We start from the raw sequence: 144179 nt of genomic DNA on the forward strand, positions 1-144179 counted from the left end.
ATTCTACATACACCATACAAACATGTCAACCAAACATCAGAAACTAAATTCCACACACACAGTACAAATCATTTACTATAAAAAACCGAATAAAAACACAACGTACCTGAGCACAAGTCCACCCAGTTCGTTCAGATATGAACACACCTACCCCTGAAAATCTGGGCCTCTTGAAATGAGTCTGTATAACAGGAGTAACAGGACTACTGGGCCTCTTTCTTCCATACGCTATGAAGCTTTCTGAATCAAATAGCGTAGATCGTATCACTGACGAGGTTGAGCCCTGCATTCCATTTCCACAAGCAGATTGCGTTCCAGTAGGACCAGCACCCTGCATTACACTTCCACAATCAGATTGCGTGCCACTAGCACCAACCTCTTTTGTTATACTATAACCAGCTCCGGTATCTTTGTTCCACTACACCCAGCTCCGACATCCTTTGTTCCACTCGGGCCAGCACCCTGCATTCCACCAAAATGTATGAAAGCTGTATTAAAGATGTGCAAAAAGACCAAACAATATGACAATTTATTAAAGCTGTAATAAATGTACCTCTCTACCAGCTTTCTTTAATGCAGGACAACCCTTTCTGTTGTACCCTTGGTTCTTGCAGTTTGTACAAGTCATTGTTGCTCCCTTCTTGCTTAGTTTGCCAATTTTCTTGATTTCATCTCTATCCTTCCTCCTATTCTTTTTAGGTCTTCCAGGCATTTTTCTGATCTCAGGTGGATGAATTGGAGGATTTGTGCTACTTGGCCACATTTTCATGTTCAACACAGGTTGAATGAAATGCCCATAGGTCAAACCATATTTCTCCTTCCTATACCAATGACTAACAAAATTAATAGGATCCAAATTTTGTTTATGCATGGCAGCAACTGCATGAGCACATGGTATTCCCTTCAAACCCCAAGCCCTGCATGTACAAGTCTCTTTCCTCAAGTCAACTACATGCTTGTATTCCCCTTCTACTACTTCAAAACCTGCATCCCCATTCCACTCAATCCTACACCTCATAGAAGCACATGTATTGCGGGTTAGACACTTTAACGCCATAGGAGATATGTCACTAATCCATTTATTCTCACAAAACGCCCTCATCTCAATGTGCATGTGCATGCACTTGATCCTAATCTCTTCAAGCATTGATATGATAGTCTTGTGCCTAGCAGCTAGAATCCATCCATTAAACGTTTCAGACATGTTGTTGTCCACCACATCGATCTTGTTATCCATACTAAAGTACACCCTACACCATCTCTCTAAATCATAATTCAACAAATCACTAACAATCTTTTTCCCACCCAAAGTGTTCAACTCCTGCAGATTATCCTTTAACTGCGCCTCAAATGTGGACTTGCACACCTTCCAAAAACATTGTCTCCTCTCAACCCCCCTCCATTGCTTTCCCCAATTAGCTAGAACATGTCTAGCACACATCCTATGACAGACAGCAGGTAAGACTTCTTGAATAGCTGGAATCAAGCCCTGTATCAACATGTTAACACATTTTCAGGTCATTAAAGACCACAATCACTAAAGACCACAATCACTAAAGACCACAAAACAGGGCATTGAAGACCACAATCACTAAAGACCACAAAACAGGGCATTGAAGACCACAATCACTAAAGACAACAATCACTAAAGACCACAAAACAGGGCATTGAAGACCACAATCACTAAAGACCACAATCACTAAAGACAACAATCACTAAAGACCACAAAAACAGGGCATTGAAGACCACAATCACTAAAGACCACAATCACTAAAGACCACAATCACAATTTACCAAAAAACACAAAACATGACATTTGTGATATACATACCTTTTGCATATCTGTGACTAAGGAGAATCCTCCTCCCTCTCCAAGTTCCAGGTCTTCTTGTACCAACTTCAAGAACCACTTCCAAGTTTCTTTTGTCTCATGGTCTATCACTGCCCAAGCTATTGGATACATTTGTGAATTTCCATCTTTTGCTATTGCAGACAGGAGCTGCCCTTTACACACACCCTTTAAAAAACAACCATCCATTCCTATGAGCTTTCTGCAACCTGCTTTGAATCCCTCTTTCATTGCCTTGAAACAAACGTAAATTCCTCTAAAAATCTGCTTAGGAGGTAAATCTTTGGTGTCATAGTGGATGACACAGGTTGAACCAGGATTGGACCTTAGGATTTCATCCTTGTAATCATGTAGCCTTCTAAATTCCTCATTGTAATCACCCATAAACCTCTTCATAACTAGATGCTTGGCCCTGCACAGAATTGTCTTGCCCACATAAAGATCAAACTTTTCCTTCACAATTTCCTGTAATCTCCACAATCTTATGTGTGGTGTGTCCTGTATTATCCCTTTGAAATGTTGAGCAATGAACTTAGAATCACATAATCTGTTCCTGTTAGTCTTCTCGCAGTGATGTGTAGGTATGTAAGTCTTCACAATGAAATTGTTACTTTTACGATCCAAGCTAGCCAAAATCTGCCATTTACACCTTACTCCACGACATCTAGCCCTAACTCTATCCCAATCATTAGGTTTCTTCTTCAGTTTTGCACCCCGATTCACTGCATATTTCTGCAAAGCTTCTCTAAATTGGTATACACTTTTGAATACCATGCCAAGTTGAAACATTGGTACTTCACTATCTGGGTCATAGTGAACTCTTTTGCATCTCCTCCTATGGGGTCCATCTTCATCTTCAGTGTCAGAGGCAAAACTGTCTACATCTGAGGAGCCAATGTACTCCTCATCACCACCGAGTAGTCCATCCCTATGTTGTTGTTCTACTTCAGATTCTAGCCATTTATCTGTGCCTAAAGCTCCAAGTTGAACTTCAAAAGGTGGCGCTGGCCTTTTCCTATTGGATCTATCTCTCTGTTGACTTACACGACTCTGCCTCACTTCAACTAGTTCTTCTGCACACTGACTTCCTTCAGATTCATAGTTGACGGCCTCAACATCAACTTCGCCTACATATGAATCAGGCTCTGACTCAGTCTCTGATTCCACTTCCCCATCTGCATATTCTTCGTCTGAAGATTCACCACTGTCTTCAACTTCTTCCCCTTCAGGTTGCACATTAACTCCCACAACTTCTTCTCCCTCATTCACTTCTTGTTCTTCATTCACTTTTTGCCCTTCTTCCCCTTCTTGTACTTCATTCACTTCTTCAACTTCTTCTCTTTCTAGATCTGGTTGCACATTAACTCCTACAACTTCATCTCCTTCATTCACTTCTTTTCCTTTATTCACTTCTTCCCCTTCTTGTACTTCATTCACTTCTTCAGCTTCTTCTCTTTCTAGATCTGGTTGCACATTAACTCCTTCTTTCTGTATATCTGTTTGCACATCCTCCCCATTTAAAGGCTCCATATGTGTAGGGACAGTGTTACTACTCATCCCAGCTATTACTTCCACTTTCACATTAGGATCCAGGGTCCCACAAGGCTGTGCATCTTCAGTTTTGTCCACATAAACTTCAGTAATATCCGTATTGCCCTTGTAGGTAAACATTTCCATTAGGGCCCTATCATTACCAAGTATCTTTAACTCACCACTCCTACCATCTTTGTAGTACAAAGACCCACATCTCTTGTATCCTAAATCCTACACAAACCAGAACAGATCAAGCACTGCTAACCTATCCATGTCAACCTGATTATATTCTTCAACAACACCACCCACATATTTGAAACCACTCTCACATAGCACTGTCCTACCACCATGATGTAAAAATACACTTACATCCCCCATTTTGATAGCTGACAAATACAAAAAAAAAAGCAAAACTATAAGATTCTTTGACATAAACAGTCAAATCAATTGATAAAAAAGTACCCATCACAGCAAAAGCAACTAAAAGTAGCCATATCAGTTGACAACTGAACCCACATGCATATATTCTTTTCTCCCTTTATCATTTGCCCTCAGAGTTCAGAAAATATCACAAAAAAACCTACTAATAAAAGCTAATATCATCCAAAATATCATCCAAGCAAAGTAATATGAATATGATAAGGTAAAGTTCAACACTAACCTGTATGAAGGATTTAAGCTTCGTATCTGAATCCAATAAACCCTAACTCACAAACGACATCAGTCCACGATCAATACCAGTTCACGATGAAAACCAGTCCGCGTTCAAAACCAGTATACGCTATAGCCCAGAAACCCTAACTCGCGATCGGAAATAATGGAGCTTTAGAAGCATAGAGAAAGAAAGTGAAATGAAGAGAGGAATCGATGGATATTTGCTTCCATTGTGTCTGATCGATAATGAAAATGGCTCCAATGGAGAACTGAAGCGTCTACTCTTTCAGTGGAAGAAGGGCAAAAACGTCATTTCAGAAACATTGCTGACATGGCAATTGTATTTTAAGTCGAGAATGCCACGTGGATCAAAGTCAAGCGCGTGTAATTTACGGGACATAATATTTCACGGTCAAATGTGATGAGGGGGTAAATTGGGTGGCTTTTGGGGAGTTTAGGTGGTCAATAGGTTGTCCCTTGAGTTTAGGGGGTAAAATGAAAAAAATTATCAAGTACAGGGGGCTCCGTATGTATTAAGCCTTTTTTATTAATTGGACATCGGTGTAGCTAAATAATTGTTAACTAGTTTTTGATCCGTGCGATGCACGAATTCATCTTAATATATAAATATTAACAAAAATATAATTTAATAATTACAATTAATGATATAAAGGTGGTATATAAATTAAATATTATTATTTTATTTTCACATTTAATTTAAATAATCTTTTTATAGATAAATATAATAATATAATTAAAATTAATATATTATATTATATTTTTTATCAGTAAAAAATAATAAAGTGACACCTCAGCTCCATCGTTACTGTTTTATATTATATATAGATTATTATTTTATTTTCACATTTAATTTAAATAATTTTTTTATAGATAAATATAATAATATAATTAAAATTAATATATTATATTATATTTTTTATCAGTAAAAAATAATAAAGTGACATCTCAACTCCATCGTTACTGTTTTATATTATATATAGATTAGCAAAGTGGTCTATTGTTTTAGAAGCGATTTTCCTGTACTGCCACATCATAGGTTTCAAATAATTAAACTGGTACCTGCTGTATCGGATCGCATCAATCCCAAGCTCCTACTCAAGCGCGGGAAAATTTTCATCTCAATCTCAATGCGCGCCACAAAAACCCTAAGCACACTTCAAAGCATATTTTTCCTCTATCTCTCTAATTTCATCGCGTCGAATCTGATATCCGTTACGACTATAGCTTCTCCAATTCTTTCAGCTTCCTAAGCTCTTGACGCTCACTGAAGATGAGCATGGAAGCTCTGTCTCTGGTCTGTTCTGGTCTTGGCATTGACGAATTGGATGAACCAGGCAACCGGATTGGTTACTCAAAGGGCGAGAACTGCCTAGGTAAATATTAATTTGAATTCTGTATCAATAGATTATTATTATTTTGGTTGACGAGGATGAAGAATTGAGAATGGTAATGGTTTTGAATTGCAAATTGATTGTAAACTTGCTGCTAAAATTAGTTGCTGATCATTTTCGCAGAAAATTTAAAAGATCTGCTGAGATTTTTAAGACGTGATGATCCTGATACGCGAGAAGTATTTATGCAAGTTTGTAAATGGAAGATTGTGTCCAAGGATTTGATTCCGATTATTCAATACTACCAAGTTGAACGAAGCTTGGTCTTAAATGCAGGTTTCTAAAATTATATTCTCTCGGTTTCTACTACAATAATATGAGGCTGAGGGAACTGGTTCTCATACATTTATCGTTTTTTCATTTATCAGTGAAGGTTCTGGTGTTTCTCACTATGCCGATCGAGCCTTCATCACATAATATTCCTCAGCAAACAGAGTACCTCTGGGATTTGAAGTCTGCAATTACAAATAGCGACACCGTTGGGGTGATTGTTTCGCTACTTGAAAGCCCACTGGAAAATTTGGAACGGTAAGGAAGATCTTCACGAATGAATGTCTGCTGAAGCTCTATGTCATAGACCAAACAACGCACGAGAAGCAATATTATTAATTTTAATATCTTGATTGGTTATGTTATTCCAAGTTTAACTTATAGACTCTTGTAATATGGCTGTTCATTTGCCTCGTAATTATTCTATTACTAACAGGCATCCTGTGCCACAGTGAATCGTTCAATGAGGATGACTGGAAGTTAGTCCAGCTGGTGCTCACATTGTTCCGCAACATTCTAGCTATCCAAGACATTTCCTTGTTACAAAAAGTTGGGGCATCTGCATCTCATCTTTTGGCGCTAAGGGATAAATTCCTGGAACTTATGTTCCGTGAGAATATAACGGATCTGATTATAGTTATAACTCAGCATATTTCTGATTCTCAAGGCTATCTTCGTCAAGATAACTTACTTTTATTAGAAATTTTCCATTACATTTTCATGGGTCAAGATCCAGAGTTGATTGCCAAAGCACAAACAAAGGATTCCAAGGTTGGTTTTCCCTTTCTTTTTATTTAAGCAGAAAAGTTTGTGCCAAGGTAGTTCGGGAAAATTTACGGAACAGTAAGATAATAAGCTGTGTGTCTTTACTTTGTAATTTTAATATCTGGGAATGAAATTATTTTTACAGCCAAAATCCCAAAATTCTCGGTATGCTATTCTTTTGAATGAATACAATGGGAAAAATGGTTTGCATCATTCAGCAGGTTTTTTTTGGGATAGAATATCAGCAACTTTATTAAGAACAAACAACTCAGAAACACAGAATACAAAAAAGACCAAAAACAGAAAAAGAACTAATTACATTTCCTACCCAACAGCTTAAGAAAAACACTATCAACGATGCTTTTAATAACAGCATCAACAACAATACTAGTGAGAAAAGACAAAATTGTTTCTAGCAGACCAAATATAAAAATGGAAGCAGTCAAAGCAAGTCTTCTACTTTCAGCTTTGAAGGATTTTCCTGTAGCCTTTAAGCAAAACCAGCTAACCACTTGTCTCTCCTACAATGAAGATGATTAGGGATCGGAAACTGAACTTCAACTCTGTCCCAAATGTATCCAGTAACAGGGAGAGAGGAAAAAAAGATGCTCAATGGTTTCAATCTCATTATCACACAACACAGTCTCTACTAATACTAGGATTCCATTTGAAAAATTTAAGCTTTAACTGCCAATTTTCCTTTTAAGGGTAGCCAAGTTATAAAACTATATCTTAGCACATACTTACTCCCCTAATTGATTTTCTACCAACTCATCACATTGTTGCTTTTCTTGAGAACCTGATTAGCAGTATTGACTGTGTAATGACCATGCTTAGTGGGCTTCCAGGTCACTGTATCTGTATCCTCAATGCCAGAATGCGCTGTAACAGATCTAACTTTATCCCAAGCTGCTGCCATAACCTCTGAACTAGGATCAGCCAAATGCCACTCAGAATGAAACCAAACATCAGCAACCTTGGCTGTCAGGTATGAGCCTGGCAGAATAGAATTTTAGGAAGGATTAGGGTTTAGGAATAGAGAAGAGTCAGAAAAGGGAGGAATGAGTAAGAGAGAGAGAGAAAATAATCATTGATTTCATAATCATGGGTACAATGATGAGATAGGCCTCCCATAAATAGCTGTACAGCTATGAGGTGGCAAAACAGTTACACAAAAGGACAAACAGCTAGTACTATTGCTAGTACAAGATTCTAACAACCTTGACAGCACAATTAGGGAAAATAACCAAATAAAAGCTAATACAATCATATCAAGAATTAATCTTAATGCCCTCTACGTTTATACGTGACATTGGCTTTCTTAGGTATAATTCTTTCAAACTGTGACCTTGAACCCAAGGATCGAACCAGAATGAAAATCTCTACCACCCCCTATTTGTTTTTATTATTCAAACTATTTGTATGTTGAATATTTTTTCTGTGTTTCCTGTGTAGACATTCCATAATTTAATTCAGTGATATGGTTTATTCAATTTGGTAGGGTGGAGGCATCAAAACTTCTATAGATAGTCTTAAGTCCATTATGGAAGAGGAAGAAGAGAAAAGAAGGCTTTCCAGACTACGGAATGCAAGACGTCATTCACAATTTAGTGGAACATTTACACGTCTTACAATGGTATGTGTTTCAGTAAAGGTAATGCGTTTGAGGGGATCTATATTATTTTCCATCACGATGTTGGTTGTTTTCTATAGGATGGTTCTAAGGCAGTGTACCAAGGAAACCCAAGTTCTGCTTCTCATAATGTCTTGGTCAAAGATAATAAAGTTAAAAGGGGTTTGACTAAGAAGATTGTGTGGGACCATGGGAGTGTACCTTCAACAAAGGATGATATATTGGTGTTGCTGCATGATTTTCTCAACCAGTTTTTATCGGGGGGATACAATGGTATTTATTCTAGATTTAAAATGCTTGTTTGTCTTTCCTCTATTTTTTTTAGCATCTAACTGTAATGCTTTTACTTGACATAAACCAACCAGTTTTGATGCAAACAATATCTGAGGACATTGAAAAGGAGCATCCTTCTGTACAAAAGAGAGATGTTGTTGTTTTCTTCAAGGTTGCTCAGTTTGTTACTTCTTTCCAATACCACAAGTATTTGACTTTGAAGGTAGATGGTTGCTTATATCCAACTTACTGATATTTTTGTAAATTTTTATGTATGCTTGGGCTGCAGACACCATTTTTTTTAGAAGTGCTTATTTTTCTGGTCCAATTAAATTATTTTTAGTGATGCTCTTTTGGCATGTGGTACCATCAAGATCTGTTTCATTTATGTTTTCTTCAGTCTCTGATATAATTCAACTATTTGTGGATACTTGTCAATTAACAGCCAAACATAGAAAAAGACAATTCTGACAGCTCTATTGATGATTGTGATGAGCACACATTATTCAAAGGTGATGTTTGTGGGCCAATCGCAGCATCCATGAACGAATCAATGTTTCTACTAGTCATCTCAAGGTGGCGCAGTGCTTTTGATGGTTTGAAAGAGACAAAAGATTACAAATTTCTCTCAGCTGCAAGCTCTATCATGAAAACTATGGTAAAATATACCTTAGAACTTAATGTTCTGTCAATAATCTGTCAGATGAGTGCTTGCTGGTTTCATAATTGATTTTTTTTTTTTATTAGTATAAGGAATCATAGAATCTAACTTCATAATAAGGGGACTGGGGTAAACCAAACTTCCTACATGAATGCAGTATACGCCAGGGTGGTGGTGGTGGGTATTAAGTGCAGGTTAATCTGAATTCGTGGACCAGTGACCAGCAAAAGTTTTTCAAATGTCAGAAAGAAATGATCTTATGACACAGAAATGAAACTGTTTTTTTTAATGATATTCAGTTATAGGCAAATGTATTTCATTTGTACCTATGGTTGAAGGCTCATTAGAGAGAACCCTTCAATCTCATCGAATTCTCTTAACAACAATGCTTGACTACGATTGCTTTCCTTTCAGAATAATTAGTACACGAGGACCTGTTTCTGTAACTTGTAACTGCTGTCCAAAACAGTTATTAAGTGGCCAGACTTTGTAACTGCTATCCAAACAGATATCAAGTGACCAGGCAGTTTTTGTTATCAAGTAAAGGATTTAAGACACATAGGAAGATACATTAATAAACCTAGGACGCTGAGGAAGACAGACTAATAGAAACTAATTTATTTTAATGTGCTGCTGGTGCATAACACCATATTCTTAATGTGGAAATGATTCTAAAAGCTTGTACTTCTATGAAGTTTCATGTCATGAAATTTAGGATAAAAACTGTGGTGGCACAATGCTACTATCTTCTCTGAATGTTTTTTTTCTTTGCGTTAAGAGGTTTACGTGTTGGATAGGTGCCTAAGTTGTTTCCTTATCTTTTCTGCAGATCCTCATGTTAGATATGGTGCTTAAGTTATTGCCTGAACATTCTAGGGAGCCTCAAACAGCTCGAGTCCTGCTATACAAGTTATTCTATGATCAAACTGATCAAGGGATGACTCAATTTCTCTTGAGCCTGATCAAAACATTTGACACTCATAAACAACCAAAAAGGTTTTTTTTTTCTCTTTGGAACCTGATAACTTTGCCTGCACATTCTCTCGATTGCAGAATTATTTAATTTAAGAAACTATGGGATCGGATATTTACTTTTGAGAAACATTTTAATTGTTGCTACAGAAACTCATGGAACTACTTCCCTTTTTTTTAATTGTTTGCATGGATTACCGTTCATTTTTACTGGTTTCTAGCATCCATTTCCTTGCTACTGATTGTTCTCTTTATATATTTCTCTGACTTCATTTTCTACTAGATATAAGAAGGGAGCATTTAGTTGACATGGATCATTATTTAACTACCTTTTAAACTTTTTATTATCAATTTGGTTGAATGTCATAACTTCCATCTTTTTTTCTCTATCTCTATGGGAGATTCTTCTCCACTGATCAAATCGTAATTGCATCTCATGAACATTTTCCAATATTTATTAGTGTGAGTTCAGTGGTTGTTTCAGGTTTAACTGAGATCTTGCTTCTTCTTCTATATTCATTATATTTCTTCTCAGTGATCTTGCAGATTTGGTGGAAACGATTCATATAATTGTGAGGCTGATGGAAGATCTTCAGAAACGTGGCACATTAAGGGTATGTATGCTCATCTCTAGGTCTCTACAGGGTTATGTTAAAGCTGGATCCATTTAGCTGATTTTAAGAAGTATTCTAGTAAGAAGAATACTGTAAGGAATGTAGTGAAGTTTACCATTCTGCTTCTGTGCAAAGCCCTTGACTATCTGTTTGTTTAAGGGTACTTGGTGAAGGAATTTGTTATGATATAAAGCAGTTGGGCTAGTAGACCACTTTTCAGAGTGTTTACCTTGTCTGCTGGAGGTTGGGCTTTTAAACCTCATCCTTCTGTTAAATTCTGATTACCAAAAAAGTGGAACTTTATCTGATGTATAATGTAAACATCATTCTGATACTTACATCAATTTTATCTAATTAATGTTGTCTAATATTTCGCGAGCATGCTTATGGTATTGTAACCTTGCTATCATGTAGGAATAGTAATATTCTGCACATATATTAGTAATTGTAGACTCAAATGGATACGCATTATGCAATTTCCTCCTTCCACACTTGTATGTGTATCGATAGTTAATTTTTGAAATTTCGTATATTCTTTCACCTATATCTGTTGTCCTTGTTTATATGCTTATTTCTGCTTCTGAGATGTTGCAATTTTTTCCTATTGTGTAATACCTTCCTAATCACTAATGATTAGATTTTCTGGTATTTAGAAGAACTTTCTCTTGTATTGTTCAAAAGTGACTTTTTTTTTTTTTTTAAAAATGAAGGTCTCTAAGAAATCAAGGAGGGCTAGAAAGAAGAAAGTACTTGATGCCAAGAAGGAAACCGGAAAAGAACAATCTCAAGATGAAGTCACCATACAGGATCAGATTCTTTCTTCTAATACTGGGAAACCAAATGATTTGAGCATATCACCAACAAAGGCCCAAGAGAACACAATTTCTGACAATCAAGAAAACGTTGGTAATACTGATCAGGTTGAAGAGCCTGAGATAGCTGCACAAGAAATGGGAAATCTTGGTCAGGATCTGTTTCAAATAGATAACAGAACAACTGAACAAGCTGATGATGAGCTTAGTTGTAGCTCTGATGGTTCTTCTGGTGATGAGAACGTAGCTGCCACCTGTGAGGTCGACTTCAAGGTCTCTACCTTTGTGTCATCCTTTGCAAACCACAGCATCATTCGGAATCTATGTTGGTTGCTTACATTCTACAAGAGTAATTCGATAGTTACCAATCACTATATCATACGCATGCTGCGCAGAATTACTGATGACCTAGATCTTGCTCCAATGCTTTATCAGGTTAAATAAGAAAATCTATTTTAAGATCATTGCATCATTGTATTTATATATGATGTAACTCAAGTAATATCATGTTTGGAAAAATTTGTGCAGTTATCACTACTCACAACATTTTATGACATCCTTGATGAGCAAAAGTCATGTCCATGCAAGGAATACACAAACATTACTGATTTTCTAACAAGTTTGATCAGAAGAATGTTAAAAAAAATGAAGACTCAACCCCTTTTGTTCGTGGAAGTTCTTTTTTGGAAGTCACGGAAAGAATGCCATTATATTAATGCTGAATATATGTTGCATGAGCTGGGTCACATGAGGAAAGAAACTAAAAGTTGGGGAAATTCAATGGCAGATGGAGTAATTGGCTCATCACAGGCAAAAGAATGGTTTCCTAGAAGCCTAGCGGATGCACTAGGTGATGATGAAGCAGATGTTGTGATCTCTCATGAGCCACATCAGAAGTGAGATGCTTTTTGATCCCTGATTTAATTAACAATGTGAACTTTCGGTATTCTTAAATGATTTTTTTTTGTAATTTTTTTTTGGTGCTTTTAGCCACTTAATCGGATATTCTTCGGCTATTTACTAGTAGCCTCTCTTCATGGAAAATTGGAATTTTTCATAATGTTTTGAACTTTTCTTGTAAAGATGCTGAAAGTTCTTAATTGTGTGAACTATGTCTTGTCCAGGATGAAAGGAAATTTTGGTGAATTGGAAGAAGATAACTCGTCAAAGAGCGGCGATGATGAGAGAGAAAATTCTGACCAGTACAATATTCTTGACTTTTCTTTTGTTTTTCTTTTTCAGTTTCTAGCTTTGGAATTTCCAAACCTTACTCTGTTTTTGGCTGGTGTAGGGGAGTGCATACTGTGGAAAGTAAAGTTCAGGGGGTTACGAAAAGAAAGAGAAGACTTGTTCTTACTGATGAGTTGGAGACGAGAATAAAAGAACTCTACGAGAAGTATGTGTTGGCACAAGTGCATGAGTAGATAATACATCCATACTTTCGTGGTGGATGCATTAAGACAGTATTTTTGGTTAATTTTCTGTTATGATGAATTAGTTGTACAGTTTTTGCCTTTTGGCTTCCGCATGATGGTTAAATTTTTCTTGTTTTGCACCCCATTCGCCACCACCGGTCCACCCTGACAATCTGTGCTTTCACTTCTGTTCACCACATTTTAATTGATATGATTTCTGCAGGTACAAGGATGACGGGAATTGTAATCGTCTGATAGCAGAATCCCTAGATCCCGCAGGACATGTTTCACCTGCACAAGTTTTTAACAAGCTCAAGCAGCTAGGATTAAAAGGATCATCAAGGAAAAAGAGACAGCATGTTGACAGAGCATTTTCATCTATTCCTGATCCAAATGAGGAGGAAGGAAGGACAGAAAAAGAAACTGATGTTCATAACTCAACTGAATTTGAAGAAACTTTAGAAAAGCAATCCTTGTAAGTACTCATATGCTTCCTTGCTTTTAAAATTCGATAGTTTTACATTATTGTTCAGGGTTCAGGTTTTCAAAGCTTAGTGTTAGAGTTGGGAAGGCATATGATAAGAAGTGCATCTTATAGAATATCAAGTTCTGGAAAGTGTTTTTTTTCTAATTCAGGTTGTGTTTGTCCTGTCTTTTTTAACAGGACCAATAGGAAGAGAGTGCGAGCCTTTAGCAAAGATCAGGAGGAAATGATTAAAGTTTTATTTGAGCAGTGAGTATTGAGTAATAACTATCTCAGGTGTTAAATTAGAAAAATGAAACAATTACTGCTTTGTTGTTGTATCTTATTTTATTGGTTCTGCAACTCAAAAGAGAAATAGTATTATATAACTACACCTTGAATTAAGAGAGATTTATGTCATGGTTTTTAATTGTTCTCAGGTTTAAAGAACATAGACGATGCAGCTATATGATCGCAAAAGCATTGGGTGCTGATAATTCTTTCACAGCTGCTCAAGTGTCCCGAAAACTGAAGCAACTTGGTTTATGTGTTCCTCAGCAAAGGGGTCTTAAAACAAAAGTGCATCTAAGAGATGAGGAACTAAATAACTCTTCTGGTGGGGAAGGACATGCTTCTGATAACGAAACACTGATCTCACTAAGGAATAGGTATGGGAATTTTTTTATTATTACGCACAATGTTCCTTTGTTTGTCATTAATTCTAGGTGGGTTGTACTAACCATTTTCTTCCTTATTTATGAAAATTCCTAGATGGTTTATGAGTTATTGAGTCAAATTTTGAAGCCACTGTCACTTGGGATTACTTTTAGCCACGTCTTTTCCTTTACATATAGCTTAAAAAGATGCATTTGTCTGTCAACATTGATGTTGTTATCGTATTTGTTGGCTAAAGCATGTTCATTGTCTGTTTAAACTTTCCACTTAGCAAATTATTATTGATTTGCTTGAAAATACTACCTGCATGTTCTAATTCATGTTTTTTGCCTAAGATCTTTCAATGCTTTTATTTCTGATTGATCTATTTTTCTTCTTACTGTTTATTACTTTGTTCTTTGTACATGCACTGTTCAAGTCTTGAATAGCTTTGTACAGTTCAAGTTTACTTTTCTAATTTGCTAATTTGAGCGAGTCTTATCCTGTTCCGCATTTAGGGTTTAAGTTATTCATTGACTACTGTAAACATTTGTATTATATCATTGACAACAAATAAGGTATGATGAATCAAAGGAAAAGAGTATTCAAAAGAAGTTGCAGTGAAAATTTCTTGCATTTTAGAAAATTTACTCATGTTGCCAAATCATGATAATTGTTGAACGGTTAACTTTCAATTGTAGGCGTGGAAAAAAGGATGGTGGCAAATCTTTTGATGGATTGTCCAAACAGAAGAAAGAAAGAGAGTTTTCTGAAGATTCTGATGATGAATTCCTCCTAAACTCCCTTCTCAAGTATTTCTCTCACTCTATCTCTCTCTTTCTGAGCAGAAAAAGAAGTAGAATTAGCTTAATTTGTTTGAAAAGTCCTGAACTTAGTCTGTTTGCCTGTTACTAACAATTTACTACCATTTTCGTGTAGTCCTTTTTACAGTCAATTAGCCTGTGCTTTGTTTTTGGGAAGTTCGTCTTTACTGATGAACTTTCATAAGCATTCCCTTTTAGAGCAACTCCAAAAGAGGTTGCTTTAAAGAGTGTCAAAACTTAACACATCATATTAAAATATAATATTTTATTTCCTGAATCATCCACGTCACTTTTGGTAACTTTTGTTAAAGAATTGTCCAATAATAAGCAACTTTAAAAAATAACACAATGCTCCACGAATCATTCCTTTATATATAATTTATTTTAATTATAAATATTGTTATAGAGGTGCACCAATAATAAACGAGTAAATCATTTTTTTTATATTAAAAAAAGCTTGACAACCTTAGTTTTTCATTTCCCCCCCTATGGATTTCAATTTCATAGTCCTTACTGTTATTGAATTGTAACTTTCTAGTCAAACTTATTCGACTTGAATCAAGTAATTTTATCATTTTTTTCCTGTTTAATTTTCAGGCACAAAACTGAAGATGGTGATAAGTCATTACGGGAGGAACAGGAAGAAGTTTCTGATAATGAATGCTTGGGCTCTATTCTCGGGTAAGTCTATATCTATGTAACTTAAGTTGGGAAACAGTGGCTACATTGCTCAGATCAAATGTATTTTTGGCTATAATAGCATTTCTTGAAAAATCAAGAGAACATATAAGAATTTTCTAAGTCTATCCTTGTATTTAATGTTGATCACAATGTTATTAACAAACTGTTTTGTACTTCAAAAAATACTTTGTCGGGATATTTTAATAAAATAACACTATAATTAAGACATTTATTGACTCGCTTTATCCATGTGCAAAAACCTCAAAAAAATCTTGTCAGAAACGGATAAAATACACTATGAAAAACGTCTCTTCATTGCCTTGCGGTGTTGGAGGGGAAAGCTGAAGCCGTTTCTTTATGTTGCATATTTAAATCACTGACATAATAGTCGTGGGAAACATTGAACTCGCATGCAATCTTATACGCATATGTATGTTTTTGAATTGGTTAATGCACCGTTCTGCATTGTATATGATAAACCTTTCTATTGCAGGAAAACCAGGAAGCTCCATTCAAAAGCAAAAAGCAGAAAGTTGAATAAAGCATCTGTTGAGAGGAAAATGTCTGCGCAAAACTCCGGTGATGAAGTTCCAAGAGATGTTGCAGAAAGGTAATACTTTTAAATTTAGTATTTTATCAAATTTTACCCTTTTTATAAAAAAAATAAATGGTTTAAATTTACCTTAACATTTGTAAGTTCAACGTATCACTAACAAAATCATCTTCTTAGTTATGAATCATGTTATCTCCACCACATATATGTCATGTTATCGCTAATTAGTAATATATCATAAACATGTGTATATTGGAAAATAATAATTAAAGAGTTCAATGCATATTGGATAAAAATAACAATAATTTAAAGAGTTTAAAGATATTTCAACTCTAAATCTATTTTGAAGTTATAATTTTTTTGAATCAATTGATATAGAACCGATACAGAAAACAAGAATATAATATTTAGTTTTTTTAATGATGTCTTGCTCCTAAGGTTGTTAGGGAAAATCAAATTTGTGTTTATATGTATAAAACAATATAGTTTTGTCTTCCTGGTAGAAACTTTAGGTCAATTTAACTTCACTATGGAAAATCTAATTCATTTTTATCATTTTCTAGTAAATATTTATGAAAATTAGCGATGAAAAATTTCTAAAAAAGGGAAGTAAAATTGAGCTAAGATTTCAAACATGAGAATGAGAACAAAATGGAGTTTTGCAGAGTGATGGTAAAATCGAGCTAATTCAATAACCTTATGGGCATAATTGACTTTGTCCCTAGGATTTATCTGACTTTCCTTATAGAGATGATGAAAGTTGAATATTAAATTAGCGTTGCTTTTTACTTTCCTAGGGATGTAATGACCGAGACCATTGAGATGGAAGTTGATGAGATTGATGAAAATATTGGTCGAGAAGATGTTTTTGAAATTGAAGGCACCGGCAATGTGAGTGAAAATCCAGCAGATGATTCAGAAGTGAATAAAGAGGATGATGAATTAGCAGACATGGAGGAAAATGAAGCCATTGGCACATCGATACAAACTCCTGCAGTTAAGAGGAAGTTTAGGATGGTAGTTGATGAAGACGATGATGATGATTAAAGCAAGCGTCTCACTCTTTTTTTTTTGTCCTCCCTTTCTGTAATTCCCTAAATTGGGTTCTTTTGGTTCGTTCATATTGGTCTATTTATGTGTTTCTTTCTAGTTGTATATAGTTAAATTTAGAGATGAATTCTTACATATATGTATATAAAATTAGCAAAAAGCATCTTTAACTTCTGCCTTTCGATTTTAGTTCATTAAAACCATTCTTTAGATACATTAAAGAAGTGTTTGTTTCACCTTTTTACATCTGTTGTTTAGAACCTAAAAGGAGATATATTAGTGTTTGGTTAAAAGAATTTAATAGCTACTGGTTGCTGTTTTAATGGTTGCTGTTTTAATGACAAACTGCAGCAGTATAAAGCTACTTTTTGTTCTATAAATTGTGTTGTTCCTTTTTTATCCTTAATAAAATAAAAACTCACTACAGCTTCTTTGCGTATTCTCTCATCTGTCCCTTTATCCCCCACTTTCTTGGTTTATTTTTCTTCTTTTTCAGTTTTTATTATTTAAAAAATCTTCAACATAACTCTTTCTAAGCATAGAAGAAAATTAATTTAAAAAGCCAAAAGCAAATATCCCAAACAAACAAAGGCTCTGTTTGGGAATTAGCTGTTAGCTGATTATATTAGCTGTTAGTTGATTACATTAGCTGATTTGATTAGCTGTTTGTGTAGACCTGTTTGGTAAAAATTAGCTGATTAATAATAGCGGTTTATGCAAAAAGACGAATAAGGGCATTAATTTTGACGCAGGAGAAGAGAGAGACTATTTATTAGGGTTAAAGAAGTCCATTAATTTTAATATTGCAAAACGCTAATTGAAAAAGCTCATTTTAAGAGCTTTTTCTAAATTAGCGTTTTCATCCCAAAACTCTCTCCCAAACCTCTCTCCACCAAACACTCCAATTAGCGGTTTCAGTGGTCAAACCTCTAAAGTTGGTCAAAACTGCTCTTTTTATCCCAAAACGCTCTTTACCAAACAGGGCCAAAATGCATAATCCAAATTTAAAAGATTAAGGTTTTAGAGTTTTTCTCGAATAAAATTAGAAGTTTCAACAATTTTAAAGATTTTGACTAGTTCTATATGAGAGGTTTGAAAGAGTTTATTAGGTTCAAAGAGCTAATTTTAATTATAGTTCTATATAGAAAAATGAAATTATTTATAAAATAATTATTTTTATAATTTTTATGTAGTTATTTTTATTATTTATAGAATTAATTTTATATATTATTTAAAACATGTCCATATTAGTCATTTTACATACTAACAGTAACAGACAATCATAGTTCTACCAAACACTAATAATCAAACAGCAAATCATAACAGTAAACAGCAAACAACAACAACAAACAACAGATAAAACAAACAGACTCTAAGTTGTTAGAACTCCATACACTTAATTTTTTTTTTTTTTTGTAACCGAGTGATTAATTTACTACACTTTAAAGTTTAAGAACCAAACAAACTTTTTAAATAAATTCATGAGCAAATGACATATTAAGGAAAAAAAAAAATTAGAGATGGAATCACGCCTATCAAGTTAACATCTAAATTGAAAGTTAACCTTTAAATTGATAAATGATATAGATTGGAGCACAAATCAATCAAGTTACCACACTCTATGACTCAGAGAGTGTGGTAACTTAAAAACTGACGTTAATTACTTCTACAATCAAATTAAATGGTCAAATACATGAATATAATAATTAAGTACAAAATTACAATTAAATCACATCACCAAATTTAATTCTTAATATATCATTATTCTCTATATATTATGATTTTATATCACAATTTAAAAATTCTAGACTCCAATTCATAAACCATAAACCCTAGAAAATATATTCTAGACTTCTAATTTGTAAATTTTAATCCTTAAAATATATTAAAAGTATTAATTTTACTAGTTTAACATAATTTAAAATTATGACTTGACATAGTTGTAAATAGTTTTTAAAAGATGAATTTCTGTGGAATTTTCCCCAAATTAAACGGTTAAATTATATTTATGGATTTGAACTTTATATGATACTTGAATCTTAAAACTTGCTATTACGATCCCTGAATTTTAAATCCATCTTTATTATTGACCAAGTTAAAATAATTGATTACAATTTCAAAATGGATAAGTTCAAAATTTATAGTTATTTAGAATCACATTTTCAAAAAACTATTTTTAATTTCTCAAATCGTATTTTTCAGAATTTTCTCCAAAAAAATAACAACTTTTTGCTCTCTCAATCAAACAACACTTAAATAACTCCAAAATAAAAAAGTTTTAATTTTTTTAGAATGTCATTTTCATTAGCTCTGCGATGAAGGGTTAACTGCTATTAGAATGCTCATTTTGATCAACGTTAAAAGAGGATTATAATGAAAGTCCCATATCTTGGAAATTTGTCAATAACCACAAAGATCGAGTCAAATTCACTCAAGGCTTGTAATAAAATCGAGGGAGACGCTCTCCCATGGCCGATTTTGTACTGGTAGGGGTTGTACGAGTCCTGCAAGCTTCTTTCTTTCTACTTTGTCATGCCGGCAGATCATGCATGTTTTTGTGTATTCTCGCACTTCATCTTCCATTATTGGCCAATGATAATTCTGTTGCAGGAGAGCCAACATGCAATGCCATCCTGGGTGACCCGACCATAAGGTGTCATGGCGCTCCTTCATCAACATCTTCCTCAAATTTTTGACTTTCAGTATATAGACCCTTTGCATTGTTGTTAGTAAAAGATCGTCACTAACCTAGAAGTTCCATGCGTGATATTCCAACACAAGATCAAACTCTACTAAAAACTCTTGCCATCATGCTTGTTTTGGAATCAGCATCTGCTGGGTGAGAAAATGCTTCACAACTGTATTGTATCTTTTCAACACGAACTTGGATCCAGTAAATAGTTCCGAAACTCTTAGACAATTCACATATGCGAGTAATTATTTTTCATGAGTAGTGTCATTCCACATCACTTAGCTTCCTACTTTCAAAAGCCATTGGTTGGTCATCTTGTAGTAGGACTCCCCTAATGCAAATTCTGATGCATCGATTTAAACTTCAAATGGTTTGGTCATATTAGGGAGTGCCAAAATTTGGTCTGCAAGGATCGCCTGCTTCGAATTCTTAAAATCTCTTTGACACTTCTATCCATTTCCACTTTCTGTCTTTCTCCAATAGATCAATGAGTGCAACTATTTTCTGTGAATAGTTTTGAACGAGATTCTGATATTAGTTAGACAATCCGAGAAGGATCTCAACTTCGTTATGTTCAAAAGGGTTTGCCACTCGAAAATTGCCTTTACCTTTCCATGGTCCATGCAAATTTCTTCCTTGATGATATGACCAAGGAATTTAATGCTTGTTTGCCCAAATGCACATTTCTCCAGCTTCAAGAAAAGCTTGTCCTCCTGCAACTTGCTGAAAACTAATCTCAAGTGTTTTTGAAGAGTATAACTATATACATAATATCATCAATATAGACCACCACGAATTGGTCTAGATAGTCTCTGAATACTTGATTCATTAGAATACAAAACGTTTCTGAAGCATTTGTTAGTCCAAAAATCATAACAAGAAATTCAAAGGATCCATACCGAGTTACATATGTGGTTTTCTACACATCCTCTTTCTTTACCCAAACTTGGTAATACCCAGATCATAAGTCCAGCTTGTTGAAGTATTTGACTCCACTGAGTTGATCAAATAAATCACTCACTATTAGAATGGGATATTTGTTCCACACGTTGATCTTGTTAAGGGCCCTATATGTAATATCCCGAATTTTAGATATTGTTCTTTAAAAATAAAACTAATTACATTAGTATTTGCCTTTGAAAAAAAATGATAATTATTAATTATTATATTATTTTATGGTTTTTTTTTTCAAATATTAAAACTGATACAATATCTTTTGTATAAAATAGTGTTTTTTTTTTCGAAAATTTTGAGCTGTAGTGTTTCTATTATCTTAATATCATATTGTTGTGTCCTTTGTTTCAAAAAAAAAAAAAAAAATCATATTGTAGTGGATTTTTCTTAATTTTCAATATATATAAAATATAAATTAATAAAAAAATAAATAAAAATTAGTGTTTCGAATTCTTCAAAATTTGGTGGTTTTGGATAATTATTTATTTTGTAACAATAGAATTTTAAGTTAATATAATCTACTACCTTTATATTCTCCTATATTTAAGTTATCTATTTTAGTTTAAACTCTTAACAAATAAATAATCAAATAAAAACAGTTTTTAAAGGGTAACGTTCTCTGCAAAAATTGAGTTCTTCTCTTTTTCACCGAAACACTTTATTTCAACCGTATTCATCGATTTTGAACAAGTTGAGAAGCAATTGATCTTACTCTTCAAACAACAAAAGGTAATTTACTCATTAGTTCTTGAATTTTTATAAAACCATATATTCATTATAAAATTCACTTATTTCGATCCCCCAATAGTTTAGTTTGACTCAATCTTATTTGGGTTGTAGATTTCAATGAGTATGATAGAAAATTTTGGAGTAATTTAGTTGGATATGTTGATTGAATAGGAAATTTGATGGTATTCAGATGGATTAAGAAAATTGATAACTAAGCTTTGGATCTGGCTATTATTTGGAGTTCGAGGTGAGTGGTAATTATGGTTCATGACACTATTTGTTTGATTTTGAAATTTTTGGCATGAAATCTATTTGATAAAGTATTCTGTTTAAAATATTTTTCGGTCCTTTGGTAATTAATATTAAAAGATTTGATAAATATAGTTTTATCCGATTTTTAAATTTATCTCATATTTTCGTTCCTTTAAAACAGTTGTGATGAATTTTCCTAAAAATTTTATTTGTTCAAAATAGCCATTGTTTAGTTAGATGATAAATATTTTCTTGAGCTTAAACTTATTTGTCAAATATTCTCTGCATTAGAGCGTAGGCTTCTGGGAACAGGCCTTTTATACATTAGTTTTTTTTTTATATCATTTATTTTATTTGGAAACGTAAAACTATTTTGAGGTTATATTTAATTCTGTTAATCGATTGATTTATCTATTTCCGTTTGTATTGAAAATCTAAAATTTTATTTGAATTCTGTCATCTGGATATTTAAGTTATTTGAAAAATATTTTGAGATATAAATTATACACTTTGAAACCGGTACATGTGCTCTCTATTATCTGTATCTGTCTCACTGACCTTCATATTAGGCTTGCATTATTTGTCATTGTTTTATCTGTGTATGTGTTTGTCTTTGTGTCAGTTGTATTAGAATCATGCATAAGGTCGGTGAAGACATTCTGTATCTGAATCTGGTAGCGCTACCATCTGTATCTGTCATCTGTTTCTGTTATCTGGTCTTTGGTGATGTGGAATATCATCACTCTGATGTTACTGTACCGTGGTTTTGATAATTTCTGTGATTTATTATTATTATTCGATTTACTTGATTTTAGAAAATATCGCAATATTATTTAATTTCTCTGCACCATCATGTTTGATAAATTCTGAAAACAAATTTGAAACTTATCTGCATATTTGCCTGTTCCCCGTCTGTTGTGCTATGACTATCACTCACTGAGATTTTCGCTCGCATAGACGAAATCTCATACCACGTTGACTTTACCTTTTTTAGATTAAGATCTCTATAGCTGGACAGACATTTGGATTCAATGTTGAAGGAGAGTATTATTAGTTAGATATTGCTATTGTACTGATTTGGAGACTTTTGGATAAATTTATGGTATATACTTCTTCACAGTTTAAGTTGTATCATCAGGCTAGAAGCCTTTATTAGTTAAACAAGTATTAATTTGTACTTTGAATTTGAGGCTAGCATAGGTTAAGGTAGTCTTAATTTATGCGCCGGTCATGGCCAGGTTCGGGTCGTGACACTATAATACAGCACAACCTTAGACTCCCATCTGCTTTTTTTTTTTAAACAACATTGGAAGTCCGAAAGGAGCTTTTAATGGTATAATGAATCGTACTCCAATAAATCTTCTAACTGCTTCCTTAGTTCTTTCAGTTCTGGAGGAGCCATTTGGTACGGGCTTCTGCTAGGGCTTTTGTCCTTGAAAACAAATCAATAACATGATCAACTTCCCTTTGTGTAGGTAAAGTTTTCGGTAGCATCTTTAACATGATGTCTTGAAACTCCCTCATTACACTCACTAGATGTTTGGGGACGACCACACTCCTTTTCGAGTCCACTTGTTGGAACCACTAAATATCACATTTCTCCCCTCTTTACTCCTTTTTTAAACTGTATTGCCAAGATACACATCTTCTCGCATATTACAGTTATTGTGATTGATACGACGCATGGTTCTTGATTCATGAAAATAAGGCAGATTTTCAAAACCATGGGGATAGCAAAGCTCTGCTTACAAAATTCCAATCCCAAAACTACATCAACATCATCCATATTTGCCACCGTAAACTTGATAGTGCCCGTCCAAGGTCCTAACTTATACGGTACATGTTATGTCGTCCCTACGATAAATTGTGTCAGAGAGTTTACTGCCTTAATCTTCCATGTCTCCTTCTACATGTGCAATCCCAACCTAAAAGCTTCTTTTTTCCGCAATGGAATTATTTGTGGCTCCAATTTCGATCAAAGCTCTTGTGTTTTTGCCATTGATTACCATTTTGGCATATCCAAGTCCATTCTATAAACTCGTTCCTATTTCCTTAACATATTTCTCTAAAGCTCCCATGAATTGAAGAGCCCCCCACCATAGATGGTTCAGACTCTCCCCACACACTATCACTCTTGGGATTTTCTTCTTCTCATATTCCTTATAAGGCATAAAGGGACGCCTTCTTAGGACATTCTGACATCTTGTAAGGTCCGATTTATATGAAGCATGCCAATTGTCTAGAGCTAGATGATTGTGATTTTGGTATAAAACTCTTTGTATGTTAAGTGTTAGTCTCAACCGCCCTTGAGGGGAAGCTTCCTTCTCCTTTCATTATTGTTCCTTTGAAACGGTCTCGACTTGGAGTTACCAAAATTCCAAGTTTGCCTCTCGTTCCCTAGCATAAAATTACTTCGTTCGTCTCCTTCACTCGAAAGTTTAACCCACTTATTAGGTCTTGATTCTGAGTCAGAGTTTGAGGAAACTTCCTCTTCACGCTGTTTCCAAAATCATCTAGACTTTCTGCTGCAGATATCGCTGTGAAATGATCTTTGGCCCCTCTTCAAGTCAACTCATTCTCGTCCACAAAGTTGAAGAACTTCTCATCTTCTTACATCTCTAGAATTTCTAAAATGATGGCTTGAAAATTTTATCCATACTCCCGGATGGTACCAGTGCACTGTAACTCATTAAGTTTTCATCTTGCTGTGAATTGAAAATTCTTAGGGGAGAATTGAGCCCTAAGCGCATGCTTAAAATCCTCCTAGGTGTTAACCGTGCCTGAGCCCACTTTATGTCTCCACCACAGTTTTACATCTTTCTCTAAGTACATTGGCACTGCCTCTAGGCGATCAGAATCCAAACTTGTTTTTGTAGCTGCAAAGTAACTTCCCAAGTCATACAAAAAGTTGTCAACTTATTTTGTGTTCAATTTCCTTCGAAAGGCTTCGATTCTCGAACTAAGTTTAGAAAACTCATGATGTCTTCCCCATTCAAGGACATTGATTCCATCTTGGTCTATACTTATTCTAACTCACTTTTGATGGATTTAATATCGTCTATTATATCCGTATGTATTCTATCCATAATATCGAGTAACTTTTTATAGGTAGCTTCTAGATGACCCACGACCTCATTAAGTTTGTTAACTTCTTCATCACCTGCAAAATTAACATAATCATTACTCGTATCTCCATCTTACCCTTAGATCACACCATCCTCTAAAGGTTGACCCCTCTGAGAAGTGTTTTTCGCTATTGTTCCCCAAATAGCATGGACAGTAGCCACTACAAATTTAAAAAGCTTAGCTTGGGCTACCATTAATTTGATCATATAGAAGTTAGCCATGAAGGCTTGAAACAATTCCATATTAGCCCCCGTGGCTATAAATGGTTAGATTGGGACACCTCAACCCTTATTGGGTTTACTTTTCCATTTTCTCTTTGGAGTTTCAATATTTCCTCCTTTAAGCCATCAATACGCTTGCTATTTTTTCTGCTTCTGCCCAGTTCACTTCTCCAATTTCTATTTGAAGTTTTAACATTGAGTCTTCAAGGTCATAAATGTGCTTGCCATTGTCTAACACCGTAGTTGTTAGATTCTCGAGTTTGAATTCATCTAAGCACATCTCAAGGGATTGCCATGCATTTAAAGCTATTGCTTGCCATAATGATTGTCGAATACCGCTTTTTGGCTCTAATACCAAAGGTCACGGGGCCAACTCATTGGAACCATGTAGCGCTTACTTGACCCTTTAGAAGTAAACCAACCAAGAATAATAAATTACTGCAATCAATATGCATATAGGTTAGATACTGACAGAGATATTTATATAGTTCAAGCATACAACACTAATCATATAACACTACAAGAAAAAACATTATCACCAACAGAAAATTTCATCGGTGATTACTAAAAATGTGTCAGTGATCATCGTTACCGATAGAAATCTAGCGAAATTCGATGTGTCGGTGTTGAGCTCCTTGGTAATTGATTGCGATGGTTTTTTTGCTGGGTTGGTGATATCATTGATAAAAAAGGTGTCAATGATATGTGTAGGTATTGCCGATCCATTTTTAGTTGGTGATTTTCGTCGGTCTTACCAACACCATCACCGATACAATAATTGTAGGAAATCTTGACACAATTACCAAGCACTTTTATGTCAGTATACTATTTTTTTCAGAAAATAAAATGACTCGATTTATCGATGGAAATATATCGGAAAGTTATATTCAAAATCCTTATTATATTTTTTTTTAAGTCACTGTTATTTAGATTGAAGGAAGCTCTCAAATATATATATATATATATTACAAACAATATAAAAACTAAAAATGTGTTAAGGAAAACAATTATTTTATATCTACAAGATGCAACTACAATACTAAATCAATTTTCGTATGGTTAAAAAAACAATAAAAATTATAACCGTGAGATTTAATAATTAGACATACATAGAGATGATCCTTAATTACATTATAAAACTGGACTATATTCTTATGGTCAATAAGTTTCTAAACCAATATGTTAAAAATAGGATTTTGGATGAAAATATTTCACAAGTTCTAGGAAAAAATTTCTTCACTAATGAATGTAGTAGATCATGCAGTGTCCTATTATTGCAAGACTCATATATTAGAAACCCTTGACCATGCTCAACACAATATCCCACAAGTTCAACAATATTAGTGTGTCGGATCCGAACCATATCCAAACTGGCTTTAAACCTTATTGTCTAGTTTCTTGTCCACTTTCACTTCTAAATTTTGAAAAGAACAAGGTGGTTTTTTGAGACGCAAAATCTATAGTAGTTTTATTTTACCACTTCAATCACTAGAAAGCAACATAAAACTGATATTTAGAACAAATTATATCGCCTAAACTAAAACAACAAAAATTAGCCGAGACATGGAAAATAGAAAACAATTGAATAAACCAAAAAATGTCATAAGAAACAATTTGAACCTAGGTTACATCAGAAACATCTAATTTGAACTACAACTGGCTGAGACATGACAGCCACGAAACTAAAGATAAGAATATCAGTATCTTAAATATGTTTGGTACAAATATACAGAAACTTGGAACTTAATTGATATATGAGAGACAATGATACGAAGCCATCACATTCACACACAATCACAAAAAACACATATATGAGAGACATGATATATGCTTGGTACATCTGCAAAGCCATCACAAGAAACACATAAGAGACACGAGATTGAATAATACGCGGATGATTTTATTGATATATGAGAGATAATTATACATCCATCATATCCCAAGAGTACAGAGGCCACTACTAGAGATGAAAAGAAGGATTAAACCTATGTTTGGGATAGATTTAGGAGATAAATAGAGAGATAGGGATAGTTGGAAAAAAAATTACAAGGGAGGGGTTGTTTTTAACTATGGTTAAGGAAAGGTAACCATTCCGGCGCAATAGGTGTCAGAATGGATAGTTTTAATTTTTTTTTTTAAATTGCTTTACTCATTACGGCGCCCATGGCACCGTAATGAGTAAGTGGACAGGAATCCCAGGATTCCTGTCCACAAGCGGGGGCAGTGGCTAGCAAATTTTTTTTTATTATTTTATAAAAAGTAAAATTTGTAAAATAAATATAAAAAGAAATTATTTTATTATTTTATAAAAATAAAAATATATATTATAATAATGTTATTAAATTTTTATTTTATAAAATTTTGATTGAAATTCAAATTTTATTTTATATTATTTAGAAACATTAGGATTAAATTTGTACAATTTTATACGTTATGGCTAAATCTGTATCATTTGAAACGTTACAAGTAAATATTTAGTGCATTACTAACAAAAAAAAAAAATTTAATAACAATTTCATGCATATTTTTGTAATTGTTAATAACACAGTAAAATATTTTAAACAGTTTCAAAAAAATAAACCTGCTATATATAAATTAATCACAATTTTTTTTTTCCGATTTCGGGTTTGCAAACTTCGTTTTTTTTAATTGTCTAAAATATTTTAGTGTGTTATTAATTCACTTAATATTTTTTTTTGCTAGTAATGCACTAAATATCTAATATATACATTTCAAGTGAAATGTAGATTTAGTCATAATGTATGAAATTGTGGAAATTTAGCACTAATGTTTCCAATGAAGATCAATTTTAACCATACGCTATTGAAACTTTGAAAAAATTTGTTTAACTGTTATTTAGCCAGGTCAGACCTTCTAAACCAGTTTGACGATAAATTGAATCAGTTTTATACTCTTTTTTCGTAACTATATTAATAATGTCTAAAATATTTTACTCTGTTATTAATATACTAAATATTTTTTTTTGTTAGTAATGCATTAAATATTAAGTAAATGCAGATTTAACCGTAACGTATAAAATTGTATAAATTTAATCTAACATTTCCAAACAAAATTAAATTCAAATTTTAATCAAAATTTTATAAAATAAAAAGTCAATAATATTATTATAATATATAATTTTATAATTATGAAATAATAAATTAATTTATTTTTATTTTATACATTTTATTTTTATAAAATAAAAAAATTTAAATATTTGTTGGGTGTAGTGGCAAAGCCACCGCCCCCACTTGTGGACAGGAATCCTGGGATTCCTATCCACTTACTCATTACGGCGCCCATGGCACCGTAATGAGTAAAACAATTTTTAAAAAAAATTAAAACTATCCATTCCGGCACTTATTGCGCCGGAATGGTTACGTTTCCTTAACCACAGTTAAAAATAGCTCATTCCTTGTAATTTTTTCTCAACTATCCTTATTTATCTTCTAAATCTGTCCCAAACAAAGGTTTAATCCTGAAAGGAACACATGCAAGTCTTGTAAGAAGCTCCAAGGTGACATGTCACTCCCCTTTTAGTATTCAATTGATACCTATCGACTTTATGGATTGCAAAAAAAATTCAATTATATGCTTGTATATTTCCATGTTCTTTTTTTAGACTTATAATCACAATTTTCATTAAATAAATAGTCAATTACTTACACGTAGCTTAAAACTACTAACATGTTATACTATTAAGATTGATTCGAGTGATTAAGGGTTTCAAGTAGTTGGATTTAGTCCATGAATTAGGATCCACTCCTTCTAGTTTAGCTAGATAAGTTGTTAGCCTTTGTGAGTTTACGGTTTAAAACTCTCAGTGGATTCCGCGCTGCATCATGTGGTATCAGAGCCGATCGTTTTCCTTGAACGGAGACTTCTTTCGACTATGGTTCAATCGAGTTTATCACCAACTTTAAAGGAACGTCTTAGAGCCGAGCTGAGGAGGAGGGAGCTCCTATGTGACAGAATGCTAAGAAGGCTAAGGGAGGACTTGGAGCATGGAGAGATGAGGAGGCTCCAAAGGGCAACCACTACTTTACCTGTAACCCTCGTTCTCGGGTCACATTGAAAACACATTGAAACCAATCAATTATCATAATTAAGCACAAACACCAACATAAATACATAAATGCTCCTCATTTATTACCGTCTACCAAAATCTCATAACCCGAAAATTAAATAACCAACCAAACAATTTAACCCGTCAATAATATTCACTTAAAATTAAGCAAATAATCAAATCCAATAATATAATAAATCCTAATGAATGTCTATAAAATTTGCTAATGGAAATGAGACGGTTGTGCTGGTCAACTTGAATGCATGGTAAACCTGAAAATCTAGTAAATAGGAGAACCTCTGAACCTAGCCTGAAAATTTCAACATGGCAATGGATGAACTGCCTACTCAATAAGCATAATTAGGAATATATATATATATATATATATATATATATATATATATATATATATATATATCATGAAATCATTAATATTTATCACATTCCAAACCGAACTCTTTATTACACATAATACCCTAAAGTTATTATATTTATTTTAAGACCCTAGCTAAATCTAAGTGAAATATGTCTAATGGTCTTATAATGTTTAACATCAAAATAGGTATGTGTTATCGTCTACTCTTGCAAGACACACAACCTTGAGACTTCATAATATAAGTACTTTTAAAACGGTACTGCTATCGTCTAATCTTGCAAGACACAGTACCAAGCCCAATCCAAAATTCTAATAACACCCTATCGTCTCCTCTTTCAAGACAGGTGTATGCCATCACAGTATCAACAAACCTCCAGACCATTGTACATATCCACTTAAGCTAGCTATTTATGTTTTGTTCTAACTCAAACATAATCCAACATAATTTCATAATTCATAATCTTCTAAATTCATATACATTTCCCTTTCTACCATGTGATAATTTCACAACTAATTATCTTGATAAATAAATACATGAGCAATCCGATTTCAAGGGAAACAAAATCTTATATTAATAAATTCAACTATACATAGAACATTTAAAACTTTACTCCTCAAATCACTATATGTATAAATCAACACAAATCAAATGATAACCAAATACTCCACATTTATTTTATTATTCTATGATAATATATCAATAGACAATCACATAAATAGATAATATATCAATAGACAATCACATAAATAGATAAATATATGTAAACATATAAGCAATTAAGTTTACCTCTCATCCCAAAACGCTAATTAATTTTTCCAGGTTCCAACTGAACCTTCGCTTGCTCCTCGGAGTCTCACCGGAGTGCGGTGGTCGACGGTCGGAAGTTCATCGGGGTTGTCAGAAACGTGAATCGAGACTACTAGGAGATAGCCAACATTCAAGGAAGTCCAAATATACACCCCTTTTATAACTAAAATCGGCTAAAAGGTCGAGATATAACACTTTTTCGGCAAAAATATCCGTTCTGATCATCATACTTTTGTTCAGAAAAATATCAATATTAGTCTTTAAATATTTTTCGTGAAACAAAGAATTTAATGGTATAATTTTCGTTCCAAAAAGTGATCGAAAATAAGAAGTTAAGAACGAAATTAGATTGAAAAGGAGAAAGAGTAAAAGCTGCGCATAGTGTGTATGCTCAGATGAATTTTTTTGTTTTCCCAACCCTGTTCCCTTCACACCCGCCTCTCCTTCTGCTTTTATTATTATTTTTTTTAATTATAATAATAATAATTAAAATTGATCTAGTTATAATAATAATAAAAATAAAATAATAATTAATTAATTAATGTTCCACATAATAACTTTTTTTTTAATAAATTTTAATTTGGAAAGTTATAACTATAATATATATTATGATCTTTATTTTATAAAGATCTTTATTTTATAAAATACCCTTTATAAAATTACGGATGTTACATTACCTCCTAAAGATACATCACCAATCTTTTCTCCTTTACACATTGAAGAGGTAAATCCAAAGCTTTCTATTCTTGATGTGGAAGTTGTGGGTATACCTATTATTAGTGAGGATTTGGTTGTTTGTGATGTTGCTTGTGATGATGAAGTGGATTTTAGATTCTTCTTGTGAAATTATTGATAATGAAATTGTGGAGGAGGATTTAGATTCATTTGTGGATGAGGAGGAGAGGTTGTTTTTAGGTGAGGGTATTGGGGAAACCCATGTTACAAAGGATGCTTCCCATGTGTTTGATGAAATACCCCTTAAGCATAACCTTGTTTGTATGATTGAGGAAAGTGGGGGTATTATTCTTGAGGAGGGGAAGAATGACTTGGGGCTTGTTGATCTCTTTGAGGCGAATGAGAAAATCACACTATGTGTAGAGATTGATGACTATGGTGATGGGAGAGATGTTGGTGGTTCTACCATATTGGGTGGTAGTAAGTCTTTTGAGTCAAGCGGCTTAGCATGTGGGATAGTCGGCTTGAGCTATAGAGAGAAGCACATGGGAACGATAGGTCGTGGGAAGAGACAGAATGAGGATGGAGAGGGAAGTGAAATAGTGTATGGTCAAGGAGAAGATGATCTAGGAGAGGAGATTGATGGAGAAGGAAACTTCGAAATTGAGCTACTTAATGATGATGAACTTGACTACTATGAGCGAGAGTTCCGGAAGGGAATGGAGGAAAGTGGTGATGTGGGGCCAACATCCGAGGATGGGAAGTATGTGTCCTTCAACGGATAACCACAAGGCATTCTACCTTTGGGGAAGATACCACGTGACATTGCATGGGATCCCGGACGTCGTATGCTACATCTTCCTCATGGTCGCTTGAGCTTCAAGGAAATGGATGAATGGTCCTTTGTGATGCCTCTAGGAAGAAATGAGATTCCTAGCACATGCACATTAGGAATGAACCGAGCCTCTCACTTGGTAAATTCGGAACTTGTTATTTTGTTCTCGATTGAGATGCATGTGTTGGGATATATGTTATTTTTGTTGAGGAGACATCAACCCTATGAGGAGTCAATGAGGAGTGATGTGATGATGAAGAGAGTGAGCTTCAAAGAGTATTTGGTGAATGGGAATGGCCGTCCGGATGATGTAGAGAGAATGGAAGAGATTCAAGAATGGCGGGATAGTGGCCAAGTTAGTGGAGAGGCGACTCGAGAAGCCGCGAGATTGTTAACCCAAGACAAAGGAGGGATCAATACAAGTGCTCTTGGGATCACTACGAAGTGGGATGACAAGTGTCGTCGGGACATTCCCTTTGATGTCGGCTATGAGCGGATTGAAGTTGTGATTAATGTCCATGTTCGTGAAGTGGAGAAAGAGGAGATCCGGGGTTGGTCGGTTAGACATGTCGTGGGAGTGTGGAGGAGCTTCCAAGACATTGGGACGGATTGGTTTGATCAACTTCGTCGAGATATTCCGTTCGATGTCGGTCGGATATTGAGGCGAGTCTTATGGGGGATGAGCACCGAGGGCAAGACACGAGTTGAGGTGTGGGAAGAGTGCATAACGAGAGGAAGAAGCCGATAATATATGGAGTGGCTAACCCCTACATAGTTGAGTTGGGGTCCAACTCTTTTGAAGAAGAGGAGAATGATGAGGACATCTTGTCCCTGGATGCGGGGCGTGAGAGAGGACACGCAGAGCGTGAATCCGGGGCCGAGAGAAAGGAGGAAACTATGCGAGAAGGGGGTCACGCGGGCAGTCCACGCGGGGCGTGTTGTCCAGCACGCGGGGCGTGGATCGAACCTTCAAAGAGAACCAGTTTCAGGAGCTCATGTACGCGGGGCGTGCCTTCTAACACGCGGGGCGTACCTCCTCATACGCGGGGCGTGTCTCCTCAGGCGCGGGGCGTGCAAGACCACTTTCGGAGCATTCAAACTCAGAGACGCTTTCACACGGGGCGTAATACGTGACACACGGGGCGTGTTTTAGCTGAAGAATACTTCCTCCCCAAGTTCTCCATACTTGGGACCACTCCCTATTTACAACTCTACCACTCCTTATTTACAAGCATGCCACCCCTTTATCATTAACCCTACTTTACCCTTTTATATTTGTATTGTAATTAGTAGATAGTTTACCCTTTTTGTAATTTGGCAATTAGGTTTTTGAGATGCTATAAATTCATCTCTTTCTCTTTGTAATAGGAAAACTTTTATGAAATACAATTTATCATCTTTTTCCTTGTGAAGTTTGTTAAGGTTTTCACCTTCAATAATGGAAGATTTCATATTCCTATGGATTTAGTCCATGAATTAGGATCCACTCCTTCTAGTTTAGCTAGATAAGTTGTTAGCCTTTGTGAGTTTACGGTTTAAAACTCTCAGTGGATTCAACGCTGCATCAATATATTAAAAAAAAAAACATATAATGGATATTTTTGACTTATATGACTGATGTGGCAGCCATGCGGCACATCCTAAGGCACAAGAGTATTTAAAAAATCATGTTCGTATTCGACATATTCTTAGTTGATATTTATTCAATTGTTTTTGTCACGTCAATATTCCAACGAATTTTTATATATTAACTCACAATAATTTTACTGAAATTAAATATGAATTCATTTTAATTTTATTAATAGAAAATAAAGTAAAATAACTAGACACCAAATTAATGTATTGTGCAAATATGGAAATTTGAAGAATTTTTCTGAAATCCATGGTTTAGTTGAACAACGAATTTAAACAAATTTGGGAGAAATTCCTTGTTATAATTGAGAGTCTTGATTGAGTAAATATAATTTGAACAGGGTTAAGGTTAGGGTTTTCCATTTCTTATTTTCCAAGCAAGAAATTAACAGGTGAAGTTTCTTATGAAAGAAAAGGCACCTCAATCATTTCTATTTTGAGGGAGGAATTAGTCAATGCTTGATTTCATTTTGTTTGGTTTTCTTGCTCAACACAAAAAAAATAAATAAATTGAATAGACCTGCTAAAATAGTTCATGACACGATAATATAATTCGCGTAATTTAAATAAAATCAGATTGACAAGTTTATCTAAGAAAATAGTTGTATCGTGAGTTATTTCGTCAATTCATTATTATTTGTTTAACTTTTAACGAGTTGGAGAATTGTATCAATCCGATCAATTTAAATTTTAAATATATTTATATAAATCTACAAGTCATATATATTTTTTTCTCCTTCCCCCATTAATAGATTTCATGAGATTAAATGGGTTGGTGGTTTTATAATTATTTCATTTTTTAATTTTTAATACATTCAATTATTGACTATTTTGCATTAAATTATTGACTTGACACATTACGTGTGTAATAAAATTTCCCCAGCTCATTTAATTTGGTTGCATTGTCATGTCAAGTCATTTATTAAAAGTTAAATTCATAAATAAAAACCCTTCAATTTTAGGGTTTACAAATTAATAAGCCACTAATTATTATTATTTTTTTTTTAAGTTAAACCGTTGAACTTTAACTGTTTTAATAATTAAGCTCCCGATTTTTATTTTTTTTGTACAAATTGATTACTTGACTAACTGTTCCATTAGCTAAACCTTTAGTAAATGATTCAATGTGTGTAAAAATTTAAAATCAAAAGTTTTAATCCTTAAAACCTTACCAGTTCAAGAACTCAAACATATATTTTGACATTTGTTTTGATGAATTATATTTTGACATTTATTTATTTAATCATCTTATATTTTTAAATAATATTTTGAAAAATAAAATGAAATATAAAAATGAATAAAAAAATGTATTAGTGATTATATTAATTTTTACACGAACTACACACTAACAGTCTAGTTGATGATAAGAGGCTCAGTGTGTAATAAAAAAACTAAAGGGATAAGGTATAAAAAATAATTGTATGATTTTTAAAAAGTATCTATTTAGACTTATCATACAAAATAATATCAATATAGTCTTAATATTTAAAAAATGTATCAATTTAGATCTCGATAACGGAGTAATATAGAAATGACGTGTCCAATCCGTTATCGAGACCTAAATTGATATTTTTTTTAAGAAGTTAATTTCAAATATAACCCTTAGTTTGAAATTTTGGCAAATAAATATCAGTAGTTTAATTTCAAGCAAATAAATATGTGTGGTATGATCGGTTTAAAAAAAAATGGGGAAACTTTAAAACTTTAAGGACTTAAATATGGTTTGACTGACATTATGACATACGTGTACCATCCACCAATCCATTTTCAACATCCCAACGATCAAAATCTATCATACTTCATCAGAAAAAAAAAATCTATCTATACTTGACTTTTACTTGCACCTTGACCCCTGTGTTCTCTATTCCCACCTGAATTCATGAAAGTCAGGAAAAGCATACACTATAAATTCATCAATGTCACAGTTTGTTTTCCCATTCATCATAATCAGAATGCATCTGAGGTCTTCTCATCTTCTATTTGCTCTTTTCATGTTCCTACTTGACACGAAATCGGTTGTTTGGTTTATCTCCGGAGCCGCAGCAGACAATCGCAATCTCTGTATTGAGCAAGAGAGACAAATCTTACTCAAAATCAAACAAGACCTAGTAGACGAATTCGATCATCTATCTTCTTGGCGACAAGATGATCAAGATTGTTGCAATTGGAGAGGGATTCTCTGCAGCAACACAACTTCTAATGTCGTTACACTTGATCTTCATTTCATGGATTTGAGAGGTAAGATCAATCGTTCGTTACTTCAATTGCAGCATCTTAATTACTTGGATTTGAGTTTCAATGATTTTGATGGAACTCAGTTTCCTCATTTTAATGGTGCTTTGAGCCAATTGAGTTATCTCAATATTTCGAATGCTGGTTTTACTGGAACTCTATCGGATCAGCTTAGAAACCTCTCTAGCTTGCAGTATCTTGATCTCAGCTATAATAGGTTCAGTAATGTCGAAAACCTAGAATGGCTGTTTCATCTTCCTAATCTGAAATTGCTTGATTTGAGTAGGAATAATCTTAGGAAAGGCGGCGATTGGCTGCGTATTGTTAATGAGCTCCCTCACTTGAAAAGCTTGCGATTAAGATCTTGTAATCTTTCTGATATTACTGAGCTTTCTGATTTCCCCCACAATTCTTTCACTTCTCTCTCTGTTCTTGACCTCTCTTTCAACAATTTATCTTCTTCGGTGTTTCAGTGTTTTCAGAATATGACTTCTCTTGAAAATGTAAATCTTTCGTTCAATGAACTTGAGGGAACTATCCCGATTTTTTTCAGAGATTTTTGTAGTTTGCATACGCTAGACTTATCTGGAAACAGACTCACTGGAGAGGTTCCTGTAGTTTTCGAGCATTTGTCAGGGTGCCTAGAGAAATCGTTGAAGATTCTGAAATTGGAAATCAATCAACTTCATGGTTCGTTACCTGATTTTACAAGATTTTCTTCGTTGAAAGAATTGACTCTCTATACCAATCAAATGAATGGATCTTTCCCAGAAAAATTCAGCAGACGTTCTGGTCTTATTGAGTTGGATGTGGGAGACAACCGACTGAAAGGATCGTTGCCCGATCTATCCATGTTTCCATTACTGAAGAAGTTATGCGTTGTTTATAATAGATTGAATGGGACTATTCCTGAAAGTATTGGAGGCCTATCTGAGCTTCAGTTTTTATGGGTTTCTCATAATGTTTTCCAAGGAATAATTACTGAAGCTCATTTTCGGAATCTCTCACAGTTGAAACAAGTGTACTTTAATGACAACCCTCTGGTTGTGAAGTTCAATTCTGATTGGCTTCCACCTTTTCAGCTGGATATAATTGGTTTCAGTTCTTGCATTCTTGGACCTCGTTTTCCGAAATGGCTTCATACTCAGAATAACTATTCAGTGCTTGATATTTCAGATGCTGAAATTTCAGGTCCTCTTCCAAATTGGTTTTGGGACTTACCTCTTAGACTCTTTTACCTGAACATTTCCTACAACCTGTTGAGTGGCAGAGTCCCAGATTTATCGTTGAAATTCGACAGCAGCCCAGGAATAGATTTGAGTTCAAATCTTTTTGAAGGTCCTTTGCCACTCCTTCCTTCCAATTCATCTTCCTTGAATCTTTCCAAGAACAAGTTTTGGGGATCAATTTCTTCTGTATGTCAAGTCATTGTTGAGGCCTTGAATTTCCTTGACCTCTCATATAACTTATTATCTGGAGATGTTCCTGATTACTGTTTCATAAACGGGAAACAACTGATTGTCCTCAACTTGGCTGGTAACAACCTGTCAGGAAAAATTCCAAACTCAGTAGGAAGTCTATCTCTAGTTCAAACATTTACTTTGCGGAATAATAGCTTCTCTGGAGAAATTTCTGCTTCATTAAGGAATATCAATAGGTTGAGATTTTTCGACCTTAGTTACAACAGATTATCTGGAAGAATACCTTCATGGATTGGGGAACAGAAAGATTTGGTCTTTCTTAGTTTACACTCCAATATCTTGCATGGAAGCATACCTGTTCAACTTTGTTGGTTACAGAAAATTCTTTTGTTAGACCTTTCTCTGAACAATATATCAGGAATGATACCACAATGTCTTGGGAATTTTACCCTCATGACAAATGAACAGCTAGATGCCGATAACATTTATTATTACAGTTTTACATCATCTACCGGAGGTGATAATTTTGAAGGAAGGTATTATGATAGCGCGGTTATTGGATGGAAAGGAAGCGTATACGAGTACAAGAAAAATCTTCAGTTGTTGAGGATAATTAATCTGGCAGGAAACAAGTTATCTGGGGAAATTCCAAGAGAAATAACTGATCTTGTAGCTCTAGTGGGATTGAACATATCAAGAAATGATCTGACTGGAGTGATTCCTGAGGACATTGGTCGATTGAAGAATTTACAAACTCTTGATTTATCCAGAAACCGTTTATCAGGAGTGATTCCTGAAAGCATGAGTGAGCTGAACTTTTTGGGTCAGTTAAATCTTTCCTACAATAACTTGTCGGGAAGAGTTCCGACAAGCACTCAGCTTCACAGTTTTGATGCTGCATATGATGGTAATGTGGGTATATGTGGTTTCCCAGTCGCACAAAAATGTCCAGGTGATGACAGAGGTGAAGTTGGACCGACGAATAATGAAAGGAAAGACACGGAGGAAGAAGAAGAAGATGGTGATGAATTCATGAAATGGTTTTATGTTGGTATGGGATGTGGATTCAGTGTAGGTTATGGGACAGTGCTACTGCTTCTGCTGCCTTCTTGGAGATTTGCCTTTTTCCAGTTCCTGCACAAGGCAAGGAAAAGTATTTTTGTGATGCCAAGAATTAAGCCAATATTGTGAAGATTTGTCTGTGATGGGAAATGTTTTTTTTTTTTTGTTTTTTTTTCTCCCTTTTCTTGTAGAGTTGGTATGATTCAAATATGTATGTACAAGTTGCATATAATTACATAATCTAGAAGACAGCTTTTTTTTTTCCCAGAGAAAGAAAAAGCTGATCTGGAATTCTTTTCGTTTAAAGAGATTAAAAAGAAATTGATAATAATATATACTTGCTAGAAGAGTTAGAACGTTGACTATCTAAATTAGTGAACTACATGATTAAGAAAAATCTCAAAAATCAAAAGTAAAATCTCATCTAAGATTGAATCTTGGAAAGGTAGCTCTTGTCAAATTATTAACAAATTACATAACTGAATTAAGAGTCAAAATGATCTCTAAAATTGGTAAGCAATCAATTTGGTCCAAATCAAATTTTAAATATCACTAAGCCCGAAGTTAGCATTATTTAGCAAATTAATCCAGATTTTACGAACAGACTGAGTTGATATCTAAAATTCAATTATTCGATTTGGACTAAATTCATTTGGGCCATTTTGAGCCCCCCGAGTGACTGCATAACTAATTGAATAAGCACAACAAAGGGGAGATCGTTAATAAAAAAAATTGAAAATTGCATTATAATACAAATAGACACAATTGAACAAATTACAACATATGAAACTCATTTCATCCTCAAAAAAATATATTCAGCTCCAAGATTCATGCTGATATTGAAAACGCATTTCATGCCAACTCTTATAGCTTAAGCAAGCATACAACAAATCCATCAACGCAGGGAATGGTCATAACAACGACGTTACTCGAACCGAGTTATCAGCTGAGCCAGTCAAGAAAACGGGTAATGTTGGGTGCCAGTCCACAGTTGTTATAGCAGCAGTGTGTGGTAGGGTTCTCAAACCATTCATATATCCTCGAACCTGAGCCAAGTTAATAAAGCAAGAACTTTTCATTATCATAAACCACGGGATTTAACAGCATCAAATCTACATATTTAGCAAGCAGACAAGGATGTTCCGTCTATCCTCGTCGGGGAAAGTAGTTCTGAGACAGGAGAGTCGGGCGGGAGCAATGTAACACAATAATTTCGGAAAGGAGAGAGAGGGATTCACCTCGTAAATGGGTGCCCTTACTGCACCAGATGTTACCAACAGTCTCCTCCCATTTGCATCCAAAGTCATTTCATGTTTCATATGTTTGGAGGTCTCTGGATCACAGAATCTACAGAATCAAATTCATTATTAGGTTCCTTCTATAGGTAAAAAATCAACATGTTAAGATGCGAGTATGGCAGCGTGAACCGAAGAAATGGAAACCAACCTGCATACATGTACTGAGAATCACTCAGGACACTGCATACGGATGATTTGATTTTAAGATGCGTATTGAGAAAATTCGAAATTTTACTCTCATCAAGCAGAGAAAACACGTGACTACTACAACTACATCATTTTTAGGAATGATTATTGAAGTTATTAAATAATAGCAATTGGATATGTGGTCTTATTACTATCATATTTTGATGGGTTCCAGCTCGGTTTGAACTTTTCATGTCGATATATTTTGTAACCTGATTTCTTGTCCTAATAAACTTGCTTAGCTATTGGTAGTCCTCCCATGTCCTAATAAGTTGGCATCAAAAGCTATGGCATGACCCATAGATAAAAAAAAGTGGAAGTACCTGTTACAACTCCTTGACCAAAGGATATGGCCTTGATTTTGCAAACTCCATTCGAAAATCTGATATCACCAAAATAAACCTAATCAGGTTCTGCGAAATTGGTAAAATATGGAAACAAGTACACATAGATTACCATATCAAGGAACAGTAAAAAATGAATATCCGGTCCCAAGAATAAACCGGATGGTTAATAAACAATAGCAACATTTCAAGCCAAAACCTATGACGTAAGATATCAATTACCTTTCCATCTGAACCCAAACTGAAGATGCTTGTCTCGTCAGGCCCGAAAAGAATAGAGTTGATGGCAGAATCATGAGCAGGCCAGCCAGTAATTTGTAGACCCGCAGACATGTCTTTGACTAGTTAAGATGCAGCATGTTTAAATGACTAGGCCACTCTTTTAACCACGATGGCAAAGTAGCGGTAGAAGGGTGAAGGCAAATTAATTTTTTTTCAGCAATATATTTCAGAAATTCTTTCCCCAAGGTTAAGTTTAGGGGTCTTAAACCCAAAACTGGATTTCCACCAAGCAAGAAAAAAGATAAGCATTCCATCATTCCATGCTATAAAATTATCAAGGATACCAAACATGTGAATCATTCCATCAGTTGCAGCAGCAGCTAAAATCTTTCCATTGTGATTGAAGCATAGAGAAGTAATTGCAGGTGGATCTTCACCAAGCGGAAGAACTGTCTTCAATAAATTTGAAATTAAGGATCAATTCATGTGCCACTGCACTCACAGACAATGATCTGAAAATAAACAAGCCCATACCACAGCTCTCCATGTCTTCATGTTCCATACAGTTAAGGATGCAAATCCCAGGCTGTCAAGATAGTTTGACCCAGGCCTGCAATTACAGTAAAGTTCTAGTAATTTCCAGCACAAATACGCAATGACGAGAGAGAATGGACTGAAGAGATATTGTATAATAGGAATTGAATTACTCAAACATCATACCATCAGAGAATAAAAGATCTAGCTCATTACAAGTTAAATTGTAGCATCCCACTGAAGCACCACAAACTCCAGAGAGAGAGAGTGGAATAATATACAGACACAGGAAAGTCAGGAGGATGTGAGAACAATAGATTTTGGGATTATCTATTTTCTTCCAGATATGGCTGTGAGCTACCAACTAGCAGGCTTGACATTAGACTTAAGTTTTTTCCAACCTCCCCTCCTTTGTTTAAGAAGGTGTTTCAGGGGTCATGATAGAGAAGGGGCTGAAATTCCAAATAAGGGGAAATTATTGGGCCAACTATCTCATGGACCCAAGATATGGAAAGGTACTCAAGGAATCAGTATGGGAAACATGTAAACAAGGAATAGAAGAAGCTAGTTGTTCCTGGGGTGATGTGAGGCGTAACAGAGTGGCAACCTAGCTATATTGACAGATAATTACTGGAGGAGGCATTATGGAATATTATGAGCATTTTTGAGGTCTCTGAGCTCTAATCGGAGAACAGGGAGAATATCCTGGTTATGTTTGCATATAAGTTTCCTTTGATTGCTCTTTTGTTTTTCTTATTTCCTGTTTTCTACTCTGACTATTTCTGCTAGTATTACAGAAATCATAAATCATAACAGACTCTTTCTCTTCTTAGCGATTATATTTGATTTGTTGTTTGCGAGTTTGTGGAGTTTCTATTAGGTCATGATTTAGTGATTGATGCATTCAACTGCCTAGGGACAGCAGGCTGAAGGGTACTGTATATAACAGATCCAGGGGAATAGTATACAACAATGCAATTATCTTGGTCAAAATTACATATACTTTAATTCATGGAGTAGAAAAATAACTGGGTTAAAGTTTAGAACCAACTACATATGCTTGGCTTACATGCATTTTGGTAAGACAAGGACTTATACTTGACAAATCTTCACTTAAAGCATATAAAATCTATATTCAAGGACATTAGTTCAACAATACAAAGTTCCAAAAAGTTACCTTCTGGATGCAGCTGCAGAAACAAAAACTGGTTCTACAGGACTGCACTTCAAATCCAAGACACTGCATAGAACAAGAATAGCATGAACAGAGATGGAAGAAGAGCAGGATCTTAAGGCTAATTATTTAGTTAAATACCTAGGAAATGCTTCACTTGTAGTGAGATCGCAAACGACACGCTTTGCATCAACATTCCATGCTTTGATACCTCCATCAGCTGTGCCTATGAGAAGCTTTTGCCAAAAAATACATAATGTAACAACAGGAATTACAAACCCCATATTCAACAATTTATCTATCAAACCATATGTATCGTAGTAGAAAATGACTTCATACATACCAAACGATCAGATTTACACTCCCAATCAAGAGACATAATCTCTGCCCCACAATATATGGTGGCATTCCTAGATGTTGGAGTTGTTGAGTCGTATGTCCATATCCTTTGTCAAAAAAATGAATGGAGAGTGAAGGAAAAAGCAACTACGAAGTCAGCAAACAATTGTGCTATTAAACAATAACAACAACAAGACTGACTAAGCCTATGCTTTAATATCATACACTTTCCTGATAAATACCTGACTGTTCCATCAACTGAAGCACTAGCTATATTGTTCCCAGAAGCCGAAAAACGGCATCGACTTATTGGACTTGTGTGACCTAAAAATGTCTCCTAAAAAGAACCACAGTTTTGATAAGGTTACAACCAATGAAGAATTAAAGAGCAGTTAGATAATGAGATACACAAAGACTGGAAGCATTATATAATCTATGATCGTCTTCATAAGGCAAGTTCACCTGGAAGTCTACTTTCACTTCAGGGAATTCTTCTTCGCACATCAATTCTCTACCATTATCTCCTTCAAAAGATATAATTATCACTTAATTGGCAGAAAACTATAAGAAAGATAAATCAAATACCAAGCTAACAAATTGAGGCAGAACAAGCAAAATATTAAAAAAATCTGATTTCCCTACATATTAATGCAGTATTGATTTACCTGCATTTAAACACGTTAACTAGCCTAAGCTCTGACTTGACACTCTTATTTCTTCTACTCGAGATTATGTTCCTCCTATTTGAGCCATTATACTCAAACATCCTCATCCTTACCATACTCCCATGATAGCAACTATCAATTGATAAAAGAAATATAATGCATAGTTACCTACCATTGTAAGGGGCACCATGGATCATCTGAATGGCATCACTACTTTTACGCTCTTCAACATCATTTCTTTCTGTGGAACTGGATTCATTGGCAGCATTGGATGTGGCCAATACTGATTTGTCTTTGATGATAGTGGCCACACACTGAGCCTGCTCTGCTTCACCCATAGATGGAGTAGCTTTCATAATCTTTGTGGCATGTTCTTCATGTGAAGCACTTAATGTAGGTGATTTGGCTTGTTCCACATTAACATCCACTATTGGTCCAGCATTACTTGCACTAATGAGTCAAAAAACAGATTTTACTCTCATAATAAGTGGTGACAACATAGCAACCACAACACAACATTCTCAAGAGAAGAAGATCCTATATACCTCCTTAATCGGCATAATTGAGCCTCTTTCTCCTCTAGTAAAGCCTGAAGTTCTGATAGCTTCATATTGAGTTGCTTAATATCCTTCTTCAGATGGTTGATTGTGTTCTTTTCTGAACTGATCTTCAACAGGGCAGGGATGCGTGATTTAGTTAAGGATACATTCTTTGAAATCAGTAGGCATTAGCAACATCAGTTAATTGAGAAAGGAAATAAAACAATTTTTTTGACAGTGCAACACCATTCAAAAGGATATGAGTACCATTGAAGACCTCACTGAAAAAGTTCCTCACAGAAAGACGCAATGCCTCATACCATTCCTTTGAGAAAAAAACCCGAAACTGAGTATCCAAGCTAGGGTTCTTCAAATAAGGGATAGCTACAAGATAAGCTCCATCAAATAATTTTTTTTTTTTTTTAAATCTACTGAAACAGAATACAAAACTAAATTAAAACGAACTCACCAAACCACGGAGTCCAATCATCACTTCTTTGAAGCAAACCATTCCCATGAATTTCAAAAAATTCCACCACCTTATCTTTCCTCCTTGATTGCATCGCGTAAACAATGTAATAACGAAGAATAGAAACCTCTAATTTGGCCAGAGTAGAAATAAGTGCAGCTTCAGATAAGGAAGAAAAACACTTCTTGAAGAAACTAAGAAGACCAACCAGTTTATCTGACTGAAACTTGGGAATGTATATAGAGAAGATCAAGTCCATTATCTTGTCCACTTGAAATCCTTTCCCAATATCAGTAGATAATTCCGTCTCTAAAGCTTGTAGAGTACTTGTAAAACCTCTAAAAACAAGAAACTCCTTCACCAGTTCCTCTGCAAACTGCATATTCTCCATTTCTAGACCTAAAGAGAAAGGGAGAATCTTTAGAGACCTCAAATGTCTGTCTCTATGTAGGGTTGATTTCTACTGGAACTCCATGTTATGCTCAAAGAAATTGAAAGAATTTGGGAATCGATTGGTCAATTCTACCTTGAATCGTGTCCCCTTTGCAATGAGCGATCGATTTGATTTGGCGGTATTTTTTTTCTTTCTTTCTCTAGGGGTTTTCTGTATTAAATTAGGAAGAAGATCGTTTAACCTCTAATATTTCTAGTAGTTTAATTTTAAATTCAACATAACAATTATCGTTTTTTTTTTTTGGTAAATTATAAAACTGATCCAATTGAGAGATTTGTTTATATATTTAGACCAATTCTACTACTTCTTATTATTTGAGAATATAATTCACACGCTCCGTGACTGTCAGTAGAATGGGGATGTATGGCGATACCTTGTTCCGACTCGCCTGATGCTTGTCTTCTTTGCAAAACCGGATCTAAACTGGTTTTCGTGGTGCCTCTGAGATAAGAAGCTAAACTCTATTAATAATTGACAAATTACTTTTATCACTTGCTGCTGGCTCTTGTGGCGGTGGCGTAATTATTTTGTGTTTGATAGAAAAGAGGAAATCCCCTCAAATTTTTTGTTGGTAATCCATTCGACTGTTTGTGATTTTCAGGCGTCATGGAATAACTCGGGGGAAGGCAGTTGTGGACCTTCTCGTGTTGAGACTAACGTTCACTGGATGAGGCCTATTGTGGGGTGGCTTAAACTTAATACCGATGGCTCAAGGATCAGTGACGGATCCATTTCGGCTGGCGGAGTCATTCATGACAGTAATGGGGATTGGGTGGCTGAAGGGTCCTCCTATGATGCGGAGCTTTGGGGGCTCTTCTCTGATATCTCTCTTGCTTCAAATAAGGGTCACCGTTTGATTGAGATTGAATCAGATAATTCCGAGATTGTGGAAGCTCTTAATGGAGATGGCGTTGCTGGTTGTATTGGTCGGAATCTATTTAAAGGTATTAAGCATCTTATCAGGAACTTTGAGTGTGTTCAGGTTCGTCATGTTTTTCGGGAGCAGAATCAGATTGCTGATTGTTTGGCTGGTATGGCTCATGATTTTGACTTCAGAGTCTTTGTTCTTTCTTTCCCGCCACAGGAGGTTCGAAAGCTGCTGTTAGATGACTTTTTAGGTGTTAGCTTTCCGAGGATGATTCTGCCTTAGTCTTTTTTGTGTTTTTTCTTTTCATGTTTACCAAAAAAAAATTAAAGTTAACTTTTCCGAAATACATTTATTATATATATTATCACTCAATCAATTTTTTGAGGAACATTACTCTTCACTTCATTTCACTTCCCATTTTTTACAATCCAACTTCAATTTCATACATTAATCAAAGATCCAAACTCTTCAGGTAAGTATTTTGTTGATTTTATATACATAAATTCTTTTATATAAGTTAGTTCTTTGTATTTTAAGTTAGTTTGCACATTTGAGATTGAAATTTGAAAGATTTATCTAACCCGATGAGTTCGCAGTTAGTTATAAGATTTATAAGAATAGAGTTCACAGTTAACTTAACTGCAAAACAAATTAACTTCGCAGTTGTACATTTCTTCTATCTTGTTCCGCAGTTGTTTGAACTGCGAACCAATTTGTTTTTCAACAGTAGTGATATGTTAACCGACCATTTTGTGTGTGTGTGATCATATGGAATGACCAATGGAAAATAGAGGAAAAAGCCATGACATACGTGGATGGTGAATCGAAGTTGATTCGATTTTCAACCAAAATCAATGTGAGTGATGAGACAATATTACCTTCGTACCATTGTTGTAGGTGGATTTCACGTTACGGAAACATGAGTTAGGACCCGAACTTCAGAATTTATAAATCTTAGTTTTCTAAAACTCTATTATTTTTATGGATCAAAACTGTACATTGTCATTTCTCCACATCATAGCCAATCCGTGATATTTGTGGTTAACAGTAGTTTTCAATTCGTATCTAGCAGTTTCCTGCCTAAGTTTCTAATACAAAAGGCAGAAAACTTCCACTAACATTTTTTAAAGAAAAAAAGGTTTACATAAAGAAAAAAGTGGGGAAGAAGAAGATCATGCATTTTGATATCATTTTGAGTGAATTCTTACAGAAAATCAAACACAAACACAAACACTAGTGAAACATGGTGTGATTGTATCTAACATATTCTGATAACTGTATTTGAGTTTCTGAAGTTACAGTAAAACTTCCAGAAACAATTTCGGGTTTAAAACTCATTCATTTCAATTGCAAATCGATTTCAAACACATTTGGAATCATTTTCCAAACTTTTTGGATGCATTCTGATCATTTTCATAGGGGTCGGGTTGCTGCTCGGGTTTCTGGAATTTTGTGTTCGGGAATCTATCTCACGAACAAACTGGATAAAGGCTCAGAAAGTAATTTATGAAGGTTTTAAAAGCCTGTCTCTTTTATTTGCAACTTGTTTCGTTTCATTTTAACTTTCCTTTACATTTTTCTGCCATTTTTTGTCTTCTTGGAACAACAGTTTGCTATTCTGCGACAAACAGTCGACATTGTTGCCGATCAGTGACCTCCTATTGCTGACCTTCTGTTGCTGAATTAATAATAATTATTCAAATAATTATTATTAATATATTGATAATTTGCAGTTAATTCATTAATATTTATTTAATTATCCAATTATTAATTATTAGTCAATCAATCATTTTTATTCACTTTTAATAATTTTTCTACTACAAATCAAAGAACAATTTATTAATTGCATCACCATCTCCACACCTAGCTTTAGTCACACTCTATTATTAATCAAATTACTACGATCTCTTAGTGAGGCGCCAAAATTTCATGGTCCACCACTTTGAACTTGCAACATTCAAATGCTCTTGGATATCCTTATCCAAGCTATATCGGTGGCTTCTAATTGTCGCTTCACTTAGATAGTCAAATTCCTTTCACTCGATATCATTCTTCTCAATTCTGGATGCAATGCGTGGTTGTGTTCGTCATTTTGAGATTTAACTACTCAAAGACTATTTTTTTAGTGCTGCACTAATTTTAACTTTCCAATTTACCTTTAACTTTTTCTAATCTGCGTTTAACTTCTCTCTATCACAGCTGAAAGTCTTTACTTTCTTTTGTTTGTGGATAATATTATAATAGAAAAACCTTTTGAACTAATGTTGTTTATATACACTAAAAAACCCTTTTGTGAGTTGGATATGACATCCCATTTGTGGACCATCTTCCACATTTGTAATGTCTTATTGTGATGGACTTGTTTCATCATAAATGGTAGTGTATCCATCACCAAATGCTTCATCATGCATGCTAGTGTGCTCGTTTTATGTACCTTGCTCCATAATTTGTTTATACTCTGCTCACTCATCACGATTTCACTCATGTGATTGTGAATAGATGGAAATTTGATGTTGAATTTGATTTTTGAAAGGAGATTCACAAATGGAAATCACAAACTACAATGAGAATGATCCTTGTATATATATACTGATAGGGGTCAAAAACCCCTATCTTTGGGTACGGTTTTAGGACGGTTTTTAGGTTTATTTGGTTAATAAGCGAGCAATTCTCGCATTTAAATGCCTTTGCGTGAGTTAGTTAGGAATTGAGAACATTCTATTTACTTTTCGTCGTTTAGGCTCGTCTTGTAATCAATTTAGGCAAATACGGCCGAAAAAGCATGTGTATTAGAATTCCGTTATCTTTTGAAGCTAATTGGTCCGTCAAAAGTCGCGCCAAACGAAGCGTTTGCTTAAAATAAGCGATTGGCGGATCAATTTGGCTTTTGGACTAATGTTTTCCGGAGTTTTTATGCGTGTGCAGGTGTGAAGTCGGACGAAAAAGGTCACGGAACTCATCGAGCTTGGATCGAGCGCGCTTCGGGCGAAAACGCTCGGCGAGCAGGGCCCCCCGGGCCATTTCTGCTCGCCGAGGAGGCTATGCCTGCTCGCCGAGCAAACTTGCGGGAATTGGTCAAAAAGACCAATTCCGCCCCCCACGAAGCCACGTTCGGTCCCACGTCTTCCTACACCAACTAGGACACGAAAATAGGTCAAAACGAGGCCCGAGACGCATCTATAAATAGGGTTTTTCAATTGTAGTTCAATATCTTTCGTTTTTGTAAATTGTTTTAGCTTTTCCCTTGTAATTTCTCTCCATCTTCTCCATCTTCCTCAAACTCCATTGAAGCTCCTTCAAAGCTTTCTACCGAGGAATTACTAAGGTTCGTCCTTAAGATCAAGTCGCCGGCTGCAGAGTAAACAGGTTCCCTGAAAGGGATTTTTGTATCTTCTTTCATCTTTCTATGTTTGTACTCTTGATACAGTTGCTGAACTTGTCTTATTGTATCTTGTGACAATCATCTCGTCTTTAATAATAATTTAGCTCTTTTTTTGTTCTATGTTTATTGTCTAATTCTTGTCTTACGCTTTATTCAATTGGTTTAACTCATTCAAAAGCCCCAAAATCTAGTAGGCACATATTACGAGCTGAATCTGACCTAGTCAGAGCCTAGGAGATTGACAACCTCTTAGTTGATTAAGCGCCAATTTACTGAGCCTTAGACCTAGTTTCGGCCTTAGGGAATCACGCGCTAGGAACCTCAGGAGGGTAAGTAGGGTTAATCGCCTTGAATACAAGTGACTTAGATTAGGTCTTTATTCAATAGACTTGATAATCTATCTTTATTATTATCGTTCATACCATGTTCCTTCGAATAGTTTCATTAATGAAAGATCAATTAGGGGTAGAGTAATTTAGTTAGACTTAGAATAACTTAGCTAGAATTAGATAACTTAGTTAGAATTAGATAATTTAGCTAGGATTAGCACAATTCAACCTAGGAGTAGATTAATTTAACAAACCAAACTCAAAACCCCCTAAGCCTAGATAACATCCGAGATCGAGTAGCTTGATACTTGCAGAAATAAATCCTGTGGACGATAACCTGGACTTAAACCAGAAATTTATTACTTGATAACGACGGGGTACACTTATCCCTTAGTGAGGTTTCGCGAGAAACCGCAGCAAGTTTTTGGCGCCGTTGCCGGGGATTTATTTCTTCTGCAATATCGAACCAAAGGTCGACTTGTTAGTTTAGGCATTCTTTGTGAATACTTTCCTTGTTAATATCATATATACTTGTTTATAATCATGATTCTTTGTATTACATACTTATACCGTTTATACTTGTTTGTATACACTTATTTATATATACTCATTTATGATAGCCATCCTTGTTTATACTTACGCTTTGTGTGTATTCGTTTGTACGAACATGTAGCTATCGACTTTACCTATACGTGTCTGTATATGTTTATCTGTACCATTCTTATGCTTGTACAAAACTGTATGATTTGTATGATTTCCTTTCAGCTTTCATTTATTTCTCTATTTATCTTTTCTCAGCGTATGCCTACGAGATCAGCAAAAATACCGGTTGTCCCTCTTAACCCTGAACTTGAACGTACTCTTCGCAGGAGCAAACAGATCGGAAAGCTGAAGTAAGACGAGATCATCGAGCCTATCAAGCCTCTCAAGATGACTGACAATGAAGGAAACAATGAGCGGAACCTTGAGAACACCGGACCAGAAACCGACACTCGTCTGATGAGTGAGATCCTGGCACCGCATCGACATCAGCATCTGTCAGGCATTGCTGCTCCAAACATTCAGGCAAACACATACGAAATCAAGTCTGGAATAATTCACTTGATCCAACAGACTGGTTTGTTTGGAGGAGAAGCACATGAAAGCCCGAATGATCATCTGGATCGCTTCCTAATGTGCGCAGACACTGCAAGGACCAACGGGGTCCCCCAAGATGCTGCTAGGTTGAAACTTTTCCCATTCTCTCTGACGGGGCAAGCTTTGGAATGGCTGAGAACACTGGAGCCTGGTTCAATCACAACATGGGCAGGGTTGGAGAAGGAATTCTTGTCCTACTACTTCCCTCCCTCAAAAACAGCAATGCTCAGGGGTGAGATCACATCCTTCCACCAACCCGAGCATGAGGCGCTCCACACATCTTGGACTCGATTCCGGAAAATGCTGCGCATGTGCCCTCATCATGACATACCCAAGCATCAGTTAGTGAGCGTCTTTTATCACGGACTGACACCCACCAACAGAGCCATTGTTGACTCCGCAGCGGGTGGAGATTTGTTTAGAAAGACAGCAGCAGAGGCATATGACATGATTAATGAGCTGGCCAGAAAGAGTGTGCAGTGGCAAGAACAGAAGCTCGCCGGCCCCACTAGGCAGCGGGTATTTGCCGTGGAAGAACAGGAACAAAATCCAGCTGTTGCAGATTTGAGTAGGAAGATGGATGTACTGTTGGCTACGCTCAGCCGACCTCCCACATGCGTGCACTGTGGCGGCGACCACAATGGTAAGGATTGTCAAGCAGGTAGCCCCTTCACTGGAGATGGGGTGGAGATGGTCAATTACGTTGGGGGACAGCCGAGATACAATCAGAACTACAATAACGGTAACCCCAACAATTACAACTCCTACAACAACAATGGCAACTACAGGAGGCCTTAGCACCCGAACCTCTCTTACGGGAATTCAAATCAGAATGTGGTCCGACCTCCTAGCGGATTTGTTCAAGAGCATAGAGAGCAGGGGCTTGGCATGCCCCCATACCAACAGTAAAATCAAGGGCCAGTGCAACATCCTAAGGAATCTGACGAAGTGATCACTCTTCTGAAGGAGATCTCAGCTAGGCTTGCCAACAACGAAGCCTTCTGCAAGGACTTGAGCAACCAGGTGGCTCAGATTAATAGGGACAGGCAGGAAAGGCCACAGGGTTCTCTCTCGAGCACAACGGAGAAGAACCCAAAGATCCTAAGAAAGGATTGAGTAAGGGGGAGAAATCGGGTTCTCCTCGGTTTTCATCCAAAGTTTGAACAATTTGATTCTGCATTTTCTTTTCTTTTTATTTTTGCTCTTATTTCCTTTTAATATTTTGGTTAATTGAATTTTGATCTCGTTTGTTTTTACTGTCAAACTTTGTTCTCCCGCACTCTTCAAAAAAAAAAAAAGGGAATTTCGTCCAAGCCAGGCGAGTTGGGCACTGCCCAGCTCGCCGGGCTGGTCGGCCGAGCCAGCCGGCTCAGCCGACACGGGCTGTTTTGGATTTTAAAAATCCCGAGCCAAAAAAAAAAATATATAAATAAATAAAATAAAAGAAAGAAAAGAGTAAGAAAGAAAAAAAAAGAGGGGGGGGGGGGGGGATGACTCATTATCCCCTTCCCCACCTTCTTCTTCCCTTCTCTCTTCTTTCTTTTCTTTTTTATCATTCTTCCATTCTTCTTCTCTTTTGCTTCTTCAAAACCTAACCCCCCAATTTCTTCATTCTAACCCGAATTCAAGATATAAGGTATGAATCTTTACCTATTTTTTATTTCTAACATGTTTATAGGTTTAGATTTTAGCTTAGGGTGATAATTTTTGAGGTTTGAAAAAAACCTAAGTTTTGGATTTTTTCCCTTTTCTCAAATTAATGTCTTGTTTGCTTCTAAATTCTTGATTTCCTTGCAATTTATGTTAACATAATGATTAATCTATAGTTTGGGTGTGATTTCTATTCTCAATTTGTGAATATTTGGAGAAATTGCTCAATTTGGGCAAAATCCTCATTTTAGCTCAAAGTTCAACTATTCAATTTATAGTTAGAAACTTGTCAAAAAAGATGTGAATTGCATTCTTTTTATGTTTTAGTCATTGGGTATCTTCAATTTTGCATGAATTTTGTGAATTTCGGGTAAAACACTTAGGGACCAAATACTTATGATTTAGTCCCTAAGTGCCTAAAACTATGATTGTGCCTATGAATGGTTTATTGGGGGTTTATGTTGAAGCTTGTAAATATTTTCTAACTCTTCCATTTTTTGGTCTATTCCTCAGGAAATATGGGTCGGAAAGGAAAAGCTAAGATCGTCATCGAGAACGAAGCCGAATCGGAGGTCGAGTTCGACGAGAGCCTCCAAGCTAAGTATGATCCACCCTTTGGCCTTATTGATGAACGTGAGGGACTTTTGTATGATAGGTTTTCCAAGCAAGACCTTGCTACACATGTAATTGTCGATCAAGCCTATTTATCGAGTCTAGGGTTAAAAAAGGATTTCAATGAAATCCTCAAATTCCACGGCTGGTATAGACTAGCCACAACCCAGACTCCGGTTTATCACAATTTTACCATAGAATTCTTGACAACTTGGAAAAAGGAGCTACCCTTGGGCGGTGGGAAGCATTCCTTTAGGCTAAACGGTAAACCTTACCGCCTTGATGCTACCACACTAGCAGCCTTAATGGGGGTTTATAATCACCCAGAGGAAATCTCAGACTTTGAGAAGCCTCTAACAAAAGATATAGCTTGGGAACAACTCACAGGCATATCAAGCTTTAACTCCCAGACTGCTAGCCCAATCGCTCTCCTAGACCCACTTCTCAATCTCGTCCACAAGTTTGTGGCCCATAACTTGTTGGGCAAAAATGAGAGCAATAAAGTCTCAAAGACGGAATTGCTCATATTATGGTGTGTGGCCAACCACAAACCCGTGGACAATGTCAAGGCCATATTTGAAGGCTTCTCAAGCCAAACAAGTAGAAAACGTGGTTCCCTAGGTCTTGGGCACCTAGTTACCAACCTACTTGAGAGCCAATTCAAGAACTTAGATAATCCCGAAATTGCTATTTATCCTACTCTACTAAACTCCAAGTTTTTGGGGAAATCTACTTTTCAAGAAGTTTTAAACAGGAACCCAACTGGAGGAGCAAGCTCCAGCGGAGGAGGAAGGAAAAGAGCACGAGTTCCACAACAGAGAAGGGATGAAGAACCTGAGGAAGAAGAACCTGCAACGGCAGGAGACCAAAGGGAACACCAAGCGCCGGGGACGGAGGCCCAGTTCCAAGCCATCAACACCATGATGGCAAAAATGCGGGATCTGAACCTACGGACCTTTAACACTGTTCAACAGATGGACCAACGGTTCACCAACTTCGAGCAGAATATGGACCGAAGGCTTTCGGGTCTTGAATACGTAGCGGCTGATTACTGCGAGCGCTACAACATGCCTTGGCCATACCCCCCGGCCGATCAGTAAGTTGTCTTCTCCACCCTAACTCTTTACACTCGTACTTCATGATTTATGATGCAATGTTGGAACTTATTGCATATTTTTAGTGTGAGGAGGAGGGGTAGACAAACTTACAAAAATTGTATAAATTTTTAAATTTTTGTTGCGTCGTGTCTAGTTTAGGTTTGCGTTTTGGTGTTTTATTTTTGTTTTATTTATGTTTTTGCATGTTTAGGACCTAAAACCGTGAACCTCCTTCGAATCTAAACTTCGTTATTTGTCTTTGAGGGCTGAAAACCGAATCTAAAATTGCATGACAACTAGTTTAGGCGTAGGACACAACTCTTGTATCTGTAAAAGCATGAGCTACAGTTTGCATTTAGACCCTACTTTTGAAGAAATGCTAAAATCATTACTTAGGTAGATAACTTAAGAATTGAAGGCATGTGATATTAAACTTGAGTTTGGGGAAAACTAGTAAACACAAAATTGAAACCCAAAGAATTGTGAGCTGAATTTGAGCCTAAGAGCGAACATCAAAAATCTCTTTTTCTTGACATTTTTGTGTGAATGCTTTGACTTGTGGAAGATTGCAGATTTTGCACCTAATACTGTGTTGAACCTACATGCAATGATTTGAGATGATAAACGATGAATCAGCCTCATTAGAATTAACCCTTTTCTTTACCTTGTTTTTCTTTTTCATCCACTCTAGGAAGCCCCTTTGAGCTGACATTTTTTTAGTTTGTAGGTTTTTCTTTCGTTCTAACCCGTTTTTGCGAACCACAAATTGGTTCGCCACTTAACCTTTATTTTTGCAAAGCTCGAACTGGGTCTTTGTTTTCTTCTAGCGCTTTATCTTTGTTTATGGCATTACAGTAGCAAGCCAAAAGGCCAAGAAGTGAATGAGCATCACTATCCCAAAAAGAAATAAAGGGGGGAAGAAAAACAGAAAAAAAGAGAGAAAAGAAAAGAGAAAAGAGACGAACAAAAGGGAAACAAAACTTCATTCCCCAGTTCCTAAAAATCAAAAGCGTCTCAAGAAAGCACCCCAAAAGAAGCTCAGTCACTTCATATTTGCTAAAGCCATTTTAACTCTGTTTTTGTAGCGCTAGAATATTTAACCTTTGTTGTATCTTTAACCCTCTAACCACATTACAACCCCAATTAGAGGCTGTTTTTGATATCATCGGAGTCATATAGCATAGTAGAGGAACTCGGATGAACGTGCAAAATCAACGTAATCCTAAGCAAGAACATGAGCCGAGAGTAAACACCTTAGCCACCAAAAATTGTGTGAATGAGTGAACTACCTATGGTGAGGTGTTTTACTTAGCGATCCCCTCAAGCTCGTTTAATTGAACATGTGTCCTTTTTGCTTAAAACTATGACCTATTGTAATTGAAATGCGGCTTTTGGATATCGTGTCTCTACTTTGTATTTCCGAATGCATATAATTACAGATGCTCGAAATTGTGTCAAGCACCTAGTCAAACTGGGAAGTTTTCTAGCTTGCTTGTGATGGCGGGTTTAGTTTTTTAGTTTACTTGGGGACAAGTAAAGTTTTAAGTGCGAGGAGGTTTGATAGGGGTCAAAAACCCCTATCTTTGTGTACGGTTTTAGGACGGTTTTTAGGTTTATTTGGCTAATAAGCGAGCAATTCTCGCATTTAAATGCCTTTGCGTGAGTTAGTTAGGAATTGAGAACATTCTATTTACTTTTCGTCGTTTAGGCTCGTTTTGTAATCAATTTAGGCAAATACGGCCGAAAAAGCATGTGTATTAGAATTCCGTTATCTTTTGAAGCTAATTGGTCCGTCAAAAGTCGCGCCAAACGAAGCGTTTGCTTAAAATAAGCGATTGGCGGATCAATTTGGCTTTTGGACTAATGTTTTCCAGAGTTTTTATGCGTGTCCAGGTGTGAAGTCGGACGAAAAAGGTCACGGAACTCATCGAGCTTGGATCGAGCGTGCTTCGGGCGAAAACGCTCGACGAGCAGGGCCCCCCGGGCCATTTCTACTCGCCGAGCAGGCCTCTGGAGGCCTGCTCGCCGAGCAGGCTGCCAGAGGCCTGCTCGGCGAGCAGGAGCCTGCTCGCCGAGCAGGCCATCAGGCGCCTGCTCGGCGAGCAAACTTGCGGGAATTGGTCAAAAAGACCAATTCCACCCCCCATGAAGCCACGTTCGGCCCCACGTCTTCCTACACCAACTAGGACACGAAAATAGGTCAAAACGAGGCCCGAGACGCGTCTATAAATAGGGTTTTTCAATTGTAGTTCAATATCTTTCGTTTTTGTAAATTGTTTTAGCTTTCCCCTTGTAATTTCTCTCCATCTTCTCCATCTTCCTCAAACTCCATTGAAGCTCCTTCAAAGCTTTCTACCGAGGAATTACTAAGGTTCGTCCTTAAGATCAAGTCGCCAGCTGCAGAGTAAACAGGTTCCCTGAAAGGGATTTTTGTATCTTCTTTCATCTTTCTATGTTTGTACTCTTGATACAGTTGCCGAACTTGTCTTATTGTATCTTGTGACAATCATCTCGCCTTTAATAATAATTTAGCTCTTGTTTTGTTCTATGTTTATTGTCTAATTCTTGTCTTACGCTTTATTCAATTGGTTTAACTCATTCAAAAGCCCCAAAATCTAGTAGGCACATATTGCGAGCTGAATCTGACCTAGTCAGAGCCTAGGAGATTGACAACCTCTTAGTTGATTAAGCGCCAATTTACTGAGCATTAGACCTAGTTTCGGCCTTAGGGAATCACGCGCTAGGAACCTCAGGAGGGTAAGTAGGGTTAATCGCCTTGAATACAAGTGACTTAGATTAGGTCTTTATTCAATAGACTTGATAATCTATCTTTATTATTATCATTCATACCATGTTCCTTCGAATAGTTTCATTAATGAAAGATCAATTAGGGGTAGAGTAATTTAGTTAGACTTAGAATAACTTAGCTAGAATTAGATAACTTAGTTAGAATTAGATAATTTAGCTAGGATTAGCACAATTCAACCTAGGAGTAGATTAATTTAACAAACCAAACTCAAAACCCCCTAAGCCTAGATAACATCCGAGATCGAGTAGCTTGATACTTGCAGAAATAAATCCCGTGGACGATAACCTGGACTTAAACCAGAAATTTATTACTTGATAACGACGGGGTACACTTATCCCTTAGTGAGGTTTCGCGAGAAACCGCATCATATACCAGTAATTATTATTGTTTTGATCAATTGTTAATTGGAGTCGGTCAATCATTACATTGTTGGAAAATTTATATATATAAATGAAATTAGTATAAATTCCAACAGTCATCCTTGTTCATGAACAGTTGTGTTCGTTCATGATTAGTCGTGTCAGTTCATGAACAGTCGCGTTCGTTCATGAATAGTCATGTTCATTCAAGAACAGACATGTCTATTCAAGTTCTATATATACATGATGGAGCTATCAGATTGTATATACTTTTGAAATATTATTCTCTGAAACATTTCTGCTATCTGTACCTGTTGTTTTGTTCTACTCCGGTGATAGCTATTATACACTCGGTAAGAGTTCGCTTGCGTAATCTGTTGTATCCTGGGAGACGATTGTCAATAGCGGCAAGATCTGTCTTAAGGAAACTGCTAATACAGGCCTCAGATTTGTCTATCTGTTTCCTTTTAATTTCCTGTTTACTGTTCATGTTTACTGTTCATGTTTTCTTTCTGTGTTTGTTTATTTTGGATTAATCTTTTCTAACATTCTTAAGACAGACGTATGATTTACTTTTTTGTGATTTCCAAATAAATACACAGAAGAAAAAGTAAACAGTACTTAATTAATTTTACTTTTTCAAAACTAGGAAGATAATATGTTCTATGTTCTTCTTTTGAAAATACAGTATGTGTTTTTCAATCTGCAGTATATTTGTTAATATGTGTTTGCCAGATAATGTTCTATAGTTGATTACAGGATGTTGTAAGCTTGTTAGGTAAGTCGGAATTTGTTGTTATGTTACAATATATCAAATGAGTTATGTTTGATAATTTTTTTTTTGTTATTAATCAATGTATGTCAGTACGTGATTTGATTGCCAATATTGGAAAACTTAGCAATTGGCCTTGACTTGTTTCTAAAATTGCTATGAAGATTTAAAAATTCTAAAACACTGATGTAGCACTTCTTTTCCATTTAATTTGTTTCCAAAAAAAATATGGTTTTGTTTTGAATGATATTGAGCTTGTTAAGAATCCAATTTTTAAAGTTAATTCAGAACCTCAATATCCATACCATTGTGTATCTGTACCTTTTTTGATAATTTTTATTATTCACAATATGAAATTAGTTGGGTTTGATTGCACATGCTAGAGTTGTTATGTTTTTTTTCTTTTAATTAATAAACATTTGAGGTTCAATTAGTTTCATAATTGATCCTGCAATTTTCGTAATTGTCTTGACAAACTTGGAATATCTTGATGATAAATTATCTTAACGAATAGAGTATAATTGACATATTATATTGGGATAGATTGGAAGACAACGTTATATATAGTTTATATTTTATTGTTAATTAAAGTATTGTTTCGTGTTTATTTTATGTTCCTGTTTGTTTCTAACTTAATCTGTTTGAAGTTTCAGAGAAAAAAAAATGGTTGAGATTGAGAATACAAACGGAACTAGTTCTAATGTGAATCAGAACATGGAGATTCCACCACCTGCTCGTCTGCCAGTATCGATGCCAACTTCTGTCAGCCACAGTGAACGTCCTGAAAAATTCACAGGTGTGAATTTTAAAACGTGGCAACAAAAAATGTTATTTTACCTTACTATGCTTAATTTGGCTAAATGCTTAAAGGATGATCCTCCTGTAATCAGAGAGGATGAGGTAGATACTGCTACTGCCTTTAATGCAATGGAAGCATGGAAGCATTCTGACTTCCTTTGCCGTAATTATATTTTAAACGGCTTGACTGATGCACTTTACAGTGTTTACCAAGTCATGCAAACGGCAAAGGAATTATGGGAATCTCTGGACCATAAATATAAATCAGAGGATGCTGGGGCTAAGAAATTCTTAGTTGGGCAATTTCTGAATTATAATATGGTAGATTCTAAGAAAGTTGTAAGTCAAGTGCAAGATTTACAACTAATTATCCATGAAATCCATGCCGAACGTATGTCAATTTCTGAATCGTTCCAAGTGGCAGCAATAATAGAAAAATTGCCCCCTGGATGGAAAGATTTCAAAAATTATCTTAAGCATAAGCGAAAGGAAATGACAGTTGAGGAACTTATTGTCCGACTCCGAATTGAGGAGGACAATAGAGGCACGGAGAAGAAAGTCTCCAATATGGCTAGTCAGTCTGTGGCTAAGGCAAATATGGTGGAGACAAATGAGAACTCCAAGAAAGGCAAAGGCAAGAAGCGGATATTGGGTCCTAAAGGTGGCATATCCAAAAATACCAAATTCAGTGGAAAATGCTACAATTGTAACAGAAAGGGTCACATGTCATCTAATTGCAAGCGACCAAAGAGGTTTAGGCCAAATGAAGCACATGTAATGGAAACCATTGAACAATATGTATCAGAGATTGATTTATATGCTGTGGTGTCGGAAGTCAATATGATTGATTCCAACCCAAGGGAATGGTGGCTAGATATTGGTGCCACACGTCACGTTTGTTGTGATAAGGATTCATTTGCTAAACTGACTCCTCAAACTGGAGAGAAGCTCTTTATGGGAAATTCTGCTACCTCAATGATCAAGGGGAATGGGACTGTAATTCTGAAGATGACTTCTGGAAAGGAAGTAAAACTGCAGAATGTTTTGTATGTTCCGGAAATTTGGAAGAACTTGGTTTCAGGAAGCATCCTTAGTACACATGGTTTTAGGATGGTCTTCGAAGCCGAAAAGTTTATTTTGACTAAAGGGGGAATGTATGTGGGAAAAGGATATGTATCCAATGGGATGTGGAAATTTAATGCAATTTCTTGTAATCCAAGTTCAATGAATATTAATAAGAATGACGTTTCTTCCGTTTATATCATTGAGTCATTTGATTTATGGCATGATAGACTTGGACATGTTAATTCTAATACGATGCGTAGATTAATTAATTTAGATCATATCCCTTCATTCCCAATTGATTATAAACATAAATGTGAAATTTGTGTTGAGTCAAAATTAACAAAATGTTCATTCCATTCCGTGGAAAGAAAAACAGAACCACTTGATCTAATACATAGTGATATTTGTGACTTAAAGTTTATTCAAACTAGAGGAGGTAATAAATACTTTATTACTTTCATTGATGATAGTACCAAATATTGCTATGTATATTTGCTTAAAAGCAAAGACGAGGCTATAGAGAAATTTATTCTCTATAAACAAGAGGTGGAAAACCAACTTAATAAAAAGATTAAAGTGGTGAGAAGTGATCGTGGTGGTGAATATGTTGAACCATTTGGGGAATTTTGCTCGCAACATGGTATTATTCACGAGGTAACACCACCATACTCTCCTCAGTCTAATGGAGTGGCAGAGCGTAAAAATCGTACCTTAAAGGAAATGATGAACGCAATGCTAAACAGTTCTGGGTTGCCACAGAACATGTGGGGGGAAGCAATTTTATCGGCAAATCACCTTTTAAATAGAGTGCCCCGTAAGAAATTAGACAAGACCCCATATGAATTATGGAAAGGAAGAAAACCTACCTATAATTACTTGAAAGTGTGGGGGTGTCTTGCTAAGGTAATGGCTCCATTGCCAAAAAGAATGAAAATAGGTCCAAAGACGGTGGATTGTATTTTCATTGGCTATGCGCTTCATAGTAAGGCATATAGATTTCTTGTGCATAAATCTAAAAATCCTGAGATTCATAAGAACACCATCATGGAATCAAAGAATGCATCATTCTTTGAAAATATATTTCCTTGTAAGGAAAAAGAAGATGGTTCGAGACCCAAACGGGCTTTAGAAACTGTTGATGATAACAGTCAGGACCCTCAACAAGAAACTGATGTTGAAATTGAGGAAGAGGCTGAGCCTAGAAGGAGTAAGAGAGCTAGGGTAGAAAAATCATTTGGTCCAGATTTTCTAACCTATATGGTAGAGGCAGAGCCTCAGACCTACAAGGCAGCTGTAAGCTCAACGGAAAGCCCTTTGTGGAAAGAGGCTATAAGGCGTGAAATTGAATCCATCTTGCAAAACCATACATGGGAATTAGTAGATCTTCCTCCGGGAACGAAACCACTAAGCTCTAGATGGATTTTCAAACGGAAAATGAAAGCAGATGGAACAATTGATAAGTATAAGGCCAGATTGGTTATAAAAGGTTATAGACAAAAAGAAGGTTTTGACTACTTTGACACGTACTCTCCCATGTCTAGGATAACATCTATTAGGATGATACTTTCAATCGCCGCTTTGCGGAACCTTGAAATACATCAAATGGATGTTAAGACAGCTTTCTTGAATGGAGATCTTGATGAAGAGATTTATATGGAACAACCTGAAGGTTGTGTAGCTCCAGGTCAAGAAAGAAAAGTCTGTAAATTGGTGAAGTCTTTATATGGATTAAAGCAAGCACCAAAACAATGGCATAAGAAGTTTGATGATGTCATGGTGACAAACGGCTATCAAATAAACGAGTGTGATAAATGTATTTATGTCAAAACTACAAATGAAGGATATATCATTTTGTGTTTGTATGTTGATGACATACTTATTGTTGGAAGTAATGACAAGATGGTGAAGAGTACCAAAGACATGTTAAACTCACGGTTTGATATGAAAGATATGGGACTCGCAGATGTGATTTTGGGTATCCAAATCAAACGTTCACCTAGTGGTATCATCTTGACTCAGTCACACTATGTGGACAAGATTCTTGACAAGTTTAGTAAGAATGATTCTTGTATTGCCAGAACTCCAATCGACACTAGCCAACATTTATGTAAAAATAAAGGTGAAAGTGTTAACCAAGTAGAATACGCAAAAGTTATAGGCAGTCTAATGTATCTCATGAGTTGTACAAGGCCTGATATTGCTTTTACTGTCAGCAGTTTAAGTAGATACACGGGTAATCCAGGGGAAATCCACTGGAAAGCCATTGTAAGAATACTTCGGTATTTAAGATATACTCGTGATTATGGATTGCACTATACGAGAGAGCCTGCCGTGTTAGAAGGATTCTCTGATGCAAGTTGGATATCTGATATAAAAAATTCCAAAGGCACGAGTGGATATGTGTTTACTCTAGCAGGAGGAGCAGTATCCTGGAAATCCTCAAGGCAAACAATTATAACGAGATCCACTATGGAGTCTGAGTTTGTAGCTTTAGATAAAGCAGGAGAAGAAGCTGAGTGGCTAAGAAACTTCTTGGAGGATGTTCCTATGTGGCCCAAACCTGTGCCCACAATTTGTATACATTGTGATAATCAAGCAACGATTAAGAGAGCACAGAATGGGATATAACGGTAAACATCGACACATGCGTCGTCGACATAACTCCGTTAGACAACTGATCTCAACAAGTGTTATTTCTGTTGATTTTATTGGATCAAAGGATAACACAGCGGATCCGCTAACCAAAGGGTTAAATAGAGATCAAGTTGAAAAATCATCGAAAGGAATGGGACTAAAGCCCATAGAGAAGAGGCGTTATGTGAAGGAAAACCCTACCTAGTTGACTGGAGATCCCAAGATCTAGGTTCAAAGGGACAACCTAATTGCATAAACCTTACGCGTTCACTGTAGGGGGATTAAACCCTAGTCCATTCCTAGATGTAAACAGTGACACCAACGGTAAAAGGATAAGCTATATGCTTTTAATGATACATTGTGCATCAGAAATTCTGAGCAAATAAAATCACCTATGTTAGAGTGAAGTGGGGTCGCTTCGATGGAGACTAGTGAGGGCCTAGTACTCTTAAACTCTCGCAGAACCAGACGATGTTCATGACCATAACGAACATAACCATGTGAACCTATACCGGGTTATGTTGATATCTGTGTGGAGTATATCACTGTTTACACAAACGGCAGAATAGTTCAAAGCATCGCGTCTACTAGTCAGCCAGTAAAGTAAATATACTCTCACAAGGGAAGGTTCAAGGCACATTAGCTACCTATCCTATGCAGATATCAGCTGTAGAAAGTTATCACCACATCCTAATCGTCTCGTTTCCAATTTCATTTATGTGGGGGATTGTTGGAAAATTTATATATATAAATGAAATTAGTATAAATTCCAACAGTCATCCTTGTTCATGAACAGTTGTGTTCATTCATGATTAGTCGTGTCAGTTCATGAACAGTCGCGTTCGTTCATGAATAGTCATGTTCATTCAAGAACAGACATGTCTATTCAAGTTCTATATATACATGATGGAGCTATCAGATTGTATATACTTTTGAAATATTATTCTCTGAAACATTTCTGCTATCTGTACCTGTTGTTTTGTTCTACTCCGGTGATAGCTATTATACACTCGGTAAGAGTTCGCTTGCGTAATCTGTTGTTTACTGTTCATGTTTTCTCGAAATACAAAGCATTAAAGTAATAAACTTTTGTTTAGACGAGAGTGAGAATGTGCAATATTTCCTACCCAAAAACGCACAACATGGCGCCAAGTTGATAAAAGAGACAGTTTAGTAAAATTGCCTTTATTGCGCCAAATTTTTTACCACAACATTGTGGCAACGATCATTATCGAAATTTATAAATAGGGCTAAATCAAACCGTATGAGAGGTAAATACCCCAGGTTACTAAAAATGGATTAAATTAGTATTTGATCTCCCTTCTATCCAAAATTCTTGGTTTTTAATCCGTGCTCCATTGTTTGGTAACATTAGCCATGCTCTATCCAAAATGTCCTTCTTTGCATCTAATTTATTATTTGGTTACACTTATCTAAAATTTGTGAAATCTCAACCATCCACATGGATGGTTGAGATTTCATAAATTTTAGATAGATCAGGGAAAAATTAACGAAATAATAGATGAGGGGTGAAAATAAATATGTTGAATAGATCATTAATCAAATGTTACTAAATAATACGTGAGGACAAAAAAAAACCCAAAATTTTGGATAAATTAAGCCTATCAAAAAATTAAAACCTAGAATTTGAATTTTAGTGTATTTAGTAAAAACATCACATAAAAGAGTATTTGATTGACCTCAAATTGAGTAGTTGGATTCTAATATTAAACAAAACAAAATAAAATCATTGTCAAATGTTAAATAAGTTTGTAGACTTTATGAATATTGGCCCTTCTCTGAAATTAGTAAAATATCCCAAATTTATAAAACAAATAAAAAAACTCTCCAACTCAAATAGGAGGCTAGACTTGATCTTTTCATTAATTAACAAATTCATTCAACTATTTTACAAAATTGAATTGAAACGGGCTGAGTTCTGTTAAAATATCTAAAGGGTTTTTAAAACTGTCAGAGCTTAATATCGCTTCCAACAACTAAAACTAAAATAATGGATCAAATTGGCTCCTAAAAATTGAGACGAGCCTACTTTAACCTAAAATATATTATTAACTTTTTAACTGAATTGCTATCTAAAACTCAATTTAAGCTAAATTGATCTCGTATGTTAATTATGGAGATCATTTTTTAATTCAATAAGGCTATCTAGGAGACATGGTAGAATAGCTACAAGTAGCATGAGTAAAAGTAGTATAATTAGTGAAGGAACTTGAATGATTAAATTGATTCTTCATGGCTCTGTAAACATGATCTAAACCTTCTTCAATCAATTCAACGACTGTTTGAGGCATTGGTGGTGTATTTATATCCATTGTTCCTTCTAACATTTTCACCACTTCTCCCATTGAAGGTCTCATAAAAACCTCATCTTGTATGCACCAAAATCCTACTTTTAATCCTCTCATAAGCTCTTCTTCTTCCACAGCTCCTTCCAGTCTTTTATCCACCGCTGTCATTGGCATCCCTTTCGTCATTGCCTAAAATTTATCATTAATGACTGTCAGTGACGGAACTAGAATCAAATACTTTGGATAGAAACAACTTAAGGGGGTTTTTATTACAAGCACCAGATTCTTAGAGGACCCAATACAAAATACGACATATAATATTTTATATTGGGGATCCTTATTTCTAGTTTACAGGAGATGATTAATTCTGAAGTTGCAAAATTGAAGAATTGTTACCTTAAAAGCCGAACCAGGATAAAAGAATTCTTCGGCATCAAAAGACATGTCAAGATTTCTACGGCCACCAATTATCTCCAAAAGCAGCATTCCATAGCTATAAACATCAGCCTTGACAGTAATAGGCCTATTGCTCACCCATTCTGGAGCTAAGTACCCTCTTGTTCCTCTTACCATTGTCACAACATGCGAGTGCTCTCTTCCCATCAGTTTTGCTAGTCCAAAATCTGATATTTTCGGACAGAAATGCTCGTCTAGTAAAATGTTCTCCGGTTTTATGTCGCAGTGTATTATCCGATCCCTACATTGCTCGTGGAAGTATGCAATTCCTTGTGCTGTAGCAATAGCTATATTGAACCGATTTGACCAATCTAGAAATTTATCTCGGATATTGTAGGAAGGAAATATCCATTTGTCTAATGATCCGTTTTTCATGAACTCGTAAACTAGAAGACTGCCCAAAAAATTGCACATTGTTAGTTTTATGTTTCCAAACACATTTAACAATATTACTATCATTTTGTCATTCAAAATACACAACCCTTAAAATGTCAAAACACGAAAATTTTGTTAGTATTTAGCGACAATTTTTCCAAAACAAAACATTAGAAAGTCTTTTATAACAAGATAAATTAAAGTAAAATTAACCGTTATTCCTAATATATATAACAAAATATTAATTAAAAAAAATGAGAAATTGTACTATAATTCTACTATAATTACCGGTGCGGTCCTTGGGAACAGTAGCCACAAAGACGAACCAGGTTCATGTGGTGCATAGAACCAATGGTGTTTACTTCAGTTATAAATTCCTTCTCCCCATGAGGTAAAACCTTGTCAAGTTTCTTTACAGCAATTAAACTCCCATCGGCCAGACTTCCTTTATACACACTTCCGAATCCTCCTACAATTTCATTTTAATTCAAAATTAACACGGTTAGTTATCTTACTAAACAATTAATGTCACTTGTATACATTTATTTCTTAGCAGCGCATACCGAAATCACCCGTGTCAGGGGTGGTTACCGGGGCCGGGAAGGCTCTTGTTTGTGCCCCTAGATATAAATTGTTCTGTTTTTTTATAGTTAATTAGATTATTACCTGTCCCTAGCAGCTCCGAGAAATTGGAGGTGCGAATTTGCAAACTCCGGTAGCTAAAACTCACTGGACCGCCTGAAAGAATCAAACTACTCTCGGAACTTTTCTTCAACCATCTTCTCCGATGAACATTGTAATACAATAATAAGCAGAGAAGACCGATCAACAATGTCATACTGAGTACTATCGGAATAACCAAAACCTTCTTTTTTCTACTTTCAGAGTCATCTTCATCCCCTTGGGAAGCGGAGAAGCCATTGGTTCTAACCTTGACGAACAATGTCGAACCAGTGTCTTCATATCCGCCGAAATCCAAGCTATTTAAAAGCCAGCAATAAGGCTTTTCATCATCAAGCCCATAAACAGAAGCTACACAATCACAATCTGATAAACAAGCATCACCACATTTAGTCACTGTTTCAATATCACTGTAATTCGCTATCACTGAGAAATCAGGAAAGTAGTAATTCGTTTGTTGAACCGCTGAAATCCCAATCTCAGATCTCGAATTGCATTTTCCGATCACCGGCGGGTTATTATCCGAGCATTGACCAGGTAGACATGTACACGAAGCATTAGTTTTGGTTTTCCCCAATTTACATATTCCGTTGCCGCAAACACCTGCAATGTCACAAGGATTTGAAACTGCTGCCCATTCGGGAACCCATTGACGAGATCCATTAACATCATTATCCCATCTGTATAATCTCAAATTGCCATTCGTTTCGAGGATTAATCTTCGAAGAACTGATAATCGAGTTGTTCGATTAGTAACCGGAGATAATCCGCTGTAATCGGCATCGTTTTTATACACATAAACAGCTCCATTTGATGATTCGCCGTACACAATCCCGAAACTCCCTCCTTCATCTAACACCGCAACCACATCGCCGGTGACATTTGAAATATCAGGTCCAGGCCAGTAAGAGTAATTGGCGTAGGAATCATATGATTCCGGCAAATTATATGTCAATGCGAGGTTAAGTGAAGTCGGTTGTTGTAACATTTTCAGGGAATAATAGCCGCCGCCGTGTGACGGCGATTTTTGGGAGGTTAATTCGAGAGAGACTGTTAAAGGTTGGTTTGGTAGAAGAGTGTCTGAAGGGTGTTGGAAACTTTGCCAGAGAGGGATGTTGGTGGTGTTAGTGTAGAGAATGAAGTTGCCTGATTCTGACATGAGTGCTGAATCTACGCCGGCGCCGGAGGTGTTTGACATCCATACGGTGGTGTCTCCGTCGATGAGGAGGAGGTTGCCGGTGGTGTCGAGGTGGAGTGATGCGTCTTTGGTGACCGGAGAGTTTCTATATATCATGAGATGATGATTGAGCAAAAAGGAAAGTGTTGACTTAAAGTCAATTCATTCATCATCTTATTTATATACCTGCAAAAGCTTTTGTAAAAACTATAGATGGAATTGACCTTCAACTCAAAAACCAATTACTACCATCTAATTTCATGCCAAGAGTTCCAAAATAGGCTTAATTTAGAAGTTTAAAATGGCAAGTTTATCTATTGTCACTTTCAATTTTAAAATAATTTATTACATATTTATAGTTGTCTTTAAAAACCTATTTCACATGTATAAGTGTGTGATAAGTTTTTAAAACCAACTATAAATATGTAATAAATTATTTTAAAAGTTCAAAATAACTTTACATTGAAGCATGTATTAAATATAATCCATCATTTTAAAATATTGAAATAATATTTAAAATATCAAAATAACTTATAAGAGGACCGTCAAGGATAGAACTACCACTACTTAAAAATATAATCAGCGGTTGGAGTGAGTTTTGTGCCATCGAATTCTAGGCTAGCTCGGCCCCTCCTTGTTCTTATAGTGGGAGGATACTGAGATGTTTGAGGTAAAAATACAAAACAATTGTGTTTTTTGTCAAAATATTTTTGGAGGTGTGGTATTTTTTTTTTTTTTTGTCGTCGTCCAAACGTCTTGGTTGAGAGTAAATTATTAGAAAGCATTATAGAAAATATAAATAGTTTACCTATTAGGTGACCAGACAACGGTTCGATCTCCGGGAAGGTCCGCAAACCAAATAGCAAGTTGAAATAGTTGAGGAGTGTCTTCAGCTTTAGTGAACCCAAGAGCGAAGGTGGCATTGTCCGATAGCCATGTTTCATCTTCTCTAGCCCACAATCTCGAACCCAAACCAATGTAGCTTGCAACTAAGTACTCACCAAGCCCAGCTAAAACCAGCAAACCAGAGAAAAAAAGAGCAGCCATGATAATGAGTGAGCTGATTATTAGTATTACTACAAACTAAAAAACAAAGCAGGTGTTGTTTATTTATTATGAGAGCTAAAGAATACAAATACAAGAGGAGGGTGATGTATGTACGGAAGAAAAAATAAGTGTACACGTGTAGAGTGGGTGGGTGAGCTAAACTTTGAAAACAGAGGCTCCAAATGGAATGGTCGGCGGCATAAATAGTCATAAAATTGGAAATTTGAGTCTCTCACCAATCCACAAAAGGCTTCTTGACACGTAACTGAACGCTATATATGTTCAGATAATTTTAACACTTTTATCCTCTGAAGCACGGACACGCCTGAACCCTAACGTATCCGGTGTCGGATACGGTTCCGACACGGAAACGGCCGGACACGCCAGGGACACCGTGTCAGGGCCGTTTCCGTAAATTGGAAAAATTGGACACGCGTATCCTTCACGGATACGCGTGTCCCGGAGAAAAAAACTCCGATTTGCTTCGATGCTGTATAAACTCCGATCGATCGATTGTTATTCCACAGGTATTTGAAGAATCAGAAAGTTTCTTATTCCCTGGTAAGCCAAAAACTTATCGATTCTAATTCCCTGGTAATACAGAAACTTATCGATTCTTATTCCCTGGTAAGCCAAAAACTTATCGATTCTAATTTAAAGCCATTAATGCAAAAAACTCTCAAACTTCTCCATTAAGAGTTTTATAATTTCGTTTATATGTATTTATTTAGTTATATTATAAAAAATCATATATAAAAATATATTTTTAATATTTATAAATGTGCCCCAATATTTTTATTATTTACACGTATCCCCCACGTATCCGTGTCCTGTATTTTATAGAAATGACGTTTCCCGTGTCCGTGTCCGTGTCGGATACCGTGTCGCGTGTCCGTGTCCGGGCAACATAGCTTTTATCAAATGCTGCCTGCAACTACTTATCAATTTTGAGAAGCAAATAATTGGTGTTAGGGCTGATAAAACCCAAACCGGATCAAAATAATCAACCGATTCGGTTTTTGAGTTCAGTTTTACAGTCGATTTAGTTCGGTTTTAATAATAAATTATCTATAATTTCAGTCGGTTCGGTTTTCATAAAATAAAATATTAAATTAACCGAACCGAATGATATAAATTCAATAAGTCCTTTATCAACGATTATACAATAATGTTTGTGAAATTTTCATAGAACTAAACCTGTTTTTAAAAACAATTGAATTTATTAAGTAATTTATTTTGAAAAAAATGTATATAATGTTTTATCAACAATACGTGTAATGTTTTCTGTATAAATAGTTGAAAATACATTTTTTTTAATTTAAAATAAGTTGAAACCAAAAACCGAACCAAATAATTCGATTCGTTTTTTTTATATTTAATCGATTAGGTTTGGTTTTTATTATTGTTTTGGTGCTTTGATTTTCGGTGAATTCGGTTTGGTTCGGGTTTTAAAATGAACCATCCAACATCCTAATGAGTGTTAAAAAATATACAATTAATAATTGAATAATTATTATATAAATTCGAATTCGATATTTATTAATTCTATACAACAACAACAACAAAGCCTTAGTCCCGAAATGATTCGGGATCGGCTAACATGAACCATCATATATAACCGTGAAATCAAGTCGGGTCAGCGACACAAATTCGCTCTCTCCACTTCATCCTATCCACTACCATATTTTCCTCAATTCCCAGTAAACTCATATCACTCTGGATCACCCTCCTCCAAGTTTACTTAGGTCTTCTCCTACCCCTCACCACTACATCCCTTTGCCACTCTTCGGTTCTCCTAACCGGCGCATCAAGCGCTCTACGTCACATGGCCAAACCACCTTAGTCGATTTTCTCTCATTTTATTCTCAATAGATGTGACCCCTACTTTTGTCCTAATTATTTCATTACTCATCCGATCCTTTCTCGTATGACCACACATCCATCTCAACATACGCATCTCCACCACCGACATCTTATGGATGTGGCAGTATTTCACTGCCCAACACTCCGTACCATATAACAATGCTGGTCTAATTGCCGTCCTGTAGAATTTTTCCTTCAATCTATTAGGCATGTCGGGGTCACAAAGGAAACCCGTAGCACTCTTCCACTTCGACCAACCAGCTTTAATCCTATGAGCAACATCTCCATCTACTTCTCCATCCGTTTGGATAATAGATCCTAAATACCAGAAGCAATTCGAGGCCTGAACAACTCTCCCATCTAGGGTGATTGTCCCTGCCTCCCTACTCCTATGGCCGCTAAACTTACACTCCAAATATTTTGTCTTACTTCGGCTCAACTTAAAGCCTCTAGATTCTAGAGTTTGTCTCCATAGTTCCAACTTCCTCTACACTCCTTCTTTCGTCTCATCAACCAACACAATATCATCTGCAAACAGCATGCACCATGGTATACCATCTTGGAGTGAACTTGTTAGTTCATCCATAACGATGGCAAAAAGAAATGGGCTTAGTGCGGAACCTTGATGCACTCCAATCGTAATAGGGAACTCTTCAGTCTTCTCAACACTAGTACGTACACTCGTGCATGCTCCCTCATACATGTCCTTTATGATGTCAATATATTTCCGCGAAATGCCTTTCCTTATCAAGGCCCACCAAAGTACTTCCCTTGGTACCTTATCATATGCTTTCTCCAAGTCAATGAAAATCATATGCAAGTCTTTATTCTTATTTCGATAGTGCTCCATTAATTGTCTCATTAGGTGGATGGCTTCCATAGTTGATCTTTCCGGCATAAAGCCAAACTGGTTTTCCGAGATCTTCACCGTCCTCCTTAGCCTTTGTTCGATCACTCGCTCCCAAAGTTTCATAGTGTGACTCATTAATTTGATTTCCCGATAGTTGGCACAATCTTGGACATCGCCTTTGTTCTTATACAAAGGGATTAAGATACTTTTCCTTCATTCTGATGGCATCTGATTGTTTCTTCAAATTTTGTTGAAGAACGTCGTCAACCATTCGATTCCTCTTTCTTCCAAACATCTCCAAATCTCAATAGGGATGCCATCCGGTCCTACTGCTTTCTTCAACTTCATCTTACTTAATGCCATTTTGACTTCACCCTTTTGAATTCTCCGCAGGCATTCATGATTTATCATATCGTGATGGATACTTATATCTCCAACATCTTGTCTGCGATGTCCATTAAATAAGTCATCAAAATAGGACCTCCATCGTTCCTTGATATCCTTATCTCCAACTAGGACTTTCTGGTCCACATCCTTCACACATTTAACTTTTCTGAGATCTCGCGTCTTCTTATCTCTCATCCGAGCAATTCTATATATGTCTCTTTCCCCTTCTTTCGTATCCAATCTTGTATACAGATCCCAATTCACCTTTGCTGTAGCATCTCGTATGACCTTCTTTACTTCCCTTTTAGCCTCTTTGTATTTTTCGTAGTTCTCGTCACTCCTACATTTCCCCAATATTTTATAGGATTCTCGCTTACTCTTTACTGCTTGTCGTACTTCTTCTGTCCACCAAGATGTGTCCTTACCCGGTGGCATGCTACCTTTAGATTCCCCTAGAACTTCCTTCGCTACTTCCCTTATACTATGCTCCATCTTAGTCCATATCGAATCTATATCTAAATCCATATTACAAGTCCAAATATCTTTTTTGGCCATCTCATCCACAAATTTTTGTTGATTCTCCCCTTGCATTTTCCACCACTTAATCCTAGTCTCCACTTGTGGTGTTCGTTTTCTCATACATCTCCTACTTCGAAAATCAAGCACCATTACTCTATGTTGGGTTGTCGTACTCTCACCAGGGATCACCTTACAATCAATATAACTCGTTCTCCAAGCACTCCTTACTAAGAAGAAGTCAATTTGGCTCGCATTACCACCACTCCGATAAGTCACTAAGTGGGATGTTCTCTTCATAAACCATGTGTTCATGATACTCAAGTCATAGGCTGATGCGAATTCCAAAATATCATTTCCTGCTTCATTCTTATCTCCAAAACCATACCCTCCATGAACACTCTCAAACCCATCTTGCCTAGAACCCACGTGTTCATTGAGATCACCCCCCAGTACCATTTTTTCATCCCTAGGAACCTATTGCACCACTTCCTCTAGGTCCTCCCAAAAAGCTTGTCTGATAGAGACATCTAATCCTATTTGTGGTGCATATGCACTAATGACATTCACAACCTCATCCCCCATCACTAGCTTAACACTCATAATTCTATCGCTCTTCCTAGACACCGCTACTACATCATCAATATACTCCCTATCAATAAGAATACCTACTCCATTTCTACCCTTATCATTTCCTGAGTACCAAAGCTTATAACCCCAAGGAGCTATCTCTCTAGCCTTGGCTCCAACCCACTTGGTTTCTTGTAGGCACATTATATTTATTCTCCTCATCTTCATAACATCTACAATTTCAGCTAATATTCCTGTCAAAGAACCTATGTTCCATGTCCCAAAGCGTAACCTACTACCCTTACCCCTACCCCTACCATTACCGTGGACTAGCTTATTTACCCGCAACCCTTGCATATTTGACACCACCCCCGGGTCTTGGGGTGGCGCGCCGCTTCGGGGCGACGACCTAGCAACCCTTGCACATTTATCACTACACCCGGGTCTAGGAAGTGCAGCGCGTCGCTGAGTAGGGAATGCCCCAACAGTATTTATAGTATGGTTCATGTCATAAGATGTGGCTAAGTTTTACGCTAGCCGCCACAAACCTACCGCAACCCTCCTACTTTGTCCGGACTTGGGACCGACTGTAAAGGCCACCAAGTGACCCTTTAAATTTATTAATTCTATGCTTATATTAATTCTTAATTCGAATTTAAATTCTATATTTTTAGAATTTCTATTACAGTAAAAGGATTTCCTAAATTAGAAAGGTTTGTTATTTTTGCTTAGAATTATTGTTGAGTTTGAAATAATAAATTATTTGGCATGTTAAGTATAGGTTGGATAAGATTAAATAACTTCAGTTTGAAACTGATATTCCTCTCATTCGTTTGTCAACAAACCGAAAGAAAGAGAAAATTGAGAAGCAGCCGTTTTTTCAAAATCTTTTTTGTCTTCTCAATAGATATGGCCTTCTCTTGAGACAGATCATCTTTTTTTAATTTAATTTCTATGGAATCAATTATTGCTATGTAGAAAACTATAAATCATTGATAAGTCCCTTTTATTTTGTTTCTTCCCTAATTTTTTATTGCTAAGTAGAAAACTATAAATCATTGAATATATATTCTGAAAAATAATAATATTAATGTTTTGTTTAAGTCAATTAATGGTTCTTTGATAATGTAGAAATTTATCATTTGGATCTTTGTTGCTTTGATATTTCAGTTTTTCCCCTACTCTTCTTTTTCTTCCGACTACTCACAACAAGGGCCAAGTTGCTTCTATCTAGTTGAGGAGGAAGAAGGAAGCTTGTCTTCATTTTTCATCCTCCCCTGTTTTTTTTTTCTGCTTTTGTTTGTTTCTAGTATTCTAGTTGTGTTTTCTGTTGGCTTGTACCAGTTTATTTTGTGCGGATCTGATATATTTTATCTGATCTCTGGATCCGTTTGAAGTGTATCTGTTGGTTAAGATCTTTGTTGGTGTAGCCATTTCTGTTGTAGCAAGTGCAGAAAAGGTAGATCTTATCTGTAGATCACTGGATCTACGAGATTGCAAAAGAAGGGACATAGATCCGAAGTTTCAGAATGGTTCCAAGGATGAAGATTGGACTACAGTTGTTCCACTGCGAATCTGGAGTTACGATAAATATATGATTCAATGGTTTTCTATGTTAGTTCTACCTTTAATGGTTTGTTTTGCTATTTTTAGTCATTTTCTTACCTGTGTGGTTCATGTATTAGGCTTAATCTATATGTATGTGAGTTTTTACTTCTTACTCTCTTCTCATTGTACTAGCAACCTTATTATCTAATGAAATTTAGCTTTTCCATCAAAAAAAAAAAAGAAATTTATCATTTGGTAAATATTTATGGATGAATATAACATTTTTGTAATAAGTTTTCATTAATTTTTTTTTTACAATCTATCACAGAGGCCTATTTCAATTTGTTTAGGAATTCAATCTTTAAATTCTTAAAATGGCTCCCAATTGGCTCGGCTCCTGCGGCTCCTGCTTTTATCACCGAGATCTTAACTGTCGTCTTCACTATTGATATCGCGTGGGAAAGGAGTTGGACCAAGTTATGGATTGAATCAGACTCATTGTACGTGGTGTATTTAATTAGGCAACACTCAACAGAGGTTCCCTGTGAGATTCAGCAACGATGGCTTAAATACTTGCACCAATGCTCAGAGATGGAGATTGGCATTACCCACATTTACAGAGAGGGGAATCGGGCCGCAGACGCCCTCCCCCTCTACGGAGTCACAACTGTTGAAACACCTTTCCACATGATTTTGATTTGACAAAATTATTTAAGTTAATCCATGATTAAGGCAATTAAATTTAGGAAAAATTACAAATCTGGGTCAAATGGGAGGTCCATTTACATATTAAACCCATTTACTAATTCTACTACATATCTAGACTGATTTTGTGCGACTTTTCAAAAATACCCTCAATATTTGCGCGGAGCTCGCCCCATCCCGTCCGACTTCGCATATTCACCCATATGCGAAGCCTGCGAAGTTAATGTTTTGATTTACTTAATGAATTTAGTTCGCATATGCGAAGCTGAAGTTTGTTTTGCTTGATGAATTTAGTTCGCATATGCGAATGCTGGATATGATTTGAAGCTAATACGCGAAGTGGTATATAACAAAAATTGGCAAACAACAACGGATTCGAACAAAATCATAACATTATCAAAATTTACAATAAGATTGCCACAATAACAACATTCAAATCATAACATTATCAAAATTTACAACAAGATTGCCACAATGAACTCTACTAACCAATCATTTTAAAGTGAAACTAACTAATCCGGTACCAAGATTACTCATCCGCTTCAAAATTGGCACCAGATTAAGTTAGGTCCACTTTGAAGATTGACACCATGGGATGGATGTGTCCCATGGTGCACCCCGAGATTGAGACAACCTCTCCTAACGAATCATTTCAGGAGTGAATGTGTCAATCTTGGGGAAGTTCATCCCTATACAGGAAGAAAAATCATCTTCCCTGCAGTCCAGTACGCCGCCTTCCAGAAAGGGATGTTACGTATTCAACCATCTACAGAAAAAATTAACTGTGTTAGTTATGAAAAAGGACGATTTTGGCTTCGCGAAATGAAAATTAGCGAAGCATGCGAATGTAAATGTGCAGGGGAAGAGGTGATTTTACTTCGCATATCGATTTTTTTGCGAAGTCTGCGAGGTCTGAAATGTGACTATCTACGTCGCATATCGATGCTTTCGCGAAGTCTGCGAGGTCTGAAACGTGAGGATCTATTCACAGACTTCGCGAACTAATCGATTCGCGAGGTAGATCCATACGTTTCAGACTCTTTCTCTTCGCAGAACTTCGCGAAATCATCAATTCACGAAGTAGATCATCACTTTCCAGGCTCGTTCTCTTCGCAAAGCTTAGCGAAACCATCGATTGCGAAGTGAATTCATGAAAAAACGCAGAAAAAAAACAGATACTTACATTTTTCGCCCCTTTCACCCCCAAAAGCGATAATAACAATATGATAACATGGGAAGAACGAAGGAAATAACGTAGAAAAACGATAATAACAATATGATAACATGGGAAGAACGAAGGAAATAACGTAGAAAAACCATTTCTTTGATGGTAACAAGAAGAAAAAAACCAAGCAACGAACAGGAAGATGAAAAACCATGACTTCGTTTTCTAGGGTTGGGAAGTTGCAGAATCAAGAGATGAAGAGGGGAAAAAGAGAAATTCATTGTGATTTTGACTAAATGGTGCAGATTTCGTGCAATTTAAAGGAAGAAAGGAAGATCAAAAGTCTTGAAATCATTAATGTTGGAGCAACTTTTCGCATAACCAAGGAGATAGAGGGAGCGACGATTCGCAAGTGGTGGAAGTGGGAAGGTCAGGGGTATTTTTGGAAAGTCACACAAAATCAGTCTAGATATGTAGTAGAATTAGTAAATGGGGTTAATATGTAAATGGGTCTCCCATTTGACCCAGTTTTGTAATTTTCCCTTAAATTTAAGTGCTTTGATTTAATTGTACTAATGTGTTTGTTCAATGTTGAGTATAATTATAAGTGAACATAAATAAAAAGTACGACAGAATGAAGTCAGCATGAGGCACAGAAGCTGAGTAGAACACGACTCAGCATAATAGAAGAAAAGTCTTCCTCAGAACAAACGATTGAAGACGAAGCTGACCGAAGAAGCTGAGTAGAACACGACTCAACATAATAGAAGAAAAGTCTTCTTCAGAGCAAACGCTTGAAGACGAAGCTGACCGAAGAAGCTGAGCAGAACGTGACTCAACCTCGCCAGAGACAAAGATCGAAGGCAACGTCTATTAGAGTCAAGCTGAGTGTTTATCAGGACAACGCCAATGATCCGTTAACTAAAAGACAAGATCCAACAGAGATCTGCGCCAATTCAGAAGCTTTGAAATTACGCAAGAAGACAGTTTCGAGACGCATGAGTCAACTGGCCTTTGGCTAAAAGATGAAACTGGAGCTAGAAGACGAACCTGGCGGAAGAAGACAAGACTGACGCCTGCTAAATTCAGACGACAGGATTGGCCTCCAAAACTGTATGCTGACCAGTGAATGACGCAAGAAGACCGTTTGGATTCAACGGATACATCCGAATTCAAATGATTGCAGCCTCAGAATTCACTATAAAAGGACAAGTTCTTCACTTGGATCCTTTGCCGAAATACAAAAGAGAAAAGCATACATACAAGCACATACAAACAAGAAAAGCAAGTACTTACACCCAAATCTTATTTCTGTGTAAAAGTCTAGATTGAATTTGTATTCATCTAAAGTGTTCTTCATCTAGAAAGAACAAATTTGTATCATTTGTAAAGATTGAGAGAGTGGTGCTGAGTACTCGGTTTTAGTACTCAGCGGTAGAGAAAAATCTGAGTGTTTGGTTATAGCGCTCAGTAGGGGTTGAGTAGACGAATAGAGGAAGGTACTCTTTCATACTCAATTGCTTGTAAACGGTTTGTGCTCTACCTTTAAAGAGCTCAGTATTGGATTGAAAAAGACCGGAAGGGGGACTGGACGTAGGCAGTGAGGCCGAACCAGGATAAGTCTGCTGAGTAATTTCTAACTCTTTCTCTCAATATATATATGTATGTGTTGCTTGCTTAAATTACTCAGGATATAAATTGTACAAGCTGACACTGAGTAATCAGAGTGCTGAGTTGGAAGCTGACCTAAGTGTTAATTCCCAACTCACAAGTAAAACGGTTCTAGTCAGCCTCTGACTAAAGCTGTCTTACATCTCTCTCGGCCGTGCTGACCAAAACTGAGTTAAATAATTTAAAGAATTGATTAAGTCAGCACAATTAAGCGAAAAAGTTACATTAGTTCCTAACCCCCCCTTGGAACTAATTACATGGGACCAACAACAACCTCTGGCATCTGTTGGTGGCCGTCATCCCCGACCTTTTGTCACTCTTTTGTTTTAGAAGATATTTGTAATGCTCCTCATTTTTGTTTTTGTTAATTTCATCTCTCTCTCTGTATGAAATTTTTTCCTTTTATTTGATTCCGGGTTTGCGGGTCTTAAGGGCTGATGTGCCAGCCTAGCTGGGATATCCCGCCCCCGGACTCGCTCGTCCACGGGGCCAATCCGAAGGTCTAGCCAATGACCCATGTGGCGCCGAGGTTTCCCTGAAGCTCGGCCAGCCAACACCATCCGAAGGGGTCTATCCCCTTTCAACCGAAGGCATCCCGTCAATTCATATATCCGTAATCCGTCCCGGAGGGGTTTCTCGTGGTTAAAACTCAATATATATATATATATATATATATATATATATATATATATATATATATATATATATAACTTGCACTATGAGCCCACCTAAAGTGTCCGCCAAGATTCCACCCGAACAGAGACATCCAGCTCCCTTCCCGAAGGCCGGATGCCCGACTCTCCTAGTCCCTAGTGGACTAGGGGTGGATCACTTAAACCAGTCCCGATAACTGGCCCAGGGGTTGGTGGAGATCCGACGCCTGAGACCCTGTCCCCCCTTATAGTGTTTCTTATGCCGACTCCACGCCTTCCGCCAATAGACACTCATATGTTCCATACGCCAGTCATCGATATTCTACCCCAGTCGACATAGTCGACGGGCCCGTTCTTCCCGCCGATGTTGCAATTCCTCGCTGAGGGCTTGGTCTTCCATAATTCTGCCGCAAACTTCCCCCAATGCATTTCCTACGCCAATGCCAACACCTTGGCCCAAGCCGCGGGCTGAGATTTGCCTACGGCCAAATCTCCGCCCGTGACATTCTCCCCCACTTGGATTATCAACGTCCTCGTTGATGGATTTGAAAGGATAACTTCACTCCTAACTTAGCACTTCGCTCAAATACCGCAGAAAAACTGATCCGATTTCAACTACCATCCCGCGACTTGCCAAATCTTCAACTGACGAAGAAATCTACCCGCTGCACTTGAAAGATTTCACTTCCGCAATAACAGCAAAAGAAAATTCATCAAAGTGCTTGAAATGTGAAAAATTTCTTTTACTATTATAATATCATTTTTTCAGAGTATTCCATATCTTATACGATTATATACTTTTATTCATGGTCCATATAGGGGTTATACTTATATTAATGGCCCTTATGGGTCCATTCCCCCTCCCCCACTTGGGGTATCGCTATCCCCAGCGATAGGGAGAAAGGGGTTTGGAACACCAATGACAAACCCGAATACCAACTTGCTCCCAAACCAAATTATCTTGACTAAACAATCTGCAACGACTGAATCAAATGTCCAACCACCGAATTAAATTCCCAATTGACATTATGATTCCCAACTACCGACCCACTTCTCAACAGCCAGCTGACTCAAGACATGCCCTTGATTGTTGCTTGATCGCATTCTCGATGATTGTCGACGAACACAACTTCACGATCGCTTTGCTAACAACATCTTGCAAAAAAACCACTGACACACCATATTATTTGAAAAAGTTTTGTGTATGTTGGTATTCTAATAGATGATTAAATACAAACTACACAATTGAAGTACGAACACCAAAGATAATAAAGAAAATAATTCATCAAGAAAATATCATAACCCCACATTATACGCGAATTAACTGAAAAACTTATACGGTCATTTGAATATTGAAATACTGCAATTTACCAACTTTCGGTCTTTCCTGTTGTTCTTCGGTCCTCTTTCCCACTCCCACAATTCACCTGGAAAATGGGGCATTTTTCCACCGAAGGATTTCACTTCACCCCCCGCTTGACTCTTTAACTCCAACTTCCGATATTTGGGTCGCTTCGTCCTTTCTCCTTGTAATGGATTTGCAGTAGAAGGTACCACCCCTATCCATGCTTTGACTCCGGAAGTTTTGTCATCCGAGGCGATTGTTCTACCGATACCGCCATCATAAATTATGAATGGGATTCTTTATTTTCTCGCAAATGGAAAGTCAACTTGCTTGAACATTGCCACCGCTTGCATAAACTTGATGCTCGCCAATTCGATACCCCGCCATTACCACCTGACATGATGATTTGTCACACTATTCCGCTTACTTTAATTGATGCCTTAGGTTCAATGATTACTCCTTGTTGAGTTTGAATGAATGCACGATCCTGGGTTAGACTTTGCTTTCGCTCATCAGAAGGCTTCAACTTATGGGTTCTCTCAAAGCTCAAATCAGCACCTTAATATCTGCACCAAAACACACACGTCCGATTCGTATATGAGATGTTTTGGGCGTCCCCTCCATAGAGCTCATTAAAAACCCGAACAAGACCTATGAATTATCTCGGACGTCCCCTCGATACATTCATACTCGCACAAAAAGGGTTCTCGCAACCTTGATTCCAAAAAGGCCGCCGCCTATATATTCACAAGTTGGCCCCCGCCAATAAATTACTCAAGTAATCACGGCTAGTTTCACAATATTTCCACTTTTCCATCTGGGCCCCGGGGCATTAAAATCCACACATTCCGTTATAGGACCACCTTGGGTCAACCAAGTTCACGCAACATGATTTCATGACTTTCTTAGGTCAAATATAAGCTTTCGAACATTTATTCACATAAGGCCCTACGAGGCCACTGAATATCCCACTCGAATATTCTACCTGATTCCCATGATCACTTCCAAAGTCTATCTTTCGATAGACAGGGCAATAATGCCAATTTGATATTTACATTGTTCATATTAGGGCCAGTTTCCACCGTATGGATAGTTTCCAATTAATCCTTAACTCTTTAAAAGGTTGCGAGAACCCTTTTTGTGCGACTATGAATGTATCGAGGGGACGTTCGAGATAATTCATAGGTCTTATCCGGGTTTGTAATGAGCTCTGTGGAGGGGACATCCAAAACATCTCATATACGAACTGGACGTCCCCGCCAATAAATTACTCGAGTGATCACGACCAGTTTCACAATATTTCCACTTTTCCATCTGGGCCCCGGGGCATTAAAATCCACGCATTCCGTTATAGGACCACCTTGGGTCAACCAAGTTCACGCAATATGATTTCACGACATTCTTAGGTCAAATATAAGCTTTTGAACATTTATTCACATAATACCCTATGAGGCCACTGAATATCCCACTCGAATATTCTACCCGATTCCCACGATCACTTCCGAAGTCTATCTTTCGATAGACAGGGCAATAATGCCAATTTGATATTTACATTGTTCATATTAAGGTCAGTTTCCATCGTATGGATAGTTTCCAATTAATCCGTAACTCTTTAACGAGTTTTTCCTATTACCTGAGAAGGCACAAGCAATTCTCCATTGAATCCTGGTAGGCCGAAATTCGGACTACCCCAGACTAATCCTACTTCATCAAACTAGGACCTAACAGTTAATTCTTGCGACACTTCATCTCAACCCGATCTTCGCAATTTTACTTTTCGTTTTCCGCAATTTTACTTTCCTAAAATCCGCCTACGGACTCTCCCCCACTTAAAGGGGTAGTATCTCGTATCATTTTACAACCCACAAACGTAGCCTACAACCGTAGGGAAAATTATTCGTTCGCTTTGTGACATTCACAACCGTTAACTATCTCAATTCCCGTTTGTCATTTTCTCATTCCCACAAGTCGGTCGGTAGTTGGGAATCGTAATGTCAGTTGGGAATTTGATTCGGTGGTTGGACATTTGATTCAGTCGCTGCAGATTGTTTAGTCAAGAGAATTTGGTTTGGCAGAAAGTTGGTATTCGGGTTTGTCATCGGTGTTCCAAACCCCTTTCTCCCATATCGCTGGGGACAGCGATACCCCAAGTGGGGGAGTGGGAATGAACCCGTAAAGGCCATGAATATAAGTATAATATAAGCATAATCCCTATATGGACCATGAATACAAGTATATAATCGTATAAGATATAGAATACTTTGAAAAAAGGGTATTAGAATAGTAGAAGAAATTTTTCGCATTTCAAGCACTTCGATGAATTTTCTTTTACTGTTATTGCGGAATTGAAATCTTTCAGGTGCAATGGGTAGATTTCTTTGTCAGTTGAAGATTTGGCAAGTCGCGAGATGGTAATTGAAATCAGATCAATTTTTCTGCGGTATTCGAGCGGATTTCTGAGTTAGGAGTGAAGTTCTCCTTTCAAATCCATCAATGAGGACGTTGATAATCCAAGTGGGGGAGAATGTCACGGGTGGAGATTTGACCGTAGGCAAATCTCAGCCCGTGGCTTGGGCCAAGGCGTTGGCATTGGCATAGGAAAGGCATCGGGGGAAGATTTGCGGCAAAATTATGGAAGACCCAGCCCTCGGCTAGGAATTACGGCAACGGCGGGAAGAACGGGCCTGTCGACTATGTCGACTGGGGGAGAATATCGACGAGTGGCGTATGGAACATATGAGTGTCTACTGGCGGAAGGCGTGTAGTCGGCATAAGAAACACTATAGGGGAGACATGGTCTCAGGCGTCGGATCTCCGTCAACCCCTGGGCTAGTTATCGGGACTGGTTTAAGTGATCCACCCTAGTCCACTAGGGACTAAGAGAGTCGGACATCCGGCCTTCGGGAAGGGAGACAAATGTCTCTGTTCGGGTGGAATCCCGGTGGACACTTTGGGTGGGCCCATAGTGCGAGTTAAATATATGTCGAGATTTAACCACGATAATTTATTCAAAAAAAATTCTTACAATGGCTATTAGCAAATATTTGTGGTTAGAATGTTACAGGCGCCAATCCTTCTGCGAACTTAACGTTTCAATTTCAAGTGAAACCTCAATGTTGGTAGGAAAGATAATGGATAGAGTATCCGTGGGTAGTACAAATCTCATACCCTTACTCCGTTTATTTTTTAATTACTCGTATCTGTAACATTACCATAATATGTATACTTTTTGCATCCCATACCTTTCTCATTTAATTCACGGGTACCCGCAGATATCCTTATCCGTTAAAAATGAATACATAAAATAAAAAATATTACAAATTTAACAAAGTATAAATTTAATAAATCATCAATGTAAGAGTTGAACAAATTAAATTTTAATCAATAAGAATAAAGTAGTTTAGTGATATCATTCAATGGTTGAAAAACAAAAGTTCGGGAGTGTGAATCCCACGTCTTATATTTAAACAACAATATCTTTTAATATGTGTAAAAAATTTATAGTGGGTACGGGTACTTTGAAGGGTATTCTCATACCCATTCCGTACCCGTCATAGATAACAATTTTGATATCGTATCCGTCCTTAGAAAGGGAATAGATAGTTACATTAGGATCGGATCCTGCGGATACGTATCCTTAGACGTGGGTGCGCTTGACGACGTGGTTTCCTACTAGGAAGCGATAAAACACAAAATCAATTTCTTCGAGAGCTTTGAGCTTCCTCGGTCCATCTTTCTCCAATTTGTATTTGATTGATCTCCCAGTCCAGTCACATACAAATTTCCCCAAAATGTTGCTTTCATTACTCCCTGGGATCTCCGAATTCCAGCCAATCTGCACTCCCACTGCCACGATACCATTGGCATTGTCAAGTTTCTCTTGCCACTTTTGCTGGCGCGCCCCTTCGCAGCTGGATGAAGGGTTTTGAAGTCTGCAAGAACACCATTTCCACTTAATCGAAGTTCTTATGTTACTGCTTCTCTCCTTCTCCCCCTTCATGTGCGTTATTATCCATATTCCAATTTTTTTTTTCCTTTTTGTATTTGCGTGATTCATATATTGTGTGTTTAATTTAGATAAGGACTAATTGCTTGAATTGGCGACATCTCTGAGGAAAATTCTGCTTAATTTACATTGTGGTTTATCAGTTGTATGCTTTCTTTGTTTACTATTATTTGAATTTTTCATATTACTCTGTACAATTGAGCATCTCTGTGCTTTTAGAAGGATGATGCCTCGCCAGGAATTTCCGCAATTCCTGTAATGAGATCAATCACATTTAGAGAATAAAAGTTAAGAGGCGGCGTTTTCTTTGTTTATATAATTTCGTTCTCAGTGTGCGTGAATCCCTTCCGTTTTGAAGACATGCTGTTTTCATTTTAATCACACTTAAGCTATTTTGTACCTGTAAACAACTAATCATGATCGTTTGGATGAGCGAGTATATTGATGGTTTATTATTCTTCATGCTAGTTGTGAATATAGGCAAAAAGCATCCATGATCATTTTGATTTCGTTGGATTTTCTGTGGATTGAGTTGAACCCCTAATCTTTCATTTCAATACATTAAGTAACTGATCTTTTTATTTTCCCCCCTGTGACCATAAAAATCAAGTTTGAATATATAACTCCTTTAATAAAGCATTATTAATTTCATATGCATTTCAAATTTGCTTTTTTTTTTTTAAAACTGTATGTTTGATTTTTCTATAAAGAAACTGGAAAAACTTATTTTGAATTGTAAAAGATATAATTCCAAAAGCATATGATTAGTGATGTTTAAAAAAAAAACTAAATTAAATGTTCATAGTTAACTAATTGCGCAAGCAAGGTTTAACGTGACAAAAATAAGAAAAAGATAAGGGGTCTCTTGAAATAAAAGATAGTGTCTCCATCCCCCAAAATTGGAATGATCAGGGTCTTAGGATGCTTTTTTTTTTTTACCAATTTTTTAGTATGGAAGTATGGAACGTTGGAGGGTCCCATGGACAGCAAAGCCAATTTATCTGGTGAATTAATTAACATTTGCAGACTGGATAAATTTTCTCCTGCTGACTGCTTATTGACTTTTCCAAGTTCCTATCCTGATCTCTAGGAATCTTCTAATTCTTGGTCTAGAGGTCTTACCGAAGAGACACCTTTGCAGTGTTCAATACATTGGATATATATGGGGGATGTAAGAGTGATGCAGGTTTGTAGCTTGATTTATAGTGAGTAGACATCTCATATTTTTACTCATGCTTAAATTCTCATGAAAGTGCTACAAATAAGCATAAAAAATAGTTGGTTTTGCTTTCATTTGAAGAAAAAAGAAGACCCAGGTTTGAGTTTTCTAACCTTTTCGATGCAAGATTTAGATGCATTCTTGATTTGAAGCAAGCAAGTTTGTCAGCGCCGTATTTTACTGTAGGTACAGTTTTTATGTGGTAAATACTTAATACGTATCTTATTGGAATAAGTTGATGAAAATAGGCGAAGCTGGTTGCTAGTTTTTCACGTGAGTCATTTCTTTCCCCTTCTTTAGGAGGGAGTAAATCTTATTAGCTTGATACTATGAACATCGCTGTAGACCCTGTTTAGAGCATGCAGTTGATTTTGAATGATGAATTCTTTATATATTAAGGTTAAAAGGAAACTTGAACTTATATTTGACACCCAAATCAAGAGTTGATAGACTGGAGCAAAGCTGTATTATTTTGAATGGTCGAGCATCTAATACTGACAAATGGGATTCCAGGACTCTAAATGGAGCCTCTTAAATTTTACAGCTTATGCAAGATCTGGATACATTCGATGGTCAAGACATCTAGTTTTTCCAGTGTTTCTGCAGTACAGTTTTAGTGCCGCTCTGTAAACTAGATTAACTTAAAATCCAAATTTCCACCTGTAACTTTGATACTGTTCCTATTTGGTCCACAGCTTTCAATTTAAAATTTACCATTGTGACAATGGATACTGCATATTGGTGGAATAGCGTTGCTTGAAGAGATGGAATCAAGGTATAAAATTACATTTGATTTCTCTTGTCTAAATGAACATCCACAGATGCATCTTACAGTACTTTTTTTACGTGGTTATAATTTGGATTTCAGTAATTATCTTATTGATTGCAAGAATGAGGAGCATATTTTTTGGCAATTCAGGATATATTACTTTGGATTTCACACTCTGGTTGGTAGGATGTTTGATAATTAATCGGTAGCTCACACTGCAGGGTTCAGAAAAGCAAAATTTAGCACTCAAGCTATGTACGAGATGAAGGTCTAGCTGGGAATGCCCATTCTTGCATGCAAGATTTATCCCCTCCTCCAGACATGTTGCTTCAGAGTGCTTCATGTTTAATCTCATCTACTGGCTCTCTTAGATGAAACTGGAATTGTTGCTTATTTATTCCTATACCAATGTCTGTCACTGAGCGATCAACTGTCACATGGGACTCAATGGCAATCACCCTCGCTGTTGTTGTACTTTCAACTTTTCTTCCCCCATGTTGGAGGAGATTGTATTTTGCGGGTTCCTTTTCTCTTATTTAACCAGATAAAAGGATGCATGGTGCTCGATTTTGTTGAGCTCAATGGCGTTTTCCGTGGCTCATTTCAATATCGAAAGGATTCCATCACTTGTTTTTCTTGGAGTGGTGATTGGTACTCTCTTTACCCAATCAGGGAACCTGTTCCACCGATGCTATTGCACAGCCTCTGGAAAGCCTTTGTATTCTTTCACCTCATGAAATGATAGTTACACTGTGTTGTTCTGAATCAGGTATTCTCACATCACTTTTCCAACTTTATATGATGCTTCCATTTGCTATGGTCTATGAGCTACCACGAATCGCGTATTGAATGTATTCGTAAAGATCGTCTAACCTTTCTAATTCAAGCAATTGTAAAAAACCAAAAAGACCTATGTATCTGGCCAATTCTAGCTTTTTTTGGTGGGAACTCTCTTGAATCAAAACTTTAGTGCTTCTTAGTAGCAGAACCCAACCACCATAGGCTACTCTTTTTCTTTTACCATTTATGAAAAACTAATAGGACTTGCAGTCTAGATTATTTGATTGGATGCACTTTGCAAGTAGGAACTTTTATGCAGAACAGAATAGATAATTCAGTTTCTTATGTAGTTAGTTCTATGTTAATTATGTGTTTCTCTTATGAGTTTACCTACTTTTCCAAGTTTAATAGAAACTTCCACTTTAAGCATCTGTTTGGAATTTAACTGCTCCGCTGAACTTTATGAGCTCTAGCAATTGTTTAAAGTACTATAGGGATTCCATTGGGGGGACCAATTTGAATTCACTTTCTAATTTTGGCTTTTGTCCCACAAACTTTGGTCATTGTCCATTTCATTCTCCGACATCCCTGGGGGACCCTTGTCTGCTTTTTCTGTTTTTTTAAGATTGTATTCAAACAATTATACTAGTTATGGTTTCAATGAAAAGGACAATTCTTTCTTAAACATTTAAGTTTTCAGAAGATTCCAACTTACCACCACTCGGACTGTTAGTGGATGTAAAAGCCTGAAATTTCTACACCAAAAGAAGTTCACTTGATATTTTCTCCTCCATTTTCTGCTCTGGAATATTGATTAATTTATCCCAGGATAAAATTTGTTGTATAAGATTGGCTAGCATTTGATATTATCTGTTTTCTGTAATGAGTTTAAAACTGGTTTTACGCCATAATGAATTAAGAACTGTCGTTCAAAATGTGGTAATTCATAATCTGTGGTTTCAATCATTAGCGAACTTATTTTATTAAACATTGTTTGAATTTGATGGTTTGGTGTTTTAACTTGAGGATGTGACAGCTGACTTAATAACTTGTCATTAAGTACTCTTGCCAAGTCAACAAAAGTTAACGAGGTTATTACATTTTATCAATTTGTTAAGGGCCTAACTACAAATGGTTAATTTTTGTCACATTTCGCATTTTGAACCATAGTTCTTGATTAATTATTGCATGAAAAGTCAAAATGTGCATATGAGTATTACTTAAATTTGGGAGGAACATTTACCTACATAAATTGATAGATGTTTTATAATGTCAGATCGTTGACACAGCCAGTTTTAGGCTGCTGGTGGTGCAAAAGTAAACTAAGTCCATATGGGACTGGCTTATTATTATTTTTTTTTGCCCAAGTAAAACAATGTTTTTTAATCTGCTCTACCCAGACTACAACGATGTCGTTTTGGTCCTGATCTGGACAAAAGTAAAATAAAATGCCCAACCTATAAAGACCTGAGCATCTATTTCTTCATTTGCTGGGAGTTCAATTTACACCGCCAACAGATGAAATTGCACAGCTTGGGCAGGATAGAATCACCCCTCTCAGAGGTGGTACTCCATGGCCGAAGGTGCGACAAAATCCTATTGTCTCCCTCTACCTCCCCCTAAGCTAACCTTTTCATGAATATGAAACTAAACTCAATTCCTTCACAAATTTTGTAGTGTAACTAGGAGTATAAAATTTAGGAAGGATGAGGATCATAGGTACCTACTCCCACTTATGAATGTCCTTTGGTTGTGATATTTGGAGCAGGATTTGATATTATACATTATATTATCCTAAAATAAACTAGTTTATCATTTAATTTGAACCTTGTGCTACTAGAGCAGTTAGGAAGTTAACATTGGAATGATGAAATCATGTAAAGATTGAGACAAAATTAAAGTTAGTGAAGTAAGATCAACAATTTTGTCTAGAATAAAAAAAACATTCAAAAGCATGGGATTGGTTGTATTATCTTCCTTTATCCTAGCTTGAATAAACAATTAGATTGTGCATGAATCTTGCACTGACAGCCTACCTATAACTTAGGGTAAATTACATCCATGGTCCCTAAACTTTATTTTTTAACAGAAAAATCCTTAAACTTTATATTATTCTAACATTAAAGTCAAAATCAACAAAAATCCGTAAAAAACATTTACGAAATGATGACCTGAACAAATATGACTACATCATTGCCTCTTCTTTTATAAATGTCACTTTAAATTATGGTCAAACATCTATTCTATCCTCATCGTTTCGTTAATTTGGACTTTAGTACAGTAGAACCTCTATATAGGAATACTCTACATTAGAATAACCTCCCAATTGTTATACAAAAGTTTGGTCCCAAGTGCTCAGAGTCTTTGTTATACCAACCTCTATATAGGAATAACCTCCCAATTGTTATACAAATAGTCCGGTCCCAAGTGTATTCCTATATAGAGGTTTTACTGTATTACACTAGTGTAGTACTAGTGACGTTATAATTCAAGAGCGATGAATGTAATTTACCCTAGTAACTTGCCATAAACATATTTGAAAGTCTATGGCTTAGTTTCTTCTTTCATCTTTTTTTTTTTGGTGTTTGTGTCCTCTGTTATGAGTTGTTTATAATGATCACTGAATATGCATGGAACTTTTTCTACTTTTACTTTTTAATTGCTTGTAGTGTAAAGAGAAACCAAACCATCTTCTTTTTTTGAAGTTTGGGAAATATATTTAAATATGAATAAAATGACAGGTGGGGTAAAAGATTGATGCAACAGAGAATGATGGGTGCTTGTGGGGTAACAGAGTTCTGTTTTTTCTCTTAATTTCTAAATTTCATGTATTAAAATTCCTTGTCTCTTGCCAGACACCACATACCCAATTGTTTACAAAGATGATATAATATATTCTTCTATATATATATATAGATATATGTGTATTTTAGAGATATATTTGCTAGGTGGAGATCCTTTGTTATTGTAGAAACCTTTGTCTATTCTCTTCTTCTTCTTCATCCATGGAAACTTCACAACCTCTTTCTATTGAGAGCTTTTCATATAGCTGGCTTGTGAATCTAAAACCATCTCTTGAAAGTTTAGACAGTTCCTTTAGAGCTTCTCTTGATGCATCCGATGAGGCTTCCTTCATCGAGATGGACCCGAAAATGCCACCATCTAAGAGGTTCTTTAGTAATTCTCAGGATTTTAAATTTGACTTCCCCATTTCACAAGCCCCTCTCGATTGTGTTCATGCTGATGAGCTCTTTTCAAATGGTTATGTCATGCCTTTCTTTGTTGATCCATTGAAAATCGAAGCCTACGATGTTTCAGATTCATCCTCACAACAACTTAATCCTGCATCTTCACATACACCAAAAGCTGTGTCGGGCCAGAAACTCCGGTGTTCGTCGTTGAGACGGTGTAGAACATTGTCGAAACAGATGTTTCGCAAGTATTTCCGGTTTCTTAAACCGTTGTACCGGAGAATTCGGGGTCAACGGCCGAGTTGCAGAAGTGGTGATATGGATACAAATGTTAAGGTAGTGAAGACATGGTTATATTCTGCTGAAACATCTCCGAGAATTAGTGTAGCTTATTCTGTTGATGATTGTTGGAGGAGGTCTTGTGATTCTGACAGCTCAATTTATGAAGCTGTTCTTCATTGCAAGAAATCAATTGGTGAGTTTATCTTAATTGACATGATTAATATTGAATTATGAGACATAATTGCAGCATAATTATTTGATTAGTGTGTTGTTCTCATGATTTATGGCCTTGTTAATTTCAGGGAAATGAATGAAGAAAAGGTTAACAGAAGGAAAAAGAAAAGAGCAATTAATGTTGATATTCACATGGGAAGGAAGACAGAAAAGGAAAGGAATAAAGAAAGATGAGCAGCCACTTGTTTTTTCCTTCTCTTTTGTAATTTTCCTCTCAGGATAACGTTAATTAAAGCTCCGAATACAACTTCTTTTTACGTTTTCCGGTAACCAGTGAATGCTGAAACTCTCGTGGCCCCTTAATCAGTGACTGACCACTTGTTTTTTAGGATAACGTTAAATTTTGTTATTTTGAGAGAGAAAAAAAATTGAAGACAAATTTCAGTTTTGTTTTTATATTTTTTTCTCATATATTCTCTCCTTGCTTTAATTATATGTGTACAGTTTTTGTTTAATGGAATAGGATTAATTTATTCATTTGCATATCTCAATTATTTCACAAGTAGTTGATCCTAGTGTTGGGGTTTAGAATCCTACTGTGTTGCTGAAGAATTTTAATCTCCACGTCTCTAACATGTTCATTTAATTTAAGTATATAAATGTTTGCCTTTCAATTATTAAAACCTATGATTGAAATTCCGCATAATCAATATGAGACGAGGTACAAAAACATGTGGCATAATTGAGGTCTAATTCAGGCAAACTAAGCTAATTTTAGATGCTGTTAATGGAGTACTTTTTGTAGTTATAAAATCCGTTAGGCAACAAACATATGGTATCGTGTTGTTTCCATTTTGTCTGAATTCCATTATTTCACTCCATGGGGTTTCGTGTTGTTCCCATTCTGTCTAAATTCTTATCACGTGTTATACATATATTAAAAAAGAATTGAATATTCTTTTGAACTTAAAAGCATTTTATTTCCAAATCTATTCTTAGATTGCAAACAACATTACAAACCTCTTACTTTCGTAAACAACTAATATATAACTGATACGGAATACATGAACATAATATTTTATTTTAATAATTTCTAAAATTGACTCAAATTGTTAATTGTACTCATCTATCTATGATATGAGAATGCTCTTAACGGACAATAATAAGGATATTTTTGAACTATTCATCAATTATTTGTGTGAGTAATGTTTATTTAATAATCTTAAGTAGGTTGAACTTAACTTGCCAGAAAATTTTCTCAATGCATTTCAGGGCGGATTTAACATATTCTCATCTAAGTTCCATTCTTGCTGCCATTGTTAGAGTTTTATAGATGGGGCAGTATATAAACCTTCTCGTAAATCATTAGTGGCCTCAAAATTTTCTCATCTTGGAATTTAGATTCCCCCTTACCACTCAAAAGAATTTCCTTAAAAAAAGAAAGTTTTCACAAGCCCCGTTTATTTATCGGAAATATTAGATAAGAGAAAGTTTTGTATTGGAACGGTGTTTGATTATAACACCAGAAAATGGGTAGAAGTGGTGGATGATTATTGTTTTCAAAATGATAAAAAGTAATATAATAAAGTTTCAAAAGTTCAGAAAAATGTTTTATTTTTCATATAATTTTCTTTTAACTAACCTAATTTTTTTTCCATTAAATCTATTTCCTAAGCAAACAAATATCCGAAAAATCATTAACGTGATTTGTACTTTAGTTCTTAATTAAATTAAATTAATCAACTATATTATAAAAATAATAATAAACAACTATAACTTGCAAGTTTCTCAAATGTTTTAGCTCAATTACTAAGTAATCATATGTTTTCTTCTAACAAAACACTTCATACATTAAATACTGTCTAGTGGTCCTTTTTCCCCCTTTTGTCTAACATATAAATTTTTTTCTTAATAAATTATGATCCACTCTATTGGCAGATTAAAAAAAAAATCCCCTAACATTTTATATTATGTATAAACAACAAATTGAAAAGTAATAGGGAAGTTACTAGTTAGGTATATCAATTATTATGACTCATGACAAATTGGATCTTTTATTAACAAAAGAAAGAAAGATGAAGCAGTTTTGAACTTTTGATGAACTTGGGATTTTAGTAATCTGGTAATCTAACAAATGGGAAAATAAGAAAATAATTGGAAAAAGAGTTGACTGTCTGAACTAATTTGTTGACTAATAAATGCCTCTCTTTTTCCCACCAAGAAAAAAGGCATTGATATGTTTATGTTAAACTCAAGGAATCTGCTTTTCTGAGAATATCCTTTGCACTGATTATTATTACTTGGCTTTTAGAAGTTGCAATTCTTTTCTTTTCTTGTTGTAAAGCTTAATTTCAAAAATAAAAAAACAATGTTTCTTCAATTTGGTAGACCCCTCTAATTACACCAAACACTAGGCTCAAACACAATCATTCTTTTTTAATTTATTTTATTTTATTTTTTGTGCTCACTTTGGAACATATTAATTTGTCTAATTCCTATAATTAGGTAGGCTGATCTTTTTGTTTGTATATAATTGAGCAAATTACATACTTAATTAGACTAATAATGATTGCTTGTTTGGAATTTAAAGGAATATTTTTGAGATTCCCATCATATTGGCATGTCCCATGCTACTACTTATCAATATCATTATCAAACACTTTTCATTTCAATAATTACTATTAGTGCTATGTATGTTCAGTTTGGGTCAACTTAGCACAAATGTGATTATTGATTTACTTACCCTCACACTTATATAGAGAGTAAATTATACCCATAGCCCCTGGAATTTATCGTTACTTTCGTTATGACCCTTGAACGTCAAAATTGAATATTATTGCTACTGAACTTTGCACTTTATGGCCATTATGACCTTTTTATTATTGATCAAAATGACCATTTCAATAGTAGGTAACCAAACCTTCATTATAGAGCTAATCAGTATGATATTTTAAGCAACTTTAATTCTTGGTTTTAAGATCATTTCGGTATATTGTTTGATAAAGAGGGAGGAAATGATTGTTTAGAGAGAGAATTATTCTGAAATGTTGAAATGATGGTTCCATTCAAATTGTGATTGTAAATTAACTTTGGTCAATGGTAAAAAATGTGGTTATGTTAGTAAAATGCAAAATTTAGAAGTTGTCATCCTGAAAATTTAAATTCAAGAACCATAATGAAAAAGTATTGGTAATCTTCTCCAATAATACATCAACATTGTTATGCAAACTAACTAGTGTGTAGTTGATTATTTATTACAAAGTGAAAAACATGAAGAACAAACAATAGAAAAAAATCATATGGACCAAACATAATTTTTGCAAAGTGACTTTCTATCTGTTTTCTTAAATCGAATCAGGGAAGAAGAGCATTCTTTTTTTTTTTTTTTTTGGTAAGAAGGGAAGAAAAAAAAACAAACAAACAAAAACCTAACCCGGGATTAGTCTAGGAAGACTGACCCCAATCCTATCCTCAAGAAGAGAAGGTAACAGAAAAGAAGGAGGAACGGAAAGGGTAGAAACACCTAACATCCCTCCATGCCCAGCAGCTGCCAAGCGATCCGCCACGCGGTTTTGCTCCCTATAAATATGGGAGAAGGTAAGAGAATCGAAGGCAGGACGAAGCCTCAAGATGGCTTTAATGAGATTCTGACTCTTAAGACAAACAGCCTGTCTATCCGAAATCCTGTTGATAGCCTCCAAATTGTCAGACTCCACCGAAAGTCTTTTAACACCCATGCGAATGGCGAGTTTAATGCCAGACAAGATCCCCCAGAGCTCTGCAGTAAAGGAGGAGCCCGTACCTAAGTTATGGGTAAACCCAGCCAGCCAGGCGCCACCAGCATCCCGAAGAACTCCACCAGCAGCAATTCTGCCATTACTAAGGCAGGAGCCATCCGTATTCAACTTGACAACCCCTTCCCTGGGCTTCCTCCAACCAACTAACTGGACCTCTTTAACCGGGGAGGGGTGAACCAGGGGCTCTCCTTCAAAGCTCTTTGTAATAACAGAGAGTTTTTTCGAGAAGTAAAACCGGAGGTCAGGAATAAAGACAGTCTTCTCAGCAAATAACTCTTCATTCCTCCATTTCCACATTTGGTGACAAATAATAGCGAAGAGAATAGCCCCGTGCTCCATACTGGCCAACAAATTCCCATTAACGCCTTCAGAGAACCAGTCAATATCAGAGAACCCCATAAAGGAAGGAAGGATGTGGTGAGGAAGGACCCCTTCCCAAACCTTTCTACTATTCGGGCAATCCCTCAAAGCATGGCACAAGGTTTCCACATGGCCGCTGCATCTGCTACAGGCACCAGATACAGCCAAGTGCCTTCTGTGTCTATCTGCATTCGTGAGGAGCCTGTCTTTGACTCCCAGCCATAGGAAACTCCTAATGCGGTAGGGGACTTTGAGGGCCCAAATGGACTTCCAAATTTCCAAAGGAGGATCAGCCCTATTAGGGATAAAAGCTTCATAGGCCGATTTGCAAGAATAAGAACCATTATTAGTCAAGGCCCAGCAGTGTTTGTCCTTATCCTCCTCCTGATTACTAATCTTCACACCTCTAATATTAAGGAGGGTCTCCAGGCTAAGAAAGGAGTCGAACTTAGACCAGATCCAGTCTCCCTCCGAGTCCACCACATCAGCAATTCTCCAAGAGAGGAGATCATTCGGCGGAGGGGCGATGCACACCTCAATCAACGGTTTGTCACCAATCCAGGTGTCATACCAGAAACTAATGGATCTCCCATTACCCACCTCCAAGCCAATCCCCGTACAGAACTCAGCAAAAACAGCACTAAGCCCTTTCCAGAGGAAGGAACAGCTAACAACCCTCTCCTTCGGGCCACCAAAGATTCTATCTTTCCTATACTTGCCGCACAGAAGACGAACCCAAAGGGAGGAGGGGGATTGCCACATTCTCCAAAGAAGCTTCATTAACAGGACTTTATTATTGTCCTTAGCTTGCCTTATACCAAGACCCCCCCTGCTCTTAGGCTGGCAGGCTTCCTTCCAAGGGACCAGGTGAATCTTCCTCCCATCCCCAGACTCTCCCCACAGAAAACGCCGATTAATTTTATCAAGGTCGTTGAGGACCGGCTCAGGGAGCTTACAGGCTTGCATGATGTGATTTGGAGCAGCGCAGTTGATAGACTGGATTAAAGTAAGGCGACCTGCAAAGGAAAGAGAATTAGCTTTCCAGCTAGCACACAAACCGTTAGATTTGTCCAAAATGTCTTTAAAAGAGGCTTTGGACACCCTGTCACTATGAAGAGGGACCCCAAGGTATTTCCCAAACGATTGAGTCAGGGGAATGCCAGACATCTCACTCAGTCTTCTACACAAGCTATTATCCATATTCTTGGAACAAAGCATACGGGATTTATGGATGTTAATCTTCTGACCAGAAGCCTCACAAAAGCAGTCGAGGATATCCATCACAGCCTTAATTTGTTCCTCATTACCCTCCACAAAAAGCATGACATCATCAGCAAAGAGTAAATGGGTAACAGGGGGGCAATGTCTGTTGATGGAAACAGGGTGGAGAGTCCCTTTGCTCACCGCCTCTTGGATCAGGTGAGACAATCTTTCCATGGCAATAACAAAAAGGAAGGGGCTCATAGGATCCCCTTGACGAATACCCCTGGATGGAGAGAACTCATCCGACATATCCCCATTGATCATAACCTGGAAAACAGGAGAGGAGATACACTTTCCAATCAAATTCCTCCAGTTCTCCGGGATACCAGCTTTGGCTAAACTATCCAGAAGAAAGCTCCAGTTCAACCTATCATAGGCTTTCTCCAGATCCAGCTTGAGAGCCACGATCCCTTTCTTGCCTTTCTTAATCTTCATAGAATGGACAACCTCCTGGGCAATAACAACGTTATCCATCAATTGTCTTCCAGGAACAAAGCTCCCTTGATTTTGGCTGATAATATCCGGAAGGATCTTCCGGATTCTATTAGCCACAATCTTAGTAATAGCTTTATACAAGACATTACAAAGACTGATGGGTCTCATCTGGAGAAAGGAAGAAGGCTTGGCAACCTTAGGAATCAAGACAAGGAGGGTTTTATTAACCAAACTGATATCGTTCGAACCACCAAAGACACCTAACACAAAGCTGTATATACCCTCTTTAACAGTGTCCCAGTGTTTATGATAGAAACTAGTGGGGATACCATCAATACCAGGAGCCTTAGTGGAACCGATGCTGGAGAAGGCCAGATCAATCTCTTTAAGCTCAATGGGATGGAAAGCATTATTAATAGCATCCTCCCCCAAACGAGGAAAGGAAATGCCAGATGGGCACTCTCTAGGTCCACAGCTTCCTCTCTGAACAGGTCCTTGTAGAAATCAAGGGCAAGGCGCCGAATGTCCTCCTCCTCAAAAATCCACTCACCACTGGCGTCTTTAATAGCCTCGATCCTATTTCGCTGTCTCCTAATGATCGTTGAGAGGTGGAAAAACCTGGTATTCCGGTCCCCGTCTTGAATCCAAGCCTTCCTAGATTTCTGGAACCACATAAGCTCTTCCTGTCTAAGCACAGCTTCCAACTCTTTCTGAAGAGCTCTTAGGTGACCATTCAGGCTATGATCAAAACGAACCTCCAAGCAACGCTGAACACCTTCCATTCTCCTTAAGAGTTTGTTCTTCCTCCTGATAATATGACCAAAAGTATTTTTATTCCAAACAGCCACATTCCTCCTGAATTCCTCAGTAGCGAGGAGAACATCAGAGTGGGGATGCCAATTGCTTTTAACGAAATCCTTAAACTCGGGGTGAGACTCCCAAGCCACCAGATACCTAAAAGGTCTATTACCTTTCAGCCGATTTCCTTTGACCAAATTAATGAGGATAGGGCAATGGTCTGAGTGACGGAAAGGGAGATTAAGTACCTTGACCTCAGGAAACCTATAAATCGCTGCAACATTAGCGTACACCTTATCCAACCTAACAAACACACTATTCCTTTTCCAGGTAAATTTGTGGCCAGCAGCACCCAGGTCCGAAAGCCCGCACATATCCATACTTTGCTTATGATTAAGACACCGGTTCACATAATGATTACCCCCTCCTCTCTGATCACTCAAGAGGGTAATGTCATTAAAATCCCCGGCAACCAACCACACCTCCACCATGTTAGAGCTAAAAGAATGAAGGATCTCCCACAGCCTTCTTCGATTAGTCGAAACAGGATCAGCATAGACGAAGGTAATAAAGAAGGGTTTATTACCCGGGTAACACACCTTACTATGGATGAATTGACTGTCCATAGTAACAATATCAATATTGACTTGACCTGGCTTCCAAAAGAGCCAAATCCCCCCTGCCCGGCCAGTAGCCTCCGACCTGACGCAATTCCAATTCTTAAACTTTCTAACCACCTCATCTGCTTTGGCTCCACTAACCTTGGTCTCAAGAAGGACAAAGCAGGAAGGGTTAAACTGTTTAATGAGATCATTGACATGAATGCGGGTAGCCTTGCTCGCCGCACCTCTAACATTCCAAACGAAGAAGTCCATCAGAGGGGGAGACTACAGACGCAGGCCCAAACCCTAGATCAGGTATTTGTTTGGGGCTCCGGAGAGCCTAGAGGCGGTCCCAGAAGGACCCCTTTTATCCAAAGAATTCAAACCATGAAGGTTCTTTTTAGGTTTCCCTTTGGGATTCTTCATGTTTAACTTACTCACTCCTATAGTCTTACCAATAGGAGCATCAACAGGAGGATGTAGAGTACTCGCCTCCCTACTCAAACCCTTCCCAGCTGACAGGATAGACTGGGGAATCTCTTTGCCTTTAGCAGAAGCATTAGAGACAAAGAGAGGATTAATAGAATTACCCAGACTAGAGGCATGCTCTACTGACTCCAGACCAGGCATGCTTAAATCAATCTGCTTATCAGAAGGATCCGAGTCTTGATCTTCCTCCATAGACAAAACACCGAACCTTGACCCGGAACCCGAAGCTGAGTCCACTCCAGTCTCAATCCCCTTCTTAATATCCGGGGGTCTGACCTTGATCTCAGGAGCAATCTGGAGAGTAGTCATCTTCGTACTGATATCTGGTGAATGATTAGCATTAACATTAGCCCGTGGCTTCCTTCTCACTGGCCTCTTGGCAAGCATCCATGGGCCAAAGCTCCTTACTTCCCCTTGACTCTTCTCAGCTTCGCCTATGATAGGTTGCACCAACTCCTCCACGTCCTTCCTCCTCTTAGGACAACCCTCAAGGGTATGGCCAAACATACCACATTCATAGCAGATGTTGTGTATACCTTCATATTCAATATGATAGACCTTGTTTTGAGTACAGAACTGAGAAAGAAGAGGCTTAGCGAGATCAATATCGATACAGACCCTAGCAAACTTGCCTCTCACTGCCCCAATGGTAGTCTTATCAACATGGTGGACTTTCCCAACAAGGCTACCAATCTTGTTCAGGAACCTATCACTGTAGTATTCAAGAGGTAGGCCCGGGAACCTAACCCAAGTAAGGATCCTGTTAACAGAGCAATCATGGGGATCAAAATTTGGGACCCAAGGTCTTAGAGCCAACACATGATTGGAGATAATATACGGACCACCATTCACAACAGCATTGAAATCCTCAGCCCTTGTGAATTTAATGACATAATAGTCATTTTCAAGGTCTGTGATAGTAACCTTTCCTTTCTTTGCCCATTGAGCCTGGATCCTCTGGGCAAAATAATTGAAACTGATCCTTTTCCCCAACACAGTGACGATTAACGCCAATTTCCACTTCGATCTCATGACCCGCTTATCATCTGAGGACAGCCGGATCCTAGGACACAGCGGGTTATCAGGCTCTCCATCCTCAGAATCGGAATCAGAGAGAAAATCCCCGGAATCATTCTCAAAAGCATCCACCTCCATCATGGGATCCTCCTCTGACACCCCTTGCAACTTATCCCTCCAGGAGGGGCCTCCCAAATCCACGGAAACTTCCGCTTGAGCGGCTTGCTTAGTCTGTGCGGCTTGCGCGGCCAGCACGGCCTGCGCGGCCTGCGTGGCCAACGAAAGTCGCACGGCATGCTCATCCTGCTGGGGAGAGACGGCCGGTACTCCCTGTGGCCCAAGCACCGGAAGCGGCCCTCTAACTCCGGAATCATACGCGCGTCCCTCCGTGAAAAACGAGTCCAAGGCCGCGGCCGCGGCACCAACACCTTCCAGCCCCCGATCGGCCGCCGCATCCCTAGAAGCTCCCAACGGCACCGACGCACCCCTAGCACCCCCTGTCGAAACCGCCGAATCTGCCTCCCCACCATCCACCCACTCTGATCTACTCCTATCCCTCGACCGATCCCTCCGAATCCCGCTGCTCCGCCTCCTCCCCCGAGGAGATCCCTCGGATCTCCCATCATCCGCCGCTGCCCACGCCTCATCGATCCCGGAGCCATTGCCCCGCCCGCGCCCCGCCACCACCAGATCCGACACAGGCCAGCCGCCTGCCTTCACCGACCCATCCCCCTTAACCTTCACGATCGCCTTGGTCATCGCCGAGAGAGAGAGAGAGATTTACTTTTCTTAAATTCTACTATTAGTTATAGTTAATTTAGTTATAACTAATTGAGAGAGAGAGAGAGAGAGAGAAAATTGAGTTATAAAATTGATCCTGTGTTTTAGAGAGAGAAGAGAGATCTGAAAGAGAGGAGATAGATCTAAAAGAGAGAAATAGATCTGAGAGAGAGAAGATAGATCTCAAAATTCTCCATCTTCATAAAAATTCTTCACCATGACAACAGATCTGAGAGAGAGAAGCCAGATCTGAAAAAGAGAAGATAGATCTAAAAGAGAGAGAAAGATCTAAAAGAGAAGAGATAGATCTCAAAACTCTCAATCTTCATAAAAATTCTTCACCATGACAACAGATCTGAGAGAGAGAAGACAGATCTGAAAAAGAGAAGATAGATATAAAAGAGAGGGAAAGATATAAAAGAGAAGAGATAGATCTCAAAACTCTCAATCTTCATAAAAATTCTTCACCATGACAACAGATCTGAGAGAGAGAAGACAGATCTGAAAAAGAGAGGGAAGAAGAGCATTCGAATAGCCCATGGAATTATTATTATTATTATTATTTTTTTTTTGCAATTAATAGCGAAATTAATTATGAATTGATTTCTATGTAATGAGAATTTATAATAGACAGTTACTGAATTAAAAAAAGGACTATCAATTGAGAAACAAAAAAATTATGGACTAGGTCAAAAGGAGGACAGTTTGAGAGGGCCATTTCGGTTCGAAATTCGTATCGTCCAAGGTATGCAGACGTACCTTTAAGTCCATTGAAATTTGATTTGCACCCTTTACACGTGATTGAACTTTTTGATTGGTCATTAGTTGAGACCGTGTAAAAGACCTTAACTTATAAACCCTTTGAAACTCTCATAAGAAAGTGATGTGCGATTATTTTTTTACTTATCAACAAACATTCCAAGTGGCTTACTTTAAACATTAATTTTTCATTCATTATTTATATGTTTTGAACTTATACTGTTGTAAGGAGTGGAATACTACGAAATATAACTTGTTATTCTAAACTTCATTTATACATTATATTTTGGCTTAATACTTTCGATGCATTCTAAACTTATCACATTTTATCACTTAGCCCCCTCTACTTAGTAGATAACCTATCAGCCCCATCAACTAAAAAAATTTCATATATTTGACGAGTACACCTCCCAAGACACCTTATGTATCCATCCCAATACACCTTTTGCATCATGATGTGAATCATTCCTTCATTGCTTTGAAACCGATATAAAAACCTAAGGGGCGATAAGTGTTACATTTGCTAAGTTGAGGAGGCTAATAGGATGCACAGACTGAGTTGATGTGGCTAATCAATGTCATATAGACACATAAAGGGGCACATAGAATTACATTTGTTGAGTTGACGAGGATGACATGTTGGCCACTAAATAGAGGAGGCTAAGTGATAAAATGGGACAAGTTCAGAGGACGACAGAGGTATCAAGCCTTATATTTTTAAGCTCAAGTTGACAAATAATAATAATAGACATTTTTCTTTTTCCAACAATCCCCCATATGAATGAAATTCAAAGCGAATTCGATATGGTGATAAAACTCTATAGGTTTCATAGAATAAGTAAGCAACAACCCTTGAACCTTCCATTGTGAAGATACATTTACTTTACTGATTAACTAGTACACATGGGATTCTTGAACTATTCTGTCGTTTGTATAAATTCTGATACCTCACACAAATACCAACATAACACAGTTTTTGGTTCTCATGGTTATGTCTATTATGTTAACATCTCCCGGTTCTACAAGAGTTTAAGATAACTATGCATCCATTAGTCTAATTTGAAGAGACCCTACTTCATTATTACATAGTTGATTACTTTTGCTCGGACTTCTAACGCACAAAGAATCATTAAAAGCATAGTCCATTTTATATCGATGTTTAAATGGACGAGGGGCTTGATCCTTATAGTGATCTCACAAGGTCTATGTGTTGGTCTCGTGTGATTAGTTCCAAGGGGGGGTTGGGAACTAATATAATTTTTTCGCTAATTTAATTATACTGACTTGATAATTTTGATGAGTTCGTTTACTTAGCTTTGGTCAGCACGACCGATCTTAATGCAAGACAGCTTTGGTCAGATGTTGACTAAGGCTGTTTTACTAGTGAGTTGGGAATTGACACTTTCTGTGGTCAGCTTCCAACTCAGCACACTGATTCACTCAGTATCAGTTTAAATGATTTATATGCTAAGTAAATTCAACAGACAACACACACACACACACACACACACACACACACACACACACACACACACACACACACACACATATATATATATATATATATATTGAGAGAGATAGAGATTACTCAGTACGACTTATCCTGGTTCGGCCTCTCTGCCTACGTCCAGTCCTCAGAGTCCTCCGGGATTTTGGAATCCAATACTAAGCTCTTTAAAGGTAGAGCACAAACCGTTTACAAGGCAGTTGAATATGCAAGAGTATAGTCCTTTATTCTTCTACTCAACTCCTACTAAGCACCACAACCTAGTGCTTAGATTTCTCTACCACTGAATGTTTACAACCAAACACTCAACACAACACTCTCAATATCACGATTGATACAAGTTGTTCTTTTTCAAATGAAGAACACTTTAGATGATTACAAACAATCGATCTAGCATTTACACAGGAATGGAAAATGGGTGTAAGATCTCTTTCTTGTTTTTGAGTGCTTTGAGCTTGTATTTTCTCTCTTGTATTTTTCTCTCTGTGAATCGGCAAATGATCCGAGGAGTTTGATTGTCCTTATATAGATGAAGACCTGGATGAGGATCATTTCAAATGTTTTAGCCGTTAAGTCCAAAACGGCTCTTTTAGGAGACAGTGTCTAGTCAGCTTCAGATTTTGCAGCCAATCTTATCCTCTGATTTCTTCAGGCGTCAGTCTTGTCTTCTTCATGCAGACGTTGTCTTTTTGTGGCAGTTGTCTTTTAGCTATAATCTGTTTCCCCATGCATCTCGGAATGTGTCTTCTGCGTAATTCCGAGGATTCAATTTATTGGTGCAGAAGGTTTGCAAAACTTGTCTTATAGTGAACGGATCTCTCATGCTGTCCTGAAGATTTACTCAGTTTCTACTTTATTCGTTGTCTTTGTTTGTTGTCAACTTTTATACTGAGTTCTGTTTTGCAAGACAACTTTTGAGAGGGCTTTTAATGCTGAGTTCCATTCTTCTTTACTTTGTTGAACTTCAGACTTTTGTTCTTTGATCTCATGCTGACTTCGTCCTGTCTTACTTTTTATATCTTTGTGTATTTAAGTTTATACTCAACATTGAACAAACAGATTAGTACAATTAAATCAAAGTACTTTAATTGTCTCTTAATCATGGATGATTTTGTCAAATCAAAATCTTGTGGAAAGGTGTTTCAACAAACTCCCCCATTTTGATGTTGGCAAAATACATAATTATGGAACTCAGTTTTGAAATTCCCCATGATTGATTTATTTTTCACATTTCTGAAATTACTCCCCCGTAAGGGTTGCATCTAATGTCCTAACTTAATTCTAAACCTTCCAAGATTTAATCGAATAAATTCAAGACATTGCTTACACTGACTTAGTTCAATTCTAGACCTTCCAAGATCTAATTTAGATGAGTCTAGGTCAGTTTTCAGAAATGGTTAAATACTCAGTTTGATACATAGATTGTTTTGGTGTTTAACGTATACTGAGTATGTTTACTTTTACTTGTTTGATCAATTTTGATCGATAAGCTTTTAGCACATGACATTAGGCATGGTATTTAGATAATTCAAAGAGAATAGTTCTTAACATAGATTAGCACACAAAATATTTAAACACAAAAAAACAAACAAACACAAAGTTCATGCTAAGAACACAACAAGGAAGATCAAACACAAGGTAGTTCATGCTAAGTCTTGAAGCTACTTTTTCTTCTTTAAGGTAGCTTGAGCTTGATGCTCAGCTTGACACTTGTCTTTTCCTTTGTCTTTGCTGCCTGACGCACCACCTGCATGCTGAGTTCCATCTTGTCTTTTCTCCCCCATTTTGCCATCATCGGGTGGAGGAGGAATAAAAGTGTCATTCCTAGCAGCAGCAGACAAGGTGTTGGAATAACGCTTCAACCTCTTGGTACTCTCTTAGGCCATCTATAACGGGAACACCATCATCTTGAATGGTTCTAGGAACCCGTAGGCAGCTACTCAGTATGCTGATGAGAAACTCATGAGATTTGCTAATCCAAGAGACGGACTCAGTGAGCTGGGCATATGATTGGTGGTACATTTTGAGTACAACTGAGTCATAGAATTTGCGTTGATCATAGATGGCTTGCGAAAAGCTCAGAAGGGCATCAGTTTTGACGGGGTCAATATCCATCGTGTCTTTATTGACATTGAGTAGACGCACAACTTCACTCAGTTGATCAATAGTACACTGAGAAGTGGAGGAAATCAATTCACGTGTGCAGTTCAGATCAGAGGTCAACTTTGAGAAGTGTTGGTTCAACTCAGCAGAAGTGGCATACTCAAGATGACCCGTAGATCCAATGTTGGCCAGGTCCGTGGTCAGCTTAGTAAAGTAGTCTTTGAGCTCAGTAGAAGTAGCATAACCTGGATTTACGTCAGATGGACTCTGGATTTTGCCTTCAAGTGCATTCATGTGGTTGACCATCATGAGCAACAGTTCAGTTATCTTGGCAATCTGGTCTTGCTTGGGTTGCTGTGTCTGGACCGTGGTCATAACACTGATAAGATCTTTGAGGCTCCAAATTTCGTTTAGAAGTGGAGTGATGGATGTAATTTGGGAGGACTCAAGATTTGCAGCCCCAGCAACATCTGTATGAATAGGATTCAAATCCTAAAGAAGAGACTGAGCAGAGGCAATTATTCTGTGCCCAGACTCAGTAGCACTCAGATAGGCCAATGTGCCAGCAGGATTTGACTCAGAAGTAGGAATTGAAGTTGAGCTTGATGGTGGTGGAGTTGGCTGCTTATCAGATTGATTTGGTTGGTCAATGGTTGGGCCTTGTGGTAACTCAGTATGAGGAGCTGAGTGCACAACATCTTGTATATTCTGAGTTTGTGGTGAAGGACTTACAGAGATGTTGACTTGCTCAATATGATGTGGAAGTTGAGCAGGTTGTTCCATAGTTTGCTCCCTATCTTGAGCATCTTGTACTTCGAGCTCTTGCTCGACAGAATTTGGATTTTCCAGAGTCTTGGCTTGTTCCTCAGTACGAGTAACATAGGCTTGATTTTCCTCAGGTTCCTTAGGAGGAGACTCAGCATTGTTAGAAAAGTACCTGAACTGGATGTTAGACAGATTAAAAATTGGGTCCCAAAGTGTAGAATCACCTAATAGATCAATAAAAGGTGCTTTGTAAGCTTTCTTCTTTAGCCTTTTGAATGTCTTAGCTTGAGGGGGTGAAGGGCCAGCTTGAATATCCTCACTTGAGTCAGAAGAAGAGTTGTCTATGAGCTCAACATTGAGTTTATCTTCTGCAATGTCATGTTCGGTGAGCTCAACATTCACTGTTTGAAGTGCCATAGTTGGATTCTCCTCTTGCTCAGCATTATCCTCAGGTTGTGTTTGCTCAGCATGCTCTTCTTCCTCAATATCAGGCTGAGCGTCATCATTTATCTGTTCTTTCTCTTCTTGCTCAATAGGAGTTTGCTCAAGGTCAATCCCGAGACTTTTGACGAAGTGTGACTTTGGAGGGACGACCCAGTCGAGGGGGTTAGCTTCAACAATTTTCAATGTAGAGCTTCTTCTTTTCTTTTGTAGAGGTTGTTCTGGAGTTTCTTCACTCTCCTCTTCGGGCTCAACTTGCCCTTTTCGTTTCTTTGCTGACCTAGGTGTTTGGTCAGTATTAACTTTCTTCCCTTTAGATACAGCTCGTACCTTCCTTGGGACAATATCAACATCTTTTTTAGCAAGTTTCAAGTGATTTTCTTTTCTTTCTTGTCTTTGCTGGCTCAGCAGACTCAGCAACAACTTTCTTTCCTTTCTGTGGTTCCACTTCCTGTTCAACAACATTTTCTTCTTCCTCTTCCTCAACATCTTCAATCCCCTTCAAAGGCTGGTTGAATATCAACCCAAACAGCAGAGCCGCTGTTATTTCATTTCCCAAACTCTGAGTTTCATTGATTGTTTCTATTTTCTGATCTTCGAGGATTTTAGTGATTAGGGATCCCAGTCTGAGTTTCTTACCTCCTCGTTGAAGTGCACCGACTAGAAACACTGACATATTGAGTGGGTTGTAGGTCAGCATGTCCATATGAAGCACTGCTCGAAGTTGGAGGCCGACGATACTGAGTTGAGTTTTGGGAAGATGAAGTTGGTCAATATATAATGAGCCATCTTCTGATTTTGCCCCATACAGGTGCTGGGTATCTCTCCTTTGTGATTCTTTGGTTTGCAGAATCCTTTGACATGGTCAAACGTTTCTTTGGTTGTTTTAAACTCTTTTCCTTCCTCTCACAGGTTGAGTAAGGTTGCTAGGTAAGATTGGGTGATTGTTCTCTTGTGCCCCTTGACGGAAGTTTCCAAGTAGTCAGGATCTTCATCATCGACATAAAGATTGGAGTAAAATTCCCTAACTAACCTAGGATAGGTTTTTCCAGGGAGAGAGAAGAGTCATACCCATTCATTCTTCTCAATCCATTCACAGAAGGGTTTTTCAGCGGTGATGTAGCTGGGAGAGAACCATCTACATTTCAAAACTTCCAGATTGTTGACTTTCTTGTGGACCTTGACCATGTTCCTTTCCTTGGGCTTCTTTGAAGAGCTTGCTGGGTCAGCTTGAGGGTTTTTATTTGGAGTTTGGTTAAGCTGTGGAGGAGATTTTGGATTTTCATCGGTGTGATGTTTTCCGGAATCACCACCGGAGACATTATGAGGGTTTGACATTTTCTTCTCAGAGTTTTTTGAGGGATTTTTGAAATTCAGAGAGAGAGAGAGAGAGAGAGAGATTGTAATGCCAAAGGATTCAAGTGTAAAGATGATTAAGTGGGAAATCTTCCACCTTTTATAGAGATTTTAAATCGATCCTATTCGTTGGACTAGCCGTTTTCCCTTGGGATATTCAATCGACATAGATTCTGTCACTTATGACACGTTCGGCTCATGGGCTTTGCCTTTATTGCTTACGTTATCCCAGATGCCCTTTTTATTACACGTGTTTGCATTAAATAGTGCAGGTGGGTTTTACTAAGCTTTACTAGAATATGGAACGTTTGTGATGCTAAGTACCTAGCTCTACGTAGATGAGTTTCTTATCTCTTAGTAACTTAGCATAGGATAATCACTCAGCATGTATATCTATTGAGCATAGAGTGATCTTCTACATTTTAAGCCCAGTAAGTAGCAGTTACTAATTTCGAATTCACTCAACATGGCAATCACTCAACATTCAATTTTACACATAGAGTTATTGAAGAGGATTAGACATACCGATAGCTTCCCTTAGTATGTTGAATTGTTCACGAGCCAATGGCTTGGTGAAGATATCTGCAAGCTGTTCATCTGTTGGTACGTAGGTCAGCTTGATCTCTCCCTTTAGTACGTGATCTCTGATGAAGTGATGTCTTATGCTGACATGCTTCATCCTGCTGTGTTGGATTGGATTCTTGGATAGATCAATGGCACTCTTGTTGTCACATTTGATCTCTATTGTTTCTGTTTTTACTCCATAATCCTCAAGCTGTTGCTTAATCCATAGGACTTGGGCAACACAGCTTCCAGTAGCTACGTACTCAGCTTCAGTTGTAGACAAGGCAACTGATGACTGCTTCTTGCTGAACCATGATACTAGACAGCTTCCAAGGAAATGACATCCTCCTGTAGTACTTTTACGTTCTAGTTTATCTCTTCCATAGTCAGCATCAGTATATCCAATGAGTGTGAAGTCATTTGAGGTTGGATACCATAAACCTGCATCAACTGAGCTCTGCAAATATCTAAAGATTCTTTTTACAGCAATTAAGTGAGATTCCCTGGGGTCAGCTTGATATCTTGCACAATAACATACTGAGTACTGTATATCAGGTCTACTAGCCGTGAGATAAAGTAAGGAGCCTATCATACCTCGATAAAGTTTACTATCTATTGACTTACTTTTCTCATCTTTGCATAGGACAGTATCAGTACCCATAGGAGTTGATATGGGTTTGCAATCTTCCATATCGAACTTCTTTAACATCTCTTTGGTGTACTTGGACTGACTTATGAAGATGCCATTCTTACCTTGCTTAATTTGGAGTCCAAGGAAGAAGTTGAGTTCACCCATCATGGACATCTCGAACTCAGTTTGCATCTGTTTGATAAATTCTTTACACAAGGATTCATCAGTAGCACCAAATATTATATCATCTGCATAGATTTGTGCAAGTAGGGTATGTTTACCCTTTTTCTTAATGAACAAGGTTGTGTCAGATTTTCCTCTGACATAATTTCTGGTCAGCAGGAAGTTGGTCAACCTCTCATACCAAGCTCTTGGAGCTTGCTTCAGGCCATACAAGGCCTTCTTGAGTTTATAAACGTGGTTTGGAAATTTTGGATCTTCAAACCCAGGAGGTTGGTTAACATATACCTCTTCGTTTATAAAGCCATTAAGAAATGCACTTTTAACATCCATTTGATATAATTTAAAGTTCATAAAACTGGCATAGGCACATAATATACCTATAGCTTCTAGCCTAGCAACTGGTGCAAAAGTTTCACCATAGTCAATACCCTCTTGCTGACTATAGCCTTGAGCTACAAGTCGAGCCTTGTTTCTGACTATATTTCCATGCTCATCTAGTTTGTTTCTAAAGACCCACTTAGTTTCTATGGACTTTTGATTTCTGGGCTTAGGTACTAAATCCCACACCTCATTTCTTATGAATTGGTCGAGCTCTTCTTGCATAACATTGATCCAATATTCATCGTGCTCAGCATCAGCAAAGTTCTTTGGTTCATGTACTGATACAAAAGCCACATTGCTTAGATACTTCCGAAGCTGATCTCTTGTCATTACCTTGTTTTCAGCAGCATCAACAATGGATTTTTCTGAATGTCCTCTTGGAATTCTTATTTCTTTGGGTAATGCTGAGTTATTTGGAACAAGTGTTTCTACAATTTCTGCAGGAGTAGATTGGTTAGCAAAGGTAATTTCAACTTCTTGTTTACCTTTGGTCAACCCTTATATTGATAACTCAGGAGCACCATTTTGGTCAGCGGAAGCTGAGCTCAATTCTTCTTCTTCAAGCTGGGTTGACTTCCCTGTAGGGTCAGCTTCATCGAACTCAATATGGACAGACTCTTCTACTATTTGAGTTCGTTTATTATATACTCTATATGCTTTGCTGTTTGTTGAGTACCCTAAAAAGATCGCTTCGTCAGCTTTAGCATCAAATTTTGCAAGGTTATCCTTTGTATTGAGTATAAAACACTTACACCCAAAGGCACGAAAGTAGCCAATGTTGGGCTTTCGTCCTTTCCAAAGTTTATATGGAGTTTTCTTAAGAATAGGTCTAACTAAAGCCCTATTGAGAATATAGCATGCTGTGTGGACAACTTCACCCCAGAAATACTTTGGAAGCCTATTTTCACTCAGCATGGTTCTAGCAATTTCGACAATTGTTCTGTTCTTTCTTTCAACAACCCCATTCTGTTGAGGTGTTCTAGGAGCAGAGAAATTATGGTCAATACCACTGGTTTCACAGAATTCATCAAACTGTTGGTTTTTGAATTCTCCACCGTTGTCGCTTCTAATATGAGCTACTTTTAGGTCTTTGTCAATTTCAAGCTTTTTAATTAATATGGTAAACATCTCAAATGTTTCATCCTTGCTACTCAGCAAGATGATCCAAGTGTACCGAGAGAAATCGTCTACAATGAACAAGGAAAATTTCTTACCTCCCAAGCTGATTGGCTGGATAGGTCCGAAAAGATCCAAGTGTAGTAATTCCAATGGTCTCTTGGTTGAGACGATGTTTTTACTTTGAAATGACTTCTTAGTTTGTTTGCCTTGCTGACAAGCTTTACACAATTGATCTTTCTCAAATTTAAGTTTGGGCAATCTCTCAACTAGTTGCTTTCTAGCTAATTTGGCAAGAAGGTCCATGCTTACATGACCAAGTCTTCTATGCCATAGCCAGAAGTTATCCTCTTTAGACACTAAGCATATATTTTTAGAAAACTATTTTTCTAAACTCAGCATGTATACATTGTCCACATGAGGGGCAGTTAAAATCAATTCATTTGTATTTCCCTCGAGTATTTGACACTTGGTATCATCAAATACAACCTTTCTGTCGTTTGTGCAAAGTTGAGCTACACTCAGCAGATTGTATTTGAGACCTTTAACTAAGGAGACTGACTCAATAGTTGGGTTACCTCCGATAGTACCTGAGCCGACTATCTTACCCTTCTTATTGTCCCCAAAGCTTACACTACCACCTCGTTTAAGCTCTAGTGTGATGAATTGTGTTTCATCACCTGTCATGTGCCTTGAGCATGCGCTGTCTATATACCAAAGTTTTGACTTCTCCACGCATGTCAAGATGACCTGCATTTTAAACTATTCATCTTTAGGTACCCAATTCTTTTTGGGTCCTTTCTTGTTAGTATAAACAGGTGCAAAGTCAATTTTTAGTTTGTGACGACATACTTTTATAGTGTGGCCATTTTTACCACAGAAGTCACAATGAATTACCCTTTGAGGGTGATACTGAGTGTGGTCAGCATTGTTATACTGAGCATGCCAACATACCTTAGTGGTATGTCCTTTTCTTCCGCAGAAGTCATATTAGACAATCCGCTTGTTGAACCAACACACATCTTTCGTGTGTCCCCTTTTTCCGCAACAGTCACACTGAGTGAACTGTTTATACTGATTAGTACTTGCGTACTCAGCATGGGGTTTATTTCTATTTGAGCCTTTTACTTGACTCTGTAAGGTTGTAACGTCCTTTCTTAGTTTATTCGATTCAGATTGGACCTCCGTGACAAACTTATGCATTATTTGCATGTTGCTATGTAAATCTGAATTGTCTTGGAGGAGATATCAGAGGTCACTCAGCTTGACCTCTTCAATCTCATCACATCGCCTGCTGAGTGATTTTATTTTCTTGTTACATTTTTTGGTTAGTGTGTATAAATCACTCAGGGCATTTACCATCTCATTTCTAAGCAAGAGTAAAGATGTTACCTAATTGTTGTGTTCCTCTTGGTCAGTTTCATCGGAGAGGTCAGCTTGCTCAGATTAAGAATGGTCAGCATCATCAGCCATGAAACATATGTTGGCTGTTTCAGTTGCGCCAGCTTCAGATGAGGTTAACTCATCACTGTCACTCCATGTTGCTACCATAGCCTTTTTGCTTCCCTTCTTCTCTTTGGCTTCAAAGTTTTGCATTGAAATCTCATGGGTCAGCAGAGATCTGATTAGCTCGTCATACTTGTATGTAGTCAGGTCCTGAGCTTCTTCTACTGCAGTTTTCTTAGCTTGCCAGCTCTTAGGTAAGCTTCTCAAGATTTTCTTCACTTGTTCTTCTTCGGTGAAGTTCTTGCCGAGTCTTTTTAGTTCATTTCTGATATTAGTGAATCTAACATTCATGCTGGAGATGTCCTCGTTGTCATTCATCTCGAACAGCTCATATAATCTCATGTGTTGATTCACCTTTGACTCTTTGACCTTACTTGCACCTTCATAGGTCACATCGAGCTTCTTCCATATCTCATGTGCTGACTCACAACCTGATATTTTATTGTATTCTGCAGCATCTAAAGCACATTGAAGCATATTGATAGCCGAATGACCACTCAGTTTCACTTTTGATGACTTTCTCATGGTTGATAGTTTTATATGGCACGTATGGGCCTTGAACTATTGCAAGCCATGCACTCATGTTTGTGACTTGAATAAAGTTCTTCATCCTATTCTTCCAGAAAGTATAATTAGATCCAAAGAATAGAGGAGACCGACTAATAGATAATCCCTCAGGGAGTATCTGTGTTGTTTGGTTTCCTGGAAGGAAACGAGTGCTGTTCTCAGCCATTTATGGGGATCCACTCAAGATAGTTATATCTTAGAGTAGTGAGCTTAGGCTCTGATACCACTTGTTGGTCCCGTGTGATTGTGATTAGTTCCAGGGGGGGTTGGGAACTAATATAAATTTTTCACTAATTTAATTATACTGACTTGATAATTTTGATGAGTTCGTTTACTTAGCTTTTGGTTAGCACGACCGATCTTAATGCAAGACAGCTTTGGTTAGATGTTGACTAAGGCTGTTTTACTCGTGAGTTGGGAATTGACACTTTCTGTGGTCAGCTTCCAACTCAGCACACTGATTCACTCAGTACCAGTTTAAATGATTTATATGCTGAGTAAATTCAACAGACAACATATGCTATATGCTATATATATATATATATATATATATATATATATATATTGAGAGAGATAGAGATTACTCAGTACGACTTATCCTGGTTCGGCCTTTCTGCCTACGTCGAGTCTTCAGAGTCCTCCGAGCTTTTGGAATCCAATACTGAGCTCTTTAAAGGTAGAGCACAAACCGTTTACAAGGCAGTTGAATATGCAAGAGTACAATCTTTTATTCTTCTACTCAACTCCTACTAAGCACCACAACCTAGTGCTTAGATTTCTCTACCATTGAATGTTTACAACCAAACATTCAGCACAACACTCTCAATATCACGATTGATACAAGTTGTTCTTTTTCAAATGAAGAACACTTTAGATGATTACGAACAATCGATCTAGCATTTACACAGGAATAGAAAATGGGTGTAAGATCTCTTTCTTGTTTTTGAGTGCTTTGAGCTTGTATTTTCTCTCTTGTATTTTTCTCTCTGTGAATCGGCAAATGATCCGAGGAGTTTGATTGTCCTTATATAGATGAAGACCTGGATGAGGATCATTTCAAATGTTTTAGCCGTTAAGTCCAAAACGGCTCTTTTAGGAGACAGTGTCTAGTCAGCTTCAGATTTTGCAGCCAATCTTATCCTCTGATTTCTTCAGGCGTCAGTCTTGTCTTCTTCATGCAGACGTTGTCTTTTTGTGGCAGTTGTCTTTTAGCTATAATCTGTTTCCCCATGCATCTCGGAATGTGTCTTCTGCGTAATTCCGAGGATTCAATTTATTGGTGCAGAAGGTTTGCAAAACTTGTCTTCTAGTGAACGGATCTCTCATGCTGTCCTGAAGATTTACTCAGTAGACAACTTTTGAGAGGGCTTTTAATGCTGAGTTCCATTCTTCTTTACTTTGTTGAACTTCAGACTTCTATTCTTTGATACTGAGCTTGATTCTACTCAGCTTGTTCTTTGATCTCATGCTGACTTCGTCCTGTCTTACTTTTTTTTATATCTTTGTGTATTTAAGTTTATACTCAATATTGAACAAACAGATTAGTACAATTAAATCAAAGCACTTTAATTGTCTCTTAATCATGGATGATTTTGTCAAATCAAAATCTTGTAGAAAGGTGTTTCAACACTATGTAATTAGGTTGTCCTTTGAACTTAGATCTTGGAATCTCCAATCAACAAGATTGATTTTTCCTTCACACGGGACCTTAAGTTCTTATTGGTTCAGTCCTATTCCTTTTGATACATTTTCAACTTGATCTCAGTTTAAACTTTTGGTTAGAGGATCCACAATATTACCCTTTGAATTTACAAAATCAACACTCCTATTGTGATCAATTGTCTAACAATGTAATGTTGATGATGCATGTGTTAATTTTTAACATTATACATCACGTTTTGTGCTTTGTTAATCACTTTTTGGTTATCACAATGTACACAAATTGTGGTCAAAAGTTTTGGCCATTCATAAATATCCTCCAACAAGTTTCATAAACACGAACATCGACAAATACCTAAGTATTCTAATGATAGATTTTCACTAGTTATCCCCTAGATTACTTGTGTATTTATTCAATTTGCATAAAATGAATGCCATAATAGGTCTTGTACAACTAATAAGATACATCAAACTACTTATAATCACTTACGGGAGCCCTATATCTTTCATTCAAACCTTGAGTTTTGGTACTCCTTACCATCTTGTCATTACTCTCCACAATGAATATGCCATCAACATACAAACACAGAATGATATATTCTTCATTTTTAATTGAGACATATATCCATTTGTCACACTTGTTTATTTTATAGTTGTTTGCCATCATGACATCATCAAACTTTCTGTGTCATTGTTTTGGTGCTTGCTTAAATCCATATAAAGACTTCACCAATTTACAAACTATTCGTTTATGATCGGAAACTATACATCTGTGAGTATAGATTTGATATCCTTGTGATATAAGTTACGTACCCTGTAAGAATAAAGTAATGGATGAGTCCTAAAGGAGTCCGCGATTAATGTGTGACAAATTCCTAAATGAGAAGGTCATCGCTAGATGGAACCTTAGTAGGACTAAAATTCCTAGTAAATCCTATAGGATTAGTGTTTATACGAACTACGAGTCGTCAGTTATTTTTATAGAAGTCGAGGTCGTGTTTATCTATCCCATCGGGTTAGTCCGGACTCCTTGGGGAAGACAGTTTTCCCTCCCGAGGAGGTTGGGGGACTTGCTTCAGGGACCTTCGGTCCCCAGAGTTAGGGATTGTCGGCTCATTTTCATCAAGACTCAAATTAATTTGAGATATCAATTATGTTTAAAATATTTTATTTAATATATATGTTGTATATAATTTCCCAAAATGAATTTCTTAAAACAGGTTTTTATTAGTTTTGGTCCCATAGAAAAAATATACTTTTTGACCTAAAACTTTGATTTTTCTTTTACAAAAATTTATAATTTGCATTTAAAACCCCAAAAGGATTTAATTCCTCATTTTTACTCAATGAAAAATTATAGTTTCAGTCCCTGATTTTTATTTTCTTTACAAAAATCATATTTTAACAAAGTAATCGTTTCAATTAAACCTTTTAATTATCTCTGATAAAACCATTTTTGATATCTTAGATTACCTCACAAATAGTATTGTACTCATGTAGATATATACAACTATAGATAACCAAAGAAAATATAGAAAAATCATTAATTAAAGTTTAAATGCATTTAAAAATTAGAAAGTAAATCATTATCCGTGAACCTAGTCTCTAGAAGGCAGGGTTACCCTTCGAGACCAGCTTTACTGATTTTTTCTAGTTGATTGGAATCCGATGGCGACTCTTTCTTTTAGAGCATCTCCAATAAGGGTGCCCAAAAGAGTGCCAAGATGATGTGTCACTTAGTTTGGCAACTTTTAAAGGTTGCTAACTATTGGAGTGCCAAAAAAGTTGCCACAAGGTTGCCAAGAATTTTTTAATATAAAAAAAGTTGATTTACTTGAATACTATTGGTTCACCTTTTTTATGAATTTCTCTCTCATTTCACTATTGGTTGACAATAGTTATAATTAAATAAAGTATATATTAAATAATAATTTGTGGCAACTTTTAAAGTTGCTTTACTATTGGAACATTTTTAAGTAAAATTTGCCAAAAATGATGTGGATTCCTAAATTAATAAAATATTATATTTTAGTATGATGTGTAAATTTTTGCACTCTTTAGAGCAACCTCTATTGGAGATGCTCTTAAAAGCCAATAATTTCAAAGTATCTAATAGTATGGGCTCCCTTAAAAAGTAAGCTACAAGTATACTATCCATTAGAAATAATATCAGAAGGAAGTCCCTAAGAAGTAACACCATGAAAACTCCAAGCGGAAAGCAAAACGCATAGGTGGGACGACCCCTTGAGCATTTGGCAGCTCACATCATCCTTAAAGCTGTTCCATGTGGATCTCTTCATCCAAATATCCATTAAAAAAAAGAAAATGTTTATATTACATAAAAGGAACTCCAACCTTATGCCAAATTTTAGACCCTATGATCAACTAATGATTGATGGCAGAGATTCCATATTGAAGCTATATTGGAATATAGAGTTGGATTGAATCACATGAACATATTATCAACACATTTAGGGTGTCAATTCGAGTTAACATTTCATAATCGTGTTATATTATTTGTATATTCCGTGCAATTATATACGATTTAAATGCAATATCAAGCGGATAAATGTCAATCGAATTGTCTAAGGGAGAGTAAATATCTGGTCCCCTCAGGAAGTAGGGTCTGAGGTTGGCCATTTTATCAAAACCTGAAGCTCAAATATGACAAACACTAACATGTTAAAAAAAGAAGGGGTGGGCAAATATAAGCCAATGAAATAGGCTAAAATCAAGAAAATGCATGTGAATAAAAGAAGATTAGGAGACATTGATGAAAACTGATGGAACGAAACAAAGTGACAAAGTTGGCATTACATTGATATTATGTTCCAATCTATCTTCTTTTTGTCTTCCTTTCTGCAATTTTGTGGCATCTATCTATTTTCCCCTTTGTAGCTAGCTACCTTGTGAGGGGACCAATGTACATCTCCCACATCATATATGCATATATGTATGTATATCGTACATGCTACTTCTTGTTTCCATGCATGGAATTGATTCTTTGCTCGCTATGATTGCCAGTAATAATATTCTTCAGTTTTCAGTACAGTAACTTTAACAAAATAAGGATTTTTTCCATTGATACTATTAAAAAGTAAACCAACGTCGTTTATCTGAAAATTAGAGAAACCACAAAGGTTTTATTTGAACTTTACCCTTATATCTAATAAGAGTTAAGGGCATAATTCAGTTCGCTCTTAAAGAAAAAGTTAACAGTGCAATCCAATTTTGGATTTTTTATTCAATATTCTGTCCGGTTCCAGAATCTCCAATATATTTATTTGGATTTGTATTTTATGTAAGTCTATATTACAATTTGGTTCAATCTTAAAGAAAAATTCGACGGTCCAATCAAATTCTGGATCTTTTTATTTGGATATTTGATTCTCTTGAAAAATCTCTAAAATTCACACTCGCCTAATTTTAGCAATCAGTTCGAACTTAAAAATTGATTGACGATGGTATTTGAGTTTCCTAGTTTGAGAGTTTATTGTTAAATTTTGATGGCATGGGAAATCAAGCCCCAAACCTAATAAATAAAGGTATCTACTTTTAACTACTCGTACTATAACCCTCATTAGGAGCTTAGGCATATAGAGTCTGTTGGTTCAATTGTTATTGTCTACTGTTGCTGGTAGCTCGTAGATGTTAGATGTTTTTTTTTTCTAAAATAATTACAAATAGTTATATCTCAATCCTAAACGCTTTTATTCTACTATTTGGAGGGTAAAATACATCCATAGCCGTTCAACATTTTCCTTATAAATATTATGGTTACTCAACTTCAAAATGATATAAAAGTCACTCTAATTTTCTATTTATTAACGTAAAAATCCCTTAACTTTTGACCACTCCATATGTGGTAGCGGAAAGATGTTAGCTGATTTTTCTATATCCTAAGCAATTTTAATTCTTGAACTTTTTTTTTTTTTTAATTTTGAGGTCATTTATGTATTGTTTGGTTATGAGACCAGGAATGACGGTTTACAGAGAGAGCTCTAAAAATAATGATTTAGAAAATCAAAGACATGACTATAAACAACTTTAATTTTTGGACTTTTCATTTTGTAATTGGTAACGGTGTTTTTAAGGTCGTTCATATTTATATTTGGAATTAATGTTAGTAAAAGGCAAATTAAGTTGAGTGAGATGTATATAATTTACTCACTTCTTATAATTAAAATTTAGTAACTCTATCAATGAATTTAAACCCAAAGTAGAGAGAATATATAATTGTATGGTTACAGTCCGAAAACATCTAAGATGTGATAAGAGCTATGAATAAATTATTGTACTAGACTGAAATATAATTTTGGTAGGGGTCTTCACAAATATAGCATATAGGTTAAATAAAGACACATGGGATGTATTTATATAATTATCATATGGGTGGTTTCTGCAATAGAATGTAATATATTTAGGATATGTTCAATTAACCTATATTTGTGGCACTTTGTACCTGCAAAATTGGGACACATACCCTTAGACATACCCTTAGTTACCAAGTTGAAGAATCTAGATGAACATTTGGAGATGAAATTGATTGAAAGTGAGAGAAGGGGGACCAATGAGATTAAGGTCACTGTTACAAGTTTCAGGACAATCAATAACAGTTGAAATAACATTGGAACTTATCAGACATTATGTTTCTGTTTCATTCTCTTCCTTATGGACACTGTCCATATCATTGAGTTGTGATCAACTTTTGCCTGTTTTTCTTTTTTCTTTTTCACAGCATGTGAAACCTCTGCTAGTTTATGGGGCTGCCTTCTAAGTTCATCATTTGGAATTCAGATTATTAAATATCTAATTGAAGTTGAAATTTTTGATGTTGTGGTTTGAAAACTATTTGATGACAAAGGATTGAAGGAACAAGTTTAATACCCAATCATATATCTTATATTAATATCTAGTACTTTATATATATATATAGAGAAGAAAAAAGTATCACGTTCTATTCGGGTTATCATATTACCTCTTGTAGTGCAGATAACTTTTGATGAGATATGCAGTGGAAAAACGGATCACCACGACCTTCGTATTACTAGTCACGCTTCAATTACGCCGAGGTTAATTAGGAGAGAATGATTGATCAACGACTAAGACCGACTACACTCGTGAGAGAGAGAGATAAAGCGGGTGGCACACAATAGGGAGAAAGAGGCAACCTTTCACTATCTCTGGTGTATTCCTTTGTATTAGTGTTAGCTAGCTTACTATCTATTTGTAAGGAGTGGTTAGGGGAAACCCTAGCCTCATTGTCTCTCTTTGGGGCTCAGTCCATTCCATTCACAACCAAACTTCATATTCAGTCCATACCTAAATATTTCCAACATCTCCTACTAGCACGTAATGGAACGTAATTCAAATTCTTTCTCAATCTTATTCATACTAACAAATAGTTCGTGTGACCAACATACACTTGAGATCATCAATGTTATATACTTGTTATATATAATGTCTCAATGAGCATGTTTCAAAGCAAATGCTATATACTTGTTGGAGATATGTAGCCTTTTGATTTGTACATGTGTTATGATAGGTTGTATATATCCTAGAATCCATCTCACAGCTATATATAACACGTTGATCTCAATTACAATTTTCTAATTTCACAAATATGCACAAATATATCAGTGTTCGGACAGTGATAAACATAAACATTTAGACGTGATCATCTGGAATTTTTTCGCTCTTACTTTGTTCTTTCCATCATGGTCCAATCTGCTTAAATGGTCTTTTACGGTCCGAATTATCTCATGGCCTTCAGAACTTCATTCCAAGATAAGTCAAATTAGATCATACTTACAGAATCAATTAAGGGTCCTAAGAATAAAATAATCAAGAAACCGTAGTTTCATGATGTGAGTCTGACACTAGAAAAACTTGAGATCCATTATATGTATAATGTTTTCTATCTCATAGTTGCGAAGTACACATGGTATGGAAATATTTGTTATGGTGTTTTATCCTTTTGTTTTTAAAAGTAGAGTATGTCTTCTCGGCAAAACACGTACGAAAGTCGCAGTTCAGATGTCCCCAAATGTATAACTTCAGTCTACACCGACTACTTTCGACTTTGAAGACAAAATATCTCAAGTTACTCTTAACTTGTGATCTTGATACCATATAACTCTCTTATATATGATGCACCCCAAGCTGATGCTCAAAGACTCACAGGGGGATAAGTGTACCCCGTCGTTATCAAGTAATAAATATGGACAGTCTAGGTAGCGAATCCACAATTTATACTACAAGTACCAGACTACTATGTGTTGGGTTGTTATCTAGGCAATAGTAAATAGATTTTGAGTTTTGTTTCTAAATTATTCTACTCTTAGGTTGATCCAGAGCAAAAGTATAAACTCCAAGAATAACATGGAATGATATGATAATATAGAATTCAATCTGATAAACAATATAATTAAGAATCTAACCTGAGTTGCATAAACTTAAGACAATTAAATCGACTTATCCTTCTAAGGTCCCTATCACTCAATTCCTTTGTTATATGCTGTAACTAGCTCCAAGGTTCAAGAATTTGGGTCCGTTTACCATGATGTTGTCAATATCTATAGTCTCCGGTATAGACAGCCGAATTTAGACTCGCAATATGAACCAAGTAATTGTTTGGATTTTTGAATGATTCAATATAATTAAACAGAGCATAAACAGAAAGATAAAAAAACACAATTAGAAATCAATACTGAATTTATATTAAAGATTAAGAACAATTATCACAGGTACAACCAACTCAGAATTTATGAAAGGATCTAAAAAGCCAATAGAGACAAAGAGGGTAAAAATCCTTTTTGGAACATGTCAACTCAAGCAGTCGTCTTTATGAGATTGGAGGAGAAGACTTGAGAATCCTTGAAGCGGAGATGAAGGAAGCTTTCTGGTGCTTTAATGGTAGATGAGGGTTGGAGAAGATGAGTTCTCAAGGGTATAAGGTTTACACAGATGACTGAGGATGAATTACAAATCAAATTACAAGCTTTTTTATAGGCCAAATAAACCTAAAATGCCTAAGTTAACCTTACAAGAATTTGAAAGAGATACAACAGACTGAATCTCACTTAAAGAGGGACTGGAATCAGTCAATTATGACTGATTCACAGGTCTAGCTCGCCGAGTTGGCCAAGCTGGACCCCAATAGGGCTTGCCATCCCTTTTGATGGGCCAACTGAATGAGCTGGCCAGGCTGGGTCCCAGGAGGGCTTGCCAGCCCTTTTGATGGGCCAGCTCATCGAGCTGGCTCATAGGAGGTCCTAAACGCAATTTTTTCCTCAATTTGTCTTGGATGGTCTTGCTCTTTCTGTATTGATATGCAAAAATCACACTAAACTCCAAAAATCATTAGTCCTTAGGCTAAATTGATTCATCAAACTAAGTCTTTAACTACCAAACTAATTTCTATTGATATTTGGTGAATCAATTAGCCCTAAAAAAATTAAGAAAATTTTTGGTGAAACCTTAACATGGCATTATTTTATTTAAAATGACACAAATAACACATGAAATTGACAAAATGCTAAAAGGGGAACTAAGATATTAATAATTGACAAAGGTGAAATAAAATATACAAAACTCATATTAACTTTTAAAAATTAGCATAACAAACATCCCAAATACAGTACTAAAAGATAGGAGTTTTTCACCCTATCAAACATCCTCACACTTAAAACTTTACTTGTCCCCAAGTAAACTAAAGATCAAACCCGTAAATGACTTGCTGAGCTTGAAAGCCTCGTGGTTTAACCAAATCTTCGACACAAGACAAGCAACTGTAATCACATATGTTTAGAGATAGGGCTGTAATCGAGCCGAGCCGAGCTTTCGCCAGCTCAAGCTCGGCTTGTAATAAAATTAACAAGATCGAGTTCGAGCCGAGCTTTGGCTTGCTCAAGCTCGAGCTCGAGCTGACCTTTGGCTTGCTCAAGCTCGCTCAGCTCATTAGAAAATAGACGAGCTCGTGCCGAGCTTTGAGCTTGTTTTGAGTCTAAAATCCTTTTTGAACTTGGTTCATTAAGAAAATTATCTAACCATTAATTGTTTGTAAGTAAATCGCTAATTATATCTATGAAGTTTGCTCGCGAATAACTCTTTAATTGTGTATATAAACAAGCTTTCAAACAAAGTTCGGTGAATAAATAAACAAGATGCTTACAAATAGTTCGTCTATTACTCATTTATTATGTTTGTGAACGAACTCATCTAATAGGAAATGACATAATATTAAGTTTAGACATTTGTGAACTAACACAAAACTATATAGTTTTCTACAAAACTAAAATTTGTTTGTAAATTTTCTAATCGAGCCTGCTCGTGAGCTTTCGAGTTGAGATTTGGCCTGCTCAATCTCGGCTCATTTACGAAACGAGCTAATAAATCGTGCTCACGAGTGGCTTGTTTACAAATCGAGCCGAACTTTTATCGAGCCGACCACCGAACCACCCATGAGCGGCTTGGCTCATTTACAACCATATTTAGAGAGCAAAAAAGAAACACAATATCCAAAAGCTGCAGTTTGATAAGCACGAGTCATACTTTTGAGAAAAAAGAGACATGTTACTTAGACGAGTTTAAGGGATAACTGAGTAAACACCTTACCAATAGTTGTTCACTCAATCACACATAATATTTAGATGGCTAAGTGTTTATTCCCAGCTTTTGTACTTGCTAAAATTATGGCGAGTTTGCACATTCATTTGAATACCTCTACTTTGCTACTTGATTCTAACAATATAAAAAAAAACAATCTCAAGGTCATGATGTAATAAGTTTAAGGTTAAGGGTAGATTTAAGAAGTTAAAATTGGGTTAAGACTCTGGCAATAAAAACAATAAGGATGACATAAAATTAGCAAGTTAAAAGTAAAGGATCGAACAAGCATTTATTGAACTGAATAACATATTTCTTTTTCATAGTTTTTCTCTTTTTTATTTGTTTTTTTTTCCTTTGTATGATTAAGATCGATCATAAAAGGTAATGGAATATCCCAAGAGTTTTGAAGTTATACTGAAGATATGGAGTATAGTTTCTCTTATATATAAATAGACGGTTGCGTTCATATGAATCCTAATGACCATGTAAATTTGACCATTCACCGTTAGATCTAGGCAAATTAAATATAAGTCTTAAGATGTTTTGAATTTCCACCTTAGGATTTTAATCTACCTAAATCTAACGGTGAATGATCAAATTTACGTGGTTATCAGCAATATGAACGTATAAATATACTGATTTGATTGTGATATACACCTCTGTAATTCCATTCTACTTCGATAAAAAAAATAAAAACTATACTTCTTTTTTAAGTGTATAACTATTGATTTCAACTTTCATATATATATATATATATTAAATGTATAGATTTTTTATTGTACTTATTGTTTGTTTACCTAACAAATTTCATATAAAAGAAAAACTTGCACACATGTCAGAACCAAAAAAAACTTCAGACTTGGGCTTGATGCATTTCGACATCTTGGCTCACTTCTAGCCAGACTCAAATTCTAATGGGCTGCTTACACAAAAGTCAAGAGTGATTTAAATTTTACAAGTGTGTTATATATGGAAAAATAATTCTAATCATATCAAATTCATATATTTTCAATGTAATTTGTCATTACGGTTAACCTTTTAAAAAAGGGAAATTAACTGTTTTTTTTTTTTTTGTTTGAAGTAGTAACTATAATTTGACAAAAGCAAAAGAGTTTTCATCTAATTGATAACATTGAAAAGAATTGTGAATTTATTGTAAATATCTTTTACATCATGTAATTCTCTGTAAATTTCTCAAATTCTAATTATGCCTTAGTGTTGGGTGGCCTTCACTTTTGTGTTAAATGGGTCGGACTTAAATCCATAGCTTGCTTATTTCTAGGACAGGTTTTAAAATTTATGAAATTGGGATGGAAGCATCCGTTTAGTTATTAAATTTAGGGTAAAGTTCAAATAAAACCTATGTGGTTTCACTAATTTTCAGATAAAAGATTGTAGTTTACTTTTTTGTCAAAATAATGATTGATGTTTCAAACTTGGATTAATGCTATTAAAATCATCTTTAAGACCTGAAAATAAAAATTTTCAAGAATTAAAGTTGTTCAATGTCATATTTTCTATGGAACTGCATTTTCGATTTTCGAAAATCATCTTTTTTTAGAATTTTCTCTCTCTAAACATTAACTTTCTCTCTCTTTTCCAAACATCACCTAAACAATCTCAAAATAAAAAAGTTGAAGAATTAAAGTTGCTTAAAATATTAGCAGTTCTTAAAATATGTAATTTTTGAAGTCGTCCAATGTGATTTTAATAGTATCAATCGAAAAAGTCCTTATTTTGTTAAAGTTAAAAACCTCAATCATCGTTTTGATAAAAAATAAACCACAGTCCTTTATCTGAAAATTAGTGAAACCACATGGGTTTTATTTGAACTTTACCCTTAAATTTATATAGTGAACTGCTATTTACCGCTCTCTAAATTTATATATTAAATATTATATTTAAATATAAATTTTAACTTTTATATATTAGATTAGCTTATTCTATGTTAGGATTTGATATTTAAACCCGAAGATGGTTCTATTTAAGCCCATTTAATTTAACAGCAAACTGAACTGGCAACTTAATGTTTTTGGACGAAAATAGACGTTGGAACCAGTCCAATCCGACCCATAAAATGTCTCTCACAATCCCAAAAAGTTCATGGGTTTTTTTATATGAAAATTATAGTTAGAAATAAAATTACAATTATATCATATTACCAAAATTAATTTTAAATGTCGTCTTTTCTCTAATTTAAAAAAATTTAAACCTTAATTCATAAATTTTAAACTTAAAAAAATATATCTTAGATTTATAATTTGTAAACTTTAGTCTTTAAAATATATTAAAAATAATAATTTATTTAATTTGATATAATTCAAAATATTACTTGAGTTTTTGTTTGAAGTAATTACTTGACAGATAATTAAAAAAAAAAATGTAATTTTATGTAAATGTCCAAAATGGATTTGGTATCAGCCCATTCCATGTTAGAAAAGCCCAATTTTACTAATTGGTAAAATTTGCTGGTATATATGAGAACCAATTAATTATGACACTATAACTTTATTATATAATCATAATCAGCTGACGGTTGGCTAAAATTTCTATTAATTTCTGAGATGACAACACGATTTACATAGACAACCTACTTAATATCCGGTTGTCTTGATACCATTATCATATACTATATGGAATATATAGATCATATCACACTGTTATGTCACGAGAACCCTTTTAACACCTCTAAGACAAGCTCACCGCGTAAATCTTTAACACCTTCACTGTGCACGTCTTCATAGGAAGATTGAAGATTCTCAGGTTTTGTTTTCCTCACATGGTACAGTTTAGGCTGCTGATTTAGAAAATGGTAAGGAACTTAGAGTCACTATCCTCACTCTGATATGCAGTATATGGTACTAAACTTGCTAACTAGTAGATTCCATTTGGACAAGGAACCTCTTTAGGAGCTTCTCTTTCTGCGCTATTGTTCAAGTTTGCATCTTTCAAGCAATTCTCAATCTCTTTATTTTCGGAGCTTCCATGTCTCCGGTGGAACCACTTTAAGTGATGATGATGATGACTGGTATTTTTTGATTTCTTGACACTAATGGCAATGACAATGTCATTAGGAAAGAGGTCTCGGAGCCAAAAGGCGTGTATGATTGTCGTTATGAGCAGAGCTGCTACCGTTAATGAGGAAACGACAGAGAGTGTAACAGCAAGAGTTTGAGTTACTACATTTGTTACTTCATTTGAATACCTTATGGTTGCTATTGCAGCACCAGTCATGGGGAATGTGTATGCCCACCAGGACCATGAAAACCTGTAAATAAAGATCAAATTTTTAGATTAATGGAGAGAAAATTTATCTTCAAAGGTTGATAACTCAATCATATTGCATATACTTACTTAAATCCTCTGAAGAAATTGATACGAACGGCCTGCAGAATTACAAAACATAACAACAAAGTTTAGGAACCTGGAAACAATTGCAGCCTTAAAAACAGGTTTTGAAATTGTCATATACTAAGGTAGAGACTAACCAGTGAGAAATAGAGAAACAAGGCAATGAAGTAAGCAATCCGAGACCCGTAATCAAAGGACCCTTGAATCTTTGCCCATGCCATGGAAGCAACACTAGGAGCTGCAACGAACAGAAAGAACACCGGATGGAGCTCTTTTGGGAGTGTTTCGTTTGTTGGAAGTCTCTGGTATAGAGTTACAAATAGGACTGTGTAATGCGCCATACCAACGGCGAAGAAGAAAAGTGGCCCTTCTTTCAACCCCATTGATGCACCTAACAATGCCCCTACAAAGTTGCCTACGATGGAGAGATGGTTCGAGGGGTTTGCAACTTTCGAGAGCCTACGTTGCCCTCCAGACATCCACTGTCCGTAGATTTTAAGTTCAAGAAGCAGGAACGGAGTCATGAGAATGTACCAAAGGGAAGAGTGCAGCTCTTCTGAAACTGAAGGAGGCAGTCCAATTGCTATAAAGAGGAGAGCAATCCATGGTGCAAAGAAGAAGTTGACACGAATTGGGTGATAGTATTCGCGTCGAACTGCTTCGAAGTACAGAATGAGTTTCAGAAGATATATAGTACCAACAGTAGCAACAAGAGCTAAAGATATGATCCATAGGACAAGATTTACGTGCGGACTAATATGAAGAAATTTTGTGCTGGTTGATGTAGCCAGGGTTTTCCACAAGATTGCTTGGCTGCTAATGCCAAGACATATACCGAATGAAGATACAGGATATCTGAGAAGAAACGGCCATCTCTTGTCATCAGGTAGCACTAGTTCCTCTGATGCCTGTGAACATAGCAACACAAGTTTCATTCTTGTTTCTGCATTAATTTAGATTGACATTAAAGGATATTTATAATAGATTTGAGGAATTACCCTAAGGTTCTCCAACTCAGGACCTTCCAAAGCATCGAAGTAGCGGTCTACAGGTAAAGATTCCTTCTGCATTTTATTCTCACCAGAATTCTCCGGTGAAGATTCTTCTTCGTGTGGCTTTCCACGTAGGTATGATAGCTGCCTCTCAACTTTTCCAGACATTGTTTTGAAAGAATCAAATCTTTTATCTCTGAATTTTTTTAAGCTCTGATGTTTCACAGAGTTTGTAACTCTCTCCTGATCATGCTCAACTCCCATAGGCATTGGCTGAGAATAGAATTTTGCTTGTTTTGTTTGAGGGCTAGCTTCCACAGCTGAGGAATTGGTGAAAAATTTGTTGCGATCATCTTCAAAAAAAACTCTTTTGGTGCTCTCTGAGATGCTTCCAAGTGGAGTACATGGCATGCTAATCGAAACCGACTGCGTCCTTTGCTTGGAATACTGAGGAGACTCATCAGAGCAATTCCCAAAAGCAATAATAGTTTCATTTCCTTGCTGTAACACGAACAGGATGAATGTTATAACCTCACCATATATTGATCTTCTTAATTATTCATTATGTTCCATAAACTACATAAATGAGTAACAGGAAATACATACTGTAGTTGCTGAAACACTTGGTTGATTCATCATATTCGAGGTACTTGTGTTATCAAAGCCGGGCACATCTACTGATGAGATGTATCTGATGAGTGATGGAAGAGATTCCTGTTGCCTTGGTGATGATTCCATGGTTTCCATTATCAAACAGGTTCTACTAAAAGACTGTTATATGAAGTTTCATAGTTAGCAACAACATCTTTGACCAGTTAAGTGAGAAATTAAAGTTTGCTTGAAGATTTGATTATTCTATGCCACAAAGTAGACAAAGAACTTCCTAATCATCTTTTATTACTGATCATATATACGTTTAACCACATAATATATGTAACCATCCGGTTCTAAGGAAGTAAGACGCATTTTAAAGCTGCGAGACTGAGGAATCAACTTATACATGTTATTGGACCAGACTGATACAGTCTAACTATGCATTCTAGCTACAGGACTCATCATCCATGATTAACAAGTTAATAATAAAGCAAAACAGCTGAAGCATCAGATTCCTTTTCTTAAATATATAATCTAGCCTCAGATTCATCAAAGCTCTGTTCTGCATATACCTTAACTTATTTACAACTATAATTAAATCAAATTCCTCATGAACAAGAACATTTGAAAAAATGTGCTAAATTAACCCAAAACCAAACTCCGATACTAAAATTGAAGGAAAACAAAACTTGGAATCTTTGGAAAAGATAAAAGAGGACCACAGTATCAGATTGCTGGAATTTGTACCAATTTTCAGATGCAATAAGTGAATCAATCAAGTAACAAGAGTATCGCATTTGAATCACGCAACTCAAACCAAATCAGAAATCAATAAAACTCCCAAATGCTAATAAATCCGACATTATAATCTACAAAAAAATTGAACAAAAATATGAAGATCCTCACCTTGTGATAGTTTTTACTAATCTTCACAGAGCCGATGGAATCGTGAGAATGCAGAGATGATAATCAGGAGCAGTCAATCTAGTGAGGAAAAACCAGAGCAGCTCTTAAAAATTTGTTGCAGAAAGAAGAAGAGCTGCGTAAAACCAGTAAGGCAAACAAAATGAGGGAAAATAAAAAAAAGCACACGTCTTTCTGCAATGAGAAAGCAAGTATTTATAATGCAATATGGATGTCATTTCACATTTGCTTGTGCTAAAAACAACGCCGTTTTTATTATCAGCTCGATGGATTTTTATTTAATTATATGTTAGGTCATATCATACCATATAATTAAATTTAAAGCTGAAAAGGAATTTAACTTTTTTTTTTTTTTTTTTTTTGTCATCCTCGTTAATTACGTTATCAATCTTAACCTTGAATTTAGAAAAAGACAAAAATAATAGTAACAAGTTAGGTTTATGTTAGTTGACTGATTTAATTAATAAAATGTGTTGTATACTTTTGACCTAAGCTACTAAAATTAGTCTTAATTTGAGAATTAAGCAATAAATAACAATAATAGTCAATATTTGAAAGAAATTTTATTATAAAATAACTTATTTAGCTGTCCGAAGGAAATTGGGACCCGCATACGAAAGCAACAAGAAACAAGTCAAAACTATAATTAGTTTTATTTCTGTAATTAGTTTTAATTTTTTTTAAGCATCCAACCAAGCATGCGGAACATGGAACGCGATGATTTTAATTGAAAAAAAAAAACTAAAAGAATAATTTAGCAACTTGATGTGCTGTGAAGAAATGAGTTGTTGAATTTAAATATATTGTTAATTTACAAATGATGCAAATTGATTCAATGATATGAAAATTATCACGAAAATATATAATTGATTCAATGATGCAAGCTATATCTTTTTAGCTCTGATATGGAAAGAATATTTTCTTTTTATTGATTATATTTATGATTTTTTGATTTGATATTTTGTGTTTTTAATTGATTATAATCAATCATTTAAGATTGGTTTGAGCGGTCAAGAGTATCAAATCGCTTACATTAGTATTTGAATTCGAATCCTAATATATGCTCAATGGTGAAAATACACGAAATAATAATTATTTTGTCAAAAACAAAATAAGCATAGAATACATCTATTATATATAGGGTTGTAAATGAGCTGAGCCGCTCATGAGCGGCTCGGTGTTCAGCTCGATTTTTTAATGAGCCGCTCATGGGAACGATTTTCAGGCTCGTTTACGAACCGAGTTTGAGCAGATCAAAGCTCACGAGCAAGCTCGATTAGAGGCTCGTGAACAAGTTCATGAACAAGCTCGATAAAAACTCGTGAGCTAACTCAATTATAATATTTAAAAAAATAAAGTTTAGTAACGTGTATAATTTTATACTACAAGTATACCCAATTAATGGGCCATTAGACTTGACCCATTCAAAGACATATATTAATTTAGTATACCATTAATATTATTTGATGTACCAAATTTGATATTATTTTGTTTGTGAACACTATAAACGAGCTTGTCCGTGAGCAAAACAAACGAGTTGCTTGTGATCAAAGCTCACGAGCACAAGAAATGAGCTTTTCATAGAAAAATAAACGAGTTGCTAAGCAAGGCTCGTGAGCACAACAAATGAGCTGCTCACGAACAAATAAAATGAGTTGTTCGTGAGCCAGCTCATGAACAATCGAGCTGTTAAACGAACCGAGCTCGAACAACAAATTGAGCTCAAACCGTGCTCGAAGCTCGGGTCGAGCTCGTTAAGAAACTATGGAACCGAGCTCGAGCAAGTCAAAGCTCGGCTCGACTCGTTTACCGCCTTAATTATATATATATATATATATATATATATATATATATATATATATATATATATATATATATATATATATATGTCAACAACGATAGTCATAGTTAAAAATCACTAATTAATAATAGCCATGCTTAACAATAAATAATCAATAGGTATAGGTGTAAATTTATTATAGATGAATATTGACCACTAACTTACTGTTGATTATAACTATTTATGCCTATGCAATTCATAATAAACCTAAAAGTATATGCTTAATATATTCTTTTATTAATTAATCGAAGAAAAGAAAATATTTTGGCACATAAAAAAAGTGATAGTACAACATTGCATGTATTCTTACTAAACGACAAGAGGAAGACAACCATGCATATATATGCTTGGTTGAATAATAATAATAATAATAATAATAATAATAATAATAATAATAATAATAATCGCATGTGTAAATAATAAATTAAATTAATGGAGGAGATAAACTACGACCAACAATATTAAATAAAAGAAAAAAAACACATTGACCTGTATGATCAAATTGAAATTATAATTTTTTCAGAAAAATAAAATAAAAGTATATTCTAAAAAGAAAAAATAATTTAAAAAATCATGATATATATGACAAAAATGGCGTACGAAGCAGAATAAAAAAGGCACAAGTTCGATGAAACAGCAATCACAAACATAATTAGAAATAAAATAAAACTACATAAAGATATATATTATTTGGGACCGATGAACATGGCCTGTATCCCAACTCCACCATTTTCATGGAATGTTCCTTATTTACTAAACACCAAATTTTCTTTCCTTTTTTCAGATCCCATCAACACAAAAAATCTTTTGTTTTCCTTTGTGGTGTTTTCTCACTGTAATTTGACTCTTGCCAGAACAGCTCATCATTAAACTTAGGGACTAAAACAGAAATTTCATCCTTCAATATTTAATTTATGATTATGTTAAAAAAGAAAGACAACCGGATGCATGCACTTATCCAAATAGTCACATATGTATGTATAGTTTTTTTTTTTTTTTTTTTTTTTTTGAAATAATGTATATGTAGTTCAATTAATTTCATAAAATAAATTAGGACGAATTTTTGGTATCCGCTATACTTACTTTGTTTTTTATAAAGTATCGTTACTTGATGCTCATATTTATCATTGGATTAATTTTATACTCCATCATCCAATGGTAAAAACACATCAAGTAACGGTACTTTGTAAAAAATAAAGTAACCATAACGGGCATCCGAATTTTTGTTAGAAATATTTTATTTACAAAATATCAGACGCTACATGTTAATTAGGTTCAAAATAAAACTATATAATATATTGGAGAATGCTAACGTGTATCCATGATATTAGTGTACATATGATCTCATCATCATAGATATTTACATTAATGGAATTCATATATATGCATTTTCCTAATTAATTAATCATAATGCTACGCACAAATATATAATCTACCAATTTGTAACTTTTTTTTTTTTTTTTTTTTACAGTATAAGTTTTTATAAGTTAGGTATCACTAAAAAGTATAAACAGTCAGGGGCGGAGCCAAAGAAGGTGGGGAAGGATCAATCGACCCTCCGACCGGCCAGAACAGTGGTTCAGCTCCGAACAGATTTCAAGATAGTTAAAATTTGTACTTATAATATAGGACGTGATTATATAACATAAAATTAAGTTTGTATAGTTAGTTTTAGTGGTAATTAAAAGCACCTCCATAGCCAATTGAGGTTTTATGTTCGAATCTCCCCAAAAGGGTAGGAAAGGGGAAAAAAAGACAAACAAAAAAGCCAAAAAAACCTAACCCGGAATTAGCCTAGGAAAGCCCCCCACCATATCATCCAAAAGAAGAGAAGACAAGAACTCAGGAGGTGAAGAGAAGGTTGAGACTCCCAACATTCTCACATGGCCTTCAGCCGCAAGACGGTCCGCCACCCTTTTAAACCTCATTTTCAATTTTTTTATTTAAATTTTTTCCCTTAATCCCTCTATAATTATATCCAATTGTGATTTTTCTCTTAAATCATTTTTTTTTCCTTAAACCTCATTTCCATTAAAAATGTCAATATTATTACCTAATTTAATAATATTTTTCATTTATTATTAGTTAATTTTAATTTTTTCTTTAATCCAAATGTCAATTTAAATATTTTATATACTTGTTTAGGGATTTTAATTTAAAAAATAATTTATAAAAAATTAAATATGTCTATATTTTTCATGTTAAAATCAGCTCTTCCAAACGTGGAGTCCTAGCTCCGCAGGCGTTAATAATTTAACATTTTCATTTAAAGTGTTTAGAATTATGAGCTCAATAATATCTAAACATTTCAAAAATATTAATTCTTCTAATAAAAAGAAAAAAAAACCTTTCTTGATCCAATCTTAGATTATTATAAGTTTGGAAAAGAAGTTCCAGAAAATACTATTTCCTCAAAAAAAAAAAAAAAAGTCATTATCAATGCAAACATATAGATATAGCTGTAAACTATATATGATGAATGAAAAAGATGGTTCAACAACTCAAGCTATACAATCAAAATTCTCTTTGTACTTCCCCTCCTTATGAAAAATATTAATTGTTAATAAAAAAATACTTTTTTTTAATTAAAAGCTGGGAACAGAAAACTCCGAATATATTTAAAGAATGAAGAAAAAATAAAGTAATTAAAAGTGCGGTTTACCTGTAATTCTGGCTTTAATCCTCAGTAAATTCTGCATCCTACAAAGGAATATTGACATCAATTGAGCTATAATAAATAATAAAAGAAATACTTAAAAATAAGAATATCGGTATTGGAAAAAAAACAAAAAAAAAAACAAAAATAAGTAGCTCGTTTAATTAGTTAATTTGGTTAGAATGACACTAATTAGTTAATTATTAGTAAAAGTTAAGTAGTAGTGAGTGATATAATATGATTTGACAATACTAATTAAAGAAATGTGACAAACTAATAACTAAAACCATGAAACGTTGTAACAAAAAAAAAAAAAAAACATTTATTTTTGTCGTTGGCTTGATTGTAATTTTTTTTTTTTTACTATTATATGCCAAAAATCGAAATAGAAAAACTGTGTTAAAAAATAGGAAAAAAGAAAACAGAGAATAAAAATATGGTTCGAACCGAATTACTTAAATAAGTATATAAAAAGGATAAATCAAAACCAATTTTATTAATCCCTCGCAAGAAGAACCGCCTGGCATCCTCTTTTTCTCAACTTTTCTTCTCTTCCCATTTTGGGTCAAAAAAATAGTGAGAAGTTTCAAACTTTCATTTTTTTTTACCTACTTTAAATTCTATTCTTCTAGTCCGTGTTTATATATTTTATTGAATCTTTTTTATCCGTTTGAATTATATATACTTTCTATTATTTTGTTATTTGTACATTTTTTGAATTTAGCAAAAGTGTAAACAATTTATGTTGTCCGTGGATTAATAGATTTATGTGGTTGCAACAAAAGAAATAACTTAGATCCAAATATTCGGAATGACCTAAATTACGAAGATTCGATTACAACAACTTTTATGCGGCTTTGTATTTCCATGAAGTATATATCTTATTGCTTTTGGTGTGTTTTATACATTTTATGACTTTTTTACTCATTGTAATTGTTTTCGTTCCTTTGTGGATTTTGTGAGGTTTTTTTTTTCTTACCAATTTTTTTTATTGTATTTGTATTTTTCCATCTAATGAAGATATAAGCGTTTTCATGATAAATAATTAAAAGTAATAATTTTATTCTTCGCATTATAACTGATGTAACTTTATTTTTTTATTTTTATCTCATGAGGATATCTCTACTGTTAAGGTCACCAAGGGAGAGCTGAGGAGATGAATGGGGCAGAATTCATGTGGCACGATCGAGCCACATGCCACACCTTGTGCCACAAAAGGAGCCAAGAAGAATAAAGTCCAGGAGCAGTCTGGCACGTTGTGTCGTATCTCACACGACGTGCCAGGAAGCTCGGTGTGCGATTGAATGGGAAAGGACACGAAAGATTCAACACTTACACGCCGTGTAGGCCATATGGCACGACGTGTGAGTCCCTTTGAGTAGGGATGACAACGGTAAGGGAACCCGCGTGTAATGTCATTCCCAAACCCTTACCTTTTTATTTTTTAATTACCCGTACCCGTCCTATTACCCTAACGGGTATAATTTTTGCATCACATACCCTTCCCATTTAATTTGCGGTACCCTTACCTGTTAAGAATCAATAAATAAATAAAATATTACAAATTTAATGAACTATAAATTTAATAAATCATCAATTTAAAACTTGAATAAATTGAACCTTAATTAATAAGAATAAAGTAGCTTAGTGGTATCACTCAATTGTTGAAAAATAAATGGTTGGAGTTTAAATTTCACGTCTTACATCTAAAAAATAATGATATTTATTAATATAAATTTTTTTATGACGGGTAACGGGTACGGGGTACCCTATAAGGTATTCCCTTACCCGTCCCATTACCCTAACGGGTAATGGTTTTGATCTCATACCCGTCCCATACCCTTTTATACAGGGTACGGATAGTCCCATTAGGATCGGGTAGTGTCGGGTACCTGCGGGTACACTACCTATTGCCATCCCTATCTTTGAGTTGCCTTCTCCGCCAAGTTCATCAAGGGGGAGACAAGAATTGCCACTAACTATTTACTGTTTTTCCATTCAACTTATTACCATTCACTCTATTTACACCACTACCATTAACACTTATCTTTCCTATCTTATCCATGTCTATTAAGCATATGTTTGTACTCCTAATGGGGCATTTTGGTCTTTTTCCTTAAATTAGGGAGGGTGTATATATGCTCCTTAATTTGTAAGGAAACATAACTTTTTATTCAATCAAACATTTAGCCTCCTTTGAGAGGTTCGATTTATCCAATTTTGGGTTATTCATCATTCAAGTTTAGCTTGAGAAGTTATGCAATCTTTGTTGGTTTAAAATTAAAACCTTCGCATCAATTTAATCTTCATAAGTTGGTATCGGAGCCTAGTCATTTTCCTTCCTGGTAACTTCTTCTCGGAAATGGTCTAATCACGTACCCAAAACGAAGCTATAGGAACCAATGATCAAAGATTTGAAGCTGTAGAAGCAACTGTGAAGACGATGGGTGATCAAAACATGGTCATATGGATCAAGAACATTCTTGACTAAGAAGAAAGCTGGTAGCTAGACAAGAAAAAAGGGAAAGATATGGTAAATACATGAATACCTACTACTGATTCCATCGAGCAAACGAGCATTACACGAATGACTGCTTCGAGTTGAGAAAAGAGATTGAGAGGTTAATTGAGAAAGGAAATCTTGGTAAGTTTATCAAGGAGGATGGTGAAAAAGACGGAAAAGGTAAAGAGACACTACTATTTTAATTATTAAAACGGAATCACAATATAAGTGTCTTAGGGAGTGTTTCATTGCTCATTTTCATGCTCATGTTTGCCTTTTCACTTTAAAATGGAGAATTTTAGATGTTTGGTTAGTAACCTCCTATTTGTCTTTTACATCTGAAAAGCAACACTGGGTGTTTGGTTAGTGACCTTCTGTTTGTCTTTGATACCCGAAAAACAGCTTTTTATAAAAGCAGAGAATCTCTGCTTTTTGGAAAATCAGTTTTTTTCCAACAACAAACCGTAACAACAAAAATCAACAGCAAATAGCAAACCGTAACAGTAAACAATAAATAGTAGGTAAAACAAACAGGTCCTTAATGTGAATTGAGACTTCAAATGATATGAAGATCGAATGCTGTGTTTGGTTGCTCATTTTCATGCTCATTTTTGCCTTTTCAAGAGTTTTAGGTGTTTGGTTAGTGATCTCATGTTTGCCTTTTACATCAGAAAAGCAGTATTAGATGTTTGGTTAGTGATCTCCTGTTTGCATTTTATACCCGAAAAGCAGCCTTTTACAAAAGCAGCATTTTCCAACAGCAAACAGCAACATCAAACAACAACAGCAAATCGTAACAGCAAACAGCAAACCATAACAGCAAACAGTAGGTAAAACAAACGAGTCTTAAAAATAAACGGGCCTTAATATAAGAACTCCTGTTAGTCTGAGATTGAAATGTGTTAAACCATATTATTTGGGTTTGTGTTAGTAGTAGTGGAACCGAAATCTGCACGCCGAAAAATGGGAAGGTTTATAGTTGAGATATTAGGTAAAAGATGTGGAATTCAACAATTTCATGAGATGGCGGACAAGTGGAGAAGTAAAATAGTATTCTAATTCTATAACCTAAAATTCTGAAAACTACGTTTCGCAATTGACACATTCTGCACTCCGTACTACACTTCATAATGGAAGTACCATTATCAATTTTTCAATATATTTATATATTTAATAGATTTACATTTTTTTCTTTTTTATATTGGTTTAATGATCCTGTTCGTCAAATAACTGTTAACTAAAAGTTGATTATATTAGTTGTTAGTTGATTATTTTTTTAGTTAGCTGATCTTAATAACTGATTGTATAAATTTGTTTGGTAAAACTTAATTGATTGTTAATAGCTGTTTGGATACATGACAAATAATGACATGAAAAAATATTTATTTGGGATTAAAGGGTAATAATTAGGGATAAAAATGTCCTTAAAAAGAGATAGAGTAACTCTTAAAATGAGCTTTCTGGACTCAATAAACTCTTTCAAACCTCTTTTCACCAAAATTCCACTATCAGAGGTTTGACTAATTAAAACCTTTAAAGTGGCTCAAACATCTAACTTTACCTCAAAAACTCTTTACTAAAAAGAGTCAATATGTCACGGCTCTTTTTACTTCTTTTTATCTCCTAAATTAAAAATGGGCAAATTATTAGAAGCATCGGGTTCTCCATGTCAAATGGAAGACCTTCCATACATATTTTGACACGTGTAATATGGACTCATGTATATTATAAGAGGCCTCACTATTTTAATTATCGCGTGTTCAAATGTGAATTAGGGATCATCCGAGTGACATGGAAGATCATGTGCTTAATATAAGAACTCCTAAAAATGACTTCCAACCCATAACCTCCCACCCCTTAAACACGAGATGTACCAATTGAATGAATTTTGAAGGTGGTTCGTTAGTTTTATAAACTTGCTTATAATAAATAACTTATATAAACTATCTAAATTTTCTCAAAGTGATATATTGGTATCATGAAGTAATTATAATTAATAATTTATTAGCCATTTGAATTTGTTTAAAATAATACATATTTTATTGAATTTTATTATTTATCGCCCCCAAATTACTTATCATCACCTCTATTTGGACAATTTTATACTTTTCATAAAAAAAATTTCAAAACTATTTTTTTTTAGAGAATCGGCCAAAATTTGGCTCAAACGGATGCCGGGCCAAATTTTGGTCAATGTAAAATCGTAAAAAATTTAGTGACAAAAAATACTAAATCTTTCAATTTTTTGTGGCGAAAAATGCAAAATTCTCCAATTGTTTGTGACGAAAAATTGAAAATCATCATAAAAAATATATATTATTTTCTTAAGTTCTTTGATAAAAAAAACGTAAATTTTAATGTTTCTGACTTGTAATCATCCATTTCTGGGGTTTGGGTTCTCACATATCAATTATTTTCATGATTTCAATTATTGTTGTTCGGATTTATGATTTTGGAGAGAGAATTTTCAGTTTTTGATCAAAATATGAGAAGGGTAAAAAAAAAGTCCAAATGGTAGCGGTGATAAGTAATTTGAAAGCGGTATTTAGCAACCTACTATTTTAGTTTATTCCGATTTTGTTTTGTTTTTCCATATAGGTTTAGAGGGTCGATGAAATATTTTAAACAAATTCAAAAAACTAATGAGATGGATGGATCCCTTCTCAGATAGATTAGATTAAAATGAACACTGATAGAGTTTCCAAAGGAAACTTGGTTATGCTTCAGATGGTGGTGTGGTGTGTGATTTAAATTGCCAATGACTGGGATGATTTGCTTTAAATATTAACATTTGTACAATGTCTCTAGCTGAGTTCTGATAATTGTATTTGGGGCTTCAGATGGTCTGAGATATGGGTTTCACGAGAGTTATTATGGAAATGGATTATACTACTATTATAAGGTTCTTGACCGGTGAGATAACGACACATCATCCTTATTGGCTCATTAGTCAGTGACAAGTGTTCTAAGACATATAGTGAGAGGTTGAGTTTGTTTATTCTTATCACAATGGCAATTAAGCCGCTGATTGAATGACAAATTATACATGATCTTTAGTCACTACGAATGTCGTGTGCCTCTTGTATACTTCACGATATAATTGTTTTGATTATTATTTTAGAGTTTCTCGACATTGTGAAATTCGGGTGTAGGCTTTTTCAGACTCTTAAGTCCTCTTAAATTACCAAAAAGGAGCACTATCAAGACACCTCTAAAGTTAGGGATCAATTGAATAATTTGAACAAATACCGAATACACGGTATATATATTAAGGTGTCTGTATTCGAGCAAAGAACGCAGGACTAGCAGACTCGACGGATCCTAATCTAGCAGAGGCAATGGCAATTAGAGAGGCACTCAGCTGGATAAAATCATTAAACCTTTCGCGGGTGATTGTCCAATCTGACTGTCTACAAGTGGTCAAGGCAATTCAAAACAAATTATTTGATCTTTCATATGTTTCTGATGTTATTCAAGATTGTTTCTCCATTCTTCAAGATCTGAACTTAGTTTCGATCTCATTCATAAGACGATCAGCGAATCTAGCAGCTCATTCTTTAGCAAAAGCTGTCAGGTCTAGGTCTGATTGGGGTGAGTGGGCATGTCCATGATAATGTAGAATCCTTGCCTTTCCATTCATTGATAATGTGATATATATACACAAGATATATGTGTGAACATGATAATTACAAATCAATTATATTCCTAAATTACAGCAGAAATATCCATATCTAATACACCCCCGTAGTCGAAACGGGAGGTGGTCGAACGTTGAGACTAGAGCGGAAGTCGTCGAAAAGAATTTGTGGTAGACCTTTGGTGAAAATATCTGCAATTTGATGACGATAAGGAACATGAAGTACCCTAACCTCTCCTTTAGCAACCTTTTCTCGAACAAAATGTATATCCATCTCAATATGCTTGGTACGTTGGTGTTGTACAGGATTACCAGTGAGGTAAACTGCACTCACATTGTCACAATATACCAAGGTGGATTTACTAATAGGGCAATGAAGTTCAAGAAGAAGATTTCTAATCCAGCAAGTTTCAGATACGACATTAGCAACACCACGATACTCTGCTTCAGCACTAGAACGAGATAAAGTGGGTTGCCGCTTAGCAGACCAAGACAGAAGATTGTCACCAAGGAAAACACAATATCCTGAAGTAGAACGTCGAGTGTCAGGACATCCCCCCCAATCTGCATCTGTATAGGAGACCAAGGAATCTAGTGAAGAGGTTGTGAATGTAAGTCCGAACTCCAGGGTTCCTTTAACATATCGAAGAATCCGCTTGATAGCTGCCATATGAGACGTTTTGGGATCGTGCATGAATAAACAGACTTGCTGAACAGCATAACTGATGTCTGGGCGAGTGAGAGTCAAATACTGTAATGCACCAGCTAAACTTCGATACTCAGATGGATCATGATAAGCAGAACCAGATGAAGCACTCAGTTTTTGCTTAGTGTCAACAGGTGTTGTACATGAATTTGCTGAAGAAAGACCGGCTTTAGAAATGATCTCAGTAGCATACTTCTTTTGAGACAGAAAAAGAGAGTCGGCGCTCCGAGTGACAGATATCCCTAAAAAATAACTCAATGGGCCAAGATCTTTCATAGCAAATTCGGAACTCAATTTGTTGATAATTGACTCTCGTAGAGCAGTGGAAGAAGTAGCTAGAACGATGTCATCCACATATAAGAGTAGATATGCCATCTCTGCTCCCCGACGAAAGACAAACAGTGAATGATCAGATTTACTGTGAGAAAAACCCATGGTAGACAAGAAAGAGGCAAACCGTTGGTACCACGCCCGTGGTGCCTGTTTGAGACCATAAAGAGACTTTTGAAGAAGGCATACATGATCTGGATAGTTGGGATCCCGAAATCCCAGTGGTTGATGCATATAAACAGTCTCATGAAGATCCCCATGAAGAAAAGCATTTTTTACATCCAGCTGATGTAGTGGCCAACCTTTAGAAAGTGCAATACTTAATACAGCTCGAATTGTTGCTGGCTTAACAACTGGACTGAAAGTATCACCACAGTCTACCCCAACAAGTTAATTCGCCCCATTTCCAACAAGTCTTGCTTTGTATCTTTCAAAAGATCCATCTGCATTAAATTTGTGCCTGAGAATCCACCAACTACGAAGAACATTAGCATTAGAAGGACGGGGTACGAGGACCCACGTCTTATTTTCAATAAGAGCCTTATATTCTTCAGTCATGGCTTGTTTCCAATTAGGGTCTTGTAAAGCAAGTGAGGGATTAGAAGGAATAGGAGAAATAGTGGTGGTGTGTAAGTTGAGCTTTCTTTGGGGTTTGAAAATTCCAAGTTTAGCTCGGGTTGTCATAGGGTGAGTCGGTTGGGTTGGGTTGGCGTGTATAGGATCGGGAGAAGGCGGGGAAGTGGGCTGTTGTGGGGAGGTGAGCTGTTGTGGGGAATTTGTGTTTGGGCCGTGTTGAATTGGAGAAGGAAAGGGACTGTCGAGAGGAGAAGGGGGAAGTGCTGGGCTGTTTTGGGAAGATGGGTTGGGACTGTTGGGCCGTGGTGAAACTGGGCTTTGGTTAGGAGTGGACGCATTAGTGGGGAAGGGAATAATGGGTTGGGTTGTTTGTGTAGGTGAGTTGGAAATAGAAGAAATGGGAGGGGAGGCCGAGACATGTTGAGTGGAAAATGGAAATTTGCTTTCATTGAAAATAACGTGACGAGATATAATTATTTTCCGCGCGGAGATGTCGTAACACTTATAGCCTCGATGATTGGATGGATATCCAAGAAACACACATGGAGAGGACCTAGGTTGAAGTTTATTTCTAGAGGAAGAAGGGACAAGTGGGTAACAAAGACAACCGAAAGTGCGTAAGTGAGTATAAGAAGGAGTACGATTGTAGAGAATTTGAGTCGGTGAAAGAAGACTAAGATTTTTGTGAGGGAGAATATTTAAAAGATAGGTCGCATGAGCAAGAGCATGAGGCCAGAAAGAATGAGAGCAAGAAGCATGTGTTAGAAGAGTGCGAATTATATTATTGATTGTTCGAATCGTTCGTTCAGATTTACCGTTTTGGGAGGAAGTATGTGGACATGAAAAACGGAATTGCATACCATTATTGTTAAAAAAATCATGAAAATGACTATTGTTATACTCACCACCATTATCACACTGAAAAGTTTTGATATCTTTTTCAAATTGAGTACGTACGTAATTTCGGAATGTGAGGAACACAGAAAAAACTTGAGATTTATTTGCTAAGGGAAAAGTCCACAGAAAATTAGAATAATCATCTAGGAAAAGAACATAATATCTATAGCCACTAGAACTTAGAACAGGAGATGTCCATATATCACTATGAATAATATCAAACGGCATTGATGACATATTTTTAGAAGCATAAAAAGGCAATTTAATATGTTTCCCAAGCACACAAGAATTGCAAATAGAAAAATCAACATTTTTAGGACAAGAAATAAAATTATTAGTTCGAAGATTGTCTAAAATTTGAGGACCAGGATGGCCCAATCTATTGTGCCAAACTGAAGGAGATAAAACAGAAGCATTTAAAGCATAAGAAGACTCTGAAGAGGAGGATGTGACTGGATATAAATCACCGGTGCTATTACATCTCATAATAGGGATCCCCGTGCGCAAGTCCTTCACAGAGAAACCAACAGGATCAAATTCAACGGACACATTATTATCAATAGCAAATTTCCGCACAGATATAAGGTTTTTGATTAATCTAGGGGCATGTAAAACATTGTTCAATTCTAGGGTTTTGTTGTTTGTTTTTAAGGATGCATTACCAAGACCGATAACAGGAATACAAGTGCCATTACCTACTACGATACTCGTGTTAGGACTCTTATTTAAATAAGATGTGAGTTTACCTCCATCCCCGCTCATGTGAGAAGTGGCGCCGGTGTCCATATGCCAAGGTTCTGCAGGTGGTGTGATTGTCAAGGTGTGCATAGCCGCCTCAATGTTTGTTGGAGTGTAATACTGGGCCAGATGGGCCTGCGGATGGGCTCCCAATATGCCTGGCTGGACTGCAGAAGAATTGTTATTAAAAACAGGCCCGCGAGTTGCACCATGAGTTGCACCATGTGAAGAATTGGGCCAAGAAGGATAAGGACATGGGGGATAGGCCCATTGGGGCGCCTGTCCAGTCCATGGCCCGTACCCCCATGGCTGTTGTAAAGAAACAGCCCCTGACCAGCGAGGACCGCTATTTTGCTGCCATCGTCCGCCTCTGCCCCGTCCGCCTCTGCCACGGCGATAATAACCCCGGCCACCGCGAGCAGCGCCAGAATTTTGAGGGAAAGAAGGCCGAACGTGATTTGAATATGGAGGAGCTTGATTCGACGGGGACTGTTGGGCGATAGTAACGGCGGCAATTTCAGATCCGACGGTGGCGGCTGTGCGTTTTTTACGGGCAGATTCTTCCAATAATAACATGGACCTTGCCTTTGTGAAATTGGGCAGAATGTCATTGTGGCGAATTTGTGTTCCGATTGTCTCGTAGGCGTCAGTGAGCCCCGAAATTAATTGAAGAACGAGACGATCGTTGGATACGGCAGCCCCGACGTTGCTTAATTGGTCCGAGAGGGACTTCAAATGTTGGCAGTAGGCAGAGATATCATCAAAATTTTCAAGTCTAGCATTGGACAGTTCTTGTTGTAAATAAAGGGCTCTTGAATTTTTATTATCGGAGAATTGTTGTTCTAGGAGTTTCCAAGCGTCGGCGGCTGTTAAATTTGGTCCGATGATACTGTTGAGAAGGTCTGAAGATATGGTTCCATAAATCCATTGCAACACGATGGCATCAACACGAGACCATAAACCTGGATTCTTTGCTTTCATAACCGAAGAAGAGGTTTCCGATTTATCGTCGGTTTCAAGAAGGATATGATCAAGAACTTGAAAAGCACGGGCATGTGTTTTAAAAAGTTTAGCCCAAGTGGTATAGAGGCCTTTGCCGGATTCGAGAGGATCACGAATAAAGGAGGTAATGTTGATAATGGAGAGGGCCGGATGAGTTGGTGCGGCGGCGGCACCATTGTTTTGTTCATTGTTTGGCATGGTGGCAGTAGAGTTTTTAGGGATGAAGAACGGCAGAATGAGGAAGAGAGAAAGAAGAGATTTGGGTGGGATTAGGGAGAGAAATTTTAGGAGAGAGTTTTTAGGAAAGAAATTAGGCTCATGATACCATGATAATGTAGAATCCTTGCCTTTCCATTCATTGATAATGTGATATATATACACAAGATATATGTGTGAACATGATAATTACAAATCAATTATATTCCTAAATTACAGCAGAAATATCCATATCTAATAGTCCACCACCTTTCCTTACCTATGTTCTAAACTCTGATTTAAGTTAATATATTCTTTATTCTTTCAAAAAAAAAAAAAAAGCTACCTTTCTTTCTCTTGCTGGTTTTCTCCTTTAGTAAAAAAAAAAAAAACTTAAATGGAAAATGAGATCATGTTCCATGGATATATATTTTTATCTCAAAATTTATATAGAATTGGAGGGTTAGTATAAATGGAATGTGTTGGTACCATATTGACTATCGAGTTAGTATATTTAAGGAGTTAATTTTAACTTTGTAATTCAATTTTTTTTATACAGTATTATAGTCTCCTAGATTAAATGGTAGAAAATTCGAATCCTAACAATTTTATTAATTTGTGAAATTAAAAACACATGGTAAGATGAATTTATATCATATACACTTTAAACTTAAAGAACATTCATTTATGGAAATATCAGAAATCAATAAAATCAATATAAAGATGTTGAACATTATAAATTAACTATTAGTTTAAATTTTTAGTTAGATTGATTTCATGATAAATATTAGATCATCAACAAAATAATTATATGTTATTCATGTTGTATTTGAAGATTCGAACGTGAAGCCACATTATAGTTCACTGAAAATATGAGAGTATATATAAATATTTCAAGTCATAAAGTTTAAAAATACTTTTAACGTTTATAGTTAAGGATAATTTTCTCTTAACGTCTAAAAATGTGTAATTTTACTCATAATGTTGGCAGTAAAGAACAATTTTACCTCTAATATTATAAAGTTGGATCAAATTTTCGATATCATTATAAGACATAGATATTTTAGTTTTTATTCTGAACTAGTTGCTTATCAGTAGGTTCTAAAAAATTATTTTCATACTTTTGTAATTTAATAATAGAATTTTAGATTAATATTTTTAAATTCGATGGAATATTTGGATTTTTTTGTTCAAACTTATATAAAATACAGTATAATTTTTCAAATTTTTTCGTTTATTTTTTTTTTTTTGCATGAAAGATTGGGACGCGATTAAGTGGCCAGACATCCCAACTAGGTTGACACCCCTAACACACCAAATCAACCCGGAATATTATTAATAAAAAAGGGAAAATTACAAAGGGAGGAAAAAGAAAATAAAAAAATAAAAAAGTTCAAAACAGAGAATTAAGGAAAACGAACATGTGCAACATTACATAAATCGTCGAAAACAGACGATTGACAAAAATGTGGAGCTGAATGCCACCATGTAAGAGCAGAATCAGTTTTGCCAAAACGGGCAAGCTGATCCGCCGCCTGATTGCCCTCACGATAGATATGAGTGATTCTGCAATTCATATTCGAAAATCTTGATAGACACTGAAGCCAGACTTGTCTAATTTTCCAGGGAGCCATGGTAGACTTTCTGGTTAGCATATCAACCGCATATGCAGAATCCGATTCAATCCGAAGATTGTTCCATCCCCGTTCCCAAGCAGATTCTACTGCGAAAATAATGGCAGTCAGCTCGACAGTGTGCGCATAGGAGCTAGAGATGTTAATAGCATAGCAGCCAATAACAAAACCACGGGAATTTCTGAAAATCCCACCAGCTCCGACGATACCCGGCGCACCGTCGGTATTAACCTTTATCCAACCCGACGGCGGCGGATTCCAGCGAAAAATG

General features: G+C 36.2%; 6 protein-coding genes across 11 annotated transcripts; 3 read left to right on the forward strand and 3 right to left on the reverse strand.

Annotated features, from left to right (window-relative positions):
- The first annotated feature begins 5201 nt into the window (after positions 1 to 5201).
- Positions 5202 to 17384, forward strand: LOC136224468 (uncharacterized). The gene is made up of 21 exons (XM_066012817.1): positions 5202 to 5430; positions 5572 to 5724; positions 5817 to 5976; positions 6171 to 6489; positions 7985 to 8119; positions 8197 to 8389; positions 8482 to 8612; positions 8835 to 9047; positions 9880 to 10046; positions 10558 to 10636; positions 11347 to 11883; positions 11977 to 12344; positions 12573 to 12650; positions 12740 to 12844; positions 13087 to 13338; positions 13528 to 13596; positions 13767 to 13994; positions 14682 to 14792; positions 15402 to 15485; positions 15979 to 16095; positions 16836 to 17384. Exons 1-21 carry the CDS (start codon positions 5328 to 5330, stop codon positions 17083 to 17085), a joined length of 3852 nt encoding a protein of 1283 aa, XP_065868889.1. The 5' UTR covers positions 5202 to 5327; the 3' UTR covers positions 17086 to 17384.
- Positions 17385 to 38883: 21499 nt separating this feature from the next.
- On the reverse strand, positions 38884 to 44556 carry LOC136224477 (uncharacterized). Its single transcript, XM_066012826.1, has 15 exons — positions 43940 to 44556; positions 43732 to 43854; positions 43477 to 43618; positions 43104 to 43381; positions 42729 to 42790; positions 42509 to 42603; positions 42271 to 42373; positions 42069 to 42163; positions 41931 to 41993; positions 40754 to 40829; positions 40564 to 40672; positions 40220 to 40332; positions 39977 to 40035; positions 39408 to 39516; positions 38884 to 39215 (listed from the first exon to the last, which is right to left on the reverse strand). Exons 1-15 carry the CDS (start codon positions 44328 to 44330, stop codon positions 39081 to 39083), a joined length of 1953 nt encoding a protein of 650 aa, XP_065868898.1. The 5' UTR covers positions 44331 to 44556; the 3' UTR covers positions 38884 to 39080.
- A 7113-nt stretch (positions 44557 to 51669) lies between these two features.
- Positions 51670 to 55446, forward strand: LOC136222082 (uncharacterized). The gene is made up of 2 exons (XM_066009588.1): positions 51670 to 51745; positions 52273 to 55446. The coding sequence occupies exon 2, from the start codon at positions 52278 to 52280 to the stop codon at positions 53469 to 53471; it is 1194 nt and encodes a 397-aa protein (XP_065865660.1). The 5' UTR covers positions 51670 to 51745; positions 52273 to 52277; the 3' UTR covers positions 53472 to 55446.
- An 8410-nt stretch (positions 55447 to 63856) lies between these two features.
- On the reverse strand, positions 63857 to 83223 carry LOC136217242 (G-type lectin S-receptor-like serine/threonine-protein kinase At5g24080). Its single transcript, XM_066003844.1, has 6 exons — positions 83002 to 83223; positions 67712 to 67986; positions 65712 to 67009; positions 65334 to 65514; positions 64611 to 65064; positions 63857 to 64403 (listed from the first exon to the last, which is right to left on the reverse strand). Exons 1-6 carry the CDS (start codon positions 83221 to 83223, stop codon positions 64068 to 64070), a joined length of 2766 nt encoding a protein of 921 aa, XP_065859916.1. The 3' UTR covers positions 63857 to 64067.
- LOC136224485 (probable membrane-associated kinase regulator 6) lies at positions 82866 to 90111 on the forward strand. 6 transcript variants are annotated; one of them, XM_066012866.1, is made up of 5 exons: positions 82866 to 83223; positions 85144 to 85223; positions 85427 to 85986; positions 88739 to 89663; positions 89773 to 90111. In XM_066012866.1, the coding sequence occupies exons 4-5, from the start codon at positions 89003 to 89005 to the stop codon at positions 89778 to 89780; spliced, it is 669 nt and encodes a 222-aa protein (XP_065868938.1). In that variant the 5' UTR covers positions 82866 to 83223; positions 85144 to 85223; positions 85427 to 85986; positions 88739 to 89002; the 3' UTR covers positions 89781 to 90111. The 6 variants fall into 6 exon arrangements, with proteins under 6 accessions (XP_065868938.1, XP_065868921.1, XP_065868913.1 ...); XM_066012849.1 differs by having other exon boundaries at positions 85439 to 85986; XM_066012841.1 differs by lacking the exon at positions 82866 to 83223 and adding an exon at positions 83866 to 84415 and having other exon boundaries at positions 85439 to 85986.
- Positions 90112 to 123869: 33758 nt separating this feature from the next.
- LOC136224514 (S-type anion channel SLAH2-like) lies at positions 123870 to 127364 on the reverse strand. Its single transcript, XM_066012877.1, has 6 exons — positions 127177 to 127364; positions 126283 to 126447; positions 125683 to 126177; positions 124822 to 125592; positions 124688 to 124719; positions 123870 to 124601 (listed from the first exon to the last, which is right to left on the reverse strand). Exons 2-6 carry the CDS (start codon positions 126421 to 126423, stop codon positions 124208 to 124210), a joined length of 1833 nt encoding a protein of 610 aa, XP_065868949.1. The 5' UTR covers positions 126424 to 126447; positions 127177 to 127364; the 3' UTR covers positions 123870 to 124207.
- Positions 127365 to 144179: the final 16815 nt, after the last annotated feature.

The sequence above is a fragment of the Euphorbia lathyris genome, chromosome 1 (genome assembly GCF_963576675.1).
Source record: "Euphorbia lathyris chromosome 1, ddEupLath1.1, whole genome shotgun sequence".
In the NCBI taxonomy this organism is placed as follows: domain Eukaryota; kingdom Viridiplantae; phylum Streptophyta; class Magnoliopsida; order Malpighiales; family Euphorbiaceae; genus Euphorbia; species Euphorbia lathyris.

Coding starts and splice junctions, on each gene's coding strand:
- LOC136224468 (XM_066012817.1), top strand. CDS start 5,328: ATGAGCATGGAAGCTCTGTCTCTGGTCTGTTCTGGTCTTGGCATTGAC. Junction 8,120..8,196: donor CATTTACACGTCTTACAATG/GTATGTGTTTCA, acceptor TGTTTTCTATAG/GATGGTTCTAAGGCAGTGTA. Junction 10,047..10,557: donor ACTCATAAACAACCAAAAAG/GTTTTTTTTTTC, acceptor ATTTCTTCTCAG/TGATCTTGCAGATTTGGTGG.
- LOC136224477 (XM_066012826.1), bottom strand. CDS start 44,330: ATGGAGAATATGCAGTTTGCAGAGGAACTGGTGAAGGAGTTTCTTGTT. Junction 43,619..43,731: donor TGAGGTCTTCAATGGTACTC/ATATCCTTTTGA, acceptor TAACTAAATCAC/GCATCCCTGCCCTGTTGAAG. Junction 42,374..42,508: donor TCAGTTGATGGAACAGTCAG/GTATTTATCAGG, acceptor TTTTTGACAAAG/GATATGGACATACGACTCAA.
- LOC136222082 (XM_066009588.1), top strand. CDS start 52,278: ATGGGTCGGAAAGGAAAAGCTAAGATCGTCATCGAGAACGAAGCCGAA.
- LOC136217242 (XM_066003844.1), bottom strand. CDS start 83,223: ATGAAGGGGGAGAAGGAGAGAAGCAGTAACATAAGAACTTCGATTAAG. Junction 65,515..65,711: donor CTCGGAGCTGCTAGGGACAG/GTAATAATCTAA, acceptor ATGAAATTGTAG/GAGGATTCGGAAGTGTGTAT. Junction 65,065..65,333: donor TGTTCCCAAGGACCGCACCG/GTAATTATAGTA, acceptor TTTTTTGGGCAG/TCTTCTAGTTTACGAGTTCA.
- LOC136224485 (XM_066012866.1), top strand. CDS start 89,003: ATGGAAACTTCACAACCTCTTTCTATTGAGAGCTTTTCATATAGCTGG.
- LOC136224514 (XM_066012877.1), bottom strand. CDS start 126,423: ATGGAAACCATGGAATCATCACCAAGGCAACAGGAATCTCTTCCATCA. Junction 126,178..126,282: donor CAAGTGTTTCAGCAACTACA/GTATGTATTTCC, acceptor TTCGTGTTACAG/CAAGGAAATGAAACTATTAT. Junction 124,720..124,821: donor TGTTTCTCTATTTCTCACTG/GTTAGTCTCTAC, acceptor GTAATTCTGCAG/GCCGTTCGTATCAATTTCTT.